This window comes from Cetorhinus maximus, chromosome 6 (genome assembly GCF_964194155.1).
Source record: "Cetorhinus maximus chromosome 6, sCetMax3.hap1.1, whole genome shotgun sequence".
In the NCBI taxonomy this organism is placed as follows: domain Eukaryota; kingdom Metazoa; phylum Chordata; class Chondrichthyes; order Lamniformes; family Cetorhinidae; genus Cetorhinus; species Cetorhinus maximus.
In genome coordinates, this window is record NC_135884.1 from 88,085,924 (window position 1) to 88,209,258 (window position 123,335).

Below are 123,335 nucleotides of genomic sequence, written 5' to 3' on the forward strand. Positions count from 1 at the left end.
AGGTCTTCAATCTTGGGAGTGGGGTACCTGTACAGTTTGGCTGCTCTGTTGACCATTAGTTTATAGTCCGCACAGATCTGGACGGTCTGGTCCAGTTTAAGGACAGGGACTATGGGTGCTGCCCACTCTGAGAACTGAACTGTTTTTATGATACCCAGCCTCTCTAGCTGGTTCAACGCAGCGTCAACCTTCTCTCTCAGGGCGTATGACACCGGTCTTGCTTTCAAGTGAGGAGTTGCTTCTGAGTCCATGTAAATCTTGGCCTGTAGGCCTTTGATTCTCCCCAGTTCATCCTGGAACATGGTGTCACATTTTTTTTAGCAGCTCTGGCAATCCTCCTACTCGCAACTGGAAGATTTCAGACCAGTTTAATTTAATCTCCTTCAACCAATCATGACCTAGATACCACCATCACTGGTAGTTGTGCTGTTTAGTGTCTATAATAAACAGATACACTGGTTATAACCTTTACTTGGGTTTCTTCGCCTGTATACATTTTCAGCTTGGCAGAAGTCTGTTACAAATGTAATTGTTGAGCACCTACTACAGTGGAAGAAGTCTACTTCCATTTTTAAGGGTTTTCCATTCACTTGTAAAGTAAGAGCGATTGGCTCTGTCTTCCCAACTTTCATGCTGAATAAGGAATAAATGTCAGAATTGGTTGTTTCTGGTTCTTCCACATTATATATTTCATTGGACTTTGTTTGTTGCCTGGAAGCCTGTTTTAATCTTGCTTTGCAATGTTTCAATATGTGCCCTCTTTGGCGACAAAAATAGCACTTCACCTCTTTAAATCGGCAGTCATTAGGAGTATGATTGTTTCCACGTGGACAACAATTGGTTTTCGAATTTGCTGCTGAGCTGTTTCCTCTAAATTTTCAGTTAGCATGGGCTGTTTCCCACTTCACGGCGGAGTCCCAGCTTTTTGCGCCACTTTTGGCTGATTGCTTCCACCTGACTAGGAAGACGACACCATTTTGTGCACCTTGAATCGCTTGTGAATCCCTTACAGTGCTTTCCATCACCAGTGCTATTTCTAACGCTTTCTTAAAATCAAGATCCATTTCAGCCAGCAATCTTCGCTGAATAGCAGCATCTTGCACACCACAAAGCAAACAATCCCTGGGCATATCATTCAGGGTTTCATCGAAATCACAATTTTCCGTTAGTTGTTTTAATTTCACCACGTAGGTAGCAGTGGACTCTCCTGGGGCTCTAATCTGTGAATTGAACCTGAACCTCTGCATTGTGACTGAGGGTTTGGTTTGAAAATGCCCCTTAATGAGGTCTATTAATTTACTGAAAGTCTTCGAATCAGGGGCACTGGGGGCCGTCAAGCTTTGAATTAAACTGTACGTCAAGCTCCCACAAATACTTTGGAGAATCGCTCTCCTCTTTTCCTCCCCTATGATTTTGATGGCTTGAAAGTAGAACCCAAGACATTCTATATATTGAGGCCAGTCATCTGTGGCTGGCTCAAAGGGGACAATTCTGCCAAACTGTGGCATCTCGGATTAGCATATCTTCCTTTTTAAAAAATTATCTTAGATACTCACAATAGCTGGGCGAGGGACAGCACCGGATCTGATTTATCCTCGTTGCCAGTTTGTTATAGAGTTGACTTTCCAGGCAACTTTTCTCAGTGGAAACATTGAACTTTACTTACAAGACAGCAGCAGCTACATGTGTGCATCTAACTCTATAACTAAAGAGGAACTCCCTTCTACAGGTTCCCCACACTACAAACTGATTGGTTTACATAAATCATGTGATCTTACAACACAGAATTATTCTTAAAGTTACAGCCCTACATTTATCAAAAGTATATTACCACGCTTGGTGAGCTGCTGCAGTGCATCCTGTAGATGGTACATACCGCTGCCACTGTGCATCAGTGGTGGAGGGAGTGAATGTGTGAGGTGGTGGATGGAGTGCTGACCAAGTGGGCTACATTGTCCTGAATGTTGTGGAGCTTCATGAGTTTTGTGGGGAAGCTGCACTCATCCAGGCAAGTGGAGAGTATTCCATCACATTCCTGACATGTGCCTTGTAGCTGGTGGACAGGCTTTGGGGAGTCAGGAGGTGAGTTAATTGTTACAGAATTCCCAGCCTCTGACCTACTCCCATAGAAGTAGCCACTTCTGTAGCTATTTCCATTATGCTCCTTCACAACCCATCTCTTGGACCACTTAGGTGAGGCAAAAGACCCTGTGGACCACCTACCATCCTCCCCACCTGCTTTAGCTTGCTACCTCAAAAAAAACTCTTCAGAGTTAATGGGAAAAAAACCTGGTTCCTGTTTCCAGCTCTGTAGTGAAAATTCAGTCTAAACACACATACACACACACACACACTTGCTCATGCAGACAGACACACACAGGTAAAATATAGATGCAGAAACACAGACAGACAGACACAAACACAGACATACATACAGGCAGAATCACAAAAACAAGCAGACACACACCTGCACACAGACAGACAAACAGGCACTAACTCGCAGACAAGGTTTATTCAACAACACTTTAGACGAGGGAAGTGAAATACCCTTGAAGGTATATTGCTGAGCATGTTAAACAAACACATTCCCAAAATAAACAAATTCCCAAAATAAACAAGCTCAGACTAAGCAAATGTGACTCTAAGTTGATCATTGAGCCATTTGTGGAGCTATGTCTGGAGCTTTGAAGCAATTTAAATAATGGATTCTTTGAATTTCAGATCATGCTGTGGCGAGATACATTTATAACCTTAATAAACATCCCGCCATTATAAATGCAATAAATTCCTTTTTATAGATTATATGAAGCATTTAATGAACCAGCAGAGCATCTTCCTTTAGATTTATTATTTGAGAAGAAAGCTGCCACACTCTGTGTCTCAGTCCATTGTGCTTTTATTTCAGACAGTAATAACATGAGCTGGAAGTCAGCAAAAGTGCCTCTGAACAAAAAGCTTTTAGCAGTTTCGCTGGGAAAAATATCCCTGGGATCGTGGAAAAGTTGGATGAGGAAGTCAGCCAGTCAGGTGCGTTGCCTGTGGGTATTAAGGACTTTCAACATCTTTTGGGGTTGGGGACGAATTCTATCAGCTGCTATTGGACTTGGCACTAACTTAATATGGATTCTCAGAGACTGAAAATAAAAACCTGGAAATGTGATTCTTCCATGAAGATAAATATGGCTAACAAAGACCTAATGGACTGAATGTGCTCTTTCTGAGGCGTAATGACTCAAATAAAGAGTAGAACTGGACTTAATACTGTGAGCTGGTTCACTGGCATCAGACTCCTGGAATCCAACAAGCACCTATATAAAAGAAGCTTTGGAGAACTTTCCTCCGGTAGATCCTGCAGAAGAGGATATCCATGATAGCTTAGATTGTACACAATCTGTGGAAAAAGTGGCTCTGACACACAGAAGCTCCTGATTTGGTTTTGGGTTTTCTTGTGTGACACATTTAGTGTAGTTCAGATGCCTAACGGGTGCAAATCTTAGGCTTACCTTCTGGGACAGAATTAGTCACCCTTTGTGAAGGTGGAGTTACAATGCCACATCCTGGACTATGTTAGCCATGGTTTGCTGGTAGCCTCTGATCACAGGGTTGTGGGTTCAAGCCCAACTTCTGAGACTTGAGTACAAAATCTAGGCTGAGACTCCAATGCAGTACTGAGAGAGTTCTGCACTTTTGGAAGTGCCACTGGTGTATGAAGAGTTAACTGAGGCCCGTCTACCTTCTCAGGTGCTAAAGTTCCCACGGCACTATTTCAAAGAGGAGTAGGGAGCTCGCTCTTGCGCCGTGGCCAATATTGATTCTTCAACTAAAGCAGATTACCACATTGCTGTATGTGGGAGCTTCCTGTGCACAAATTGGCCGCTGTATTTCCTACATTACAACAGTGACTACACGTCAAAAGAGTGCTTCATTGACTATAAAGCTCTTTCTACATCCTGAGGTTGAGAAAGGTGTTATATAAATGCTAGTCTTTCTTTATGGACTGATTGTCATTTTCCATGGGAAATTGGACCCTGGTTTTCCACATGTGGGTTGTGATTGTTAATAAATACTATACAACATTCATGGGACCTGACATAAATCACAAGCACTGCCAACAATGAGTCAACGGTAGTTTTGTGCAACAATTCTGCTTCAAAGTAGAGAGTTCCACCTGCTGGGCTAGTCAGTTGACTGCTAACTCTCTCAACATTGTCAAAGAGAAGTGTGCTCATTCCTCCTGTACTAATGCCCCCGAGGATCACATCCTCACTTGATTCAGCAAATTGGCCAGGTGCAAGTGACTGTAGGGACGGGAAGGGCAGGAATGGAGAAGGGCAACGCTCTGGCAAACATGCTATCAGGGTCCCCAAGTTTCTGTTAAAGGACCACAACTTATGATGGCCACTATAGTGGAGCCACCAGGAAACAGAACTCGCTGGGGTAAAGTTTGGGAAGAAGTGACAAATGACCTCTGACTGTAGCGTGTATTTTTTCAGTGTGCAATGAGTTTGCTGGAAAGGACGCAATCCTAAACAGTCTTGTATGGCTGACATGAAAGGTTCTCCAATTAAAAGGAATGATGGTGCTGTAAAGCGCTCCCCGATCTCACACCCTAAAACAAGGATTGTGTGGGCAAGCTTCACCAATAATGTGCAAACATTTAATTGGAGAAGGATGTGACTGTGTGGGAGGTGGAATTTACTGAGAGGTCTATCCAACCCCACTTGTGGCACATGTATTGGGTCCCACGACAATCTGCTCATTGAAATCAATAATGTCCAAATAAAATATATCTCAATTTTAAAAGCAGAATTGGTTGTTGGGCAGCTTTTTCTGAACTGACATTTTGTTTACTGATATCCTGTGTCCATGTCATTAACTTTACCAATTTGAACCTCTCAGCTCAGGTGGTAACTTAGTTACCTCTGAGCAGGAGGCTGACTGCTGATACCATCCAAAGCCTCCAATATAAGTGCATCAGGAGCAGTTCAGAGGAGGTTCACTTGACTGATACCTGGGTTGGGGGGTGGGGCGGTGTAGGTTGTTATTTTATGAGGAAAGGTTGAACAAGCTGGGCCTAAATCCACTGGAGTTTAGAAGATTGAGAAGGGATCTTATTGAAACATACAAGATCCTGAGGGGTCCTGACAGGGTGGATGCCGAAAGGATGTTTTCCCTTGTGGAAGAAAATAGAAATAGGGGACACAGTTTAAAAATAAAGGGTCTCCCATTTAAGATGGAGATGAAGAGAAATTTTTTTCTCTCAGGGAGTCGGGCGTTTGTGGAACTCTCTTCCTCAGAGAGCAGCGGAGGGTGGGTCATTGAATATTTTTAAGGCAGAGGAATCAAAGGTTATTGGGCATAGGCAGAATGTGGAGTTGAGGCCCGAATCAGATCAGCCATGATTCTATTGAATGGTGGAGTAGGCTTGAGGGGCCAAACGGCCTACTCCTGCTCCTAATTTGTATGTTCATATGTATGACAGTTAACAGCCTGAGCCATTCACTCAGCATGAGTTCACAGTTAACTGTAGGGCCTTAAAACCAGCTAGGAGCCAGTTTCAATATTGGGTGGTTGACCAGAGGGAGGGCACTGGCAACTGTCCAGGGAGCATTCACAGCTTAGGCCGCACTGAAATCTTGTCAGTGAGCTACACTGCCCGAACGGGAATCCTGCTGCAACCTGCCAGCTCTGGGTAAGGGGCAATAACGGACACCACATCATGGGGTGGAAAAGTGGAGGGTGGGGGGTGGGGGGGGTGGGGGCCAGGGAGACAATGTCACCACTGCCCCTCACTCCCCAACCCATCCCCACAGCTCCCATCTGCACAAGAATTTAACCCTGAAACTTGGCTGGGTTGTATTTGCAGCAGACACCAAGCTTCACTCACATTTCCCCAAAATTCCAGCTGGGTTCCTGACCCATGCTGCAAACAGGTGCTCTCCCCAGGCCACCTGAGGGAAGGCCCCTTTGAAAATGGCAGCTGCTTGGGTTGATGGGATGGTGAATCCACCAACCCCATTTTGAGGCTGGATGAGAATCAAACACCCAGGATTCCCCTTGGACAGGAAGCCCCAGCTTTGAGGATAAAAAGAGGAAAGATTGATGTGACATTCCTAAGCTATCCTCAGCTTTGTAAATGTTCCTGCCTCTTCCCAAAGTTGTTGGTTTGTGTGAGAGTTATCATAGGGCCCAGTAGACCTCTGGTGTTGTCTTCACATGGACCCCCTTGACAGTGAACTTTGGTAGGATAGTCAACTGTGGGGAGCATCACAGTCATGCCTGATTCTGTATCTTAGCTGACATTTACACACTTTCCCCTTTTCTATAGAAGACACAATGGCTAGCGATCAGCAGCAGGAACCATGGTAACTCAGCACTGCTTGCTGAGACTTTTTGCCTGTATGGGTTAGCCACATGTTGGCTATACCAGTTGTGCCATGGAGGGAGGATCTCTCCTGTGACCTTTAACATGCTTTGCAAATATGACAGACTGTTGTATGTGGGGGGGGGTTGGGGATGGGTGGAATCTAATTGTCGAACACCAGTGCCTCACTAACCTTTACAGCTATATTGCCTGCCTACTCAATTTGGACACCTTTTCCCCAGCTGGGACTCCAGTCTCCGGCGCACACTTGGACAGATGCCTAAGTGAAGCACTGTTTTGCACTGATGGTATGTGGCTGCAATCGTCAGGCGACCTCTTTCTCTGCTTCAGGGTCCTTTCACAGGTCCACAATGAGACACATGGACCTAGCTGCATTTGACAGTAGGGAGGCAAAAGGGCAGAACGGGAGCGGGCACCAGGATATCGGAGAAGATGGGCTGATAGTCTTCAGGAGGTGGCTGGGTATTCTGCTCCAACATCTCCAGCACAGTTCCACGAATGTCTTTGGACACATCCCCCCTGATATCCAGTAGGACTGAAACATGCTCATCGCTGGGAAAAGAAAATTGAGGTAAGTGTTTCGTTATTAAGGAACAGAAATAGACTTAAACAAGTATCTGCTCAGATCATAGAGTCATAGAGGTCTACAGCACAGAAAAAGGCCCTTCGGCCCATTGAGTCTGCGCTGGTCAAACAAGTACCCAACTATTCTAATCCCATTTTCCAGCACTAGGCCCATAGCCTTGTATGCCATGGCATCGCAAGTGCACATCCAAATACTTCTTAAATGTTATGAGGGTTTCTGCCTCTACCACCCTTTCAGGCAGTGAGTTCCAGATTCCCACCACCCTCTGGGTGAAAAAATCTTTCCTCACATTCCCTCTAAACCTCCTGCCCCTTACCTTAAATCTATGCCCCCTGTTTATTGATCCCTCCACCAAGGGGAAAAATTCCTTCCTGTCTACCCTATCTATGCCCCTCATAATTTTATACACCTCAATCATGTCCCCCCTCAATCTCCTCTGCTCCAGGGAAAATAACCCCAGTCTATCCAATCTCTCCTCATAGCTAAAACTTTCCAGCTCAGTCAACATCCTGGTAAATCTCCTTTGCACTCTCTTTAGTGCAATCACATCCTTCCTATAATGTGGATTCCAGAACTGCATGCAATACTCTAGCTGTGGCCTAACCAGTGTTTTATACAGTTCCAGCATAGCCAATCTGTTCTTATGTTCTATGCCTCAGCTAATAAAGGCAAGTATCCCATATGCCTTCTTAACCACCTTATCTACCTGTCCCGCTACCTTAAGGGACCAGTGGATATGCACACCAAGGTCCCTCTGATCCTCTGTACTTCCCAGGGTCCTACCATTCATCGTGTATTCCCATGCCTTGTTTGTCCTGCCCAAGTGCATCACCTCACACTTATCTGGATTAAATTCCATATGCCACTGATCAGCCCATCTGACCAGCCCATCTATATCCTTCTGTAATCTAAGGCTATCCTCCTCACTATTTAAAATCCCACCAATTTTTGTGTCATCCGCGAACTTACCGATCAACCCTCCTACATTCAAGTCTAAATCATTTATATATACCACAAATAGCAAGGGACCCAACACCGATCCCCAACACCGAATCCACCGATTCTAGTGCAACCCCACTGGACACAGGCATTCAGTCACAAAAACACCCCTCGAACATCACCCTCTGCTTCCTGCCATTCAGCCAATTCTGGATCCAATTTGCCAAATTGCCTTGGATCCCATGGGCTCTTACCTTCATTATCAGTTGCCCATGCAGGACCTTACCAAAAGTCTTGCTGAAGCCCAAGTAGACTACGTCAAATGCACTGCCCTCATTTACACACCTGGTCACCTCTTCGAAATATTCAATCAAATTGATCAGACATGACCTCCCCTTAACAAAACCATGCTGACTGTCCTTGATTAATCCCTGCCTCTCCAAGTGTAGATTAATTCTATCCCTCAGAATTGCTTCCAATAGTTTCCCCACCACTAAGGTAGACTAACTGGCCTGTAGTTCCCCGGTTTATCCCTTCCTCCCTTCTTGAATAACGGTACCGCATTGGCTGTCCTCCCGTCCTCTGGCACCTCTCCTGTGGCCAAAGAGGTATTGAAAATTATTGCCAGCGCCCCTGCTATGTCCTCCCTCGCCTCACTCAACATCCTGAGATATATTTCATCCGGGCCTGGAGATTTATCTACTTTTAAGCCTGCCAGACCACTTAGAAACTCCTTTCTATGCTAATTTCTTTAATTACATCACAGTCCTTCTGCCTGATTTCCATACCCACGTCATCCCTCTCACTTGCGAACACCGACACAAAGTATTCATTTAGGACCCTACATACGTTTTCCGGCTCCACACACAAATTACCACTATGGTCCTTAATGGGCCCTACTCTTTCCCTAGTTATCCTCTTACTCTTAATGTACTTATAAAATAACTTTGGATTTTCCTTTATTTTACCTGCCAATGTTTTTTCATGCCCCCTTTTTGCTCTCCTAATTTCTTTTTTAAGATCCCCCCTACAGATTCTATACTCCTCTAGGGCTTCCGTTGTTTTGAGTCCTCGGTATCTGCCATAAGCCTCCCCTTTTCTCTTTATCCAATCCTGTATATCCCTCGACATCCATGGTTCCCTGGATTTGTTGGTCCCACCTTTTGTCTTTACTGGAATATGTTGGCCCTGTACTCTCGCTATTTCCTTCTTGAATGAGTCCCACTGCTCTGACGCAGATTTACCTAAAAGTAGCTGCTTCCAGTCCACTCTGGCCAAATCATATCTGATCTTATTAAAATCGGCCTTCCCCCAATTTAGAACTCTGATTTCTGGCCCAACCTTGTCCTTTTCCATAACAACCTTGAATCTAATGGAGTTATGATCACTCCTTGAATCTACGGAGTTATGATCACTCATCTACCTATCTAGATTTGTTCATTATCGTTCATCACTATTGTGCAAAAGAGATTCACAAGAATGATCCCAAGGATAAAGAACTGTAGCTATGAGGATAGGTTGGGACTGTTTTTCTGGGAGAAAAGAAGGCTGAGAGAAGACTTGACAGAGGTTTCAAGATTCTGAGGGGTATGGCCAGGGTAAATAGTAAGAAACTGTTCCCATTCAAGAGAGCATCAAGAACTAGACAGCAAGCTTTCAAAATAATGGGCAAAAGGAGTAAATGTAATGTGAGGGAAAACATTTTCACCCAGAGGGTGGTTGGAGTCTGAAACAAACTTCCTGAGAGGGTAGTGAAGGCAGGTTTGATTGAGGTATTCAAAAGAAAAGAGAGAATACGCAAGGCTTTGGGTATAAGGCAGGGGGTGGGACTAGGTAGAATTCTCTTTCAGGGTTCCAATGCAGAATTGATGGGCTGAATGGCCTCATTCTGCACTATAAAGATTCTGTGATTCTGTGAACATATCTACAGGAAGCATTAAACACCTCTTGCACTAGATCAGGATAACCAGTTGATTTTCCCATATGTAACACATTAAGTTGCTATCTGCAACCTAAATCAATGGGAGATCTACAAGTGGTATAATGTTCAGTCAGACTTCTGACACCCTTCATCATAGTTAAATTTATTATAATCGGCCCAAATTTACACAAACCTAGGCAAATACATTGACACATCTGGCTGTGTCAAATTAAAAATCAGACCATGTCGGGTGCAAGGACAATTTAAACAGTGATTCCTGGGATAATGTCTACTTTCCACCGGCTGCACTTAGCCCATTATCTTACAGAAAACAAACTATGGTGTAGGTTTCAGCTCCCTCTCTCCAACAATAGGTTCACCCCAACACATCTCCAACAATTTAATTGTCCTGTCAATCAAAACACTGCCAGTGTTCTCCAGACCTCAAGATGAACCCACCACTCGTGCACCTTGTAGCCTTAAAGAGGGAGCATGGCCAGATTCTCTTTCACATGGTATAATACTCCCATTTATAAAGCGCATGACTTACTAGGAGCATTACCACATGAGATTCACAAGCAATATATGGAAAATAGTGGTGGTGAAACTTAGATTTAACTTCGGGTAGAAAACACAGATTAGGTGATAGTGAATCAGCAGCTCAATGGCAATGAAGTCAACCATTTTACACTATATCCCAAGATGAATTTCACACTTCCCTCCCTCCTCCAGCACATAGTTAGTCATTGTGTGTGGAGTGAGCCATTGGGAAGTGATTCATTTTGGTAGAAAGAATACAGAGAGACAAAATAAAGGGTACAATTCTAAAGGAGTTCAGGAACAGAGGGACCTGGGTGTACATGTGCCTATGTCATTGAAGGTGGGACAGAGTGGTTAATGCATACTGTATCCTGTGTTTTTTTAATTGGGCCATAGAGTACAAGAGCAAGGAGGTTATGTTAAAATTGTATAGAACACTGTTTTGGCCTCAGCTACAGTAATACATCTAGTTCTGGGCACCGCACTTTAGGAGAGATCTGAAGGCATTGAGAGAGTGGAGAAAAGATTCACGAGAATGATTCCAGGGTCGAGGAACTTCAGTTATGAAGATAGATTGGAAAAGTTAGAACTGTTTTCCTTGGAGAAGAGAAGATTTGATAGAGGTGTTCAAAATCATGAAGAGTCTGGACAGAGTAGATAGGGAGAAACTGTCCCCATGCATGAAAGAATCCAGAATGAGAGGGCACAGATTTAAAGTAATTATCAAAAGAAGCAAAAGTGACATGAGAGAAAATTCTTTCTCGCAATGAGTGGTTAAAGTCTGGAATGAACTGCCTGAGAGTGTGGTGGAGGCAGGTTCAATTGAGGCATTCAAAAGGGAATTAGACTGTTTGAAAAGGAAGAATGTGCAGGGTCACAGGGAGAAGACAGGGAATTGCCCTAGGTAAATTGCTCATTCCGAGAGCCAGTGCAGGTATGATGGACCAAATGGTCTCCTTCTGCACTGTAACAATTCTGTGATTCTGTGGCCTAGTGCTAGGGTTCCAGCCCTGAGTCAGGATGTGCAGGGATTGACCTTTGCTCCAGTAGACAATGGAAATGAGGCCCTGAATCTAGAGTTGAAATCCAGGTGGGTATGGATGGTTTTTGTTCACTGTATGGGGTGTATACATAAAACTCTCCCATATAAAATTACTTTCCCTACTGGCTGGGTTAAAGATAGTTAAAGTCATGGAATGGAGTGTTCACACCACAGACGTCAGACTATTAATCACTTGTAAATCCTTCCACTATTTCATACAATCCTCCAATGGGCTGGGGTTGAGGTGGTCAACAATATAGTGCTTTATTTTAATATGGAGCTGTCTGAAATTATGCACTGTTTTGATGGAGTATCTGGGGAGAAATTGTTTCCACTGGCAGGCAGGAGGATCAGTAACCAGAGAACACAGGGCGGAATTTTCCATTCTGAGACCAAGTCCCGTGCTGGGGGCGGGAATGGGGAGAGTTTCATGCCACGGAGGCCAGTGGGAATTTGTGCTGTATTGTGCAACGCTGGCCTAATTAATTATGCAGTTGGGGTTTCCTGACGTTTTGCCCAGCATGGTGGGCTGGATGGCTCATGCCCTGCCATCATTTTTTGGGCACCATGTTTAAAAGGCGCCTGGACATCAACTGACCCACCGTTGAAGATAGAAGATCCAGCTCCTGGAAGCTTCTGAAGATAGAAGATGGAGCTCCTGGAAGATCCTGAAGACAGTGATCCAGCTCCTGGAAACTGCTGCAGCTCGAAGATCTACCTGGTTGATGCTCCACCCACCCACTGCTTCACGTGGTGTTCTAGGGTCCACAGCTGCTCGAGGCTCCCATCTCCCATCCTGGCCTCCACAGGTTGCCCCAGGCCTTCTTCAGTTGAGTCCCATCATGTCCACACCACGTTGGTCCAGACGTATTCTGGACTGGCATGATAACCCGCTGCTGGCGTGGACACCTGCACATTTAAGATAACTGGCTAAAATAGCAAAGACGAGGTGAAGGGAAATGGTTGTACAAGGCAAGTTGTTGCCATCTGGAATGCACTGCCTGAAAGGGCAGTGGAAGCAGATTTAATAGGAACTTTCAAAAGGGAATTGGAGAAATACTTCGAAAGGAGAAATCTGCAATGTTGTGTGGAAAGTTTAGGGGAGTGGAACTATTTGGTAGCTCAAAAACTCAGAACAGGCGTGATGGGCCATGTAAAAGGCCTCCTGTTGTGCTGCAAGATTCTATAATATTCTGAATGCACTGTAACAGAAGTGATTTCACTCCATGTCACTCCTCCCCGCTTGTTCTTTGCTCCACCACCCACTCTCCACACTTAGCCCCAGCTCTGTATTTGATTAAAAACTGTTACATCTCTAACATCTTCCAGTTCTGATGAAAGGTCCTAGAATCGGAATCATAGAATGGTTACAGCACAGAGGGATGCCATTTGGCTTGTTGTATCTATACTGGCCCTCGCAAGGAGCAATTCACCTAGTGCCAGTCGCCTGCTTTTTCTCCATACCCCTGCACATTTCTCCTTTTCATATAATAATCCAATTATTTTTTGAAAGCCTCAATTGACCCTGCCTCCAGTGCACTCTCAGGCAGTGCATTCCAGATCCTAACCACTCGCTGAGTGAAATAGTTTTTCCTCATGTCGCCATTGTTTCTTTTGCCAATTATCTTAAATTTGTGACCGCTGGTTGTCAATCCTTCCACCAATGGGAACAGTTTCTCCCTATCATTGACCTGAAATGCTACCTCTGATTTTCTGTCCACAGATGCTGCCTGACTTGCTGAGTTTTTCCAGCATTTCTTGATTATATTTCCAATTTCCAGCAACTGCAGTATTTTGCTGTTAAGTGTTCTCACGGGAGTTATCTTCACCATTAATGTGAATGGACTTTTAAAGGATGATTGCAGTTCCACATAGCTGCTCCCAATCCGATCTGTGGTCACAGACTGCTGGCTGGGGAGTCACTGGCCCACAGTGTCTGATTTTCTGTCCAGTTAATTGAATGGACAGAAAACCATTTGCCACAGACCTGTGAATCCCAGTGAGTGGTAGCCAACTATAAAACCTGACCTTCAATAGAATTCAGACAATGGCAGGTCTGCTCACCTATAGTGCTCAATGATGCCAATAGTCTGAGTTTCATGCTGCATTATCCTCATTGCCAGAATGTACTGCTGCAACCTAGTGGCGGAGGTTGAATACTCCTCCAGTACACAAGACGGCAGTAGATGCAGCAAACTAACAACAACTTATAATTATATCACGCATTTAATGTAATATATAGTCCCAAAGTGCTTCACAGAAGCATTATAGAACAAAGTATAACACTGAGCCACATAAAGAGATATTAGGTCAGATGACCAAAAGTTGGTCAAAGAGTGTCTTAAAGAAGGAAAGTGAAGTAGAGAGGAGGAGAGGTGTAGTGAGGGCATTCCAGAGCTTGGGGCCTAGGCAAATGAAAGCAAGGCCACCAATGGTGCAATGATTAAAATTGGGGAAGCACAAGAGGCCAGAATTAGAGGGGCACAGATGTCTTGGAGGGCTGTGGGCCTGGAGGAGGTTAGAGAACCAGGAAGGAGTGAGGCCATGGAGGGAAACAAGGATGAGAATTTTAAAATCAAGACATTGTTTGACCAGGGGCTAAGGTAGGTCAGTAAGTACAGGGGTGATAGGGCAACATGAATTACTGCAAGCTAAGACATGGGCAGCAGAGTTTTGGATGACCTCAAGCAGAATGTGGGAGACCAGCCAGGAATGTGTTGGAATAGTCAAGTCTAGTAGTCACGAACAAGGGTTTCAGCAGCAGATGAGCTGAGATGGGGCGAAGTTGGGTGACATTACAGAGGTGGAAACAGGCGGTCTAAGTGATGGCACAAATATGAAGTTGGAAGCTGATCTCTGGATCAAATGTGATACCAAGGTTATGAACAGACTGGTTTAATCTCAGGTTGCTGCCAGGGAGAGAGATGAGAGTCGATAGCTAGGGGAATGGTGTTTGGAGTGAGGACTGAAAACAATGGCTCCAGTCTTGCCAGTATTTAATTGGAGGAAATTTCTGCTCATCCAGGACTGGATGTCAGATAAACAGTCTGATAATTAAGCAACAGTGGAGGAGTTGAGAGAGGTAGAGCTGGGTGTCGTTAACGCACATGCAAAAACTAACACTGTGCTTTTGGATGATATTGCTGATATGCAGCATGAAGATGGGAAATAGGACTGGTGCCAAGGATAGATCCTTGGGGGACACCAGATGTAATAGTATGGGAGCAGGAAGAGAAGTCATTACAAGTGGGCCTCTGGCTGTGATTATATAGATAAGAGTGGAACCACGTGAGAGCAGTCCAACCCAGCTGGACAACAGTGGAGAGGCATTGGAGGAGGATGGTGTGGCCAACTGTGCCAAAGGCTGCAGACAGGTTGAGAAGGATGAGGAGAGAAAGTTTACCATTGTCACAGTCACATAGGATGTCAATTGTGACTTTGATAAAGGCTGTTTCAATATTGTGGCAGGGGCAGAAACCTGATTGTTTCAAGTTGGTACCAAGTTACAAGGCAGCATTTTAGTCTTACTCCTGTAGAGGATGAACAGACTGGTTGGCCAATCGCCTTGTTTCTGTATTGTGATTGTCATGGGATTCTGTGAAATACATAAGAACATCAGGAATTGGAGCTCGTGTAGGCCATTCAGCCCAATGAGCCTGTTCTGTCATTTAATATGATCGTGGATGAGCTTCTACCTCAAATCCACCTTCCTGCACTATCTCCCAATCCGTCAATTCCCTTAGTATCAAAGTCTATTAATTTCATATACTCAATGACTGTGCATTCACAGCCCTCTGGGATACAGAATTCCAAAGATTCACAACACTTGGTGAAGAAATTTCTTCTCATGTCAGTTCTAAATGGCCGAGATCCGCTAGTTCTAGACTCTCCGGCCAGGGAACCATCTATCCTGTCAAGCCCCTGAACAGCTTCAAATGTTTCATTGAGATCACCTCTCATTCTTCTAATCTGTAGAAAATATAGACCCATCGTCTACTCAGTGTCTCCTCATAGGACAATCCCATTATCCCAGGAATCAGCCCAGTTTGGGGGAGGTGGTAGTGTAGTGGTAATGTCACTGGACTAGTAATCTAGAGGTCCAGGCTAATTCGCTGGTGAAGTGGGTTCAAATCCCACCATGGCAGCTGGTGGAATTTAAATTCAATTAATAAAATCTGAAATATAAAGCTAGTCTCAGTAATGGTGACCATGAAACCATTGATGATTGTCATAAAAGTCCATCTGGTTCACTAGGAAATTTGCCACCTTTACCTGGTCTGGCCTACATGTGACTCCAGACCCACAACAATGTGATTGACTCTTAACTGCCCTCTGAAATGGCCTAGCCACTCAGTTCAAGGGCAACTAGGGATAGCCATCAATATAACATAGTCACCAAGAAATCTAATAGGAAATTCAGGAGAAACTTCTTTACTCAAAGAGTGGTGAGAATGTGGAACTCACTACCACAGGGAGCAGTTGAAGTGAATAATATACATGCATTTATGAAGAAGCCAAACAAGCCTCTGAGGGAGAAGGGAATAGCAGGTTATAATGGTAAATTTAGATAAGGAAAGATGGGAGGAGGCTTGAGTGGAGCATAAACACCAGCATGGACAGGTTGGGCCAAATGGCCTGACTCTGTGCTGCAAAGCCTATTTAATCCTATGTAAAACAAATACTGGCCTTTCACCCATTTCAGGGTGGAGAAAGATTACCTTCCTACTGGGTCTGTTCCCAGTTTGCTCACATCCAAGTTCTTGTTAAAACACAGAGCAAAATATTCCTCAGGGTGAGGGCTGTCTATGCTGGAGATAGCAGCAGTTCTTCATAACCAGTCAGGATACAGAAGAAACTAATTCCCCATTACACCCTACTCCCGACATGCATCCCTCCTTCCACCAGCTCATTGGTACATGGGCTACCTGATGTACTCATCAGTTGATCCCAGCAAGCAATGCCAGAATTGACCTCAATATTCCTGGGTTAGGAAGGGGAGAAATCAGCCAGGGTTCTTGCTGGTGATTATTGGGCAGATAGCAGAAGCACAGGCATGGAAGTCAACTATGCAGTCCAGCCTGATCCTGACCAATGTCCATTGTACTCAAATAGGCTACTGACTGACCCTTATTGTTACAAATGAAGGCTGGCCACATGGGTTATGTACTGGAGCGCTGGTGAGCTCTGTTAGTTGTATATTTGAGTTCCACACTAGGTGGTGACCCCAGCCAATGAGCCACATGGGTTGGGGGGTGTGTAGGTCAAACAGTACTGGGATCCAAATTTGCAGATCAATGTCACTGCTCCTGGTAGTTACTCTGTTAAATGTGTGATGTCAGAGGACAGGGAAGAGTTACCTGATATCAGGATATTTGGCCACAAGGCAGGAAACTTCCAAGCTGAGGAGGGAGGTGTCCCTCAGTTTGATGAGCTCCGACACAGAGAAAATCACATTGGTTAGGCGATCAGGTTCTTCCAATCCCTGCAGGAAGGAAAAAGACAAAGTTCACGGGACCAGGTACAGTGTGAGGTCAAGCTTCCTCCCCATGCTGTAACAAGAGGAAGATTGAACCCTTTGGGAGTGAAATTTAAGATTTCAGTTTAGATATATATGTGTGTGTGTGTGTGTGTGTGTGTGTTCATGCCCGTGTGCATGCCTATATGTATGCATTTGTGTGCATGGCTGTATATGTGCCCATTTATGTGCTCATGCATGTGTTTATCTGTGTATATTTGTGTATCATATATGCATGGGTGTATGTGTGTGTGTGTGTTTGTGCCCATTTTCATGTGTGTATTTGTGACTGTTTGCATGTGTTTGTGTGTCTGAATGTCTCTGCATATACAGGATGATTGTGCATTTGTGTACTATATGTGTATCTATGTGTGCCTCCATGTGTCTATGTGTATGCATATGTCTGTGCGTGTATGTCTGTGTGCTTGTATGTGTATGTCTGGCTGTGTATTTGTACGTACTTCCGTGTATGTCTGTGTATATGTATGTGTGTTATGAGGCTATTGATTTGCCTTTACATCACTTTTGTTTCTAACAAAGGCAAAACTAATGGGTTTCAATCAAAAAGTCTGTCTGTTCCCCTCAATGATGCTGATAATGTTAGTGAAGGATGAATTTTGGGATCAAGGATATTGTGCTGTACAGATGAAATATTTGATAATGCGCTAGGTGGGGAAATAGAGCTTTAGAAGTATTAAAATTGAATGATATAAACTTTTAAAACACAAGCTTTTCATCACAGCAGGGGGCAGTGTAAGGCCAGGGGATTGCAAAGCTCCAGTTGGAGGGGAAAGGCAGTGATTGGAACTAACAGAATGGTGTGAAAAAAAAGGAACCTCTTGGTCATTTGACAATCAGTTCAAACAACTGGCTGTGGTCACAGTTTAAACATCAGATTGCTGTTGCATCCATCAGGAATGGAGACAGAAAAAAACATGTTATAAATGTCTTCGCTTAGAGGAGAGAGGCCATGGCTACCTCTGAGCGCTGGTGGGGTGAACAGGCTTGGAGAAGCCACCTTCACAGCACCTCACAAATGTTCCCTCCAAGCTATTGGGGTGCATGGCTGCACAGGAAACAAGCAGGCTCAGCACCAGCTGTGGTCCCTTTAAGATTAACGCAGGTGTGGCTGTGTAACAATCTTAAAGGGACCATGCATTGCAACAAACAGGCCGTGTACAGCCAAGGAAATGTGCGTTGATCTTCACTCGGGTTGCCAACTATGATTAAATGTATTCCTGGAGGTTTCATCACATGACTTGCCCCCATGCTCCAGCCATTAGTCGGCCAATACATCCATCCTCGTGGCGTACTGCCTTCCTAAGCCAATTGGAAAGCAGAAAAACTCATTGCCCAATTGGATGTTGCTTGACTGTCAGCCAAGAGCCTTTTTTCCTTCCATTTTCAATATGTTTATATCTGGTAAAGAGAAACGTTCAAAGAAAATGAAAGAAACAAATTATTTTTTAATGTTGCTATGACTTTTCTCTAGAGTTGGAGAAACTCTGTTCTCCAACAGCAGCATCCTGGAGATTGATCTTCAATTGTTGGAGACTCCAGGCCAATCCTGGAGGGTTGGTAAACCAAGTCCTCACTGATATCCATCCTCATTGAGTTTTGGACTTAGGGGTAACGGGCTGCTATTGTGTATGGATGGTTAGGATGTTTAAGGTGAATGTTTTCTCAGTGATAAATGAATTGAATTATGCAACTATTAGTGCCTGAGCTCACTCACTAGATTACAGAAGAGTTCCTGCAGTCTCTCTGCATCGTGAGACATTCTGTCCGACAGCCTCTCTCGCTCTGCGGGGTTTTTGCAGACAATTTTCTTCAGCATCAGTGTGCGGACATACTCAATGATTACCAGACGGAAGCCTTCAAACAGCATGAACTGTGGAGTCAGCACATCATAGAGACATTACACCTTGTGCCCAGGTACCTTCTCTGATCACAAACACTCGGTTTCACATCTGAGAGGATTATTCTGCCGCTTCACCATTTATTTGCCACTTATGTAATGTTGCCTCTACCCTCCCTCTTTTACCTCCCGCACTTTCAGGAAATCCTTTTATGTAAAATGAATAAATGGCTCAGTGGATAAACGCAGCCACTGCTCAGTGTGGTATTCAATTCTCAGTTTGTGCTGAGCTGGCTTCTCTTAGTGGGGATGCTGCATTTGACGTCAGTGTACCTAGCCTACAGGTGAATGAATAACATAGAGGCATTAAAAAAAATAGCCTGGGCTTCTGCCACATCAAGCAATCACAGGAATGTGTGTATGTGTTTGGATATGCAAGTGTCTATGTTTGCATGTGAGTGTGTGTATGTCTTTCTGTGCACATGACAGTTTATGCATGTGCTAGCAGGTGTGCGCATGTGAGGGTGGGTGCCAGCGTGTGCTTTCAAGTGTATGTTTATGAGTATGTGCATACGTCGGTGTGTTGGATTATTCTTGGCCAGGACAAGATGACCAACTCCTGGCCAAAAACTTATGGGACACTTTGCATGGGACGAATATGAAAGAGCGGGGTGGGGGTTGATGGAGAGGTGGGGGTTCTGCTAGAGTTGTAAGAGGTGAGGGGGATTCTTCCAATCAGAGTTCTTCAAGTGGCTAGAGTGGAGGTTAGAGACCATAGCACAGTGCACACGCATACTGCACGTGCCGGGAGCTCAAAGCTCACATTCATGGCACGATCGGCGTCCCAGATGCCGATGGCCTGGGACATGGGACAACTGCCCCAAATATGGACCAACTGATCCCATAAAATCCAGGACAGTTGGTCAACCTGAGCATGGGTGTGGGAACTACAGTAGTGCCTTGAGGTCACTTCATTCATAATCTTGTTGAGTACAAATCAGGAAACATTTCCCATTCCCATTTACCTTTATAGTTTTGGACTTGCTAACTTTTCTTAGCCAAATAGATAGAAAAGGAATTAGGGGTAATCTTTTAACTGTTTGTTCTTTTCACGAGGCACTGATGATGATACTTTCCCTTTAAGCCTTGCTATGTTGCTTTAAGAAACATGAAAGAAAAAGGGGGCAAATTAAATAGTGATGTAATAATACATTACTGCCACCAGGAGCTAATGCTGCACTGGTGATGGCATGTTACAGTTCACTCATGGAGTCCAGGTTGCTGTGACAATCTACACTTTTACAAGCATATAGTAGGCTGGAGCTATGGATAGTGAAGGTAGAGACTCCAACTTTCTTTCCATCACATGGCTAACCAGGAATCTCTCCCACTCTTATTGTCTCCCATTGACGTGTGTTGGAAGGATTTGCAGTTGATACTCAACCTGTTTGGCTGTGTTATGAACACATCTTTCTTGGCCATCAAGTCCTGGGGTAGGACTCGAACCCAGAGCTTCAGCTCAGAGACAGGGATGCTACCCACTATGTTGCAAAAGGTAGAACAATAAGCCATTGGCCTGCATAGTTGGATGGTATCTTTGTCGTGGGCCCCTGTCCTAATCTCCTAAAAAGAGGCCTGGTATTTTATAGTTTAGTTAAATTGGAGATAGAAGGAGGCAGAAGGGCAGTAAGTGAAATAAGGAGCTTGTCTCTCACCTGAAAGACAGGCTCCCTGATGCGGGTGAAATAGCTGCAGTATGTGTCCATGACAGTACAGATGGTATCGATAAAATCAGAGCGACCAAGCCAGGACCCAGACAGCAGCTGGAGGAAATGAGGCTACAGAGAAGATTCGTAGTGAGTTTAATATTTAATATTGTACAAGGTTTCATTAAGATGGTTGCAGGTGCTCAATGGGATGAAAGATCTAAGAATTAGAATTGGAACATTTACCCATTTTCTATAAACATTGACTGCAGCAAACTCTCCCAGAACAGGTACAGCACGGGGTCAGATACACAGTAAAACTCCCTCTATACTGTCCCATCAAACACTCCCAGAGCAAAACAGCACGGGATTAGATACAGAGTAAAGCTCCCTCTACACTGTCCCCATCAAACACTCCCAGGGCAGGTAGAGCTCGGGTTAGATACAGAATAAAGCTCCCTCTACACTGTCACCATCAAACACTTCCAGGACAGATACAGCATGGGTTAGATACAGAGTAAAGCTCCCTGCACACTGTCTCATCAAACACAGACAGGTCAGGTACAGCACAGGGTTTGATACAAAGTAAAGCTCCCTCCACACTGTCCCCATCAAACACTCCCAGGGTAGGTACAGCACGGGGTTAGATACAGAGTAAAGCCCTCTCTACACTGTCCCCATCAAACACTCCCAGGACAGGTACAGCAGGAGGTTAGATACAGAGTAAAGCTCCCTCTACACTGTCACCATCAAACACTTCCAGGACAGATACAGCATGGGTTAGATACAGAGTAAAGCTCCCTGCACACTGTCTCATCAAACACAGACAGGTCAGGTACAGCACAGGGTTTGATACAAAGTAAAGCTCCCTCCATACTGTCCCCATCAAACACTCCCAGGGTAGGTATAGCACGGGGTTAGATACAGAGTAAAGCTCTCTCTACACTGTCCCCATCAAACACTCCCAGGACAGGTACAGTAGGAGGTTAGATACAGAGTAAAGCTCCCTCCACACTGTCCCCATCAGACATTCCCAGGAAAGGTACAGCACGGGGTTAGATACAGAGTAAAGCTCCCTCTACACTGTCCCCATCAAACATTCCCAGGACAGGTAGAGCTCGGGTTAGATACAGAATAAAGCTCCCTCTATACTGTCACCATCAAACACTTCCAGGACAGATACAGCAAGGGTTAGATACAGAGTAAAGCTCCCTGCACACTGTCCCATCAAACACAGACAGGTCAGGTACAGCATGCAGTTAGATACAGAGTGAAGCTCCCTCCACACTGTCCACATCAAACACTCCCAGTGCAAAACAGCACAGGGTTAGATATAGAATAAAGCTCCCTCTACACTGTCCCTATCAAACACACCCAGGGCATGTGCAGCACAGGGTCAGATACACAACACTCCCAGGGTAGGTACAGCATGGGGTTAGATACAGAGTTAAGCTCCCTCTACACTGTCCCCATTAAACACTCCCCGGGCAGGTACAGCATGCGGTTAGATACAGAGTAAAGCTCTCTCTTTACTGTCCCCATCAAACACACCCAGGACAGGTACAGCACGGGGTTAGATAGAAAGTAAAGCTCCCTCCACACTGTCCCATTCAAACACTCTCAAGGCAGGTACAGCACAGGGTTAGATATAGAATAAAGCTCCCTCAAAACTGCCCCTATCAAGCACACCCAGGGCATGTGCAGCACGGGGTCAGATCCACAGTAAAACTCCCTCTATACCGTCCCATCAAACACTCCCAGGGCAAAACAGCACAGGATTAGATATAGAGTAAAGCTCTTTCTACACTGTCCCCATCAAAGACTCCCAGGACAGGTACAGCATGGGGTTAAATACAGAGTAAAGCTCCCTCTACATTGTCCACATCAAACACTTGCAGGACAAGTAAGCACGGGGTTAAATACAGAGTAAAGCTCCCCACACTGTCCACATCAAACTCTTGCCAGGACCAGTAATCACGGGGTTAGATACGGAGATACAGAGTAACGCTCCCTCTACACTGTCCCTATCAAACATTCCCAGGACAGGTACAGCATGGGGTTAGATCAAGAGTATAGCACCTATTACACTCTCTCCATGAAACACTCCCAGGACTGGTACAGCACAGGTTTAGACACAGGGTAAAGCTCCCTCCACACTGTCCCCCTCGAACACTCCCAGGACAGGTACAGCACAGGTTTAGACACAGGGTAAAGCTCCCTCCACACTGTCCCCATCGAACACTCTCGGGACAGGTACAGCATGGGGCTAGATACAGAGTAAAGCTCCCTCTACACTGTCCCCCTCAAACACTCCCAGGACAGGTTCTGCGCGGGGTTAGATATAAAGTAATGCTCCCTTTACACTGTCCCATCGAACGCTCCCAGGGCAGGTACAGCATGGGGTTAGATACAGAGTAATGCTCCCTCTACACTGTCCCCATCAAACACTCACAGGTCAGGTACAGCATAGGGTTAGATGCAGAGTGAAGCTCTGTCCACATTGTCCCCAACAAACACACCCAGGACGGGTACAGCATGCGGTTAGATAGAGATTAAAGCACCTATTGCACTCTCTCCATGAAACACTCCTGGGACTGGTACAGCACAGGTTTAGATACAGGGTAAAGCTCCCTCTACACTGTCCCCATCAAACACTCCCAGGGCAAATGAGCACGGGGTTAGATACAGAGTAAAGCTCCCACTGCACTGTCCCTATCAAACTCTCCCAGGGCAGGTACAGCATGGGGCTAGATATAGAGTAAAGCTCCCTCTATACTGTCCGCATCAAACACACCCAGGACAAGTACAGCACGGGGTTAGATACAGATTAAAGCTTCCTTTACACTGTCACATCAAACACTCCCAGGGCAGTTATAGCACGGGGTTAGATACAGAGTAAAGCCCTCTCTACACTGTCCTCATCAAACACACCCAGGACAGGTACAGCATGGGATTAGATAGAGAGTATAGCTCGCTCTACACTGTCCACATCAAACACTCCCAGAGCAGGTGCAGCATGGGGTTAGATATAGAGTAAAGCTCCCTCTACACCCTCTCCATCAAACATTCCCAGGACAAGTACAGCATGTGGTTCGATACAGAGTAATGCTCCCTCTTTACTGTACCCATCAAACACATCCAGAGCAGGTACAGCACGGGGTTTGATACAGAGTTAAGCTCCCTCTACACTGACCCATGAAACACTCCCAGGGCAGGTACAGCATGCAGTTAGATACAGAGTAATGCTCCCTCTTTACTATACCCATCAAACACACCCAGAGCAGGTAAAGATATAGAGTAAAGCTCCCTCTACACTGTCCCCATCAAACTTGTCCCAGGACAAGTACAGCACGGGTTTAGATATAGAGTGAAGCTCCCTCTATACTGTCCCCATCAAACATACCCATGGCAGGTACAGCATGGGGTTAGATACAGGGAAAAGCTCCCTCTACGCTGTACCCATCAAACACGCCCAGGACAGGTACAGCACAGGGTTAGATGCAGAGTAAAGTACCCACCAGGTTGCACTAATAATGTACCTTAACACCAATCTCAGGAGAGCATTTCCTCCACCCTTGGTACATTAGTTCCTACAGCATCAATTATTTCGGCCTCAACGAGAATCAGTTTTGTGCCATTGATGGAATGATTTCCCATCAGGCACTCGACTGAGTTGGTCGTGAATGCATCTCCTGACAGACCCAGACAGTGGTTAGACAATGGGAGATGTTTGTCATGAATGGTCAGAGTGGAAGAACCAATGGTGTGATAAAACAGCCTTCCCCACAGTCTCCAGGGTTGGATACTAACTCAACAATCGGACAGCAACTTCATTCTGATGCTTTTTAAGCATCATACTCACAGGGGTGTGAGATGAGGGTCATTATCATGCTTCTTTAGAAATGATTGACAATTCTTAAAAATTTATTCTCATGATGTGGGTTTCACTAGCAAAGTGGGCATTTATTGCCCAAACCTAGTTGTCAAGTTTGATACAAGTGAAAGGCTCACCAGGCCCTTCAGTTAAGATTGGTGTGGGACTGGGGCCACGCATTGGGTAAGAATGGCAAGTTTCCTTCCCTAAAGGATATCAGTAAACCAGCTGGTTTTTACATCACACTGGCTTGGTCACTTTTATTGATGTCAACCTTTCAAACTGAATTCAAGTTCTCAAATTACTATGGTGGGATTTGAACACAGTTCTCTGGATTATTAATCCAGGCCTCCAGATTATTAATCCTGTGATATAAGCATTATTATACTGTACCCAGTAATTAGACACTGGCCTTTCAGCTCTAGGGAGCACACCAATCCTCCCCACTATCTGTCCTCCCCACTATCTGTATGGTCCAGTACCTGTAATTCTGTAAGCATCTCATCTATTAGCAGTCTGCAGCCTTTCTTCATAGCTCGGTCCACTGCTATGTCAATGGAGTGAGGCAATTTGCTGCAGCAGTCGCCATGGGAACCCTGGCCGCACTGCTGCTGCAGCCACTGGACAGATCTCCTAAAACACAAAGGGGATGGTGTCACTTAATGTTGTAGCACCTGTCCAAGTAGAAAGAGATTGTCCCTATTCCTCCTGACATAGAGCAACAGTTCCTGTTCTGCTCAAGTTTCTGACTTTCATGTGTGAACATTAACAGAGTCAGTTAGTCATTGAGCCAACACGCTGGTTCTTCACTTGATGATGTGTAATCTAAGCAAATCAACTGGTGTTTGCAGCACTAAATGGGCAGGGTTTCTCCTTCCCCTAATATCCTCATACCCTGGCTGGGTAATCTAGAACACGGGGTCACAGTCCCAGGATAAAGGGTTGGCCATTTTAGATTCAGATGAGGAGAAATTTCTTCACTCAGAGACCATAAGACCATGAGACGTAGGAGCAGAAGGAGGCCATTCAGCCCATCGAGTCTGCTCCACCATTTGATGAGATCATGGCTGATCTGATAATCCTCAACTCCACTTTCTTGTCTTTTCCCCATAACCCTTGATTCCCTTACTGATTAAAAAATCTATCTAAGCCTTGAATATACTTAACGAACCAACCTCTACAGCCCTCTGCGGTAAAGAATTCCACAGATTGACTACCCTCTGAGAGAAGAAATTCCTCCTCATCTCTGTCTTATATGGGCGCCCCTTACTCTGAGATTATGCCCTTTGGTTCTAGACTCTCCCACAAGGGGAAACATACTCTCAGCATCTGCCCTGTCAAACCCTCTAAGAATCTTATGTGTTCCAATAAGGTCATTTCTCATTCTTCTAAACTCAAATGAGTACAGGTCCAACCTACTCAGCCTCTCCTCATAAGAAAATCCCTCCATACTCGGGATCAACCGAGTGAACCTTCTCTGGGCTGCCTCCAATGCCAGTTTATCTTTCCTTAGATAAGGGGACCAAAACTGTTCACATTATTCTAGGTGTGGTCTAACTAGTGCCTTGTATCGTTTTAGCAAGACTTCCTTATTTTTATACTCTATTCCCTTTGAAATAAAGGCCAACATTCCATTTACTTTCCCTATTACCTCTGAACTTGAATGCTAGCTTTTTGGGATTCATGCACGAGGACCCCCAAATCCCTCTGTGCTGCAGCTTACTTCAGTCTTTCTCCATTTAAATAATATTCAGCTCCTCTATTCTTCCTGCCAAAGTGCAAAACCTCACATTTTCCCACATTATATTCCATCTGCCAAGTCTTTGCCCACTCACTTAACCTGTCTATATCCCTCTGTAGACTCTTTGTGTCATCCTCACCACTTGCCTTCCCACCTATTTTTGTGTATCCGCAAACTTGGCAATAGTACATTCACTTCCCTCATCCAAGTCATTAATATATATTGTAAATAATTGTGGCCCCAGCACTGATCCCTGTGGCACTCCACAGGTTGCCATCCTGAAAATTTCCCCCTTATCCCAACTCTCTGTCTCCTATTAGTTAGCCAATCCACTATCCATGCTAACATACTACCCCCAACACCATGGGCTCTTAGCTTATTAAGTAGGCTTATGTGCGGTACCTTATTGAACGCCTTTTGCAAGTCCAAATATATTACATCTACTGGTTCCCCTTTATCTATCCTGCTTGTCACCTCCTCAATTCTAATAAATTTGTAATTTGAGAGAAGGGTTGTAAATCTTTGGAATTCTATACCCCAGAGAGCTGTAGATGCTCAGTTGTTGATTATATTCAAGACTGAGGTCAATATATGTTTGGAAACTAAGGGACGTGGGATAGTGTAGGGAAATGAGCTGATGTCGAAGATCAGTCATAGGCAGGCAAAAAGGGCCGAATAGCCTACTTCCTATTTCTTTTGTTCTCATAGCTGCAAATACACTGTACAGCAGTGGTAACTGGGCAGGAGGATCCTCTCCTGCCCCTTTGTTTTTCAACACCCAGCCCCAGGGGGATTAGGTGCTACTGTGGCCCCAATCTACAGTTCCATGGCTAGAGTCCTGATGCTGTGGCCATTCGATCTATGAGGCTTAGTAGCACAATGGGTGGGGCGGGGGGGGGGGTTGGTAAAGCTAGTAATATACATGATTAAGGAAAAAGTACTTGCATTTACACAGAACCTTTCACAACCTTAGGATGTCCCAAAGCACTTTACAGCACTTGAAGAGAGTTAGAGAAGTATTCAAATATAGGAAGTGCAACAGAATTTGCACACAACAAAATCCCACCACCAACAACACTAAACTGAACTGAACTGTTGTCCCAGATTTTGTTCTCGAGAGTGGGGCTTGATCACGTGAGCCACAGCTGACAGGTTTAAACTTTAAAATTTAATATACAAAAGGATCAATCCCTGATGGTTCCAGATCTATTGGGGTAAATTCAGGCAGGGCTGCATTACATAATTGGCCATTCTTCTTGTGTCTGACATGTTAGCTTTTGATGTCCTATTTGGCCACAGTTGCTTTCTGTGCTCAACTCAACACCCGCACACTTGCACTATCCAGCTGGGGTCACTGGGTAGTGACCAGGATTTAGAAACCTGCAGGATTATTCATCCCACCCTTATCTAGGCCTGAAGTTTAATGATAGACCTTACATCATGGAACCTGGCTGAGATCAATGCACTCAGTGGAGCCTGAGGCCTAGGTGTGAAGCCTTCCTAGTTTGTGAGAGTCAGTAACATGCTGGGTAGTGACTTTACCAAGGCAGCCTTGGGTGGGGGTGGGGGAGAAGGGAGGAGTGTCAAATCTAATTTTACCCTCTTGCTGCCTGTGTATTACACATTAACTTGAGTCTCATTGGGCCGTGGCATTTGACTAATGTAATTGCCAAGACAATTTGTGGCTCAGTTGATAGCACTCTCACCTTCAGAGTTCGAGTCCCACTTGAATCCCAGTTGTAAGCACAAACAAAAAAGATCAAGACTGGCACTGTACTGAGCGAGTGCTGCTCTGTTGGAGGTGCTGTGTTTCAGAAGAGACATTAAACTGCCTGCTCAGGTGAATGCAAAAGATCAATGGCACTGCTTTGAAGAAGAGGAGGGGAGTCATCGCCAGTGTCCTGGCCAATGTTTATCCTTCAATCAACATGACAAACAAAAAAAAACAGATTTCCTGGGCACTATTACTTTGCTGTTTGTGGGAGTTTGCTGTGTACAAATCGGTTGCCACATTTCCTTCATTACAAAATGACCACATTTCAAAAAAATACCTCACTGGCTGTAAAGTGCTTAGAAACATCTGGTAGCCATTGTCAGGCTGCATACCTGAATGCTATACAGTTATTGACGGCAGCCAGCAGGTACAGCAGGTAATACTTGGGCTGGGATTCCTTCTGGCGTCCCTTTCCGTAACTGATGACAGCCTCTCGGAATCTATAGAAAGATACATCAGGAACATAAAGTTAAAAATGGAAGAATATTCAGGGAGATTCCCCACCACCTACACCATCCCCACTTATTAAGCAAGCAATTAAGAAGGCAAGTGGTATGTGGCCTTCATCACAAGGGGATTTGAGTACAGGAGTAAAGATGGCTTGATGCAATAGAACCTTGTTGAGACCTCACTTGGAGTATTGTGTACAGTTTTGGTCTCCTTATCTAAGGAAGAATATAGTTTCCATAGAGGGAGCGCAACGGAGATTCACCAGACTGATCCCTGGGATGGCGCGATTGTCCTATTAGGAGAGATTGAGGAAGCTGGGCCTGTATTTTCCAGAGTTTCGAAGTATGAGAAGTGATCTCATTGAAACTTACAATATTCTTACAGGGTGTGACAGGGTAAATGTAGATAGGATGTTTCCCCTGGCTGGTAAGTCTAGAACCAGGGGACACAGCTCAGAATAAGGGGCAGGCTATTTAGGACTGAGATGAGGAGGAATTTCTTCACTCAGAGGTTGGAGAAGGCTCAGTCACTGAGCATGTTCAAGACTGAGATTGATAGATTTCTGTATAATATTGACATCAAGGGATGTAGGGATAGTGGGAAAAATGCGGTAGAGCTAGATGATTGGCCACGATCTGTTTGAATGGCAGAGCTGGTTTGACAGGCCGAATAGTCTACTCCTGCTTATATTTCCTATGTTCCTATGTTAACACGGGCAGCTGCCTATCACTGGCTTAAAAACAGAAAATGCTGGAAATACGCAGCAGGTCTGGCAGTATCTGTGCAGAAGGAAACAGAGTTAACATTTCAGGTCGATGACCTTTTATCCGGAAAATGAAGCCTAGCATTTACCATTACATTACAAAGGCATCATTGAAACGTGTTCAATGTTCCAGCGATTTGAGGCATGCGTTTTGTACTCATTCAGACTGGAGAGAGGTAATTAGACATAGTCCATGAGGGACCATTAGCATCTCTCTCTTTTAGGGAGAGACAATTGGTTATATAGCTTGAGGGGCACCACTTGGCATGGTGTAAGCGAGGAGGCAGGGCCCAAGGCTACCTCAACCAGAGCAGGAATTGAACCTGTGCTGTTGGCATTAATCCTGAACCATGCGTTAGACCAGAGATAAAGTGAGGAAAATATTAATAAACGTTCTCTTTTACATTGAAAGTTTCACAAGGTCAGAATTCCTACAGCTCAAGGATGTTCTGGAAAGATAATGAAGAAGCATTTTTAATTACAAGGAATTTTCAGCAGTTGATTCAGTATGTTCCTCTCAATTTCCCATCTACAGGTAAACTGCATTAATAGGAACACTCTGCTCTATGCGATGGGGACTGTATCTGATTCTGAACTTTCAGGTAATTTAAAGTAATTAGCCATTGTCCACAAAGGACCACAGAAGGAGAGAGACATTTGGTGTCGAGCTTGAGGGCCACCACTTCATAAAGCATGAGGCAAAGTAAGGAGGCAGGCCCCCATGAACGACCACAGCCGGAACAGGGATTGACCTCACCCTGTTGGCAGTATTCTGCTCCACACTCCAGCCATCTAAGCCAATGGAGCCCTACACTGAACTCTCATGTTAAACAATTCACTGGGAGTTGTCTGTCGAGGAAGGCAGTGCCTGTTAAACTGATTCTTCAGAACACGCTCTAACTCAGACTTCTGTAAACTGCTGATTAAAACCAGCCCATTGCTCCCGAATGGGTATATGCATCTTTTTTTATTCATTCTTGGGATGTGGGTGTCGCTGGCAAGGGCAACATTTATTGCCCATCCCTAACTGACCTTGAGAAGGTGTGGGTTGTTCTCAGGTGTTATTGATGCAGAGCTCAAGGGTCCAGGACTCAGGCCTGACCTGTATTGTGTTAGCTGACCTCAGGGAACTGTAATTAACATCAGCATTCCTAGGCAAGAGTGAGGGAAATGAGTGAGGTTCACTTGATCGATACCTGAAATGGGTGGGTTGTCTTATGAGGAAAGGCTGGACAGGCTAGGCTTGTATCTGCTGGAATTTAGAAGAGTAAGAGTTGACTTGATTGAAACATATAAGACCCTGAGGGGTCTTGACAGGATGGATGTGAAAAGGATGTTTCCAATTGTGGGATGATTTAGAACTAGGGGTCACCCATTTAAAACAGAGATGAGGAATTTTTCTTCTCAGCCTTTTGGCTAAGATCAAGTGTTGCAGGGGCGACACCATGGTCCTGCCAAGGCAAGGTCGGGATGGAAGGGCGATAACCAATCGCAATCCAAATCCATACCGTGGGTTACCTATCACCGTCCGAGTCACGGTGAACCACAGCGAAGGAGGATCACCTATGGATCGGGGCTTCTTCACCAGGAGGATCCTGTTGAAGGCGTGCGGCTTCCAAGCTCCGGAGATCTTCACCCTGCATGACTCCCGCAAAGGCGGATATTTTGACGTGACGTTCAAGCGGGTGGCAGACTGCGTCCGGCTCCTGAGGGTGTTCGAGGAGAAGAGAGACCTGCCGGAGATGAAGATCCTGACGGCGGAGCCGCACTTTTCTCTGCCGTTGCAACGGGAACGTGTGGTGATGGTGCATGTGTACAACCCCTTCGTCCCTGTCGCCGACGTGGTCACCTTCCTCACCAGGTACTTCGATAAGGTGGGGAGCGGCACCGAGATTCGAGACGACTTGGGGATCTGGACAGGCAAACGCCTGTTTAAGGTCACGCTAAAGACCGATGGTAAGGGAGCCATTTTCCACCCTCCCTCCAGTTTCACTATCGGGGGAAACCGTGGCTACCTGGTCTACGCTGGGCAACCCAAGCATTGTCGCTCATGCGGCAAGGCTGGTCATGTGGCGGCCAACTGCAGCGCCTCCCTCTGCAAGATCTGCAAACAGGAAGGGCACCAGACAAAAGACTGCAAACAGGCCAAGTGCTGCAACCTGTGTGGCGAGGCTAGTCACCTCTACAGGACCTGCCCCAAACGCTGCCGTACTTACGCACAGGCAGCCAAAGCCGACCAGGGGGAAGCAGAAGAAATGTTTCGTGTCACTCCAACCACTAAGGCCCCCAGGGAGCTCAACGGGACAAAGGAGGACACAGAGAGAGACAAGGTGGAGAAAGAGATCGAGGCAACAGAGAGCCAATCAACAGCACTACCCCCTGAACCTCCCAGTCCTCAGGACGGCGAATCAATGGAGGAGGAGGCAGCAGTGGAAAAGCAGCAGGGGGAGTGGCGGACGGTGAAGAACAAGAAAAGTAAGAGGGAGCGAAGAAGAAGCAAAGGCGTTTCCCAGAGAAGCGGCAAGAGGCGTCTCCCATCCGACACGGATGACAAGGGCAGCAGCTCTTCGGATGATGAAGTGCCAGAGCGGCACCGACAGAAGAGGCGGCAAAGCTCCAGGGCGTTGGAGGACGAGACACCCGAGCTCCAGAAAATTGGAGACAACAAGGAGACCAGCGCACCCCAACTTTGCCTGCAACCTGAGGAGGCCAGTGCACCACAGCCCCTGGAATCTGGGAGCAGTGAGGCAATCATCGCACCCCAGCTCCAGGAAGCCGGGAACAGCAACACCCCAGAGGTGGTGAGTTTTGGAGAAGCTTCTCCAGCAAAGGTCATCTCAAAACCCACTCTCTACGTGAACCTCCAGATGCCACCGGAGCAGAACACGGCCAAGGAGATCTACCTCAGCCCATCCAAAGTGAAGGAATTTGAGCTCACTACGGGTATGAAGGAGCAGACTAAAGGTCTGGGACTCTCAGAGACAGTGGGTTTGGTAGGAGAATAAATGCTTTAAAATGGGTTTAAAGATTGTATCCATAAATGTGCGTAGCATTAAATCTACTACGCGATGTGTTGCGACCTTGGACTACCTAGCCAAGGTCAAAGCTGACCTGTTGTTTCTGCAGGAGTGTGCGATACCGCACCTCAGCTCCTACAGGCAATGGTCACGATGGTGGTCCCATGGGCCATCGATCTGGTCGGGCGGAAACGACTCTCGTTCCTCCGGCCTGGGTATTCTGCTGCGGGGAGGCAACTTCACCGTCTCCGAGGTCAAGGAGGTGGTGGGCGGGCGACTCCTCTTGGCAGACGTAATGTACAAGAACGCTCCACTCCGGTTAATTAACGTGTATGGCCCGGCACAAGGGGCTGAGCGGCTGGAGGTTTTTCAGCAGCTCCCACTGCTGCTGGCGACCTCCAGGCCGGTCATTCTGGGCGGGGACTTCAACTGCATCATCGATGCGGCTGGACGATCCGGCAGGGCCGGAAGCAGATTGGACGCTACGTCCAGATCCCTGATGGAAACAGTTAAGGATGCCAAGCTGCACGACGTCTTCAGCAACCCTGCAGACGGAGCGCAGCGTAGATACACCTGGTCGCGGCCAGACGGGTCCATTCGTTCCAGGATAGACTTCCTGTTTGTGTCCCGTGCATTCACAGTCAGATCCACCGAGGTCAAGCCGGTGTTCTTCTCTGACCACTGCCTCCTACTGGCGGACTGCCACTTGGAGAAGGACCTGAGGGTGGGCAGGGGGGCATGGAAGCTAAATGTGCAACTGCTGACCCCAGAGAACATTGAGGAGCTCAAGAGGGATTACAAAGGTTGGAGAACCGTGAAACCCCTCTTTGAGTCCCTGACACACTGGTGGGAAGCGATCAAGGGAAGCATCAAGAGGTTTTTCATCCTCAAAGGCACCCAGAAAGCTAGAAAGGAACAGAGGGAAATGTCCCGACTCCAGAAAAAGATGCAGAATCTGCTCCGGCTGCAGTCGATGGGGGTCGATGTCAAGGAGGAGCTCCAAGAGGTGAAGGGCCAGCAAGCCTCGCACTTTGCCTCGGAGGCCTCCAAGATCATCTTCCGTTCCAGAGTCCGCTCCGTGGAGCAGGATGAGACGTGCTCACGTTTCTTCTTCCAAAAGGTACACAGAGAGCGCTCTGTGATCAGCAGCCTGAAGGAAGAAGACGGCTCAGTAAAGTCATCACGGTCCGACATTCTGAGGATCAGCAAATCCTTTTATGCCGGATTGTATGACGTGAAGCCCACGGACAGCACGGCCTCCCAGTCCTTCCTGTCCTCTATCACGGAGGTCTTAGACCACAGTACGCGGGAGAGCCTGGACAAACCGCTAACTCCTGATGAACTGACTAAGGCCCTCGAGTCCTTCGAGAAGAGTAAAACCCCCGGAAGCGACGGCTTGCCGGCGGAGTTGTATTCGGCTCTGTGGGACTTGATCGGCCCGGACCTGCTAGGAGCGTACGAGAGTATGCTCCTGGCCGGTAGTATGTCAGAATCCATGAGGAAAGGCATCATCACCCTCATCTACAAGCACAAGGGGGAAAGGGAGGAAATTAGAAATTGGCGACCCATTTCACTGTTGAATGTGGACTATAAGATTCTGTCCAAGGTCATCGCCAACCGGGTCAAATCCGCTCTGGAATTGGTGATTCACCCTGACCAGACCTGCTCTGTGCCAGGCAGGAAGATCTCTGACAGCCTGGCGCTGCTCAGGGATACGATTGCCTATGTACAGGACAGGGGTGTGGATACCTGCCTCATCAGCTTGGATCAGGAGAAGGCCTTTGACAGAATATCGCACACCTACATGGGGGATGTGCTCTCCAAAATGGGCTTTGGGGAGGGAATTCGAAATTGGATCCAACTGCTCTACACTAACATCAGTAGCGCAGTCTCAATCAATGGGTGGGAAACAGATAGCTTTCCGATTAAATCTGGAGTCAGGCAGGGCTGTCCTCTCTCGCCTGTCCTTTTCGTGTGTTGCATAGAACCCTTTGCCGAGTCCATCAGGAAGGATCCGGGCATAAGAGGAGTGACGATCCCAGGCAGTGGAGGCACTCAGGTAAAAGCCTCCCTGTACATGGACGACGTCGCCGTCTTCTGCTCGGATCCGCTGTCGGTGCGCAGACTGATGCACATCTGCGACCAGTTCGAACTGGCCTCGGGAGCCAAGGTAAATCGTGGGAAGAGCGAGGCCATGTTCTTTGGGAACTGGGCTGACCGATCCTTTGTCCCCTTCACTGTCAGGGCTGACGGCCTGAAGGTGCTGGGGATATGGTTCGGAGGGACCGGGGCATGCGTTAGAAACTGGAAGGAGCGAGTGGCTATGGTGAAAAGGAAACTGGGCATGTGGGAGCGACGCTCCCTCTCCATTGCGGGTAAGAACCTGGTCATCAGGTGTGAGGTACTCTCGCTGTTGCTGTACGTGGCGCAGGTCTGGCCCATTCCAGACTCCTGCGCGATGGCGATCACTCGAGCCATCTTCCGCTTTATCTGGAGGTCGAAAATGGATCGTGTCCGCAGGGACGCGATGTACAAGCGTCTAGATAAAGGGGGAAAAAACGTGCCCAACATCGCCCTCATACTGATGGCCACCTTTGTGTGCGGCTGCATCAAGCGGTGCGTAGACCCTCAGTACGCAAACACCAAGTGTCACTACGTGCTGAGGTTCTACCTGTCCCCGGTGTTGCGAAGGATGGGTCTGGCCACGCTGCCGTGGAACGCTCCAAGTAGTTGGACCGTGCCGTACCACCTGTCCCTGGTGGAAAAATTTATGCAGAAAAACACCTTTGACCACAAGTCCATCAGGCAGTGGTCAGCACGTAACGTCCTAGAGGCCCTGAGGGAAAAGGAGAGGGTGGACCCTGTGGGATGGTTCCCCGAGCAGACTGTCAAAGTCATTTGGCAGAATGCCTCATCGCCAGAACTTTCCAACAAGCACCAAGACGTAGCTTGGCTGGTGGTGAGAAAGGCCCTCCCCGTCAGATCCTTCCTACACGCCAGGAGGCTCACCCCCTCTGCACGTTGCCCTCGAGGTGGCTGTGGTGGGGAAGAGACCGTTGTTCACCTCCTTGTGGATTGTGCCTTTGCAAAGAAAGTCTGGAGAGAGATGCAGTGGTTGCTGTCGAGGTTCATCCCGAGCAGTTCTGTGACACAGGACTCTGTGCTCTACGGGCTGTTCCCAGGGACACACACCGAGACAAACATCAACTGCAGCTGGAGGATCATCAACTCGGTGAAAGACGCGCTTTGGTCTGCCCGAAACTTGTTGGTCTTCCAGCACAAAGAGTTGTCCCCGACCGATTGTTGCGGACTGGCACAATCCAAAGTCCAGGACTACGTGCTGAGGGACACACTAAAGCTTGGGGCAGCAGCCGCAAAGGCGCAATGGGGAAGGGTCGCTGTCTAAGACCTTTCTACCACAGCGCACCGAGAGACTGGGAACTGTTTAGAGCCCCTCGGGCTGTACAGATCAAAATGAAAGGCTGTAAATGATTGTAATATTGTTTGTACTGATGCACCTGGTGATACATTTTGTAAAAGTTTAACCTGGATTGTACCCTTGCAATGTTGTTTTTGAAATGGTTTGGAATGTGATTGAAGATATTTTATGAATAAAGTATATTTTTACAAAAAAAAAATGAGGAATTTTTCTTCTCTCAGAGGGTTGAGAGACTTTGGAATTTTCTTCCTCAAAAGGTGGTTGAGGCAGAGTATTCAAATATCTTTTAAGGCAGAGGTAGATAGATTCTTGATAAGCAAGGGATGAAAGGTTATCGGGGGTTGGTGGGAATGTGGGGTTGAGGTTACAAACAGATCAGCCATGATCGTATTGAATGGAGGAGCAGGCTCAAGGGGCCTACTCCTACTCCAAATTCATATGTTTGTATGTATCAACCTGACTCCTGTTCTTGGTCGCTATCGAGCATGTGTACACGTGTGTGTGCGTGCACGTTTGTGTGTGTGCATGCACATGTGTGTGCGTGCATGTGTGCGTGGGCATGTCTCAGTGGGCATGAACGAGCATTCAATGATGATAGTTGAGAAGCCCCCCCTCCCCCAATCTCATGGTTGAATACCCTGCCATCAGTCCCGTCGACTTGTGGAGCCGTATCCTGGCAAAGTGTCAGAACCTTAAGTAAAGCGGGTGGTTTGTATAGGCTGGGTAAAATATTTTTAAAAACCCAGATAATCTGCAGATTTTAATTATTCACCAAGTCTGTTCAACAAATTGTGATGAGTAGGAGCTGCATATGATGCTCAGCAGTGGGGATTCAAATTTAAGATATTGGGGAAACAAACTTCCACAGTATTCCTCCTTTTCTGAAGATCTATGGAGACCCGGGAAAAACAGTGTTAATGCCTGTGGGGGGACAGAGAGTTTCACAGGCATTCAGCCCCATGAATGTTAAGAAATGTCATGTGGTGTATCTTTGGATCAGTAATACTTCTATGTGATGTGATACCAAAATAGTTTGGCTCATGGGTGAGCCACAAAATCTGGCTCCATAGCAGTGGTAGTTTTGGTACTACTGGAGCTGGTTGACGTGAAAAATGGAGAGGGGCTCACTTCTGATGTGACCCGTGGCGATCACTAAGTTGCTGATAGTGATGGTGCGGGTATTATATGCTTTTGCTGGCAAGATGCAGAGTAGGCAGATCAGTGTCTAACTCTGATTTTATGCATAACCTGACCTCTCTGCTCCAGTTAACACCATCCCATAAATAGGTGCAGCTGAACATGACCCCTACCCTCCACCCACACTGCTGAAAGACATCACCATCCAACTTTCAGGTTAGTTGAGTTTGACTGTCTACTCTCTCTTGCAGAATTAATGGGAGTGCTGGGTTATTAGAAGATTTGTGAAAACTTGGTTAAGTCAACAGGGAGTGGGTGATGTGCCTGGTATAGTTGAATAGCTGGCAGTATGTGTAAGCTCTGAGATCCAAGTGTTCAGCTTCCAGCGGTGCTAAATGCGTGAGGGTCTGTGAAGCATATATGAAATTTGACTTGTAGTTGTGATAGATTGTTGGTAGGTGAGGGAAGGAGGTGAGGTAAATAAAGCAATGGGTGAGGCCAGTGGTGCAGTTGGTAGGACATGGCATGAAAAGGGACATTCACTGACCTTGACCACTCATGCAAGGCCTTCTTGCGGCACTGCATCTAAGTCCTCAGTGTCAGACTGGTGGCATTGATCACCATGGCCACTTGCTCCGCCTGCCTTCTCAGCACCTGTCTCAGGGGCCCCCTGGCCCCCTGAGGGAAGAGAATCTCTCTCCTCTGGTCCACCTCCTGCACTAACAACTCCTGCGCAGCATCCGAAAAGCTGGGGGGTATGTCCTCTTGCCTGAAGCATCATTTTGGGTCCTTCCTGAAGGTTTTCAAATGTTTTCCCAACAGCTCAGGCCCCTGCTGCAACCAGAATGCACCTGGCCTTTCAGAGACGCAGTCTGGCTTAAGTGATGCTAGCCTGGCACAAACTTGGGCCCCCAGCTGAGACGTGCTGCTTTCAGCAGTGGATTCAGCTGCATGCCACAGTCACACAAATAAACAAATTTGTGTGAATGTTTTGCCAAAAAATTCCTGAAAGTACAAAATAAATAAATCAAAGTTGCTAGGATAAACTTGGATGGGGATTCTCTTGGTCTCCAGCTGTAGTGGAGGTAGTTCGACAGATAACCTGGAAAGATGCTGTCAATGGCTGTCTTTACCAGGCTTTCCATTGAAGCAATGATGGAAATTGGGAGAACCCCAACAGATTTAAGAAACTGGCCATTGATGGACACTGAACCAATTTGGTGAGGTTGGCTATTTGAGCTGCTCAGCATCCCTTTCAAACACCCCTTCAACTTTTTGTTTGTCCAAAAGTCTATCTTTTGGATAGACTTGGGTTGTTTTCTTTGGAGCAGAGAAGACTGAGGGGTGACCTGATCGAGGTGTACAAGATTATGAGAGGCATGGACAGGGTGGATAGGGAGCAGCTGTTCCCCTTAGTTGAAGGGTCAGTCACGAGGGGACATAAGTTCAAGGTGAGGGGCAGGAGGTTTAGGGGGGATGTGAGGAAAAGCTTTTTTACCCAGAGGGTGGTGACGGTCTGGAATGCGCTGCCTGGGAGGGTGGTGGAGGCGGGTTGCCTCACATCCTTTAAAAAGTACCTGGATGAGCACTTGGCACGTCATAACATTCAAGGCTATGGGCCAAGTGCTCGTAAATGGGATTAGGTAGGTAGGTCAGGTGTTTCTCACGTGTCAGTGCAGACTCGATGGGCCAAAGGGCCTCTTCTGCACTGATTCTGTGATTCTGTGATTCTTGCTTGTCTGGTTCAGTTCAAAACACAAAATTATTCATTGTCAACAGATTTATCTGTTGGTTTGGGAAATTGTGACACACGTAACAGTTCCTCGCAAATAAATGGCATCATTCTACGGTCACAATACAAGCTGTGAGCCGTGCAGCAAGTATAAACTTACACCATTTCCTATATTAATTGGTTACCTGTACAAGAAAGATTCCAGTTCCTGTAGGGCCATTGCCACCATTTGGTCCCTGAGAGAGTCACTGATCACCATCGCCACCTGGACATTCTCTTCCAACATCTGGATGGAAAAGGGCAAAGTTTGAAGGTCAAAGCAACTGCGCACAAAACACAACACAATGTAAAACTTAACTTCTGTCAGGAAATGTGTATTTGGTCCCATTGCCTGTTCATCGTCTTTAAAATTCCAGTTATTATTCCTTTAACTATTGATTTAGGTATGCAAAAACTATTGGAAATGCACTATCAAGTTTGTTTTCTTACTGGTCAGTTTATACACTGCAACCTATAACATCCACCTAATAGCTCAGTGTCAGTGTGTATCACAGATTGAGGTAATGACCCACACTAATTAGGTAGTCACCATCTCTATTCTAAATTCATCCTTGGTGTGGGGAATGCAAGGGAAGACACCAGCCCCTCCAATCTCCCCAGAGGGGTGTCCTCCCTGACCCGCGGCCCCTTAATTCTTTTACGTTTGGAACTTAACTTGCTGTAGGTGCCGGGTCTTGTGCGTACCTTAGCAGTGCTCACTTCCCCCAGTGGCACTGCCTGAGGCTGCTGGCCCTCTGATTGGGCCGGAGGCATCAGGAGCCTGCCCACTGTCCCGAATCAGATGGCGGGCTCATAGGTGGCTAATTAGGAGGCTGGCTGTGGTAAAATTACCAAGGAGGTCCTGCTGCTGCCAAGTGTGGACTCGGGACCCACTTTTTACCTTGACATCGGAGTTACGACCCCCGGAGGCAGATTTCAGGCCCGTGTGGCTGCCACAGTTGGTATCAATGTCCCTGGGTTAAGGGTGGGAGAAAATATCAGTTCGGCTCCTCATCCCAGTCCAGTAATCCAGAACTGTGTGTGGATCTTTGGTGAGGTTAGGGCAGGTTCAACTGCACTGCCCAACATGGTGAAATAGCCTATCCTCACCATCAACCCCACCCATGGGTGCAGGAGGGTACCTGATACTAATAGGACTCGGGCACAGGTGAGAAAAATAGAAAAGAAAGAAAAGAATTTTCACAACCTCATGATGTCCCAAAACACTTTACAGCAAATAAAGTATTTCTGAAGTGTAGTCACTGTTATAATACAGGAAACGCAGCAGCCAATTTGTGCAAAGCAAGTTCCACCATCAGCAATGTGATGATCCCCGATAACCTTATTTAGTGATGTAGGTTGAGAGATAAATATTAGTGAGGGCACCAGGGATAACTCCCCTGCTCTTCTTTAAGTTAGTGCCATGGGATCTTTTTTACATTCACTTGAGAGGGCAAGCAGAACCTTGACTGAATGTCTCATCTAAAAGAGGGCACCTCCAACAGTGCAGCACTCCCTCAGTACTAGCCTGGATTATATGATCAAGTTTCTGAAGTGGCATTTAAACCACAAGCTTCTGACTGAGGGGTGATAGAGCTACTACTGAGCCACAGACACACAGCTTCAGTGCTCCCAGATTAAGAGGAAAAATTGGTACCTTGATCTTAAATTATCAGGGCTGGAGGACCATGGCCTCTGATGAGTCTGATGTATTTCAATATGATTAGCTATGCTAGCAACCTGTGTGCAAAGGGCTCATTAAAGATTCAGGTTTTATTTCAGTTAGAGGGCCTCACCATGGCAACAAACGAGCCTTTGGGAGGCCTGGGGAAGGAGGGAGAATCTTGTTCTTCAATGCCCTTCTGCAGAAAATAGGGTCACCCTTCCTTGTTACTGTTTTTTTTAAATCAAGAAGACATGGGGCCATCTATGTATCAAAGAAAACAGAAAATGTCATGAATAGCAGCAGTCTTTAACTGGCTGCTGGCCCCCAATGCCTCGTGATACTCCCAGCACATCCTGCTCCAGTACTGTCCATGACATTGAACAATCTAAACGCACTGAGTTCTCCTTATAGTGCTGGCCTTTCACTGACCTGGGTCACAATCACCGGCAGGCTGGAGTGGCAGTAACCCTCATGGTCAGACTCAGGTTCCTCCTCCCTGTGCCAATCGTTCACCTCAGCTTCCAATGCTTTCTGCATCCAGTCCGACACAGCCAGCTAGAATGAAGAAATAATGAAAAATCAAGGGCCTTATTCATTTTAAATAAATTTTATTCTGCTGACAATTCTGGCTTTTTCTCTCCGAATTTAAGCAGCCACTCTGAGTAACACTCTACCTCCAACAGACAGGGGTAGAACTGGGAGAGCCTGTCACTTTGCTGTCTTGGAAATAAACATGTTTTAGGGTACAGGCTAGCTTCAGACTCATTCTTCCTCAACATAGAATTATTGGAACTAACACCCTCTCCTCCTCTCTGTTATAAATTGTTGCTCATTCACTGAGTAAAGGAGGAATCTGGAGCCAGTCTTTCCTCAACACAGGGTTATTCACAGAACACAGGCCCCCTTTTCTTCCCTTTCCCCTTCCCCTCCCCCAAGGTGGAAACCTGTTCTTATATACTTAAGAATAATGCCCTAGCCTTTCCCCAATTGGTAAAGGCTGCTCTTACTTACAACTAGAGCATGCACTTCATTGTGACAGGATTGCAACGTTAACACTCTCTCCTTTCTCCTCCTTCCCCTCTCTCCTCAGCCCTCTCCTCCCCCCTCCTGCTCCTGGTTACTGTTTGCTGTCAGTAATAAACAGAGGTCTGATTTCTGGCAGGAGCCTAACAGGATGACAATCCAGGTAATTCTGTTTTTGTTTTGGATTTCCAGCATCCGCAGTAGTTTTTTGTTTTTATCTCCGCCAATGCTGCCAGACCTGCTGAGTTTTTCCAGGTAATTCTGTTTTTGTTTTTGACAGTCTCCCCTTTTCACCACCGTGTAACAGTAGCAAGAGACCAGTGGGTTCCACAAAGAGATAGCCAGCTACTCCTTAAAGGGGCTTGGCCGCATGCTGAGGTGAGTTAGTGGGCATCAGCATTTTGTGAAATAACCCTAAACTGGGTGGTCTCTCAGGCTCTAAGGAAATTGTTGTTTTCTGCCAATACTCTCCCTTCCTCCCCTACTGTTGCTGGTTTCTGGCTCTGAGGGAGGTCCCAGTACTTCACCCATCCTTCGTATGTACAGTTTGGTTTGTATTTATTGAATTTATTGAATAAATTCTGGGAATTTTACCAGATTTATTTCATGTTAATAATCTGAGTGGAATAATGTATCTTTTCAAATATTTTATACAGAGTCTCCATCGAAGGCACCAATGAGTAGATATCAGCAAGGTCACTGATTTGTAGTTTTCATGGAAAAACAGATTATATCGTGGAATATGATTCCCTGGAAAAAATTCATGCCATTCATGCAGAATTTGATTTATTCATTCCCGGTGAATGTTCATCTGTATTCTCTACAGAATCTACAGTCTTGTACATGTCCAGCAGAATTTTGCAAGATTTCAGTGTCGCAAAGAGAAAAAAAGAGTTACACCAAACTTCATTCCTAACCTTGCTCAGTACCCACACTCCCTCACAGTGTCCAATCTAGTTCCCACCTGATGTTCGCCTTCATACCCAGTGCGACACCATTATGTGGTTAACTGTAATACCATCCCATGTTTACCAGCATGATGCCGTTGCTTGGTTACCAGTGTGACATTACCCCATAGTTACTGGTAGTTACCAGTGTGACATCACCCCATGGTTACTAGTGGTTACTAGTGTGACATCATCGCCCCATGGTTACCGGTGGTTACCAGTGTGACATCACCCCATAGTTACCAGTGTGATATTATAAAGTGTGATGAAGTGTACATACACTTCCCAAGCTACAGGGCACTAGGACCATAGGAACAGGATAGTTAAAGGAAGAATTTGGGTCTCCAATGCAGTTGTCACAGGTCTCCCTGATTAAACAAACAGCTGGGGAGGTAACTTAAGTAAACCCAGTGTTCTAGATTAGGGGCAACTGTCAGAGACCTTTGTTTGTGAGAAGGTGCAGTTAGGTTGCCATTGTTTGATGAAACTTAAAACGAAAAGTATGCAAAAATGCTGTACTTTGGAGACTCTGGAGGTAATGGTGCATGGGAGGGAAGAGAAGTCATTGCAGATGATTCCTTGGCTATGACTGTATCGATAAGTGTGGAACCAGGTGAAGGCAGTACCACACAGCTGCCCCAAGAAGGAGAGATGTTGGAGAAGGATGGTGAGGTCAACTGTGTCAATGGATGCAGTCAGGTCGCAAAGGATGAGCTGGGATAGTTTTCCACAATAACAGTCCCAGGTTGTAATTTGTGACCTTGATAAGAACTTGTTCAGTGCTGTGGCAGGGGAAGAATCCTAATTGGACTGGATCAAGCACAGAGTTGCAAGAAAGGTGGGCACAGGTTTGGGAGTTGACAAAATATTCAAGGACTTTGAAGAGGAAGGGAAGGTGAGAAATGGGGTGCTAGTATGTAAGGATGGAGTGATTGAGGTTGGTTTTTTTTGAGCAAGTGGGTGATTGTGGCAAATTTGAAAGGGAGGGTGACAGGTACCTGAGGAGAGGGGGGTTTCTTACAATATCGACTAGCACAGGGATCAGAAAAGCAGGCAATATGGTCAGAAGTTTAGTGGGAATCAGATCACAGGGGAAGGAAGTGGTTTCATGGATAAGATAAGCTTGGAGAGTGCATGAGGGGAAATAGAAGAAAAACCCAGAGTAAAATGTGAGCTCTGGGCTAGAGCAAGGGTGAGCATTGGGGGAAATTTTGATGAGCAGACTAGGAGACAGAGGATGTGGCATAGGCAGAACAGATGGTAACACTTTTTGAGGCTGAGGGCGGAGGAGGAAAAGGAAGAGAGGTTTAAGGAAATGGTTGATATTGAAGAAATGAAGTTGGGAGGGAGAGCTACCTTTACATTCCAGGATGATGCTGGAGCAGGGGACAGTTTTGGTAGAGGAGAGCTGGGCCTGATAGTGTTTGATGTGATCTAGTCAGATCCAGCTAAAACAGTTTTTTTGATTGTTTATTTAAGAGATGTGGGCGCAGTTGGCTAGGCCAGCATTTGTGGCCCTTGAGAAGGTGATGGTGAGTTGCTTCCTTGAACTGCTGCAGATTCTGTGGTGTAGGTACACCCACAGTGCTGTTAGGGAGGGAGTTCCAGGATTTTGACCCAGCGACAGTGAAGGCCATTGTCATTTCCAGTGCCTAAGTTGATGCTGGGTGGCCCGTCTGGTTTCATTCCTTATCGACTTGTTAGTGGTTTGATACAACTGAATGGCTTAAGAGTCAACCACATTGCTGTGGGTCTGGAGTCACACATAGGCCAGACCAGGTAAGGAAGACAGATTTCCTTCCCTAAAGGACATTAGTGAACCAGATGGGTTTTTTATGACTTTTAATTCCAGATTTTTATTGGGTTCAAATGGAGATACAGCTGCCCACCTCAAGGGGCACTGGCACCTTGACTGAGCCCTGGGATCGAATCTAGGTCCTCAGAGCATTACCATGGTTATCTGGATTACATGATCACCACTGTGATATCATCCCATGGTTACCATTGGTTATAGTACAATATCATCTCATGGTTAGCGCTGGTTGCCAGCGTATTTAATATGAACTTAACCAGGCAAAACGCAACCAGCAGGAAAATTCTCTTATTGATTCGATATTTATTAGAGATTTAAAAAGAGATTTAGGACAGAGAGCAGAAGACTTATTTTCAGATTGCTTTTGAGGTTGTGGAATGCACCATGGGTAATTGAAGCTGAACCTAGGTCAATATTTAAGAATAGGTTAAAAAATGGCTGAAGGAAAGAAGGATAAAAGAATACAGGAACAAAGCAGGCAAACAGGGTAAGGACTGCTGCTGATATGGAGGATAAACACCAACACGAACAGGGGGGAGCTGAAGGGCCTTTTTTTTTGTTGTAGTTTCTATGTAGTTCTATCAGTGGGATGGCCTCTCCAATATTATACAGCATGTTTTTCCACACAGCTTTTTCTCCATTCCTCTCTTGGAGATACAGTTGCCCACCTCAAGGGGCACTGGCACCTTGACTGGGCCTGTGGGCTATTTGACAATTTCGGCCATCACTGCCCAGACTGACCCTCTGTTCCTTTGAGTGCTACATGCACATGTGCTCCCCAGAGAGGGTCACTGCATGGCAACTAAGATAGGAACTTTTGTTTGTGTCTCCCCTTCACACCCTGAGGTTCTGAGCTCAATGTTGGCGTCTGATGCTTAACTGAGGTGAGGTCAACTTATTTAGCACAGGTTGAGGATTGTACATTGGGCCCGCATAGCTCAGCAACACATGGTGAACCATTATTTGTTTTGTCTTAAAAGTATTTATGTATTTTTTTGCTTAAAGTTCAGGTTTGCACATGGAATCTGACAAATACAAGTTCCAAGTGAGCCCTCCCAAATTTATTTAAAGGTCTCAACTTACCCGGACAGCATTAATATATTTATTCTGCAGCTGCTCCAGTGCATCTTGAGAAATCAGGGGGCCCGGTGAGGCAATGTCAACATCAGGAGAGAGATCAGGGTGAGATACCATTTCTGGGCTGCTAAAGGAAGAAACAAAAGAGGAAAACAGGAAGCAAGGTTGTGATAATACCATTACAGGAAAAACGTCACAAATGATTAACATTCCTAGGCAATTACTGGACGTATTTGCAGTAGTTTCTTCTGAAGTGGGGCTTCCTGTCAATGGTCATTAAGATTCTTTGATGGTGAGAAGGGCGACATGAGGGAGGGAGACAATTTATTCAGGCGTATGGGAGAAAGGATGACTTAAATCATTGAATCTTTCAGCCCAGAAGGAGGCCATTCAGCCCATCATGTTTATGCTCGCTTTTTGAAAGGGCTTCCCAATTAGTCCCGCTTGCCTGCTCTTTCCCTATAGACCTGCAACTTTTTCCTTTTCAAGTATTCCCTTTGGAAAGTTGTTCCTGAATCTGCTTCTACCATCCTTTGTACAGTGCAGAAAATGTGACCATCTCATTCAGGAGCCATGCTCCACTTCAATGAATTAGCATTAAAATAATTCTTGCCTTTAAAAGGTTATGACATCTAAATTTTTGAAGTACTTGACTGTTGTCATGCAGGAGAATGTGGCAACTAAGCATTCTATAATTTAGTCATTCACAGGCCAGTGTTTATTGCCCACCCCCAAATGCCTTTGAGAAGCTAATGGCAAGCCATCTTCTTAAACTGCTGTAGTCTCTCATGCTATTGCTTTTCATACAACTGAATGGCTTGCTAAACCATTTCAGAGGGCAGTTAAAAGTCATCACATTGCTGTGGGTTTGAGCCACATATATGCCAAACTGGGTAAAATCGGCAGATTTCCTTTCCTAAAGGACATTAGTGAACCAGATGGTTTTTTATGACAATTTGGTAGTTACATGGTCACTATTACTGAGACTAACTTTTTATCCCCAATTTATTTAATTAACTGAATCTAAATTCCTCAGCTGCTGTGGTGGGATTTGAAATATCTATCAGATCAATAGTCCTGTCCTCTGGATTCCTAGTCCAGTAACATAGCTGTCTAGAAAAGTACTTCTATGTCTAGTGATGTCGGTTAAGGGAAAAAATGGTCTTCCAGATTCGTCTCAACAGACAGATAGCATTATCACTTAATGGCTCATTCAAAGAATGGCCCCTCTGACAATGCGGCACTCCCTCAGTATTACACTGGAGTGTCAGCCTCAAATATGTGGCAAGGTTGTGATATGTATATGAATGCTTAACCATTTGGCACCAAGAAGACTCATATTGGGGATTCTCATTCTGCTAACTGCTGATTGGAAGACTTATCTGGGGTTTGGAGTTTAGGGGTTTTAGTGGCTCTTCCATTGAAGTTTCAGACAACCAGAAAGACCCATGCAGAAATGAACACTTTCTAACCAGCTGCTAGATGTCAAATGTCTCCTTATTCTCTCAGCCCTGTAGGGACAACATTCCCTCAACATTTTAATCACACTTTCATTGATCCTTGGCAGAATCTGAACGCAAGCTCATGCAGTGCTATCTGGCAATATGCCTACTTGGACCTCCTTTGGCAATTAAAACCCAGCTCCGAGCTTTCTAAATATGAGTTGATGCCAGCTGGACTCAAAGTTGGTTTTGTGTGCTGCAGATCCTGAAAGCAACTACCTGCCATGGGGTGTGGACCAGGGTCAGCTCAAGAATATCCAAGTTTGGCTCATCTTGATTCAGGAAGACCTTGGGCTTCAGTGCACTGAGACATCCAAAACCAGGCACAAAGACTGAGCCTGAGAAGGGAGTGTCTGCAAGAACAATATTTTAGAAAGGATAACACAACTTTACACATCCTGGAAACAGAATGGGGCTTGATAAATAAATCATATTTCTTGTTTAGCTGTCGTCCAAACACTAAACAGTTGGAGCCCTCCTCCCTGGTGATTGCCAGCGACACCGTTTAGCCAAACTAAACAGCACACTGCAAGCCACGTTCCCCATCCATCAGTGGACTTTTCACTGACAGGCTCCGAATGTAAACAACCCTCCACTTCCTCAACGTCTACAGGAGGACTCCAATTCAAACCCACTGAGGGCTGGAAACCCGAGCGTTGGGCCAAACAGTGTCTGTTTCACATGGACAATCCCCCTCAGTGCCCAGGAGTCTCCAATGGTAAAGTACACATGAATAGGTACAGGTGCCGGGAGGCCATTGTGCCTACCAATCCACTGACAGAATGTCTCCTTCTGTGCTGTAACCATTCTATGATTCTAATATTCCCACTGACACAAGTGTTGGATATTGATAAAACCAACCCATTTCAGAGGGCCTACGGAGCCTATTGGAGTGGGCCTGGAGTTACATATAGGTGAGATCAAGGAATAGAATTTTACAACTATCTGATAGCTGTCTTTTCACTGAAATTATCTTATTTCCAAAGTTTATTTTAACTGAATTCAAATTCTCAAACTGGCATGGTGGAAATTGAACTAATCTTTTCTGGATTACTCACCCTGTAGTCTAACCTCTGCATAACCATGTACGGGACTGACACCTTACGTCCCTTCACTGACCTTCATTGATACCAGCAAACTCAGCACAGACCATAAGTGAAATCTAGGCCCAGAATTTGCCACAATTGAGAGGCCCCTGAACATGGGATTTCCTATTTTCATCGAGGTGGGACTTGAATCAGGCCAGGGTTCACACATGAGCGGTTTACAGAGGCAGCCAGCCATTTAAATCAGCAGCCTGCACTGAAGTGGGATTTTGCTAGCCCAGAGTGTGAAACCTGGTTTGTGCAGATTAGACCAGGTAACAGCTGGTCTGAACTTAGTGGATTCATTTGGATAGCCAGGGTACCCCTTTGGAGAGGTAAGGTACCCCTGTGAATATGGTGCTGGGACCATTTGGAAGAGGTAAGGCACCCTTTGGGATTCTTAAAAATAAACATGAGTGTGTGTAAAAAGTGCATAAACTAATTGGAACTGTCAAAACTGTCAAAGCTGTCAGAACAGTCAAAATTCATTGGAACTGCCAAATCTGTAAATGGATCTAACTGGGCTGGGCTTTAAATTTTAAAAAGTCTGGGTTTCAAAAAAAAAATCAGCGCTTGATATTTCATTCTGTCTGTTGACATAAGCCTGTGGGCTACATTATAGGATTTGTGCTGCAATGGCTGTTTGTACAAACCAACAATATCACAGTGGGGTGCCTGTTAAGTGAGCAGTTTGATTCACAGTTCCAACTTGGTATAGAATAGAAATATTTGTTTTCCTAAGAGATTAGTTGTAGGAATCAAATAGTGTTCTTTGTTTAAAATAGTGATGTGGTCAAGACACATAGCTATTTTATGTCAGCATGGCTCCTGAAGTCCATGGTGAAAGCTAGGTGAGTTGGCATGGAGAGGGTAAGAGCAAAAGGTGATGGGTGGGGGGGCATGTGTTGGCACTAAGTTGGCATGGGGCTATAAAGGGCCATGGGGATGTGGGGAGCATCGGGAGTATGAGTTTGGATAGAGGAACATGTGTTGGCATGGGGGTAAGAGGGGACATGGGGGTGGGTGGGGGCATGAGGTGGCATAGATTGGCATGGATGGGGCATGGGGATTGTATGGAGGGCAAGAGGGGTAAAGGGTTAGGGCTGGAGGGCTCTTTTTTGTTTTAATCATTTTAAAAATTAAATTAAAGAGGCAGGCCTTCAGCCCAACTCACTTTGATACCCTGCAGCCTCCACACTCGTTCCCAGGGCGGCAGAGTCAACTTCTCATCCAGCCCGCCTCTCGCCCTGTGCCCCCCCCCACCACCCCAAACAAAAAATCTGACCTACGAGTGGCCATTTTTAAAAATTGGGTTTGCAGAGCTGGGAATTCTCCCCTCTCTGTGCACCTGACCCCGGAGCGAAAATCTGGACCATGGGGTCTGCTTGTGTTTAGCATCAGTCCAAGATTTCAAGCTGCCTATATGCAATCCGTGTGGTATTGGCTGATCTCACACGGGGTGGCAGTAAGGATAACGGGATCAGTCTCAGGGTTCCTGGACTAGCAAAGGGAAAAACAATAGGCCAGGATTCTCAATATTGATCACTATTCAATGACAGCAGCTGTGGTGTCCCTAATGGTTCAATAACTCATTCCCATAGCAGATTGCAAATGTTCCAGTGCAGAAGGTGGCTATTTGGCCAATCACCTGGTGTTTTTCTACATATGTGCCCTAATGTCATTGCACTCTCCTACTCACTCCCTGTTACCATTATCATTCCTTTGTTTTCAAGCATCTATCCAATTCTCTTTCTACAATGCTTTGTGGCAGAAAGTGAAATTCAAAAAGGATGGTTTTCTGACTTTCCATTTAATTATTTTTTAAATTAAGTTCATGGGATGAGAGTATCGTCAGCAAAACCAGCAATTGTTCATCCCTAATTGCCCTGGGGAAGGTGGTGGTGAGTCATCTTCCTAAATGACTGCAGTCCTTTTGGTGTAGGTACACCCACAGTGCTGTTAGGGACAGAGTTCCAGGATTTTGATCCAACAATGATGAAGGATTGGGGATATCAGGGTGATGTGTGACTTGGAGTGGAACTTGCAGTTTTTATTCCATATTGATTTATTGAACAGAATTTAAACTTCTCAGCTGCCATGGTGGGATTTGAACTCATGTCCATGTCCAGACCTCTGGGTTACTAGTTCCGTAACATAAAACTATGCTATTGTACCTTCAATCATAATCATAATTCTGTGTTCTTTTGTTACAATACCAGAGACCAAGAGAAACAGCCCACCACTATCCATAACTCATCATAATCAGGACAACCTCCATCAGCTCAATGTCCTCAACTCTAATGAAAAAGTTTCTCACTTCTCAAGTCACTCTTTATAACTGTAACTCTTCATCCATGGTAACAGCCTAGTGAATGCGTCTTCTTCATGTCCTTCCTATATTGGGGTGCTCCTAACTGCCCAGGACCCTCCAAAGAAGATGTTGTACATGTTCAGCATTCTATCCCTCAAGAGCTGACTTTGAGAAATCGATACTGGCACTTCTGGATTCATTCCTGTTTCCCCAAGTCCTTTGTAACTGTGTTCAATATTGTAGACTCTAGAACTTCACCTACAACTGATATGATACCAAATGGTTTTTAATGTCCTGCCCTACCCCTGACTCCCTTTTTGAAGGGGTTAGAGTGAGTGAGGGAAGGAATGACATCTGCCATTCTCCAATCCTATGGCACAAATATCCTTTCCGAGGATTTTTTTTGGAAAATAATAGCCAAAGCTGATGTCATTTCTTCCATACCTTCCTTCCAAGGTTCTGGGAAGTAACCACCAGGCCACAGCGACTTGTCCATATTAAGCTTCAATCACTTCTTCAGTACCTTCCCTTTTTGAATAATAACCTCCACTCACTGTTTGGCACTCAGCTTGCACATGGGGAATGACCTTTTGGACAAGGCACCATGGAATCATTACATGAGAGTTTACAAGAAATGTATTCAAACTGGGTAAAATTGGCAGTGCCTTTACCACTCCAGGCCATTATCACCCCCTTGTGCTCGACAGGACAGTTGTTATTAGATTCATTTCGTGGACATAGCACACAACCTGGGTACCAATAGAGAGTTGCTACTATAAAGCGTATGGTAAAATTCAACCAGATTAACTGTCAGTCATCTTCAATTAGCAGTCACCTTGAATTAACAACTCTGGGCGCAGTATCTGATTTCTTTCTACCACGTTTGATTGTATTAAAGGCAGACTAATTCTGAGAGACATACAGGAACCAGATATGAGGAACCGGCAGCCACTTAGAGCCAAGAAAGGGGCCAAATCTACAGTAAGATGAAAAGTGAAAGCACTATGGATAACATTCCTGAAATGGCAGTGGGAAGCTACAATGTAGGAGGGGCATCAGAGACATGGTCATGGATACATTGTACAGGATTATACGATATTCAAAGAAATTGACTTCAATAAAACTGGAGTGGAAATCTTTAGACAATGTAAATTGGGTCAAAGCAAAGAAATCCCTCTGCAATGGACGATATTGATCCCAAATTATTAAGCGAGACAAGGAAGATATTTGTGGGGCAGAGAATTATATGAGGAAATAGTGAACACACCCAGAAATCCTGTAGATTGTAAGGCTAATGTGGCACGCTTTTTTAAAAGGGCCACAAAAATAAACAGACAAGTAAAGACCAATTAATCCTATTTCAATATCATGTCAAGAATTAATAATGTCAGGAGCAAATTTGAGTATTATCTTTACAGTAATCTAGTTTGCAGTGGTGAACATGGATTGAGAAGGGAAAGATCCCATCTCACCAAGCTCCCACAGTTTCTTTGAGAAAGTGACATTCTAACTGGATTGAGAGTATCCTGAATACATTATGTACCCCGACTTCCAAAAAAGCTTTGACAAAGTACCATGCAAAGTCTTATTCAATAAATTCAAAATTGTGAGGAATTGAGAGTAAATTCTGAGAATAGACTAGGGATTGGCAAAGTAGGGTATTGGGACCATTTCCGCTTCTAATTTGCATCAATAACTTGGATTCAAGAGCTCAGAGCAAATGTCAAATTTGCAGATGATAGAATCATAGAATGATTACAACTCAGAAGGAGGCCATTTGGCCTGTTGTGTCCCTGCTGGCTCTCTGCAAGAGCAACTCAGTCCCACTCCCCCGCTCTTTCCCCATAGTTCTTCAAATTCTCTCTTCAGGTGCTTATCCAATTCTGCTTTGAAAGCCCCAACTGAATCTACCTCCACCATATCTTCAGGCAGCACACATTCCAGATCTTAAACACTCGCTGCATAAAAGATTTTCCTCATGTTGCCGTTGTTCTTTTTGCCAATCACCTTTAATCAGTGTCATCTGGTTCTTAACCCTTCTTCCTATGGGAACAGTTTCTCTCTATCCACTCTGTTCAGATCCCTCATGATTTTGAACATTTCTACCAAATCTCCTCTCAACCTTCTCTTCTCTGGGGAGAACAAGCCTACCTTCGCCAACCTATCCAAGTAACTGAAGTACCTCATCCCTGGAACCATTCCCATAAACCTCTCCTGCACTCTCTCTCAAGCCTTCACATCCTTCCCAAAGTGCAGTGTCCAGAATTGGACGCATTACTCCAGTTGAGGCCAAATCGGAGTTTTATAAAAGGTTCATCATAACTTCCTTGCTTTTGTGCTCAATGCCTCTGCTTATAAAGCCGAGGATTTTATATTCCTTTTTAACAACTTTCTCAACCTACCCTGCCACTTTCAATGATTTGTGCACATATATATCACCAGATCTCTCTATTTCTGCACTCCTTTTAATTGTGCCCCTTTTTGTATACTGCCTCTTCTCAATCTCCCGACCAAAGTGAATCAGTTCACATGTCTCTGCATTGAATTTAATCTGCCATGGGCTTGCCCATTTCAACAGGTTGAAGTCTATCACTATTCACCTCACAGTTCACAATAGTTTCAAGTTTTGTGTCACCTGCAAATTTTGAAATTGTGACCTGTGCACCCAAGTCTAGGTCATTAAAATACTTTAAGAAAACCAGTGGTCCTAATTCTGATATCAAAATTAAACGAGACAGCAGAAATTGGACAAAAAGTGAAAGGGGCAGAACAGTGCTGGATGAAATGTAATATGAGCAGTGTAAATGAAAGACAGAGAAACAGATGGACTGTTCATCATGAATAGGATTCAAGGAGGAAGCTGAAAGAGACCTAGAAGTCTTAACACTCAGCATGTACAACCAATACGGAGTAGCAATCAGCAAAGCCACAGGATGTCTAATCACATTAGGAAACAACAGAATATAAGTCAGAAAAAGTAATCATCAGATTGCACAGTGCTTTCATTAGCCCATGTCTTGAGTATTGCGTCCAGCTTAGATCACTGAGATGTAAGGCAGCCAAGTACTGGAGGTGATGCCACAAAGCTGCTTCCTAGGGTGGTATTTAATGGAGGCTACGGGGGTCTCCCCACCAGCTGGAGAGCCAGTGAGACCCTCATGCGCCTTCTCTCAGGAAGGCCTGCCACATTAAATGCCAAAAAGGACTTCAGTGGACAGCGGCATACCTTCCCTAGGATCGATGACTCTGGGGGTGGAAATCCCACCCACAAAGAGCTGCTGGCCAATCAGGGGCTGGCAGCTGTGCATTGCAGACAGTGCCAAAGGGAGTGGTGGTTGCTGCCGGTAATGCACCCACCAGAGGCATAGGACCACTGAGGGACCCCAGTCCAAAGGCAGGGTGGGAATCCTGTGGAAGGTGGGGAGAGGGGTCAGCAGCAAAGGCAGCAGGTTGACTCTAGCAGGTCCCCTTCCCAATGCTGGATCTCTTGGTCAGGCACTGACCTGGGTGCCCGCAGGCAAACCCTGTTTACTTTTTGGGCTTCCTGCATGGCCAGTCCCCCATCTGCCACTGGTTGAATACCAGCAGCAGCAGAATGAGGCCCTTAAGTGGGCATTAATTGTCTACTTAAGGGCTTCAATTGGCAGCCAGATAGCCTCCCACCCTGGACTTAATCAGGGCTGAGGCAGGAAGACGATGTGGTCCCCGCCTGGCTAATGAAATGTGGCCCCGCCTCCAAATTTGCCTCACAATCTAGATGCCTGGATTAATAATGCAGACATTTAAATATCCTCTCATACATCCTTGTGAGCACAAATTGGAACATGAGACAATAGCAACAATGCCTTTCACTCCAGGCACGTGGGCCTGCACATGATCCCCCAAACTCAACATTGTCAGAGTGGGGATAAAACAAGTGAGGACTTGATACCTAATCCTCTCAGAAGCCAAGATCCTGAGACAAAGCTGAACAATGTATATGAAAAACCTCCTACATCTCAAAAAATAACCTCTATTTAAAATATTACCACCCTGTCATTTTAATAACTCAGGTAGATCTTTCCAAAACCCCTTTTAGATCTTAACTCCCTGCAGCCAACAATACTGTCATGATAATAGTTGATTGTGGTAATGGACTCCAGTACTAGATACAATACAGTATCTGTACTTGATATGGGGTCACCTCACCTGGGGATTGAAGATCAGATAGCACACGTTGGAACCTGTCTTGATAGAATTCAATTACTGAAGATATGTGTTCATGTTAGGAAAGTGTGTTATCAGTAAAGTTAGCTCAGCTACAATGTCGACAGCCTTTGTGCATTATTGAAACAAAAAACAAGACATGGTGTCAGAAGTAAATTAAACACAACAATGGAGGTTCTGAAACCACTGACAGAGCTCAGTTTGGAGAGAAATCTTGCTGAAGACTGGAGGAGGTTCCAGCAGCGATTCGAGCTGTACCTCGCAGCGATTGGCAGTGATAAAAAAGACCCTCAGGTACAGTCTTCCATCTTTATTCACATAGCAGGGGGAAGCAGCCCTAGAAATCTATAACACACACATTTGAAAGTGATGAGAAACAAAACGACTTGAAAGAAATAATGGAAAAATTCGAAGCCCGCTGCACCCCCAAGGAAAACATCATGTATGAAAGATATCGATTTTTTTATGAACACACAAGACAGTGACAACATTAGTACATGATTGAGCTGAGAAAATGAGCTAAATTGCTTGAATTTGGAAAGCCTCAAGAATCGCTCATCCAAGGTAGAATAATTGGTGGAATCGTAAATGCACTCTGAGAGAACAGCTTTTGAGAGAAGTTGATCTCACTCTGAAGAAAGCAATAAATATCTGCAGAGCGGCAGAGACAACAAAATGCCAGGTTGAACAGATGATAGAAGATGATAAGCCACATATGGTCAAGCAGCCAGTTGCAGTTAAACAGAAACAGCCCCGGGAAAGAACAAATAGACAGTCTGAACGTAAAAAGAACAAAACTGCTATTAAAACATTTAAATGCAGCCGATGCGGAACAGAGCATTTACCACATTGTTGTCCAGCCTACAGAAAGCTGTGTAAGAACTGTGATAAATTAAATCACTTCGCTGAGATGTGTAAATTGAAGAAAGTGCCCATGATTGACACAAACACCGAAACGGAACTTTTCATTGGTGCAGTAACAACAAATTCCAAAGATGACGAATAGAAGGTTGATTTTAAAATTGCCAACATGATGGTGAATTTCAAGCTTGACACAGGTGTCATTCCCATAAGCCTGTATCATAAGATAAGCAAAGAAAAACAGCTAACTAAAACAAAAGTGAAGCTGCCTAATTATACAGGTGAAAAAATTGCAGTAGAAGGCAAGTGCACACTTAAAGTGAACTACAAAAAACTGTCTCGAACATTTCCATTCATCGTGGTGAAAACTGATGCAAAACCCATTCTTGGAATCAAAGCTTGTGAAAATCTGAAGCTAATCAAGAGAATAATGACTGTCACCGCTGGTGACATCCTGAGCGAGTATAAAGATGTATTCCAGGGGATTGGCTGCCTAAAAGGAGAACACACCATCAAGATTTACAAAACTGTGACACCCAAAATACACCCACCCAGAAAAATACCAATAAAGCTGAGAGAATGACTGAAAGCAGAGTTGGTCAGAATGGAGAAACTTCACATCATCAAGAAAATTGAAGAACCCACAAAGTGGGTTAATTCAATTGTAATTGTAGAAAAATCAGATGGGAATCTGCGAGTCTGTCTGGATCACAGAGACCTAAGCCAGGCAGTACAACGAGAGCATTACCAGCTGCCCACAGTAGAAGAGATCACGTGTAAGCTAGCTGCTGCTACTAACTATTCGGACTTGGATGCAAGTTCAGGCTTCTGGCGTCAAGCTGGATGAATTCAGCTCCTAACTCTGTACCTTCAACACACCATATGGACGATACATGATTTTACGCTTACCTTTGTTATTAATTCAGCTCTGGAGGTGTTCCACAGAACAATGAAGCAACTATTTGAAGGGTTAGAGGGCATGGAAACCTATATTGATGATGTGCTGGTCTGGGGAGCCTCATGAGAAGAACACAGCCACAGACTGAGGCAGGTGCTGGCCAGAGCTAGAGAAAGGAACCTCAAGTTGAAGAAGGAAAAGTGCCAAAATAGGTCTTCATGAAATCAGGTACTTGGAACATGTGCTAACCAGTGAGGGACTGAAGTTGGACCCGAGTAAAATCAAAGCAGTCATGAACATGCCACCCCCAGAATGCAAGAAAGACTTGGAGAGGTTTTTGGGAACGGTTTCCTATCTTGGGAAATTCATTCCGAACATGTCAGACCTGACAGCACATTTCAGAGACCTTCTACAAAATGATGTGGAATGGCACTGGGAACAAAGTCACCAGGAAGTTTTGATCAGTCTGAAGAGAACACTGACCCAGGCACCAGCGTTAAAGTATTACAATGTCACTCAGCTGGTCTAGATCTCCGTGGGTGCTTCAAAGACTGGCCTGGGGGCTGCCCTCTTGCAAAATGAGGCACCAGCGGTATACGCTTCAAAGGCAATGACTGAAGCACGGCAGCAATATGCCCAAATAGAGAAAGAAATGCTAGCAATTGTGTTTGGCCTAGAACGCTTCCACCAGTTTGTCTATGGCAAAGATGTGGAGGTAGAGTCTGATTATAAGCCTTTGGAAGCTTGATTAGCTTCAGACTTAAAAAGCCCCTGAACTATGCACTACCAAGAAGCCAAAGATTACTAATGCTTCTGCAGAAGTACCAGGTCAGAGTTAAATACAAACCAGGTAAGAAAATGTACATCGCAGACACTCTGTCACGTGCATACCTACCCATCACGGAGGAAGAGGATAAAGAAATGGAAGCACAGGTTCACATGCTGACAGAGAACTCACCTGTGGCTGTAACCAAACTGGATGAGATCAGGGAAGCGACCAAGAATTATGCCACCCTGAGAAAACTGCAGCAGATTGTGTAAACTGGCTAGCCCACATATCGGAGCGGAGCCCCTTCTGCTGTACAAGGGTACTGAAACTTTTGTGAGGAACTTCATGTAGCAGAAGGAATACTTTTCAAGGGAGAAAAGATCATAATTCCTGCGACACTGGGGAAAGAAATGTTGCAGAGCATACATGAAAGTTACCTCAGTATGGAAACATGCAGGAGAAGAGCTCGAGATGTAATGTATTGGCCTGGAATGGGAGCACAAATTGGGGAAATGGTGAATGTGTGTGCAGTGTGCCAAAAGTACAGCAAGTCACAACCAGAAGAACCAATTCAACCGTACAGTGTTCCAGAGAGGCCCTGGCAGAAAATTGGAGTGGACTTGTTCACATTTGACAACAGTGAGCACCTACTAGCAGTAAATAATTACTCAAAGTTTTTTGAGTCTGCTGCTGAGGAATGATAATAAGAGCATCATTGTAATAAACCATTGAAAATCAATTTTTGCTCGCCACGGCATAGCTAGAGTGCTCATCTCAGATAATGGTCCACAATTCTCAGGCACTGAGTTTCACAAATTTGCACAGGACTGGGAGTTTTGCCACACTGCCAAATCCCAAATATCCATAATCCAACGGAATGGTGGGACATACCATGCAGACCTTAAAACACCTGTTGAAGAAGGCAAAGGTAGAGACCCCTACCTGGCTCTGCTGGATTTCAGGAATACTCCATTAGAGGGCATTGGATCATCTCCAGCACAGCTCCTGTTGGGAAGAAGACTAAGCATTAAGCTTCCAACTGCACCCCAACTGTTAGACCTGAACATGGGAAAGACAGTGAGGATTCAGCATGAAGGAATCAGGAACTCTGCTGTTGTCACAGGAATCACAGAAGAACCAAGGTCTTACATAGTGCAGATTCCAAATGGACAACAGTACAGGAGAAACCAGAAATTCTTACGGAAAACAAATGAAACGCAACCCTGCTCTGAACCAGAAAGTGTAGCTGAAGATCAAAAGCCAGAATGCACCAGTGAAACAACAGATAATCAGACAAAGCCTGAGAGTCCTGAAAACTATCCAAGGGGTGATAGTGACACAGAGCTGGAGAAGGCCCCTTGTCCTTCAAAATCACCTCTATCACATGGAAGAATTGTGAAAAAGCTACAGAGATGAGTAAAAGACAAAACAGACTCATCAAAACAGAGTGAGAAAGAACAGATAAGAAACTTTGTGTACTTGAGTTGTATGGAAGTTTTTTTTTTAAAAAGGGAAATGTCATGATAATAGTTGATTGTGGTTGTGGGCTCCAGTATTAGATACTATGCGGTAATCTGTACTAGATATGGTCTGACCCCCAGTCAGTCAGCCAGTTGACCAAGGGGGTTGAAGGTCAGATAGCAGATGATGGAAGCTGTCTTGATAGAATTCAGTTACTGCAGATATGCATTCATGGTGGGAAAATGTGTTATCAATAAAGTCAGTTCAGCTACAATGTCGACGGCCTGTATGCATCATTGAAACAAAAACAAGACAAATACAACATTGTTCACCAAACTAGCCATTCTGAAACACTTCCAAATGTCATTCTAATTCAGACCAGACTGTTGCACACTCATGCCACTCCCTGTTCCCTGCCACCTACCTGTGGTAGATGCGGCGTATCCAATTCAGCACCGTATAGATCTCACTCTTCTCCAAATCCCATGAGATTATATCCTGCAGATGTCCTGAAAGACAACTGTGGTGTAGCAGCACATAGGTCTGAAGAATATTGTAGTGGGGAGGGCAGCACTGCACCATTAAGTGTTTTACTACTTTCAAATCATTGAGAATATTGTTCTGCAAGGCTGCTAGATGATTGGCCAGTCCTGGTCCCTTTGTATCAGTTTGCCTTGCTCTGAATTGTGCTGCGGTTGACTGCTCAATGACTTTAAAAAACGTCTGTCTCAGATTTTTGGGCCGTCCAGGAGGGAGAAAAATGTGTTGGTTTTGTCCATCCACTGTCATTTGGTCAATCTTCTCCTCTCGCTCAATTATACGAATTACTGAGACAAACAGGGATGGGTCCTGTTTAACCAGGGTTAGGCCGCAGCTTACAACATCCCAGAGTTCCTTGGCAAGGTCTTCATTGAGCTGGCCGACAATGCTAAAGTACGACAAGACGATCTGCTCCCCTTCCGTGTTCTGCCTCCCGGCTCGGTACAGCTGGTACAGAATGTCGTCTCGCCAGCACTCCATCGCCATCAGCTTGCTGTGGGCCTCCAGCAGCTTCCTGTCCTCGATCAGTTGCCGTGTCTCAGTCACAGCCTCAGGGACTGCAATCGAATAGATCAGGCTTGGTCAGTCAGTTCATTAACACTTTGCATTCGAAACAGTGAATTTTGTTTTTACTTATCTAAGTTTTATCAGAGCTACAGAGTTCATTTACTTTGTTCCGTGCCCCTCCCTTTCCATCAATTCTTTACCTCCTCATCAACTCCTTTCCTGGAGGACTCCTCAATTAAAGCCTTTCCTAAAATAACCAATTAGAAGGCACTGAGTTGTCCCAGTGTAATCAACCAAAACCCATACAAAGTTCCCCCTTTTTAGAGGCACAGATAATAAAGAACTTCAGTAGAAATAAAAGCCAAAGGGCTCTTATAAACTTAAAATATTGTTACCAGCATCCCCAGTATTACTGTACTGGCAGATGCCACATTCTCCTTCTCCACAGCCATCCAGACAGATAAGTTTGCAGAGAAGGGACAGGCAGAGCAGTATCCTTACAGGCTACACCCAACCTGAATGTGTACATGGCCACCTCCTCATGGAACAGGGCCACAGACATCACACTTGTAGAGGTTGAGATGATAATTCATTCCTGTATATAAGTTCTTGCTCATAATGAACTAGAGTGTGAGTTTGAATCTGATAATTTGATAAAGTTTCACTTTGTTTAGTAGGTATCACCCTTGCTTCTGAGTCAGGAATTTTGAGTCCAGCTCCGCTTCAGAATTGCATGGAATTTTACAGGAGAGAAGGAGGCCACTCATCCCTTTGTGCCTGTGCCAAAAAGAGCTATCCAATTAGTCCCATTTCCCTGCTCTGTCCACATAGCCCCACAATCATCTGAGAGCACGTAATCCAAACCGGCACTCTTAGGCACACCCATGCAGTACTGAGAGAGTGTTGCATTGCCAGAAATGCTATTTTCAGTTGAGACATTAATTCAAGATCCCATCTGCTTGAATAGAAGTAAAAGAGCCCATGGTACTATTCAAAGAAGAGCAAGAAGTTCTCCCCAGTGTCCCTCTCAACAGTCCTCCCTCAACTAACATCACTAAAACAGAATAATTGGTCATTCATCTCATTTGCTGTTCGTGGGACCTTGCTGTGCGCAAATTGGTTGCCGCTTTCCCCACTTTACAACAGTGGCTAGTTTTCAAAAACAATCAGTGGCCGTGAGGTGCTTCGGGACCTCCTGAGGGCGTGATAAGGTGTTGTAATAAAGAAATTCTTTCTTTAATGCAGTATTGCCCAAGGTTTGAACAGAAAATTGACACAAGCCCTCGTATGCTCTCCTAGTGTTTGAATGATGGAATGATAAGCATTGGCTCAGACCATGGGATCTCGGCTGCAAACAATGAAGCAGGTTTTATTGAAAACAAAGATTAAACAGCAGCAGCAGGATGTTGAAACAGCAGATTGAACTTGTTACAGTGGCCCTGGGATTCTACGAGGTGATCACTCGCCTCCTGAGCTTTAGTAGGCAAGCTGAGCGAGGCCACAGATAAAACATGGGAATGGTTGAAAATGGCTGTGTGCAGTTTTACTGGGTTCCTGCTAAGTTTCATGCCAAAGCTACGGTAAGAAACCTGGAGTAATCCAACAAAATTCGAAAGCCACAATTTCTAACCTATACCTCCTCAAACAAAAATAACAAGACCCCTCACACCCACTTGTTGGGTTGGTCTCCTGTTCTGTTCTGTTATTTTAAGCGCAGATATCAGTTGTAAACCTCCAATAGTCTTTAATGAGCTCATGGTGCGCAATCCCACATGACTACTCAGTCAAATCATACAAGACAATTCCATATTATATGATTATCGTTGAGTTCACGATTCACAGTAGGAACTCGGTTTCACTCTTCACAATTCCAGCATGACTACAGCAATGGTTTACTCAAAACACTTGTACCATTTCTACCTATGATCTCTACATTCCATGCATACCAACACTAAATTAACATACATCAAAAGACATACAATGCAGAGTTCAGATAACATGGAGCCAAGAAGGTACATTCATGTTCTGTCCCAATAATTCAATTACTATGGTTACATGGTCTACTCAAGTTCTTCAATTGTTTTATTACCATAAACAGTGACCAAACCAACACTCAAGGCATGAATGAGCAACCTTCTCTCAATTAGGCCTGCTTCACAAGCACCTCTGCTCAGCAAGACTGAAAGCTGTGTTAACTCATCATCTGCCAACCCCACAAACAATGAGGTACGTGGGCGATATGAACCTACATTCCTACACCACTTAGCAACATTAAACTTGGACCAATGTCCACAATGTTAAATGTACTGAAAGAGGAAAGAAAGACTTGCATTTATTTCGAGCCTCTCACAACCTCCGGCCATCCCAAAACACTTCACAACCAATTAAGTAGTTTTGAAGCATAGTCACTGTCATAATGTAGGAAATACAGCAGCCAATCTATCCCCAACAAGGTCCCACAAACAGTGATGGACTAAATAACCAGAACATCAGTTTTTCCTGTTTTCTGAGTGACAAATGTTTGCCAGGGTACTGGTTTGAACTCCCCTGCTCTTTTCTGAATAGTGCATCAAATCCTTTTTTCTTCACTTCAGAGGGCAGGCAGGACCTCAGTTCAATGTCTCATCCACCTCCAATAGTGCAGTATTCCCTAAGCACTGAACTAGAATGTCAGCCTAGATTATGTGTTCAAGGCTCTGAAGTTTAGGTTAGGTTTCATACACCCACCTCAGTGTCTTTAGCTATTTGCCTGTATCATGATAATTCTAAATTACCTGGAAAAACTCAGCAGGTCTGGCAGCATCGGTGGAGAAGAAATCAGTTGACGTTTCAAGTCCTCATGACCCTTCGGCAGAACTGAGTATAGTTAGGAGAGAGGTGAAATAAGACTCCTAACTATACTCAGTTTTGCCGAAGGGTCGTGAGGACTCGAAACGTCACCTGATTTCTTCTCCACCGATGCTGCCAGACCTGCTGAGTTTGTCCAGGTAATTCTGTTTTTGTTTTGGATTTCCAGCATCCGCAGTAGCTTTTAGCTTTTTGTTTTTATCATGATAATTCTAGTTGAATTGACTACCTGCTGACCAGTCTATACTGCAGAACAGTAGCTTCCGGCTGCTGAGCTGTCTGTCAAGTGAACTTGAAAATATCAGGGTCTTCCCTCTACAAAAACTTATCTCATTGCCTCCACCACCTTTTCTTTGCTATGAGGAGTGAACTGAGGTAAAGAAAATCACATGTATGAGGGAATGAGTTGCATCGAGAGTAATAGATTGCCAAGTTTTGGAACTTTTGACTATTGGCCTTGGAGGAATTTCTGACTAATTTACATCAAGACGAGGCTATTAAGTTAGATTCAGCTCCATACAACACCCTGCTTCTGGGGATGTAAATTAGATCCGGTTGAAATGTCTGTCCAACGTTTTTCCTGTATACCATATCAGCTCAAGGCTGTTCAGACATTCCGATCACATGCACACCTAATCATCATCATCATCATCATCATCGGGGCTTCATTCTTCAGTGGAATAGCTGCCAGCAGGTCACACCTAAGAGAGCGGTAACAAGTTTAATTAGCAACTGAACTGGCCAAACCCCGGGCATGGGAGAACTGGAGAAGGGTCACAGGTCAAGCTTTTGTTTAGCTAAAGATAAGGTGAAATTTAGAGTGGAGACATTCTCTTGGGGAAGAGTCAGAGAGACAGATAGAGGGAGAGAGGTTCCTGTGGTACATGCTGATCAGTTTCAAGAAATGCTAGTTTGTAAAGTGTACTTTGCTCACTCACAGGGATAGTGTGTGGTACTTATGTGATTCAGATGACAATGTATATCCTCAGTTACTGGAAGATAAATATACCAATGAACTTCCGGTTGTAGACTCTGCTCCATGTTTACAGCAAGTAATGTTGTTCATGCTGACGCCTAAGGACAAAAATAATTTAATAAAGGTCCCTAGTCTCTCTGACACACGATGATCTGCCTGCAACCAAGGCAATATGCTCCAGGAAAATATTTATTTTAAACAGGAAGAGGAAAGGAAGCATCGTCTGCAGTGGCAAGAGATGAACTTTAGGCAATGAATCAGATTGGCCAGACATGGGAAGAAACAACAACTGGAAAGATTTCAAAATCCCGTACAAAACCAGAAAATGCTGGAAATACTCAGCAGGTCAGGTAGCATTGGTGGAGACAGAGAAAAACAGAGTTAACGTTTCAGGTCAATGGCCTTTCGTCCCATTACCAACCCCTTTTGCCACTTGCACGAGCACTGTCACCAACAGTGAGAGGGACCTTTGTGACCCCTTGGTCAGTCACTGTCCACCTCAAGTCAGGCAGCCCCCAACTTGGAAGGTGCTGACCTGCCATGATCTATCTGCTTCAGTGGGTGCTTGGAGTTTAGAGTGCCTACTCAACAAGTGGGCGGAATCCATCGGACCAGAAAAGTAACCCAAACAAGCAAAAAAAGAAAGAAGGTGCAAACTCTTTGACTGGCAAGCTGGAAAGTCAGGACCATACGCATGGGACTGTCAGATGACTTGCAGCTGGTCAATAACGTGCAGAAGAGTGTGATTGATATGAAACTTGATGGGCTGAACATCGACATAGCATCCCTACAAGAGACCAGATTCACTGGAAGTGGATCACTGAAAGAAAAACATTACACATTCATCTGGCAGGAGAAGAGTTCAGAGGAACCATGTGAGCAAGGTGTAGGCTTCACTGTAAGGACCTCGCTACTCTCGATGATAGACTCTCCAGAAATGGTTCAGAACATGTTCTCTCCATCCGCCTTTTAACTCAAACAGGGCCAATTAACCCCTGAGTATCTATGCTCCCACACTGTGCTCAACTACAGAGGCATAAGACCAATTCTATGGGGAGCTTGACATGCTATTAGCAGAATCCCTAAGTCAGGACATCTTTACTTACTGGGGGATTTCAACACAAAAGCAGACCATGAGGCATGGCCCCCCTGCCTCAGAAACATGGCCTGGGAATGATAAATGAGAATAAACAGACTACTTGAACTTTGCTGCTACCATAAGCTTTATGTAACTAATACCTTTTTTCAGAACAACCACGTCACAAGGTGTCCTGGAGACATCAAAGATCAGGGCATTGGCACCAGCTGGATCTGACCATCACCGGACATGACTCTCTGAACAACATTCTCAACACATGCAGCTACCACAATACAGGCTGTGATACAGATCACTCCCTGGTGTGCGCCAGGGTGAGGATGCAGCACCTGAAGGTTTTTCATTCAAAGCAGAAATGCCATGCTCATTTAAAGGCAACCATACTGCCTACCAGATAAAAACCAACAGTTCTGTGGCTCAATTGAACAGGCGCTCTCCAGCATTCCCACACAGTGCAGAAGTGAAATGGAGCATATGTCAAGACACCATCTACAATAAACCATCCTCAACATATGGGAAACAAGAGTGGAAAAATGCAACTGGTTTGAGGTTAACATCACTGTAATTGAGCCTATTACTGATTACTAGAGAGATCCGAGCACAAAAACTCTAAATGCACTCACAGCCACTCAAAGTAAAATCCAACTAACTGCTAGGCAGGGTTCCTCAGTGCGGATACTGGTTACAACTCTGCCAGGATATCCAGATGTCCTTGAACATGGAATGTCAGGGGTAGGTATGAAGGCATCAAAAAGGCAACAGGCCCATCAGCAAAGAAAATGGCTCAATTGAAAACAAAGCCAGGGGAGGTCATCACTGACTGCAATAATTACAGTCAACTCCTGCTGTTTGCAACCCCTCTATCATGAATTCGAATCAGTCAGTGTGCTTGCACACTCGATCGCGGTTCGTGGCCCCAAAACTTTACTCATCCGCAATTTAAAATGTTAAACTTCTCACCTAAACATACGTTGGTCCTGAAAGGTTCATAAAACACTGAATTCAGAGGCCATTAAAAGTGCTGCTTATTGTCTTTCCTACATAGAAAGCGCACACTGCGCACGTGCTGCCTCTGCACAAGTGCCGTTTCTAACTGCATGTGGTTTGCTGTGATTTTCAGTACAGGTACAATGTAGCACTTTACTAAAAATGAGTGAGTCAGTGCCAAGCAGAAAACGTCCCAGGAAAGTGATGACACTTGAACCAAAAGACACAATTTTAGATAGACTGAAAAATTGTGCGAGTGTTACCATGCTGGCCAGGGAATACTCAGTGAATGAATCCACAATCAGGTACATTAGACAGTCTGAGGAAAAAGATAAGGGCCAGTGTTTGTGTTTAAATGTAAACCGACGTTGGTTTATAGGTCAGGAAACCCTCGAGATTTCAAAGGCAAAAATAAATCTCATCTGCCAGTCTTTTGGAAGGCTAACAATAATGTTTGTGTTACAGCAGCCGTATTTGAAAACTGGTTTGCCAATTGCTTTCTGCCAGAGGTCCACATTTATCTGAGGGAAAAGAACCTGCCTTTCAAAGCCTTACTAATCCTTAATAATGTACCTGGGCATCCATACTCTCTCGCAGAGAACCATCCAGATGTTGACATTTTGTTTTTACCCCCAAATACGACCTCACTTACCCAACCAATGGACCAGGGAGTCATTGCCTCATTCAAGGCTTACTACACCCAACAAAGTTTCAGCCATATCCTTCATCTTCTGGAAGCAGACCCTTCAACCATAGCTCGTGATTGCTGGAAAGAATTCAACATCCTCATAGCAATAGACATAATTAAGAACTCATGGGATGAGGTTAGAGCTTCAACCATAACTGCCTGCTGGGAAAAAGTTTGGCCTGAGGCTGTGAATGATTTCACAGGGTTCCCCAGTGTGGATACTGAAGTGGCCAGGATTGTTGACTTAGCAAAACAAGTTGGAGGGGAGGGATTTGAAGACATCGCCATAGCTGAAGTGGATGAGTTGCTTCAATCTTATCAAGAGGAACTCTCTACGGAAGAATTGGTTGAAATGATACAAGCGTGGAAAGAAGCATCGCCTTTTGTAGACCGATTGACACAGCTATTGCTCCTTATCGAGAACTTTACAAAGTTGAACAATAGAAGGCGAAGCAGTCAACAATAACATCGTTCTTTTCATCCACATCATCCACATCAATGCCTGCATCAGCCACGTCACCCATTCCCTCTACCTCCACCCTCAAATAAAGTATAGTACCTGTACTATACAGTAATGCAATGTAATTTGTAATTTGTACAGTTCTATAATTGACAAGTTATACATTGTTCTTCTTTTCTTGCATTTCCAAACAATTTCTGCAATAAAATTGTCTCGAATTTACTCAAAACATTGTTTTTATTGCTTTTTTGCCCTTAGAAATGTCAGATTTGGGGAAGGCTGGAACCTATCTAATTCACTCCCAACATAAAGTATGTTCGCCGTTCGTGATTTCACCTTGCGTGAAATTTTGCAGGAATGGAACCCCAGCGAATGGCAGGACTTTACTGTAGTTGAAGAGCTGGGTGAAACACTATCTTGACTTGTACTCAAAGAGGAACACTGTGACTGAGGAAGCTCTAGACACCAAAGAAAGCCTGCTTGTCTTGGCAGAGCTGGAGATTGAACCCATGGTGGTGGAGCTTAGCAAACTCCATTATTGACCCACTTGCCATGGGCAAAGCTCCAGGTGCTGATGCTATACCGCCTGAACTCATGAAGCATGGGAAACCGGCACTCCTGGAGCATCTGCATGAACTTCGCTGTTTGCTGGAGGGAGGGGGCAGTGCCCCAGGATGTGTGTGAAGTGAAGATTGTGACCCTGTACAAGAACGAGGGAGACTGCAGCGATTGCAACAACTATTGAGATATCTCCCTGCTGAGCATAATGGGAAAAGTATTTGCCCATGTTGCCCTTGGCAGACTGCAGATCCTAGCTGAATGCATCTATCCCGAATCCCAGTGTGGTTTCAGAACTGGAAGATCTACAATTGACATGATTTTCTCAGTTTGGCAGCAGCAAGAGAAATGCCGTGAACAGAGACCACTATATATTGTCTTCATCAACCTCACCAAGGCATTTGACCATGTGAGCAGAGGTGATCTATTGAAGCTGCTGGAGAAAATTGGCTGCCCACTGAAGCTGCTCAATGTGATCTCCTCTTTCCATGATAAGATGATCGGCAAGGTCAACTATGACAGGGCAACATCAGAGCCCTCTGAGAGCCACAGTGGGGTCAAACAGAGTTGTGTTTTGGCACTGACACTCTTTAACATATTCTTCTCTTTGCTGCTAACCATATGCCCTTAGGTCATTGGCAGAGGGTGTCTACTTACATAGCAGAACTGACGGACAGCTGTTCCACCTTGCTCACCTGGTATCCAAGACAAAGATGTGCCAAGTCCTCAGCAGAGAGTTGCTCTATGCTAATGATGCTGCATTAACATTCTATACTGAGGAGCACTTTCAGCAGCAAATGGACAGGTTCTCTCACACCTGTAAAGAGTTTGGTTTGACCATCAGCAAGACAAATGTCATGGTCCAGAATGTTGCCATACTGCCATCTATCAGCATTGACAATGCGACACTGGAGGATGTTGATAGTTTCACATGTTTAGACACCACAATCACCAGCAATCTGTCACTTGATGCTGAAATCAACACACACATTGCAAAATCTGCAGCTGTTATGTCCAAGCTGAGTAAGAGAGTGTGGAACAACAGCAACCTGGCTGAGAATACCAAACTGTGAGTCTACCAGGCCAGTGTCCTCAGCGCACTCCTCTGCAGTGATAAGACCTGGATAACATACTCTAGACAGGAGAAAAGGCTGAACAGTTTCTAGCTTCTCTGTCTCAGACAAATCGTCGGCATCTCTTGGCAGGACAACGTCACCAACTCAGAGGTCCTGGAGTGTGCTAATTCTATCAGCATACACTCTGCTGTGCCAATGATGTCTATGCTGGTTCGGCCACATTCATTGGATGGATGATGGCTGTGTACCAAAAGACTTTCTGTGTGGTGAATTGGCCACTGGCTCACAACCTCCTGGATGTCCATACCTCTGCTACAAGGACATTTGCAAAAGAGATATTCAGAGGGGAACATTGATACTGACAACTGGGAGCCAGGCGCTGATGGCCATGACCTCTGGAGGCTGACTGTTTGGAAGGGCATTGGAAGAGGTGAGCAGAAACAAAAAGCTCAGCTGGCCAAGGAGGGGGTCCAGTGGGAACAAGAGGCCAGCGAATTGTGCAACTTCTCAGCCCATTGTCTTCCTCTGCAGCAAATGTAGCAGAGACAGCCATGTCAGAGTGGGGCTCCTGAGCCACACCAGGCAATGTTTAGCAAAGCGCTGACCACACAGCGCAAACCATTATCTTACAAGACAGAAGGCTGCCACCAATCTTCCCTTTTGGAATTTAATCTCTCCTGTATTCCACCCCATCACAGGCCTTCCCTTTTGTTCTCTCCTCCCCTCACCCTCTGGCCTGCCTCTGTATTTGCTTGAAACCTCTCAAATCTCTAACGTTTTTCAGTTCTGATGAAAGGTCACAACCTGAAACGTTAACTCTGTTTCTCTCCCCACAGATGCCACCAGACCTGATGAGTATGTCGAGCATTTTCTATTTTTATTTCAGATTTCCAGCATGCACAGTCGTTTGCTTCTGTGGAATCCTGTCACCTGGCTGCATAGGTGGAACCATGAAGGGGAGGCCTGCCCGTACCCTGCAATTTAACCCGACATGAAATATGTCCTACTCTCAGAAAGGTAATGATGGAATTGCCATTCATCACCATGGGCGGGATTTTCCGGCCCCGCCCGCTGCCTGGATCGTCCGATCCTGCCAAAAGTCAATGGGCTTTTGGCTGGGCCACCAAATCTCCCACCATTCTGCCATGATGGGGTCAGGAAATCCCAGCCCGTGACTTTAGTTATGCACAGTTAATGAAGGTTATGTAAAAAGTTAAGTAAACAACAAACCAATTTTCAGGGTTGTTGCGATGACTAACTATTGACCGAAACAAGCTCCAATACTCCTGTCATAGGCAGCAGGAGATCCACTTCACTCCACCTTTCACAGCAATCCACCCACAAATGACAGCCATGGTGATTGGTCAATAACACTATTTGCGTCCTCCTTCCATATGCACAAGCATTGTAAAAAGATGCCAGTGCTGTAATATATTCTATGTTCCGGCTTTTTTTCCAAACAGCCCCTGGTTAAGGCTTTTGAAATCACTCTCTCAAATCTGTTTTTCTGAATGGCCACTCTACTCTTTGCTTCATTGTGAAGTCATTTGCTGGGTGGGTCAGATTTAGTCCGGTTATTTCTCACTGAGTCCATTACTTCTGCCTTCCCCATGCTGGTTATCCTTCTAGGGTAAGAAGACAGGAACAAGACTTGTGAGTCCTGCAGCCAGTTGACAAGGCAGTGTCAGTCTGGTCCGTGACTGTGGGAATGTAACTGAGCCCAGTTTGCTGTCTCTCACAGAAGGTGCACAGAGATGGCGAATGGGACTCTCCTATTTCAGTACTCCATTCTTTCAGGCTCCAATGGCCTGAAAGCATCATGCCATTTAGTTAGTAATAGGCATCAATATCTGTCCTTTAAAGTATCAGCTGTGGTTCAGTGGTTGGCATTCTCATCCCTGAATCAGAAAGTTGAGAGTTCAAATCCCACAAGAACAAAATCTAGTAATGCTCCAGGGGGAGTGCTGCAGTGTCAGAGGTGTTGTCTTTTGGAGGAGACCTTAAACCTGTCCTCTCAGCTGGAAGTAAATATCCCATGGCACTATTTTGTAGGAGAGCAGGGAAATTACCCAGTGTCCTAGCCAATATATATCCTCCGCAGCCTTGGGCAGTGGGACTGCTCCTTTGAATTCACCCCCATCAGAGGAAAACTGTGTGCATAGTATGCCTTTTAACATGGGAATTAATTAGACAGGGACATGGATATTGTAAACAATCTAGACTACAGGCCTCTTACCTGAGAACACTTGCTGTAGATTGTGTACTGCAGTGGCCAACTGGACATGCTCAGAAACCAGGCTGCTCAGCTGCCCCAAGCCTTCAAACCCGTTGACTTTGCTCTTCCAGTCTTCACGGACATCAACCAGTGTGTGGCGTACTGCTCTGACATCATCGAGAGACGCCCTTAACTGTCCAAGGCCTGTTCCAACCCCTTCCAGATAGGACTGAACAGCAGACTGCAGAGAGAGAAAGAAACTTTGACCTCATTCTTCATTTAGACTTTAAGATGGAACAGTTGAAGGATTCCACTCCTGCTAGAAATCAATGTCCAATGTTAGTACATCACAGACTGTACTCAACCAGCTGAGCTACCTCATGAACAAATAGAGAAGAATGTTTAAATATGGAAATGTAAGAAGTAATTGCAGCCTAAACTATGTGCACTCTCAGGCCATGTGGCATCCACACATAAAGCCCCTCCCCAATGTCATTGATTCTTACAACACACAAGGAGGCCATTCTACCCATCATTTCTATTTTGGTTCTTTAAAAGAGCTATGCAATGAGTCCCACTCCCCTGCTCTTTCCTCATAATCCTGCAAATGTTTATTTTTCAAGCATATATATCCAATTCTCCTTTGAAAGTTACTATTGAATCTTTTGCAGTGTATTCCAGATCATAACAACTTTCTCCGTTAAAAAAAACTCTTCTTCTCCAGCCTCTGCCAATTATACCAAGCCTGTGCCCTGTGGTTACTGACCCTCCTGCCAGAGGAAACAGCCTCTCATTACCTCCTCTGCCTAAAACCCTCATAATGTTGAGCACCACTATTAAGTTTTTCCTTAACCTTCTCTGCTTTAAGGTGAACAATCACAGCTTCTGCAGTCTCTCCACATAACTGAACTCCCTCATTCCATTATAGTAAATCTCCTCTGCACCCTGTCCAAGGCCTTGACATCCTTCCTAAAGTCTTGAGAGTCCTATTCATAGAGGTTGGATTGACATCAACAGGAATAGTCCAATGTCAGCTAATTACAGCAAGTGTCTGGATTCCTGGTTTATAAACATAGTTAACTAGTGACTAGTTTCAGAGATGGCTTGAGGGGCTGAATGGCCTACTCCTGTTCCTAATTCATATGTTTGTATGTTGACATTGTGGCGATTTGGATTCATCTTTCCATTGTATAGCTAGGAGATGCGGGATGTGGATGGCTGAAACACCCTTCCTGTGGAAATTTTTTAAATGACTTATTTTTGCAGAATAGATTTATCTTATTAATGACATTTGAAAACTTGCATTCCTGATCCCTGGATATTGTAGCTGCATGATTGGCAGTAAACAAGGTCAAAGGTTGGAGATCACAGTGTGAGAGCACAGACCCAGCATTCCTCAAGCTGACCTCTCTGTACTGTGAAGGTCTGAATATCTCCATAGCCATGGAGTTTTCAGGCCAGCTTCTTCCTCTCCATACACCAGAAGGACTAAAGCAATCATATAATAACTGCAGGGCATTGGGATTTCTCTCTTAATTGGAGTATTAACACTTCTATAAAACAATTATCTATTCTTCTCCCAAAGGCACTGATTCCTCATTGGGCTGCAGTACTTGGCCCAAATTTCATTCTTAACAGTCAAAGCAGAATCATGCCTTTGTGCCTGTCCTTGGGAGAGTTGAAAAGCAATTTACCAAAATGGCTCCAGGGATGGGTGGGTGGGGGGAGGGAACAGCAGGTGGGTTTAGTTACAAGATTAGGTTGGATAAGCTGGGCTTGTTCTCCTTAAAGCAAAGGAAATTGAGAAGAGATTTGATGGAGGTGTACAAGATTATGACAGGTTTGGACAAGATAGTCAAGGAAAAACTGTTCCCATTGGCTGATGGTAAGGACTAGGGAACACAGATTTAAAGTTTTGGGCAAGAGATATAGAGGGGATGTGAGGAAGAGGTTTTTTGCTCAGCGAGTGGACATGACTGGAACTCATTGCCCACGCGGGTGGCAGAAGCAGAAACAATCAATGATTTCAAAAGGAAATGAGATGGGCACTTGAAGGAAATAAACTTGCAGGGTTACAGAGATCAAGTGGGGGAATGGGACTAACTGGATTGCTTTGCACAGAGCCTGCATAGATTCAATGCATCAAATGGCCTTCTGCACTGTAAATGACTCTGTGCACTTTCCATTAGGACAACAAGTGGGAGCTGAAATCTTGCCCCATGTTCCCTGTCCCTGACCCAGGCTTGCTGAGCCCCATTACCATATTGGATGAGATCAGCTAATTGACACAAGGAAGGGATTGGACTCGAGACCTCCCTGAGCTGCAATGTTCAGCCAACATTCAGGGAGCTTGGGTGGCTTATTACTCAGGTGGGACTGAAGATAACAGGAGTACTTGACTTGTTGTTCACTGTGAAATATTCATTTTTTCACATGTTTTCATTGTTTGCCACTAGTGAGCCTTCATGAGTGAGCTTAGGTATTGGGGGTGTTCTCAAGCTATTTGTTCATTGGGGCATCACAGCCTAGTCCAATCCTGTCCTCAGTTAATTTCCAGACACACACACGCTCACACTTACTCTCTCACACTCACACACACACACACACACACACACTTTCCAACCAGGGTCACAGGACCAGGACTGGAATCCACTTAAGATCAAAAAATAACTATTCTTTAATTTGGAAGAAGGAAAAGTAAGGAAGCATAAGGTGAATGTTTTGGAAATAAACACGGAATTGAAGAGATGGATGTGCTTTGATGATCTTCAGGGTAAGGAACAAACAGATTCTAAAGCTGAGATCACAAGCTAAGCTTAGCACAAAGGTTAAATCCTCATACTTGCAGTCAGCAAGATAGATTTCACTGTCAACGCATTCAGCAAACAATGACTCTTTGAAATAGTCAGAATGGGATCATTTCCCAAGTTGTCAGAGTTAGGGAATGACTTTTCGGAAGCACAGCCTGGATTCCGAAGGTTGGGATGAGTTGGACATTAGCTAATACTCCACTCTCTCACTGTTCTATTACACACTTACCTTTAATCTGGATTGAACAGAGGATGTTCTTTGTGTCTCCCTCTTGCGATACTGGCCCAGTCTCTCCAGTTGATCTGGGTGGTAAAAGATTCCTGAGGCCCATTTTAATGCAGCTCCTCGGGCTAGCTTTTCAGCTTTCTCAAACTCTGGCCACATAGCATCTGAAAAATCAGAGCGGACAGCAGTTTCAAAAATGTCCTTCCTTTCTAAGCATAGAAATATCGCTTTTAGATTTGAAATACCCTAATGATTATTCTGATTAGCTGGAACCAGCAGACAGAACAAGTCATTCTTTCTTGCAAAAGCAGAACAAATATATCGTCAGCCTCCAAGGTCACCAAAAGCCAAGCGGTATTGTAAAGTTCAGTCAGTACTCCATTGTACCAAGTGCTCAGAACCTAATGCACCAAAAATATAACAATGTGAAGTAACCAAAGGACAATTGTGTAATCTTCCTTAAACCTCTATACAGCTTGGGACCCTTAAGTTTCATTAGCTAATTCTATTTTGATATTTTCCCTTTTATATGTCCAGCACTATGATCAAAAGCGATACCTACTCACCTACCACCTGATGGCCCATGCTCAATTTGGCTTCCACCAGAACTACTGAACTTTAAAGCCCATTTCAACTTGATCTAGGACAGTGTTTCCCAAAGTGTTTCCTGGTGTGACCCCATTTTAATGCCTCCAACTTTGTGCAACCGCAGAGAGATAATTTGGAGTTGGGGGAGAGCACAAGAGCTGATGAGTGGGAAGGCTTCAGTTGTTGAGCAAGGCATTGGGGGCTTTAGCTCTTGACTGGGGAGAGAGGGGCATGGGGGAAGAGGAGTGTTGTGCATGGGGGAGTTGACAAAAAGACAGGCTTTCTCAAAAATAACACCAAGACCGACTGTTACAACCAGGTGAGAAGGGGTGAATTGGCTCCTCTCTATTCAGCCTTCCTGGGTGGTGTCACACACACACAGACACACAAACACACACAGAGCTAAGTGTCCTTTGATCGTCCTTGAGGTGTAGATTTTAACTGTTGTGGCTCATTTAGATTAGCTGCTTTCTTGGATGCGGTCCGGTGTAGACGATGTTGCAATTATTACGAGATTTTGGTTGCTGGTAGATTTCTGATAGAATTAGCTTCACAAACCAGGTGACACATTGTTCCAAAAGATATTTTATGTGTGTCTGTCTGTGACAGCCATTGTTTCAATATCCAGTACATTGCATTTTTAATGTCTCTTACTTAAACAGTTACACGTTTCGATGTGTGTCTGGATTATAGGAACTGTCTCTCTTTTCATAGCCTGCTGAGTGTAGCGCACTCTCAGTACTGACCCTCTGACAGTGCAGCACTCCCTCAGTACTGACCATCTGACAGTGCAGCGCTTTCTCAGTACTGACCCTCTGACAGTGCAGTGCTCTCTCAGTGCTGACCATCTGACAGTGCAGCACCACCTCAGTACTGACTCGCTGACAGTGCAGCGCGCCCTCAGTACTGACTCTCCGACAATGCAGTGCACCCTCAATACTAACGCTCTGACAGTACAGCACTCCCTCAGCACTGACTCTCTGATCGTGCAGTGCTCCCTCAGTACTGACTCCCCGACAATGTAGTGCTTCCTCAGTACTGACTCTCCCATAGTGCAGTGCTCCCTCAGTACTGACTCTCCATCAATGCAGCACTCCCTCAGTACTGACTCTCCAACAGTGCAGCACTCTTTCAATATTGACTCTCTGACAATACAATGCTCCCTCAGTACTGACTCTGACAGTGCAGCGCTCCCTCAGTACTGACCCTCTGAAAATTCAGCGCATCTTCAGTACTGACTCTCTGACAGTACAGTGCTCTCTCAGTACTGACACTCCAAAACTGCAGCACTCCCTCAGTGCTGAATCTCCAACAGTGCAGTGCTCTTTCAATATTGACTCTCTGACAATGCAATGCTCCCTCAGTACTGACTCTCTGACAGTGCAGCGCTCTTTCAATATTGACTCTCTGACAATGCAATGCTCCCTCAGTACTGACTCTCTGACAGTGCAGCGCTCCCTCAGTACCGACCCTCCGACAGTGCAGCGCTCCCTCAGTACTGACTCCGACTATGCAGCGCTCCCTCAGTACTGACTCCGACTATGCAGCGCTCTCTCAGTACTGACTCCGACAGTGCAGCGCTCCCTCAGTACTGACTCCGACAGTGCAGCGCTCCCTCAGTACTGACTCCGACAGTGCAGCGCTCCCTCAGTACTGACTCACTGACAGTGCAGCGCGCCCTCAGTACTGACTCTGCAACAATGCAGTGCACCCTCAATACTAACGCTCTGACAGTACAGCACTCCCTCAGCACTGACTCTCTGATCGTGCAGTGCTCCCTCAGTACTGACTCCCCGACAATGTAGCGCTCCCTCAGTACTGACTCTCCCACAGTGCAGTGCTCCTCAGTACTGACTCTCCATCAATGCAGCACTCCCTCAGTACTGACTCTCCAACAGTGCAGTGCTCTTTCAATATTGACTCTCTGACAATGCAATGCTCCCTCAGTACTGACTCTCTGACAGTGCAGCTCTCCCTCAGTACTGACCCTCCGACAGTGCAGCGTTCCCTCAGTACTGACCCTCTGAAAATTCCACACATCCTCAGTAGTGACTCTTTGACAGTACAGTGCTCTCTCAGTACTGACGCTCCAAAACTGCAGCGCTCCCTCAGTGCTGACTCGCCGACTGTGCGGTGGTTCCTCAGGACTGACTCTCTGACAGTGCAGTGCTCTTTCAATATTGACTCTCTGACAATGCAATGCTCCCTCAGTACTGACTCTCTGACAGTGCAGCGCTCCCTCAGTACTGACTCCGACAGTGCAGCGCTCCCTCAGTACTGACTCCGACAGTGCAGAGCTCCCTCAGTACTGACTCCAACAGTGCAGCGCTCCCTCATTGCTAACTCTGACAGTGCAGCGCTCCCTCAGTACTGACTCTGACAGTGCAGTGCTCTCTCAGTACTGACTCTCTGACAGTGCAGTGCGCCCTCAGTACTGACTCTCCGACAATGCAGTGCATCCTCAGTACTAACGCTCTGACAGTGCAGCGCTCCTCAGTACTGACTCACTGACAGTGCAGCGCGCCCTCAGTACTGACTCTGCAACAATGCAGTGCACCCTCAATACTAACGCTCTGACAGTACAGCACTCCCTCAGCACTGACTCTCTGACCGTGCAGTGCTCCCTCAGTACTGACTCCCCGACAATGTAGCGCTCCCTCAGTACTGACTCTCCCACAATGCAGTGCTCCCTCAGTACTGACTCTCCATCAATGCAGCACTCCCTCAGTACTGACTCTCCAACAATGCAATGCTCCCTCAGTACTGACTCTCTGACAGTGCAGCTCTCCCTCAGTACTGACCCTCCGACAGTGCAGCGTTCCCTCAGTACTGACCCTCTGAAAATTCCACACATCCTCAGTAGTGACTCTTTGACAGTACAGTGCTCTCTCAGTACTGACGCTCCAAAACTGCAGCGCTCCCTCAGTGCTGACTCGCCGACTGTGCGGTGGTTCCTCAGGACTGACTCTCTGACAGTGCAGTGCTCTTTCAATATTGACTCTCTGACAATGCAATGCTCCCTCAGTACTGACTCTCTGACAGTGCAGCGCTCCCTCAGTACTGACCCTCCGACAGTGCAGCGCTCCCTCAGTACTGAGTCCGACAGTGCAGCGCTTCCTCAGTGCTGACTCTGACAGTGCAGTGCTCCCTCAGTACTGACTCTCTGACAGTGCAGTGCTCCCTCAGTACTGACTCCGACAGTGCAGCGCTCCCTCAGTACTGACTCCGACAGTGCAGCGCTCCCTCAGTACTGACTCCGACAGTGCAGCGCTCCCTCAGTACTGACTCTGACAGTGCAGCGCTCCCTCAGTACTGACTCTGACAGTGCAGCGCTCCCTCAGTTCTGACTCTGACAGTGCAGCGCTCCCTTGGTACCGACTCTCCGATTATGCAGTGCTCCATCAGTATTGGCTTGTCAGCCTACATTTTTTTCCAACAAGTTGCTGGAGTGGCACTGAACCCACAACCTCTGATGCAGAGGTGAGAATGCTATCCACTGAGACACAACTGATGTCTCAAAAAGATAGATCAGAGCATTTTCCAAATGGTGCGATGCTAGGAACTGTGACTGAGCAGAGAGATTTAGGGATCCTATGATGGAAGTGTACGAGATTCTGACAGGTTTAGAGGACATTGAAAAAGAAAAGCTGATTGAGAAGAACTAGGGAACACAGATTTCAGGTTTTGGACATAAGATGCAGTGGGGAATATGAGGAAGATGTTTTTTACATGAGTGCACATGAACTGGACCTCGCTGCCTGCGAGGATAGTGGAAGGGACATTCAATGATTTCAAAAGGAAATTGGGCAGGCACAAGGTAAATAAACTCAGAGTTACAAGGATAGGGTAGGGAAATGGGACTGACTGGATTGCTCTACAGAAAGCAGGCATGGTCTCGATGGGACGAATGAGCTCCTTCCGCTCTATGACTCTTCTGTATTATGTGATCTTTAACCAAGCAAACAGACAAGGCCATGATTTAGTGCTTTGTCTGAATGATGGATACTTCTGGCAATGCAGCAGTCCCTCAGTATGTGTCATCCTTGATGGGACATATATTAGGTGCTCAAGGCCTGATGTTAGTGCCACAATCTTCCAGAGGTGAAAGTCCAGCTGGGACAGGCTAAGATGTAGAGATCTCTGCCATGCGATTCCCCAGAGGGAGCAATGTCCTTTGGCCTGATATCAGGCTGAGTTAAAGTGTGCATTTATGTAAACATTTTAACAACTTTGGGAGGCCTAGGTCTTGAATGATAAAACATCTGAAGATTTAATTTGAAATAGCAAACAAAAACCTTTAAGAGCTATAAGAACAATAGATTACAATCAGTAGAGAGGAAATCATATCTGATTTTTCAAAACCCAGTTTAAAAATAATTCTGACTAACTCAACATCCTCTCATTTTTCTCTTTTTTTGTGTGTGTGAATCTGACATGTTTCTTTTATTTTCCCTATAATTATTTCTCTCTAGTTTCCTCCCTTCCTGAAGGCGCTGACTCATTTCTCTCACTGTATTAAACCAACGTGAAGGGTCAAGGCCCTTAGAGCAGGGCGAAGCAGGCAAGGTGGAGAGGGATGGGGTAGAGGGTGAGACCAATCCAGAAGAGGTGGCCAGATGACACCAAGCTTGAATTTCAAAGTCGTAGGAAAACTGATGACCATTTATAATGTGTTAGCTCAAACAGTGCCGCAGACTATTTGGCCACGGAGGGCACCCCAACAAAGCCTGGTATCCACTTGCCAGGAGATATCTGGTGCAGGAACCTTGGCTGAGTTTCCCCTCTCTAACTCAGGGTAATGAGGTTAATTGTTACCCCCTCCCTCCCCGACCTGATGACACAAGCCAAGGCTCAGCACAGGTTAGAGCATCAAAATGTCCCTGTGTGGCTCAGTAGTCCACTGACTACCAAAGCCATTGAGTGAGGGGGATGGGAACCTCATGTCACAGGCTGTCTGATGTCCATTCCACAGATCCAAGCTCACAGCAGACACGTGGCTGTTGGTACATAATCAAAGCATTCAGCCTTGTTTCCTGTTGCTCTGTAATCTGACTGAAGTTGTAACAGTGACAGCCATATGATATGTCATCTGAGGAGGCGGGTGGGGGAGGGGACTGGAGAAGAATGAACAGGCCCCATTCAACAATGGGAGAACTTGATAGAGAGACACACCAGGAAACAATGTTACCACCAAGTGGAGGTCAATGCAAAGAGTGCAAGGAGGTTGGCTCTCCTTCCTCTCGTCCAAAAAAGTCTATGGGCCACAAACTGGAATAATATTCTGTCATGTGGGATTCTATTTCACTGAGATTCACTCCTCACACTGCTGACCATTCTGGGTGACGGTGGGAGGGTGAGTGATGGGTTCATTGCTGCTGGCCAATCTCCACACTGCAGCCGAATGACCACTATTTTCAAGTGAATTTAGTAAATGGTTGTCAGTAGGCTATCCAACTATAGGGGGCATCGTAGCCATGCCCATTCCCTCACTCCACTCAATTCTGATCAAGTACATGCACGGTCACACTTTCCAGAAAGAGTCAGCCACATAATGGCTGGAATCCCTGTTCTAACAACACCCCATTGCCCAAATAGGGAGGCCCAGAGATATAAGGAGCAGCACCCTGAGAAGATGGTTGTGAACTGCTGCAGTCCGTGTGGTGTGGGTACACCCACAATGCTGTTAGGGAGGGAGCTCCAGGGTTTTGACCCAGCGACAGCGAAGGAACGGCGATATATTTCCAAGTCAGGATAGTGTATGACTTGGAGGGGAACATGCAGGTGGTAGTGTTCCCATGTGTCTGCTGCCCTTGTCCTCCTAGGTGGTAGAAGTCGTTGGTTTGGAAGGTGCTACTGAAGGAGCCTTGGTGAGTTGTTGCAGCGCATCTTGTAAATGGTACACACTGCTGCCACTGTGTATCGGTGGTGGAAGGAGTGAATGTCTAAGGTGGTGAATGGGGTGCCAATCAAGCAGCCTGCTTTATCCTGTATGGTGTCAAGCTTCTTGAGTGTCATTGGAGCTGCACTCATTCAATCAGATGGGGAGTAGATTTTCATTTTTAGGTAGAATCTGGTGTGCATTTAAACCCTAAGTACACAGAACTGTCCATTCTCAATCCCTGTGAAATAGGAGGAATATTGATTGGGGTTCGTTCATTCATGGTTTAATCCCAAAGGATGCCAAGTAGAAATAGGTGACTCAAGGATTGCTGTGCATGGTGCACTGTCCTTCTTCCGTGACTTAGAATGTTCCCAATCCTGGACTCTAATGCACGAGAAACCACCATTGCCAATGTGGGCTGCAGACATTGGTTGTCCTTAGCACTGCCCCCATATCTGTTTTCTACAACAGAAAGGGTTTGAGGCACGGCGAGTTCTTTGGAAACCAATGAAGGAGAGGGTCAAATATTAAGAATGACCCTTCAGGATCATGGGCTGCAGCGGTTCAAGAAAGCAGCTCACCACCACCTTCTCAAGGGCAATTAGGGATGGGCAATAAATGCTAGACTAGCCAGCGAAGCCCACATCCTGTGAATGAATAAAAACAAAGGAAGAACAGTGCTCCTCGGGGGAACAATATTCTTACTAGGCTGAAGTGAGAGGGCCCCTTTTGAGATTCCCAATCTAGTCGAGCTCTGAAAATCAGGATTGCTACTTGGGCTCAAAGTGCTTCTGGGTTTTGCATTGGCGCAAGGGTTGCCAACCTTCCAGGATTGTCTTGGAGCTTCCAGGAATTAAGATCGATCTCCTGGACACTGGTAATTCTGGGAGAAAAATGGTGTTTAAAAAAACTTTTGAACACTTTCATTTAGCAGTTATAAAAAGTATTGGAGATGGGAATAAGTTGTTTTCATTGGGGGGGCAAATAGAGACCGGGGGAGAATTTACCCCTCGTCGGGCAGGCACGGCAGACAGGCCTGGGAATAGCCATGAGACCGAACGCCGCCTGCGATCAGACTCCAACCGCAATTTCGCGCTGGCTGGCCAAGTAACGGCCAGCCAGCGTGAAAGGTGTGCTAGGAGCCTCAGCGCTGCCGGGGTGGGGGCAGCAGGAGCAAGAGTGCTGAAGTGTGCACATGTGTGGGGCAGCGTGCACAGAGCCACAGTGTCCAGGAGATCAACCTTAATTCCTGGAAGCTCCAGGGCAATCCTGGAGGGTTGGCAACCCTTGCGCCATTACATAAACTTTTTACATATGATATAAACATGTCTCCACATGTGACTCAGTCACATGAAGAGGGACATGTAAAAAAGGGTGTTAAAATTTTTCTTTTAGTAATTGTTGGAAACCTCATCCTGCCCATGGATGACGTTTCGTTAAAAATGCAAAGGCCACCTGGCCTATTTGCCTGCCCACCAACCGAACGGTTAAGCGGGCAGTGAAAAATGCAACTTAATTAATTACTTAAGGGCCTTAATAGGCCTCTTAATTGTCGGTGGGCGCACTGCCACCTCTCGCATGCACCCGCTGACCGAAAGATCGCAAGGGTGTGCAATGACTTTGGGACGCTCGCCCAACGTCATCGCTCACTATTTCACTCCCTTTCGAGGTGGGAGCGCGCCCGCCCATGGGACAAAAATTTCTGCCCCAGAGTCTTGTTATGAAACTTCTAGGACATGTCCAAACAGAGTTAATAACGCCAATTGGTGCTCTATGTGAGTCACGCGTACAATTATTTGTAAAGGGAAGGTCATGCCTGACAAACATGATTGAATTTTTTTTTTTGAGAGGTAACTAATGTGGTGGAGAGGGGAATATCTATGTATGTTATTTATGTTACTTCCAGAAGGCATTTGATAAACTCCCTCATAAAAGAATGTCAGGTAAATTTGATGCTCATGGAATTGAAGGCAAATTATTTACCTGCTTAGGAAATTGGCTGAGTGGAAAGAGCAGAGAGTAGATATAGAGGGCAAATACTCTAATTACTAGGGTGTGACTAGTGGCGACACACAAAGATCTGTTTTGGGGCCTCAACTATTCATTGTGTTCATTAACGACTTAGATGATGGGATAGAAAGCCACGTATCCAAATTTGCTGATGACACATAGGCTGCATTATTAGCATGGTAGGTGGAAGTGTAAAATTACAAGGGTGTATTGATAGATTAAGTGAATGTGGAAAACTGTGGCAAATGGATTTTAATGTAGGTAATGTAGGAGATCATCCACTTTGGACCTAAAAATGACAGAACTGGTGAATAGAAACAGTGGAGGTCCAAACAGACTTGGGGGACTAAATGTCATGAACAGAAAATAATCAGAAATGCTAATGGAATGCTGGTCTTTATATTTCAAGGACTAGAATACACGGGAGGTGGAAGTCATCCTTCAGCTATACAAAGCCCTGTTTAGACCATACATGGAGTTACTGTGAGCAGCTCTGGGTACCACACCTTCAGAAGGATACATTGGCTTTGAAGGGAGCGTAGCATAGAATGATACCTGGACTCCAAAGATTAAGCTACAAGGAGAGATTAAACAAACTAAGGTCGTTATTCCTTGAATTTAGAAGGTTAAGGGTTGACTTGATTTAAGTTTTCAAGGTGTTAAGGGGAGATGGGGTAGACAGAGAGAAACTATTTCCACTTATTGGGAGTCTAGGACTAGGAGGTATAGTCTACAAATTAGAGCCAGAGCTCTCAGGAGTGAAGTTAAGAAACGCTTCTTCACACAAAGGATGGTAGAAGCTTGGACTCTCTTCTGCAAATGGCAATTGATGTTGGATCAATTATTAAATTGAACATGGAGACAGATTAATACCAAAGAAATTATCAGATACTGGACAAAGGCCTGTGTATGGTGCTAGGTTGTGATTCAGCTATTGAATGATGGAATAGGCTCGAGGGGCCAAATAACCTCTTTCTGTTTTTCTGTTCCTATAGACCTCAGACCTGACACCATACAATACAGCTATGAGCTGAGTCATAGCTTCAGGTGCCTGTCATCCTGTTATCAGCCCTGTTTGTTCTACAGTTAGGTTCCTACTATAACAAAAATAAAAATACCTGGAAAAACTCAGCAGGTCCGACAGCATCTGTGGAGAGGAACACAGTTAATGTTTTGAGTCCGTATGACTCTTCACCAGAACTAAGGAAAAATAGAAAAGAGGTGAAATATAAGCTGGTTTAAGGGGTGGTGGGACAGGTAGAGCTGGATAGAGGGCCAGTGATAGGTGGAGATAGCCAAAAGATGTCATAGACAAAAGGACAAAGAGGTGTTCAAGGTGGTGATATTATCTAAGGAATGTGCTAATAGATGACATTAAGGGTAGAAAGCAGGACGAGCAAGGTACAGATAGCCCTAGTGGGGATGGGGTGGGGGGAAGGGATCGAAGTAGGCTAACAGGTAGAGATAAAACAATGGATGGAAATACATTTAAGAATAATGGAAATAGGTGGGAAAAGAAAAATCTATATAAATTATTGGAAAAAAGGGGGATCGGAAAGGGGGTGGGGATGGAGGAGAGAGTTCATGATCTAAAATTGTTGAACTCAATATTCAGTCTGGAAGGCTGTAAAGTGCCTAGTCGGAAGATGAGGTGCTGTTCCTCCAGTTTGCGTTGATCTTCACTGGAACAATGCAACAGGCCAAGGACGGACATGTGGGCATGAGAGCAGGGTGGTGTGTTGAAATGGCAAGCGACAGGGAGGTCTGGGTCATTCCCACCCACTTTCCGATCCCCCTTTTTTCCAATAATTTATATAGATTTTTCTTTTCCCACCTATTTCCATTATTTTTAAATGTATTTCCATCCATTGTTTTATCTCTACCTTTTAGCCTATTTCGATCCCTTCCCGCCACCCCAGCCCCACTAGGGCTATCTGTACCTTGCTCGTCCTGCTTTTTACCCTTAATGTCACCTATTAGCACATTCCTTAGATAATATCACCACCTTGAACACCTCTTTGTCCTTTTGTCTATGACATCTTTTGGTTATCTCCACCTATCACTGGCCCTCTATCCAGCTCTACCTATCCCACCACCCCCCCCCCCCCCTTAAACCAGCTTATATTTCACCTCTTTTATATTTTTCTTTAGTTCTGGTGAAGAGTCATACAGACTCAAAATGTTAACTGTGTTCCTCTCCACAGATGCTGTCGGACCTGCTGAGTTTTTCCAGGTATTTTTATTTTTGTTTTGAATTTCCAGCATCCGCAGTTTTTTGCTTTTATCTTAGGTTCCTACTATAGTCCAGTGTAAATGTTTACCCTTGTGATCATTCCCTTGTCCTCAGCCTTCCACCCCAACAGGCTCCACATTCAACAGTGATCCTCTGTCATTACTGATGCCTCCAATGTGATGTCATCGCCAAACACATCCTCCCCTCCTCCCCTCTTTCAGTATTTTGAAGGGACTGTTCCCCCTGTGACACTAGTCCATTCCTCAGTCACCCCCATTACCCATTCTCCTGCCCACCACAACTTCCTATGCAAGAGCAGGAAATGCAATACCTGCCTTTTTACCTCCTCTATTCCCACTGCCCAAGGTCCCAAACACCCCTTCCAGGTGAAACAGCGATTTTACTTATAGTTTAGTATCCTGTTTTCACTGCTCCCGATGCAGAGCTCTCCACACTTGGGAGATCAAACCCAGATTGGATGACCACTTTGCAGAACCCTCCATTCAGTCCATCTGTTCTAGAGGTCTGGAATTTTAATTCTCTGCCCCACTTCCACTCTGACCCCTCTATGCACGGCCTCCAATATTGTTCCAATGAAGCCCAATGAAATCTCAAGGAAAAGTACTTTACAGCCTCCCAGACTCAACATTTATTCAACAATTTCAGATCATAATCACTGATCTCATTCTTTTCTTTTTGTGTTTTTATATTTGGGTGGCAGCTATTGATGATGATTCTGCTATTCCCATTTATACCTCCTCTTGACACATCTTTTGTTTCATTACTTTTTCCATTACCATCTCCTTTGGCCTTGCACCATCACTCCTTTTGTCACTTAATATCGCCTGCCTTTTACTCTATCAAAGACTTTCTTTTCCATTCCTTCCTCCTATACCTGCCTTGCCTACATCTTGAAGTACTCCCAGTTCTGACAAAGGGTTGTCGATCTGAAACATTACCTGTTTCTCTCTCCACAGGGGCTGCCTGACCTGCTGAGTACTTCAAGCATTTTCTGTTTTATTTCAGCTTTGCAGCATCTGCAGTATTTTGCTCTCGTGAATATTGACCCTATTCCTTCCTTGACCTTAGGGCTGAGCTTTGATGTAGCAGATTCACTTCAAATTGGTATTTGATGCTGAAAATATATTGTAGCACAGGAGCTGGTTGGTAATTTAACATGCTCAATGACAGGAGCTGAAGCACAGAGGGTAAGAACACCACAGGTTACATTGAGTTTGGAGACTTCTCAGCAGCAGTGTGAGCAACATCCTGGAATATATTTATAGAAAATGGAGGCTCTGGAACAAACATGCTCACATTACCTTACAATCAGAGGCACCTCATCAATCTTCTGAGCACTCAGCGCTGTCACTTAACAGCAAGCTCCATTATTCATACATCGCAAGATAAAGAAAACACGTTCAGTCCGAGATACACAGACCAGAGTCATTACTTAGTACTCCAAGCATAACCACTGGAATAAACAGATGATTTGCAACCCATTGCAGGCTCCTCCTTCCTCCCACCCTTGTTCCACTTCAGAATTATTTTAACATGTTGCACCACGCTATGTTAGTAAATTATTGTCAGCATCAAGTGGATCCCAGGTCAGGTATAGCATGGGTTAGATCCAAATGCTTGTACCTCTAACCTCCGAACAGAGCCCCACCTACTGCAACCTCTATGGTATTTTTATTTCCTGCATCCTGGGCTGAACTTTTGTGACCTCATGATGGCGGGCTTGCAGGCGGGGTCGGGGTGGGGTGCATGGGATAAAAAGGGGGAGCTGCTTCAGAATGGCTTCCCAATGCATTCCCACTGCCCGAGAAGTTTCCCATGGGTGGACGAGGACCTGAACTGGCTGCCTGCACTACAGAGGTGGGCAACCAATTAAGTCAATTATGGGCAAAGTACCTCAGATTTTTGGCCGCACCAGCATTTTTCTACAGCAGAGCAGCTGCCCACCACAAGCAGAGGCGCTGCCAGCTCAATGGAGGCAGCTTCTCTGCGGCAGGCCGGGTGGTCATTGGAACCGGATGCTTCATGCCCTGAAGGGGGGTCAGTCAGCAGAAAAGGCAACACTTGTGGCCCAAAGGATGCACTCCCACAGGGGTTTTCCCTCTGCTTCAAAGGACCTAACAGCTTTGACCCTAAAAGTTTTACTTTTAAGTGCTGTGTCCGAGGGTGCCTCCATGTTGAGGCCCCTCCACGGTCCCTGACTTGCCCTAGCAGCACCAACCTCTCCCAGAGGCACTGCTGAGGCTTCAAGATTGCTGGTCCTCTGATGGGGCCTGCAGTATCGTGAGTCCACCTGCTGTCTTTAATAGGTCTTTGAAATTGGAGTCCCAATTAGGAGCCTGTCTCTGGGAAGATTACACCGGCGGATGCGCTGACAGTAAGTAAGGGTCCGGGATCCCTATTTGATCTTGATGTTGGGGTCCCAAAGCCCATGAGAAAATCTAATCCCCTGATTCCTTTCTGACATCAATTGGTTTTGGACAATTTAGCACTAGGCCAAGTAGAAACCAAGCTGACATGCACTTCATGTATGATCCTTGCAGAGGCAGTCAGAAGAGAAAAAGTAGAACTTCCATTCTCTGACAAATATGAAAATCCATGTCATTATTTGAGGCGGTTTTCAAAATAGCTGGAGTTTAAATGGACATCGTCTCCCCTTACCAAAATTCAACATTGAGGATTACATATTTTGTCTTTGGGACAAAATCACTATAGCCTGTGAACTTCAGCTAATCAAATGATTGCACTTCAGCCCATCTCATGCCAAATAGGCAAAATTGTGGCTTCAATTGTCTTTGGATGTCAAAGCAAGCAAATGACCAGGGACCTCACTTCATACCTAGGGATAGATTTTCACATTGGTCTGGGTGGTAATCTGGCAGAGTGGATCTGCCATTATTGGAGAACTCGCCTGGTTTTCATTCTACTGATTACAACAGTATGAAAACCAGACGGTTCTGTAAGAGGCAGTTGGTCCAGCCTGCTAAGGCTATGAACATGAAAATCTATCCTCATATCTACTTGAGTGTTAAAAATAGGTTAATAACTCAATGGCCTGAGAAGAAGTCATGCGATCTTCAAAAGTACTTTTCTTAACATCAAGGTAACAGCAGCCATTTAATTGATCAACACCATCATGGTTCTGTTCTATGCTTCACACTGCACCTGCAAGGTGATGAGGCTCAAGAGAACTCTGTAAGGATCCTCTTTCATGTAACTTGGATCAAATACTCCATCAGAAGCAACAGAAAAGAGCTACAAAATTTATAAATTCTGTAAGTCTGCCATTGTGCTTTAAATACCTTGCTATGTTTTACCACTTCAGTGTATTATTCAAACTGTAAATAAATCTGAATTTCTTGTTTTAGCCTGTCTGTATTGTCCTGACAGTGCAGACAAGAAAAGACATGCTGGGCTTCTCACTTTATCTGTGCAGTATGGGTTAAGATTTATAAATTTACACTTCTAGGGCAGAGATTCATCTGCCTAGAGCTGATTTTGGGAATTTGACTGCTGCAATCATTAGGCCCACAGGACTATCTGACTCTTTAAACTAATTGATGGAGCATTGGCTTTTGCACCTATATTATCATTATGTACCCTCAACATGTTAAGTACTGTTTGGGACTGCAACTTCGTAACATTTATCTATACATACAACAGCAACTTGAATTTGTATAGCACCTCTAGCACAATGAAACATCCCAAGCTGCTTTATAGGAGTGTTAGAAGACAACATTTGATACTGTTCCACATAAGGAGATATTAGGACTACAGATGACCAAAGGTTTGATCAGAGAGGTGTATTTAAGAGTATATGGAAGGATTAGAGAGAGGCAGGAGGTTTAGGGTGGTAATTATGGAGTTTGGGGCCTGGGCTGTTGAAGGCATAGCCACCAATAGTGGAAGAAAATAAATGGGGGATGCACAAAAAGGGAAGTGATCTCAGAGGGGTTGTAGGGCTGGAGGAGGTAACAAAGATAGAGATCATAACTTAGCGACAATTGTTCATCCTGGGCCCACATAAAAGAGCACAGCATCAGCCCAACTATGGAAGACACCAAAATAAAGGCAAAATACTGCGGATACTGGAAACCTGAAATGAAAACAAAAAATGTTGGAAAAACTCAGCAGGTCTGACAGCATCTTTGGAGAGAGAGACAGAGATAATGTTTTGAGTCCATATGACTCTTCTTTAGATCTAAAGGGAGGTAGAGATGTGGTGAAATCTCTACTGATTAAGGGGGGGGTGGAACCGGTGAAGCTGGATAGAAGGCCAGCAATAGGTGGAGGCAAAGGAGAGATGGCAAAAGATGTCATAAACAAAAGGTCAAAGAGTTGTTAATGCCCCTGCCCCTTTACTCCCTCACTCGTCACCGTCCAAGGGCCCAAACACTCCTTCCAAGTGAAGCAGCACTTCACTTGCGCTTCCCTCAATTTGGTCTACTGCATTCGCTGCTCCCAATGTGGTCTCTTCTACATTGGGGAGGCCAAACACAGACTGGGAGACTGCTTTGCGGAACACCTTCGGTCTGTCTGCAAGCATGACTCAGACCTTCCTGCTGCTTGCCATTTCAACACACCACCCTGCTCTCATGCCCACATGTCTGTCCTTGGCCTGCTGCAATGTTCCAGTGAAGCTCAACGCAAACTGGAGGAACAGCACCTCACCTTCCAGCTAGGCACTCTACAGCCTTCCGGACTTAACATAGAGTTCAACAACTTCAGATCATGAACTCTCTCCTCCATCCCCATCCCCCTTTTTCATCCCTCTTTTTTCCACATTCATTTTTATTTTTAAAATTTTTATTAATTTTCCCCCCACTAATTTTCATTATTATTATTTTTTAAAATACATTTCCATTTTCATTCATTCTTTTATTCCCTGCTTTTAGCCTAGTTTCGATCTTTCTTCCCACCACCTTCCCCTCCCCTCCCCCCACCCCACCCCCACTAGGGCCATCTGTCACTTTCCAGAGTGCTTACCCTGGTCCGGCCATTATCACATTTTGCTTTCTTAATGTCACCATCAGCACCTTCTTTAGCCAGTACCAGCACCATTAACAACTCTTTGACCTTTTGTTTATGACATCTTTTGCCATCTCTCCTTTGCCACCACCTATCGCTGGCCTTCTATCCAGCTTCACCTGTTCCACCCCCCTCTTAATCAGTAGAGATTTCACCACATCTCTACCTCCCTTTAGATCTGAAGAAGAGTCATACGGACTCAAAACGTTATCTCTGTCTCTCTCTCCACAGATGCTGTGAGACCTACTGAGTTTTTCCAGCATTTTTTGTTTTCGCTATGGAAGACACCTTTTACCCTAAACACAAAACAGGGAGTGAGTCAGGACCATAATGGAAACTTACATCTCCATCAGTGTGAACTGGATGAGAAAACAGCTCCTAGAGCTGAACAGCCAGGGCTGAACCCACTGTGTCCCACTGTGCTCACACAAACCCTCTCTGGATATGAAGTGAGGCAGAGGGCAGTCACACACCTCACAGCAGTCACTTCATCAGTAGCAAACGATTTCATCTCCTGCACGTTCAGCAGGCAATCAGCAATGAAGTAACTCTTTGGCAGCCTGCTGGAAGCAATGCATCACTCAGTGCAAATGAAATCATCCTGTGCTGAAATCATTCTCCAGCAAAGATCGATATCGAGCAGAAGGACTGCAAAGGTCAGTGATGACAGCCTAGCAACGTATTAAAGGAAATGGATTATTTACCATTGCTGAATGAATCTTCTGCCTTTGAGAATCATCATAACACTTCAATTCTTTGACTATCTATGCTTCTTAAAATGACACAGTATCCATGATAAATGGGAAATGGTGCCACAGTGGTAATGTCACTGAACTAGTAATCCAGAGGCCCAGGCTAATGCTCCTAGGGCATGGGTTCAAATCCCACCATGGCAGCTGGTGGAATTTAATTATTCAGTTAATAAATCTGGAATATAAAGCTAGTCTCAGTAATGGAGACCATGATACTACCATCAATTGTCATAAAAAGCTACCTAGTTCACTAATATCCTTTAGGGAAGGAAATCTGCCCTCCTTACCTGACCTACATGTGACTCCATACCTGCAACAATATGGTTGATTCTTAACTGCCCTCTGAAATGGCCTAGCAAGCTGCTCTGCTCAAGAGCAATTAGGATGGACACCAAATGCTGGCTGGCCTTGTCAGTGATGCCCACACGAAAGAATTAAAAATAAAGAGAAAGCGTTTGGAACTGCCTGTATGGGGAGTATGAGGAGCTATCTGATACTGACTGTTACTCAGATTAGGGGGGCACATTTAGCACCCTTGGCTTTGCACACTGGGAGTGGGAGTCTGTGTGCCACATTAACTGTAGTGGATGAAAAATTGAGCCTATGCCCAAATTCCCACTACGTGTCCTCACCCTGCGAAGGTCAGTGCCAGAAACACTTCAAATGAATAGTTACTCCCATTCCAGAGACTTAAGCACAAAAATCTAGGCTGACATTCAGCACTGAGAGAGTGCTGCGTTGTTGGAGCTGCTGTCCCTCAGATGAGACTCTAAAGTGAAAATTAAACAAGGAGAGAGAAGGAGAAGAAAGGAAGAATGAGAGGTTGTGAGAAAGAGGTGAAAGAAATAATGAGAGAGGGAAAGGATGAGGATAAAAATGAGCAAGGGAGTGGTTAAGAAATTGAGAGGGGGCAGAGAAAAAGAGTGGTGAAAGTGCGGAGGGGGGGAGAGAAAGAATGTAAGAGAAAGAGAGTGAAAGTGATTTAGGGAGTGACAACATGAGAAAAACACTAAAAAGAGGGAGAGAATGAGAAAAGAAGACAAAAACTCAGAAGGAACAGAGAAAGACAATGAAAGAAAATGAGTGCCAGAGACAGAATAAGAGAGAGACAATATTTGATAATGGCAGTTGGGGTATGATACGGGTACAGATGGCACTAGCCCTTGGCAAAGTCATCCAATATTCTCCTGTCAGCAGGCATTTGAGACATCCTGTGCTGCGTACAGTCTAGCGCTGCTGCTGTGCACATGCCAATGTCATTAATTACCAGCCCCTCCTCTCCTCAGGGCGCTGTTTTCACTACGTGTGAGTTCCATGGATGTCAGCCGTCCTCCAAATAACCGTCATAAATATATCTAAGGAGCGATTGTTAGGAAGCCATTCCACTGTGTGGAGCATCACAGTCAAGCCCGCTCCTATCATCAGCTAACATCCAAATATGCAAAATTTCTAGCAGGAGTCACTGGATAGTGATCAGGAGCAAAAACCCTGACTTTGCTGAATCTAACTTTGGGGATACTAGGCGAATAACTAACTCAAAACTTAGAATCTTCCCTGTCTGTATCAACCTCACCAGGTGGTGCATTAAACTCCTTCAGCCATCATGCATGCTAACTATACATGTGCCTATTTTATCACTGTATGTCAGCAAATGAAACATGCACTGAACAGAACTGAGATTCCATATTATTAAAAGGTCAAAAGTTTTAAATTTAAGTTAAGCTGGCTTTGAAGAGTTGAGGTAAGAATTGACCACAGTAGACTGTCATTTGGTGGAACAGAACTTGAGTACTGCTGAAAAAAGGGGCATGTCTAAGCTGTTATCAGGACACTTTGCAAGAATACCAACATTAGGGGAGAACAACAATTCCTTTCCACATACAGTATAAATTGTTGTTTTCTCCTTGTATTGGTATTCTTGCAAAGTGTCCTGATGAGTGCAAAAAGAAAAAACTTTGACATGTCTTTTTTTTCAGCAATACACAGTAGACTGTGCAGAACTATTAACAGATAAAATGAAAGATGAAAATGGAAGGTGGTTGAAAAGTATTTGGTAGAAAACAAGACCTGTACATATTCCAAAAGGGCAAGAGGTCTCCTGGTACTTGTGTAAATAAACACCTTAGCAAGTCAGCAAGAGGAGCGAGTATAAAACTAAAAGAAAGAGCTTTTACAAAAGCAATAAATAGAAGAGATTCTGCAGACTGGAAAATATATAAAGAACGGTCAAAGAATACAAAAAAAATGGTCAGAGCTGCAAAAAGGAATACCAGAAAAGACTTATGGGGGGTCATCAAGGTCAACACTAAAGATTTTTATAAATATATTAAGCGAAGCAGGATGCCTGAGAGTCATGTGACCCTTAAAGACAGGTGCAGATGATATTGTAATTGGAAATTAGACAATGGCAGATTTACTAAGCAGCTACTTTGCGGGCCTTCACAGGAGAGGATGAGGATAACATATCAGTGATGCAAGGAAAACAAAAAATAAATCAAGGGCTGGAACTAACTGGATTCAATATAAATAAAGTAGTGACTGATGAATTAATGAGATTAAAGCTGGACAAATCTCCAGGGCCTGCTGGTTCCCACCTCAAGGGAATTAAAGTAAGTGGGTGAGACAGTAGGTGAACTGTTAGTCATGATTTTTCAAAACTCTCTTGATTCAGAAATTGTCTGTCACCCCATTATTCAAGAAGTGCAAGAGGAATAAATAGGAAACTATAGGCTTATTAGTCTGATGTCAGTTGTGGGGAAGTTACAAGAATGTCTTTTCAGGGACAGGATGACTGAATATTTAGATAGATTTGAGCTGAGAGAGAGCCAGCATGGATTTATAAAGGGTAAGTCATGTCAAACAACCATAGTTAAATTCTTTAACAAGGTATCTAACATGGTGATAAAGCCATGTCTGTAGATGTTATTTTTATGAGCTCCCAGGAGGCAAGAACGTTGCATGTAAGAGACCATTAACAAAAATGAAGGTGCATCAAACTGGAGGCGACCTATTGGGTGGAATAGTGAACTGGTTCAGAGGGAGAAGACAGAGTGTCATAATGGGGTATGTACAACAGTAGGAGGGTGTGACTGGTGGTGTCAGCCAGGGGTTAGTACTGGCGCCTCACATTTTCACTACCCTTATAGATGACTTGGATGAAGTTTCCTGACAACAATAAGGCGGCACAGTAAATAGTGTAGATGGGAACAGAACATTGCAAAGGGACATTGATAGATTAAGTGAGTGGGTGAAACTGGCAGGTAGAGTTCAATGTGGAAAAATGTAAAGTCATCAACTTTCAACCGAAGGAAGATAGATCAGAGAATTTTCTAAATGATGAAAAGTGAGGAACAATGGATGAACAGAAAGGTTAGAAGTTCCGGCACAAGAATCATTAAGAACTAGTGGACAGGTAGAAAAAATAATTTAAAAGGCTAATGGAATATTGGTCTTTATTTCACGTTGAATGGAATGTAAAAAGATTAAAGTTATGTTACAGAAGTACAAAGTTCTGGTTACCACATCTCAGGAATGAAATATTGGCCTTTGAAACTCTTTCAAGTTATCAACAGTCACAGATTGCAACTCTTTCGAGTACAATCACAGTTCTTGGTTTCCGGGAGTGGGACATGAACCCACAACCTTCTGATTCAAAGGCGAGGGTGCTATGAACTGAGCCACAGCTGACACCTCAAATATTGGCCTTTGAAACTCTTTCGAGTTATCAACAGTCACAGATTGCAACTCTTTCGAGTACAGTCACGGTTTCTGGGAGTGGGACATGAACCCACAACCCTCTGATTCAAAGTCGAGGGTGCTATGAACTGAGCCACAGCTGACACCTCAAATATTGGCCTTTGAAACTCTTTCGAGTCATCAACAGTCACAGATTGCAACTCTTTCGAGTACAATCACAGTTCTTGGTTTCCGGGAGTGGGACATGAACCCACAACCCTCTGATTCAAAGGCGAGGGTGCTATGAACTGAGCCACAGCTGACACCTCAAAATCACAATGCCTTCAGTTGACAGGAAACTCTTTCGAGTTATCAACAGTCACAGATTGCAACTCTTTCAAGTACAATCACAGTTCTTGGTTTTCCGGGAGTGGGACATGAACCCACAACCCTCTGATTCAAAGGCGAGGGTGCTATGAACTGAGCCACAGCTGACACCTCAAATATTGGCCTTTGAAACTCTTTCGAGTTATCAACAGTCACAGATTGCAACTCTTTCGAGTACAATCACAGTTCTTGGTTTTTCCAGGAGTGGGACATGAACCCACAACCCTCTGATTCAAAGGCGAGGGTGCTATGAACTGAGCCACAGCTGACACCTCAAATATTGGCCTTTGAAACTCTTTCGAGTTATCAACAGTCACAGATTGCAACTCTTTCGAGTACAATCACAGTTTTTGGTTTCCAGGAGTGGGACATGAACCCACAACCCTCTGATTCAAAGGCGAGGGTGCTATGAACTGAGCCACAGCTGACACCTCTATTGGCCTTTGAAGGGGTGCAGCACAGGTTTACCAAAATGATAAGGGGGCTAATAGGATAATTAGGAGACAAAGTTGCATAGGTTTCAAACTCTTTCGAGTTATCAACAGATCGCATGTAACTCTTTCGAGTACATTCACAGGTCTTGGTTTCTGGGAGTGGGACATGAACCCACAACCCTCTGATTCAAAGGCGAGGGTGCTATGAACTGAGCCACAGCTGACACCTCAAATATTGGCCATTGAAACTCTTTCGAGTTATCAACAGTCACAGATTGCAACTCTTTCGAGTACAATCACAGTTCTTGGTTTTTCCAGGAATGGGACATGAACCCACAACCCTCTGATTCAAAGGCGAGGGTGCTATGAACTGAGCCACAGCTGACACCTCAAATATTGGCCTTTGAAACTCTTTCGAGTTATCAACAGTCACAGATTGCAACTCTTTCGAGTACAATCACGGTTTCTGGGAGTGGGACATGAACCCACAACCCTCTGATTCAAAGTCGAGGGTGCTATGAACTGAGCCACAGCTGACACCTCAAATATTGGCCTTTGAAACTCTTTCGAGTTATCAACAGTCACAGATTGCAACTCTTTCGAGTACAATCACAGTTCTTGGTTTCCGGGAGTGGGACATGAACCCACAACCCTCTGATTCAAAGGCGAGGGTGCTATGAACTGAGCCACAGCTGACACCTCAAATATTGGCCTTTGAAACTCTTTCGAGTTATCAACAGTCACAGATTGCAACTCTTTCGAGTACAATCACAGTTCTTGGTTTTTCCAGGAGTGGGACATGAACCCACAACCCTCTGATTCAAAGGCGAGGGTGCTATGAACTGAGCCACAGCTGACACCTCTATTGGCCTTTGAAGGGGTGCAGCACAGATTTACCAAAATGATAAGGGGGCTAATAGGATAATTAGGAGACAAAGTTGCATAGGTTTCAAACTCTTTCGAGTTATCAACAGATCGCATGTAACTCTTTCGAGTACATTCACAGGTCTTGGTTTCTGGGAGTGGGACATGAACCCACAGCCCTCTGATTCAAAGGCGAGGGTGCTATGGACTGAGCCACAGCTGACACCTCTATTGGCCTTTGAAACTCTTTCGAGTTACCAACAGTCACAGATTGCAACTTCTTTCGAGTACAATCACAGTTTTTGGTTTCCAGGAGTGGGACATGAACCCACAACCCTCTGATTCAAAGGCGAGGGTGCTATGAACTGAGCCACAGCTGACACCTCTATTGGCCTTTGAAGGGGTGCAGCACAGATTTACCAAAATGATAAGGGGGCTAATAGGATAATTAGGAGACAAAGTTGCATAGGTTTGTATTCCTTTTATAAATATACAAGGTTGAGGGGTAATCTAATTGAAGTGTTTAAGATAATTAAATGATTTGATTGGGTAAATGGAGAGAAACTATTTCCTCTGGTGAGAGAGTCCAGACATAACCTTACAGTTAGAGCTAAGCCAATCAGAGGTGATGCCAGAGAAGCCTTTATCACACAAAAGGTAGTGGAATTCAGGAACTATTTTCCCCAAAAAACTTGAGGTGAAGTCAATTGGAAATAAGTAAGTACTATCGGTTCAGATAGTCCATCAGTAGTACAATATGTCCATCAGTATATAATGTCTGCTTAGCTACTCTGTGGGCACCAATTGACTAAGGATTGAGCATTTGGTACCCAAAAAGTGTCAAAAGTCAGACTGTTCCAACAATAAGTATTGTATAATGAGGCACTCCATTAATAAATACTACAAGTTGGGTCCTCCAACTACGTGTGCAACAGGTTAGAAGGCTCCATTAATAAGTACTGTGTGTTTGGTTACTCGGTAAGTATAATGGATTTGGATGCTCCATTAATAAGAATCGTGCATTGAGGTGGTTCACCAACAGGAATGTTGGATGCTGAATCAACAGGTGGTGTAAATTGGGTGCCCCATTAATAAGTATTATGTACTGATGTGCTCCGCCAATATGTATAATAAATTGGAGTTCTCAATCAGTTAATACTGTGCGTCTGGGTGCTCATTAATCTCTTATTGAATGAAAGGGTGAATATAAAATATGCATTTCTGCCTTCTAGCACTTAATGCTTTTTCGTTTTCGAATTAGGATTTTAACGTTTCATTTAGCAACGTGTTTGCTGCCTCATATTAACTAATGGTCCATGATGACTACTTAACAAATGCTGAAATCCAAAACAAAAACAGAATTACCTGGAAAAACTCAGCAGGAAATCAACTCGAAAGGGAACTAATCTAATCCTGGCCACTCCTTAGTGAAGCCATTCTCTTTCCTCGATAATACAATGCATACATTTCCGCCGAGGTTCCTGTCTATCTTTAGAAAATAGCAGTCTGTGTCAGTTTGTCTCAGTTGGCCCGAACTCATTCGCATATCTCACTGCAGGACCCAGCATGTAATCTTCAATGCAGTACACAGGGAGTTGCTGTACTGCCATTCGGATGAGAGATGAAACCGAGCCCTGATTAAGGAGATGCTAAAGACCCCATTTAATGTTTTAACCAACACTCCTCCCTCCAAGCAGAACCTTTCGAAAATACATCACTCACTCATTTGCCGTATGAGATTCGGTTTAGTGCGAAACGACCGCTGTGCTTACATCTCAAAACAACTTTCTGCGGGGAAGTGTTGTCGGAATACAAATCTGTGCATTACAGCTATTATTACAGATCTGACAGTTCGAACAGCAGATTGTTAGGTTAAGTCGGTTGAGAAAAGCCCACACTCCCCGCTTCCAACTGCATTCCCCCACCTCCAACACCTATCCCATGTTGGCTTCAAACCGTCTTTTCGATAAACGCTATAGATGATTCCAGACATAGCTCAGGGCAGCACAACAGAAAAGTGTTCGGAAACTGAGGTGGGAGCAAGAGAGAGGAAAATGGGGACGCGAATCTGCCACAAGTAGCTTGGAAAGTCTTTGAAAGATAATGGATATCGAGACTTGCTGAGCTAACGCAGGGGAGGGTGACCCGCACACAGCACAATGTTCCTTAACAGTAGCGGATTAAGAGATGTCACATTTGCAGATACAATCCAAATGCTACTTAATCAGTCCGCACCCGTTAACGTTCCTAAATGATTCCTCCCTCCCTTTAATGATCCTTTTAACAACGCACTGTCGGCCAGGCGCAGTGTGTTATAACAATCTATGGGCGGATTTACAGGCATTCCCAGATCCGAGCAAGGCGCTAGCTGAGGATGATCAGAATCGCTGATGCTGACTACCAGTCCAGCCTGCTCCTTACCTTGTCTCTTCACATTGCTATCCTCTGCAGACATTGCCTGCTCTGCCGCAGACAGGCTCTGGATGTTAGCGAGTGGTCATTAACAGGCTGGGACTGTCTGCTCACACCACGAGGGGAGGAGCTGGAGAAAGGAGACCAAGGGATGGTCTTACTTGCTGTGCCAGTTTTCTTCGCGGTGGCAGGGACGGAGAGCGATCCGTCAGACTGCGGCTCACAGTCCCGGAGTGGACATCCTGACACACACAGAGGTGAGTCAGCCACAAGCCGCCAGCAAAGGCGTCCAACTGACTCTCATTCTGCAGCCACTCGGCTCGGCTGCATCTCCATATCGACTCCACTCAAAACCTAGCGACAGATTTGGACTAAACATTCCCAGTCCCCTCATCAAACCGTCCACTCCCGGCCCCCTCATCAAACTGTCCACTCCCAGCTTTGTTACCAAAGTATTAGACATGTACACATTACAAATCCCTCCCGGTTAGCCAGTGGTACACATTACAAATCCCTCCTGGTTAGCCAGTGGTACACATTACAAATCCCTCCTGGTTAGCCAGTGGTACACATTACAAATCCCTCCTGGTTAGCCAGTGGTACACATTACAAATCCCTCCTGGTTAGCCAGTGGTACACATTACAAATCCCTCCTGGTTAGCCAGTGGTACACATTACAAATCCCTCCTGGTTAGCCAGTGGTACACATTACAAATCCCTCCTGGTTAGCCAGTGGTACACATTACAAATCCCTCCTGGTTAGCCAGTGGTACACATTACAAATCCCTCCTGGTTAGCCAGTGGTACACATTACAAATCCCTCCTGGTTAGCCAGTGGTACACATTACAAATCCCTCCTGGTTAGCCAGTGGTACACATTACAAATCCCTCCTGGTTGGCCAGTGGTACACATTACAAATCCCTCCTGGTTAGCCAGTGGTACACATTAAAAACCCTTCAGATGGTGAGCTATGAGGACATGCAAAATCCACCATGCAGTGATCAATCCTCACTTTCAAAAACCGTCCACCCAAGCAGGAATAAAAGCAGAAAATGGTAGAAATGCTCAGCAGGTTAGGCAGCATCTGAGGAGGGAGAAAGAAACTTAAGCTTTTGGGTAAATGACGTTTTGCCAGGGCTCTCACTTGCAACCATGAAGTGCAATAAATGTATGAAAATATGAAGCAAGCTTTCTCACGTTGGAGAGAGTTATGGTTGGAATGTAATCAATGGCCAGGATTTTCAGCTGTGTGTGTGGGTGCATGCCTGACTTGCCTGAGCATGAAATATCACACAATGATGTCAGGCGAGCATCTCGATGTCATCGCGCACTCGCGCTATATTTCAGTCGGCGGGCGTGGTTGAGGGTTGGCAGTGTGCCCGCCAACAATTAAGAGGCCTATTAAGGCACTTAAGCAGGTAATTAGATTGAATGTTTCACTGCCCGTCCAACCTTACGGTTGGCGGGCGCACAAATAGGCCAGGTGACCTTTGCATTTTTTGCGAAACCTTATCCACGGGTGGCATGAGGTTTCCTACGGTGAATAAAATTTTTTAAAAATTAAACTCATTTTTAACATGACACTCTTCATGTGACTGAGTCACATGTTGGGACATGTTTATATTATTTATTGATTCTTCATTTTTCATTTTAGAAGTTTTCAGCTCCCTGAGGCAGCTCTGTGCCTTCAGGGAGCTTTCAATGAGCGCACCCCTGCGCATGCACACACTTCAGTGCTCGCACTCCTCCCACCCCCACTCGGGCAGTGCTGAGGCTCCCAGCGCACCTTTCACAGTGGCTGGCCGTTAAGTGGACCGTTTCGCCCACCCTCGGGCCCGCCCGCCGTGCCTGCCGGATGAGGGGAAAATCTTGCCCAATGTACTTGTGTCTAGATTAATTGGTGACTGGAAGCGCATTGTGGACTGGAATCTAAACAAAGGGATCAGATGAGTTTTATATATGTGGCAACTTCCTAATTTTCCATTTCTGGGAGAGACAGACAAAAATCCGTATTGGAAATGGTCAGGGCAGAGTTCTCACTCAAATTTTCCCCGTGCATTCTCGAGGGGCGAGGAGTGAGCCTTGACTCAGTTATCCCCGTCTTTGATTCAGGAAGTTACAGGTTCAAGCCCCACTCCACACAGCCCAGAGGGTGGGGATGAGCTTTCCTGTCTCTGAATACTGGCTTAATAGCCAGCGGGTTTTCCATGCCTGATGGGGTGCAGTGTCTACCAACCCCTCGCCAATCACATGTAGCCACTCCTCCGGGTCAGATCTGCCCACATAAAGAGGGGTGTTTCTTTGTTAAAGAGACAATCCATGTACATAAAAGCAGTGGAAGAAATGGAATTAGGGGAGGTGGTGGTACAGTGGTAGTGTCACTGGACTAATAATCCAGAGACCTAGGGTAATGCTCTGGTGGAATTTAAATTCAATTGACAAAATCTAGAATTGAAAGCTAGTCTCAGCAATGGTGACCATGAAGCTATTATAAAAAAAAACATCTGACTCTAATGCCCTTTAGGGATGGAAATCTGCCTTTGTTAGCTGGTCTGGCCTACATGTGACTCCAGACCCACACAATGTGGTTGACTCTTAACTGTCCTCTGAAATGGCCCAGTAAGCCACTCAGTTCAAGGGCAATTAGCGATGGCCAACAAATGCGGGCACTGCCTGTGATGCATTGCCAATATCCCATGACAGAATTTTAAAAATTATGTAGTGTGTCAATACATGTGGCAGAGGAGAAGATGATTCTCAATAGCTAAGGCTCCGCACTGGAAGCTTAACGTTGATAAATGGGCCAGATTTAATGCAGCTCATGTCATGACTTAATCGCAGGTGAGGCTCCGCGTTAGTGTCCCGGTGGTGGCAAAGCTTTCCCTATTAAGTGGGAACGCTGAAAGGGCTGACGCGGGATCCCCAGCAGCCAGTGGCAAGATGCCAGTTAGCTTCATTAATGAGCTAAATGATGCCCATTATCCCTGAGCCCACCACTCAGGGATTAAATGGGGGCTGCACAGCTTTCCCATGCCCTCGGAAGGACACCCACCTGTCAGGTTTGCCATCTGAGGGTGGTGTCCCTCACTGTCAGGTACTCTGTACCTGATCAAGGAGCTGGGATTGGAAAGGTGGGTGCTGCTGGTAGTCCCACATGTTAACTTTCTGGATGAGCCCACAGCTTTCCACTGTTCCAACGGAGGCAGTCGGCACTGCCTCCTTATGAACAGGAAACCCATCTTCCTCTCACTCTCTGACCTTCCCACCCAGCACACCCACTAATCTTGCTAACCTCCTTCCTGACCCTCTCACCGCACTCCCACTTTGGATTCTGCCAACAAATCAACGATCAAACACCCCCTCTCCACATCTCCCTGGAGAATGACCATTCACTTGCAAATATGGCTCTCGCTATCAATGAGATTATTGTGATGATTGCACTGATATTGTGACATTAATGGAAGCCTGGCTGACAGGTGAGGCCGCCTTCTCCTTTACTGAAACCTTCCTGCCTATCTACAATAATAACAACCTGTATTTAGATAGTGCCTTTCATGAAATAAAACATCTCAGGCAGTGCTATGAAACAAAATTTGACACTAGCCGCAGCAGGAGGTATAGGGCAGATGACTAAAAGCTTGGCCAAAGAGGGAAGTTCTAAGTAACATCTTAGAGGAGGAAAGAGAGGCAGAAGGAATTTCAGAGCTTAGAGCCTCGACAGCTGAAGGCACAGTCACCAAAGGAGGATTGATAAACTCAGGAATATACAAGAGGTCAGAATTAGAAGAGAACAGATATTCGGAGGATTGTGGGGCTGGAGGAGATTACAGATACAGGGAGGGTTGGGGCCATAGAGTTTTCAAATAAGGATGAGAGTTTCAAAATTGAGGCGTTGCTTAACTGGGAACCAATGTAGGTTGAAGAGGGTACTCCCTCCAATACAGCAACTACCACATAGGCCAGTTGAAGAGGAGAAATTACAATCCCCGATCACGTAGCAACCACAGAGACTCAGGCTTCCTTTAACCGGTTTTATTCATGCACATGCAAGGGAGCCACAATCATTCCTAAGAATGAAGACCCAGCTCCCAGACTGATTACATTTCACTACTTTTGTACTTTTTCTTATCACAATACATTTGAGTACATTTGAATACATCCAATTGGTAACTGACACACAAGGTACCATATTAAAACTATCCTACTGAGTACATAAACATGTGATTTTGCTAACCAATTATTCTAAAGGGTATATACATAATTATATTATCCAATCAAAATTAAAACACATACGCAAAGACCTTGGTTCTCGCAACTCAAGACTGCTTGTGTTTCATCAAAGCCCCCTCTTGTCCATTGTATGTCTTCCCATATCTAAGCTTAAAACCATCTGCCCCTTCCCTATGTGAGAGGGGGGTACACATAATCTATTTTATGTCCTCCTTATGTCTTCAGCCTGACTCTCAAGGCTGTGCAATGTTCATCTGATAATCATCAACTCTTAATATGCTTAGCAGCCATGTCTGCCTGGAGATTTTAAGTGTTCTTCAGTAAATTCTTACAGTGTTCTCTTTTAGCATTTTTAATTTTTCCCTAACAAGGTTGACAGGCACAGGAATGAGATAGGTGAATGGGATGTGCTTTGAGTTAGGACACAGGAATGATAGGCGAATGGGATGTGGTGTGAGTTAGGCCACAGGCAGCAAAGTTTTGGATGAGCTCAAGTTTACGGAGGGTAGGATGTTGGAGGCCAGCCAGGAGTGTGTTGGAATAGTGCAGTCTGGCAGTAACAAAGGCATAAATGAGGGTTTCAGCAACAGATGAAATAAGGCAGGGATTGAGTTAGGTGATGTTACAAAGGTACAAATAAGAGATCTTAGTGATGGTGTGGATATTTAGTCTGAGGCTCAGCCCAGGGTCAAATATGACACCAGGGTTATGAACAGTCTGGTTCAGTCTCAGAGAGTAACTAGGGAAAGTGATGGAGTCAGTGGCTAAGGAATGGAATTTGTGCTAAGTCCAGAGACAAGCAGTCTGGTAATTTTGAAACAGTGAAGGATTTGATAAAGGTGATCGTGAGGTAAAGCTGGGTGTCATCAGAGTACATGTGGAAAGTGATGTTGCCTTTTTGGATGATGTCACCGAAGGGCAGCATGTATTTGAGAAATTGGCCAAGGATAGATCCTTGAAAGACACCAGAGCAATGGTGTAGGAGTAGGAAGAGAAGCCATTACAAATGATTCTTTGGCTATGACGGGGTGGATAAGAATGGAACCAGGTGAGAGCAGTATCACCCAGGTGGACAATGCGGAGAGGTATTGGAGGAGGATGGTGTGGTCAACCAGGTGAAATGCTGCAGATGGTCGAGAATAATGAGGAGAGATATTTTACCTTTGTCGCTGTCACACAGAATGTCATTTGTGACTTTGATAAGAGCGGTTTCAATATGTGACAGGGGCAGCAACCTGATTGGAGGGATTCAAACATGGAATTCCAAGCAAGGTGTGCACAGATTTGGGAGGTGACAACAGGTTCAAGGCCTTTGGAGAGGAAAGGGAGGTTGGAGATGGGATGGGTAATTTTCATCAGCAAATGGGGTCAAGGGTTGGTTTTTGAGTAGAGGGGTGACAATGGCAGACTTTAAAGAGAATGAGTATTGTACTTGAAGTGAGAGAACTGTTAACAATATCAGCTAACATGAGAGCCAGGAAAAAACTTTGGGCAGTCAGCACTTGGGGAAGGGTCGAGGGAGCTGGGGGTAGGTCTCATGGACAAAATGAGCCCAGAGAAGGGAGATAGGAGAGAAACAAGAGAAAGATGTTAGTTCAGGCTAGGGTAGGGGTGACCTTAGAAGAAGTTTGGCCCAGTGGGCCAGTGGAAAGGAAGGAATGTGGCAGAGGCAGCTGATCATCAATGTTAGTGAATAAGAAGTCCATGAGCTCCTCACACTTCTTGTTGGACATGGAATTTGAGGAGACAGGCAGGAGGGTTCAAGGAGGGCTTGCAGTAGTGAAAACCAACCAGGGGTCATCTTTACATTCTGGGATGATTCTGGAATAGTAAGTAGTTTTGCCAGACAAAGCAGAACCCAATAGTACTTTATGTAGCCCAGTCAGATCTGGCTATGAATGGCTTAACCAGTAGTTCACCATATCCATTTAAGTTTGTATGATGCACAACTGGTTGAGCCATTCATAGCCAGATCTGGCTAGACTACATCGAGCAGAATGAGGACCTGCTTTCCTCTACCAAAACTACTCATTATTCCAGGATCATCCCAGAACACAAAGACAACCACTATAAAGCAGCTCTTTGAACCCCTCTCCCTTGCCTCCTCCATGCCCGTCTCCAACAAGTGTGAGGAGGTCATGGAATTCTTTGTCACTAAAATCGAGACAACTTGTTCAGCTGCCTTTGCCACATCCCTTTCCCTTTCCCACTAAGGTACGATCTTTGCTATTCTAGCCCTGAACTTGAATCTTTTTCTAATTTCATCCAAGTTGCTCACAGTTTATCTGTTTTTGGTTGTGGGAGGAATGGTGGCCAGTATACAAGAACTTTCTACACCTGTCCAGCTAAAGCCATGGAATTTTAATATTTAACATTCAGAGCTCAATAAGGAATAATTAGGAGCCTCACAAGCTGGTCATCCATCCAACAACTATTTGAGATCTTATTGTAAGCAAACTGACTGCAATGTTTATTTTTAAAATGACAATGAGAACCTACGGGTGGAGTTTTCCCATCCTGCCTGTGGCGGGTTTTGTGGTGGGAGGGAGCAGAGAATCTAGCAGGAGCCAAAAAATTGTAATCCTGCCAGCGTAAAAACAGTTTGCAATTCTCCTGATGGTGGGTCAGAGCCCGCTGACTACTGGCGTGAACTCCATTTGCATCCATTACCATCTCATGAATGCTCACTAAATTAGCTGCTCATTGGAATCACGTGCTGCCTTGCAACCTTGTGTCACGCCAGTGGGAAATCATGTTCGTCTGACTCACATTTAGAAAAAAGTGGTGTGCAGCGGTCATTTCACCTCATGTCCCTCCTGACTTTGTGGTGAGTGCAACATTCATAGCCTATCTGTCACAGCGCTGTGCCAGTCTAGTTGCAATGCCAGTGGAACGCTACACTGCTGGGGTGTAGGGTGGTCTTCTCCCAGTGGGTGTCTCTGTCATCAGAGGAGACCATTGTGCAGCGGTGCTCAGGCAGGGCTGAGCCTTCAGACAGAGACCAGTATTGTGTCCGGGGTGGGGGTGTAGGGTTGGTCTGCTTCCGGTAGCCTCTACTGTAGTCCTGAAGGAACAGCTGTGCAGCAGTGCTCAGGCAGGGTTGAGCCTTCAGACAGCAACCAGCATTTCAACTGGGGTGGGGTTGGGGGAGGGGAAAGGATAATGGACACATGGGTGGCAAGGGGGAAGGAAACCATTGCAAGGGGTTTGAGGGAGGGGAAACACACGGGCAAAGAGGAAGGAAGGCATTGCAGGGGGTTGGGGGAGAGGGAATGATGGTAGGCACAGGGGAGAGGGGTGGGAAGCTGGAGCCCAACAGGGAAACTGAAACACTGACAAACAAGGGGGTGGATGGAATACCACATGTATGAATGGGACAGGATGCACACACACTCCAGAATAGGAAAGGGAATGTGTGTTTTAGTGTGGCACATGAGGGATGGGTCGCACAGAGACTCATAAAGGAGGGTGGGAAGGGAGACAGTATATTGTTCAGTTCTGAGGTCAGTGGGGAACTCATTGAAAAGCAAAGTCTTTGGTCCAGGGCTAGCAGATCGGAGTCAGAGAGTAGAGACTGTCCTGGGGCTCTGTGGACCTCACAGTTAAGAGTAAGAAAGTTGAGATAGTCCTGGGGTGCAGCGGGTCATGCTATAGGGCTACTCATGGCATACACATTATACTGCCGCTCCAGATAGGGGCAAGGGCTGTGTGTTCAATTGTAACAATGCACCACTTGGTGTGAAGATGGGATTGTTATGGTTATGGGACACATCCGCAGGCTGTATTTGTGAAAAACATAGTGAAGGTGGGGGAATGTGAAACTTTCCTGGGTGTGTTCTCCCCTGTAGGTGGCCATGCACACAGCCTCTAGATGGGAAAGGTAGAGGTCCATATGGTCACATCAGCAGTGACGGGCTCGGGGGGAGGGTAAGAATGTCGACCACAACAATAGGATCCAGTATTAGTGGGTGAGGATGGAGAATAATAGGAAGGAGCTCTACCTTCTACTTTCACATTGTGAGGTTCCAGGTAAATATTTGGAACACGGACTTTGAGAGAGGTAGCATTGAAGCAGGTCTCGATGTAAGAGCGCAGAACCACCATCTGATACGATTGCAGTAATGGTGCATTCAAAAATCAAAAGTAGAGGCGAATCTCAGGAATGGCATCTTGTTGCCTCAATGTGTCTGTTGTAGCACCTCAGATACAAGACTGTATCAGTGACAAGGTGGTCACTGTCATGACAGCAGGTAATAGCCCCGAATTACTTATGGACATATTGAACTTTTAAGTAAGACATGTGTCGGACATACAAGCGAAAGCTGGCTGAGATTGTAAAGTAACCATTGCTGGAAAATTCCTATGTGGATTACACTTGACCAACTTGTCCATAGAATGGAATGTTACACCTAAAAAGGTGCCAAGGCCTACTTCAGACAGGGACACTTCAAAGGAAAAGATGCAATGCAAAAGCTGAACTGTAATCTCCTGTGGTTGTGGAGATAATGAAGGCTGATTACCATCTCCTGTGAGTTATATCCCAGGCTGTGGACATGGTGTGAGTTGAAAAGAAAGCTGATCTGGGCAAAAGACATGTTTGTTTTTTCCCTTCCAGGAATACACAAGAAAAGGGGTTAAAAGCCAGCCGCAACCCTGGTCTCTGTGTGCTGGCTTGGTGTTCCGGGCCTGATGTGCAAGGACATGCTGTGAAGGTCACAGCTGAAGAACATCAACAAGTGCTTGCAGGTAAAAAGGTCCTCTCTCTCTGATTGCTGGAACAAGTCACAAGTCAGCAAAGCTTCGGTCGAAAAGGAAACAGGACAACCCATTTTAGCTAACCTGCAGAACCAAGAATCTCCAACCCAACTGCTCAACTGCAAAAAGTCAGCACTACCAGAATCATCAAATTTAATTGCCGTAACGTTTCATCATCTACACCTCATGGATCAGCCAAAGACTGATTCGTAAATCTTTACTTTTATTTCTGGACTCACTTCTCATTTCTAATATGTGTGTGTATGTGTGTTGCATTTTATTATTTTTTTTCTTGTGTTTTAGTAACTAATAAACTCACTCTTGCTTTAACTCAAGAAAGCCTGGTTAGATTGGTTCCTTTTAAAGCATAAATACATTTGGACTGGGAAAAGGTATCCATGAGGGAAGGGATCTTTTTTACATTAACATTGTTGCGATCAACTGAGGGGGTTGAATAAAGAAGGGGAGCCAATTCATCCCTCTTCACCCGGGAGCATAACAATTCGGTGTACCTTGTTTGGATCATAACAAATTGGGGGAACCTTACCTGGGGACCGGTCGTAACATCACCGCGCTCAACCTCTTTGCTGGAGGGTTGTTCCAGGGATCCACAGGGGACCTGTGCGGCACCTCGCAGTCTACCAGCCATAGATGCCCTCTACAGCAAGGGTCATCAATATGTGAGGTTTACACTTGATGAAGATAGCCAGGCTGCAAGATTCCACAGGTTTGCAGCTATCTCAGGCTTCCCAGAAAGCGCAGGGTGCAATCAAATACACCCATGTGGCTTGAAGAGCTCCATGGCAGCAGCCCCTAATGTTGATAAACCGCAAAGGCTTTCATTCCATCAACGTATAACTGGTGTGCGATCATTTTAAGCACATACCCTGGGAGTTGCCATGACTCTCACATCCTGAGTCACTCAAATATTCGAAAGATGGCTGCTTGAGGATAAGGGGTACCCACTGAAACATTGGCTCATGACACCTGTGCATCGGCCTCAGAATGCTTCTGAGGAGAGGTACAATGCTGTTCACAGCTCCACAAGGTCCCTAATCGAATAATTGGTATTCTGAAGATGTGCTTCCGATATTTGGACCGTTCAGGTGGCGGATTGGAGTACACTCCAGATAGGGTCTCCTGCATCATTGTTGTGTGTTGCGTCATTCACAACCTGGTGCTGCGAAGAGGTGATCCATTGCCAGAGGGAGAAATGGAGAAGGATGAGAGCTCCACGGAGGATGAAGAGCAGGAGGGCCAGGAGCCTGAAGATGAAGGTCAACTTCCACGGGACAATACCATCGAGGAAGCACAACGTGGAAGACGTGCCCGTGCAACTTTAATTGCCATCAGGTTCCAGGAGGAGTAAAGTGAAGGCAAAGGGAGATGGTCACTTTTCTTTTATCCCTTAATGCCATTCCATTTCAGTGAAAGGGATGTCCAACCTGTCACATTGAGAGCAAGTTCAGAATTCAGACTTGCACCTTCCAGTTTCATGATTCACCAGGCCATCATCTCCAAGAAGGTCAGCGGTGTACCCTGTACGCGCTCGCTCTGGGAAGTGAAAGTCGACAAAACAGTGAGAACTCTTCGGCAACTTACCTGATGCAGTCATCACCACATTAATGAGAAACTACAGTGGCCAGTGAGATGAGGACATGGTTGGGAATATCATTCCCCTGTCCAGGTCTTGTCCTTTGCCACTATCACTGAGGAGACACAACTGCTCCTAATCCTTCAAGGATGCTGAGCTGCCCTCTTACAATGGTGTGTCGTGATGAAAAAGGATTATGAGTGTATTAATCGCACACTTCCAATAAAGATTTTAACTTGTTTCCCTGACATCACACAAGGGTGCGGAGACTATCTTCAGTGAGGTTGACATCACATGAATGTGAATCTCACAGAGCGAGGTTATCACTGAGTGGAAGGATGGCTAAACCTCGAAATAAGAGGATTCATAAGTACAAAATCACAATGCCTTCAGTTGACCAAACCATTCACATAAACATCAAATGTATTAATAAAAGTGCAATATTTGTACACTGGTTGCACACCAGTAACCCAAAAATGATTTCAATATATCTTAACTTTCCTAATCCTACTGCTACACCTGGGTGCAGCCCTGACATCCGCAGCAGAGGTGGAGGGAGCCTGCTGACTGCTATGTCCTGATGTCTGTGATGACCCTGGCGGACGTTCTCTGGTAGCCCGAGGCCTGGAAGGTCTCGGCCTGATAAGGGTCACCTGCTCAGGAACAGATGCACCCTCCCCGGCCTGAGCAGCTAGAGTGGATGGGGTCACAAGTAGAGGGGACTGTGAGCGGCTGGACGCCCTTGGAGCATTCTGAGTGGAGGCCCCTGGGGTGTCCGGCTGATGCTCATGCTCCCTGTGAGTTCCTAAGGGCCCCTCCCTGACTCCTTGAGGACAAGGGGCACCTAGAGGGAGGTCAAGGTGCCTCAAGCCCTCTTGCCTAGACATTGATGGTGTCCGCCAGTGTGTCTGGCCATGGAGTCCAGGGCCAAGTGCAAATCCAGCAAAACGTGCTGGACCAAGGTCTCCATGGTGGTTGCCAGCCTTCCCATGGTGACCTCGATGTGCTCACATGTCGGAGCCACGACATCAGACAGAATGCAGACGGACTCCTCTATCATTCGCTCTAATCTGCTGAGTGACTGCTGAATCTCTGCCTGATGTTCCGCCGTCCGTCACTGCATCATTGTGTTGGCAGCCGCTTGCAGAAGCTCATCATCTGGCTCAGACTCAATGGGTGGCTGGTCTCCAGCAGTCCTCCAAGTGTCAGAGACATGGACTGTCCCTGCCTCCGACTGCTGCGGGGACATGTCAGTGAGGTGTTCTCCCAGTGGGTGACCCCGAGCCTAATCTAAAGCTATGGCCCCATTGAAGTGTGTGTCCCTGCGCTGGTGGAGGGTGTGTGTGAGCGCAGTGACGGTTCTTCCCCAGCTTCCTCTTCTGACGTGGTCTGGGGGCTGAGGCTTATGGTGGGCACCTTGTGGGCCTCGATCTGCTGGTGCCTATGGGAGAGAGAGAGAGAGAGTTTTAGTCAATAAGCAGGCCATTACAAGACTGCTTGTCACTTGCTGTGATTGTCAGGATGCGATGAACTCATGGAGGTGTGATCTGTACTGGGTTGCTGGGGCAATCTGACCTCTCCTTCCCCACAGGAACGATCCCTGCTCTCCTCAGCCAGCTCGGCAGCATCCTCCTCGAACTCACTGAGGGCAATGATGCTGGCTGTCCCTCCCCCTGTCTGCACTCTTTCCCATCTGTGGTGGACTAGTTTTCCCTGGATAAAGACAAAAGAAAGGCATGTGCTGAGAAACGATGGAGCAGAGGTTGGGAAAGATGCATTCCCCTGTGTGTGGTGAGCCCTCCCCAGAAGGGGCTGAGGATAGAGTGTGTGCAGCATGATGGATGAGATGGTCATGATGTGAAAGTTTCCGTGAGACAATTTTTGGTGATTAGTGTCCCCCGATAATGGATGTGTGAGATCCATGAATAGAGTAACCTTTTGAGTACATGATGCCATGATGAGAGTTTGATATTAGAGGGAGTTGAAGGACAGCATACCCTGGCAGAGCGGATGAGATCACTCGTCCTCTTCCTGCACTGGATTGCGTAGCAGGTGTGATGACCAGCCATGTTGACCTGCTCTGTGATGGCTACCCAAGCTGGAGAGGTGAAGCTGGTGTGTTTCCTGGGGCCGTTGCTGGGATAAAGCACATCCCTATGCTCCCGCGCTCCTCGTGTCAATGCTTTGAGGGCATCAGGGCAGAAACGGAGTGCAGCCTTCTTCTTGTGACTTGCTGCCTTCTTTCTCTGGACACCAGACATCTTGATACATCCCCTGGAGACAGCTGGGCTAGAGAGAGTGAGATATGTGTGTGCTGGTTGTGTTTAAATATGGCGCCTAGTCCTTTGGCCAGTCAGGTAATGGTGAGATGGCGAATCAGCTCCCAACCCGCCAAGTGATTCGGGGAGATACTTGCCTGTGCATAATAAATGAGTTTCAGGTGCAGAATCTGGCGTGATTTCCTGCCATTCTGACCAGTGGGAAACACACCTTGGAACTCGTCCACCACCGCACTTAGTTTCAAAACGGAAAATTCCTCCTAATATTACAAAGTAACTTTTTAAATGTTCTTTCACGAGATCTGGGCGTTGCCAGCTAGGCCAGCATTTATTGCCCCATCCTTAATTGTCCTTGAGAAAGTGGTGGTGAGTTGCCTTCTTGAACTGCTGCAGTCCTTGTGGTGCAGGAACACCCACAATGCTGTTAGGGAGTTCCAGGATTTTGACCCAGTGATAGTGAAGGAACGGTGATATATTTCCAAGTGAGGATGGTGTGTGTACGGAAGCTTGCACGTGATGGTGTTCCCATATATCTGCTGCCCTTGTCCTTCTAGATGGTAGTGGTCATGGGTTTGAAAGGTGCTGTCAAAGGAGCTTTGGCGAGTTACTGCAGTGCATCTTGTAGATGGTACACACTGCTGCTACTGTGCGATGGTGGTGGAGGGAGTGGATGTTGAAGGTAGTAGGTGGGGTGCCAGTCAAATGGGCTGCTTTGTCCTGATTGGGTGTTGAGTGTTGTTGGAGCTCCATTCACCCAGGCAATTGGAGAGTATTCCATCACACTCCTGACTTGTGGCTTGTAGATGGCGAACAGGTTTTGGTGAGTCACTACCCGCAGAATTCCCAACCTCTGACCTGTTCTTGTAGACACAGTTTTTATATGGTTGGTCCAGTTCAATTTCTGGTCAATGGAACACCCAGGATGTTGATAGTGGGGGATTTAGCAATGGTAATGCTACTGAATGTGAAGGGGAGATGGCTGGAATCTCTCTTGCTGGAGATGGTTATTGCCTGGCACTTGTGTGGTGCAAATGTTAATTGCCACTTATGAGCCCAAGCCTGAATGTTGTCCAGGTCTTGCTGCATAAGGGCATGGACTGCTTCAGTATCTGAGGAGTCGCGAATGGTGCTCAGCATTGTGCAATCATCAGCGAATATCTTCACTTTTGATGTTATGATGGACAGAAGGTCATTGTTGAAGCAACTGAAAATAGTTGGGCCTAGGACACTACCCTGAGGAATTCCTGCAGCGATGTCCTCATCTTATATGAAAGATTTGGGAGTCATGCTCTATAGATGCAAGTCTTACAGTAAAATCTGGAATGATTGCCATTCTTTACTTACTTTTTGGTGGGAATAATTCTGATCCCCTTCACACTCATTCCCACAAGCTCCTTCTATTCAAACCATTAAAACATAAACAAAAACAAAAAATGCTGGAAAAACTCAGCCGGTCTGACAGCATCTGTGGAAAGAAAGACAGTTAACGTTTCGAGCCCGTATGACTCTTCTTCAGAAGCTCTGAAGAAGAGTCATATGGACTCAAAACGTTAACTCTGTCTTTCTCTCCACAGATGCTGTCAGACCTGCTGAGTTTTTCCAGCATTTTTAGTTTCTGTCTCAGATTTCCAGCATCTGCAGTATTTTGCCTTTATCATTAAAACTTAAACATGTACTAAAATATTGAATGTGCATTGCCTCCCCCAATTCTGATGGTACTTTTAAAATTCTAGAATATTTAATCTCGAGGACTCATGTAGGTTTCCTGAATTATAGTGAGTTTTACCGTGGGTCCTATACTTGGATGGGGCCCTGGCCACAGTCCACAGGCTCAGGAGTTAATCTATTTTTCATCCATGTAAAACCATAGTGGCAGGCAGATGAGAATCCAAGTTAATGCCATGGCTGATTATCTTCCCTCCAGAGCCTTGATTTTACATAAATATTACATACCCTATTATGCAAACTGGGCAAAAAGTTTTACTATAGCCAAATCCAGACTATTCCTTAAAAACTTTCTGTAATGACATTGCGGAAACCGAGACAGATTGCGGCAACCCCAATCCTGCTGCAGCTGAGATCAGCTATCTCAATAAAACCTAGAGATGAAAATCTGGGATCTTCCTGGGCCTGTATAGATTAGTGCCAAATTACACGTGGTCATTTCCTCAGTGACTGAACACAATGCATGTATTATCGAGTAAACAGATAACTGATTTTACCTTCTCATTACAGGTCCATTCTATCAAAGAATCATTAGAGCAAATTTATAGTGAATGGTCCGGAAATGACCACAAGAAAACTGTTTGTCCAGTTCTGTATTATTTATGTAAAACAATACCTTGTTCAATTCTTCACTATCTAACTCAACAGGCAGTGGCTCCAGGCAGCACAAATTACATTCTGGCCCTTGTAGAAAATGGTTGATTCTGTCTTCCCTGTCCCCTGCTGTAAAGACACTGATTCATATTTGGGTGTGGATTCAAAGTTGCAGCAGTTCCCTGAAACTCTGGCCAAGTGACCATTCCTCATGTGTTTAGATGGAGCAATAAACTTTGGCAAACTGTTTGTCTGTGGAGTGGCCATTAAAACAACAGCTACAAGAATTTGCATTTACATAGCACCTTTAACATAGTAAAATGTCCCAAGGTGCTTCACATGAGAGTTATCAAACAAAATTTGACTTTGAGCCATAGAAGGAAATAGAAGGACTGGTGGCCCAAAGCTTGGTCAGAGAGGGAGGTTGTAAGGGGCATCTTAAAGCAGAGAGAGAGAGAAAGACCTAGATGTTAGAGGAGGGAATTGCAGACTGTAGGCCTGAGGCAACTGAAACTGATCCTCACGTGATGTATGCAAAGGACACAACTCATGAATACACATGCAGACACACCCATATACACATTTGTATAAATGCAACTTCATGTATGCACACAATAGGGTTGCTAACCCTCCAGGATTGGCCTGGAGTCTCCAGGAATTGACGATCAATCTTCAGGACTTTAGTGTGTACAATCCTGGAGAAAAAGTGGGACTGAAAATTCCCACCCCAAGTCAATGGACCTTTGGCTGGTCTGTCAAATTTTCCATCCTTTCCACGATTATTCCCGTGGCGGGCAGGACCAGAAAATCCCTCCCACCATTTAAAAAAAAATTCTTTGAGCATTTATCTTTAACAGATATAGAAATATTGAAGTTGGAAATATTGAAAATAGCAGTGTGTCACAAGGATGGATGTGTTGGCCGATTAATGGCTGGAGCATGGGGGCAAGAATGTGATGAAACCTCCAGAAATACATTTAATCACAGTTGGCAACTGTAACACACATATGCATGATTATTTGGCCAGGTTCAGGAGTTGAAATCTGAAGGCCAGTTGTGGTGCCCTAACTATCACCCAAGTTCAGATCAACCACTAAAGCAGCACAGACTGGGGATGGAAGCTGGGATCTTCCAGTCTTTCTAATTCAGTGCTACGTAGTACACAACATATACTTTACATATCAACTCCTGCTCCTATGTCTTATGTTCCTAGTCCTTTCGTATTTTCATTCTTTCTCTTTTCTGCCCCCACCCCATTCCTGATCTAAATCCAGGGACAAAGATCGTTTTCTAATGAACCCTGGATTGATTAACAAATTCTACCTATCTTAATTCTGTGACATTAGTCCCAGATAGGCTGGAAATAAATACAGAGCTTGTGGATAAACTGTGCAGCCTTCACAATTATTCTCTGAAAAGGAAACTTCTGTCACCACCTGTTTACTCACAATTTGTATGCATCTGTTTCCTGTTGGCCTCATTGTAAAAACTCCTTGCAAATGAGCAGTTTTCTTCAAATTACTTGCCTTGGGTTAATGATGCTGTCTGTAGAAGGGCGACTTATGCCGCACCACTTCACTTTTCTCTTTGTGAGCCACAATAAGTTTGCACTGCATCTATTTTACAAAGCAGTCTGCAATTGAGTCAATTTAGTACTTTGTAAAATTCCCACTGAAAGATCAGATGGAGCATTATCACATCATCTCGTTTAATATTTAATGAATGGAGAATGGTCACCAAACCAGCAAAACTAGAATCTCTGCATTCATTGCAAAACTAAAATGGATTCCCTATCAATTCGGGATCAGAGAGATTGTCCGTATCCCCGTGGACCATCTGCCACATTCCCAGAACCATAACAACCTCTTCACTTTCCAAGATTTTCAATGCTTCCCTCTCCTTCTGCTAGTCTACCGTAACTATCTATACCTTCTGTGGGCCCATCTTTTGTTCCCATACTTGTCTCTTTACCATCTCCTTTATTGTTACTTAATCACTCCTGCCCTCTATCCCATCATTGACATCTCCCTTTCATTCTTTCCCTGTCCCTCTTTAACCTGGCTTTGTATTTGCTTAAAAGCTGTTGTCTCTATGTCTCTAACATCTTCAAGTTCTGATGAGGGGTCATTGACCTGAAATGTTAACTCTGTTTCTCTCTCCACAGATGTTGTTTGAACTGCTGAGAATTTCCAGTACTTTCTGTTTCTATTTCAGATTTGCAGCACCCATAGTATTTTGCTTTTGGATATACATCTTCATTGTTGGAACCTTTTTAGATTTGTGGAGAGGAGTCAATCTTTTCATCAGATTCTGGACAAGTCTGAAAGTCTGGCAAAATTAGACTTTGAATATCAGAGGAAGTCAAGACCACCACAGGAAACTCATTCTATTTGACCCCTAAGTACTCCAGAAAGAGATCTAACTGGATCCTGGGAATAGTTTTTAATTGATGTTTTGGTAATTTGACCTGTGGTCACTAGATGTTAGGCAGTACTGCTGTCATATTTGGTTGACTCTCAATGCTGTGAAGGTTCTCAGTAATGGAGAACATCACGAGAATCTCCTAAAAACATGGAGTTTCTGCACCATTACAAATGGAGAACCAACTGGTGGAGACCTTTGAGAACCATAGGTCCAAAATCAACTTTTTCTGCACAGGCACACTAGACTTACCACATCATGTCTCAAATTACTCAGATATCATATCCCAAGATGTTATATCCTCAAAGAATTCTATTTACATTTGAGCATCTCTAGGGAATTTGTTCCATAGATTAACCACTTGCTCACTGACACATTGTGCTGGATTTTACACTGAGGGCAGACTCCACCCATCTCCAAGAGGACATTCCGCTTCATAGAGCAGCTGGCCAATCGGAGGTCGGCAGCTCTGCACACTGGCATTGCCAAGCAAGAGTGGTGAGCACTACTGGTGCTATAGGCAGGCCAAGGAGGTGCTGTTCATTGATGGGTCTGGGCACTATGGTAAGTCCAAGATCTTGCTGGGGCCAGGCTGATAGGCCCCAGCGAGGAGGTGAGGGGAATGTTGAACAGGGCAGCAGGGGTGAACATGTGGAGGCAAGACTGTGGGAAGGGGGCTTCTGATTGGCACACAGGGGGCCCAGAATGGAGGCATCCTGCTCCCCTTTCACTGACCAGCAGCCAACAGGCTTAAACCTGCCAGGCCACAAGTTGGGTACAGGCCTCTCCTGCCACTGTTGGAGCAGTGGCAGGATAAGTCCCTTAATTAGGCATTAATTGACATCTCCCTGGCTACCTGTAAAATCATGGAGGGAGCTATGGCAGGTGGACTGGTAGCAGGTATACTGTCAATAGCACAGCACCCCAATTTACAGGCCCACCTGCCTCCTTATCCACCTGCACCTGGGCCATAAATTTCAGCCCATGGTTTTTGCAGATTAGTTTTGAACTAATCTCCTTTCAAGTGCAGGAAATGTCCTCTAGATCTATTGTTCTAGACATGGAGAAATAACTTGTCATGTTCAGCATTATCTAATCCCCTTGAGAATAGAGGTACCTATGCTATCCATTTGATATTGTAAAGTGGAGTTATCCATTTCGTAGGGTAGAGTGGGTGTCCCAATTCTGCACCTTATAGAAATCGTAATCAGTTCTGATAAATTGAAGCTCTGTAAGTGGTTCCTCTAGCTTCAGCTACATTAAGTAGCTAATTTTCACCATGCATTGGCTGGAGGTATAAGGCAAACTGTTCACTGTACCTATTACTGTTTGTAATGGCTTTGGAATCCCTAGCAATTTCCATAAATACAGTCTCTTACATCCAAGGTTAAGGGTTAAGGGATTAAACATATTAGATTGGCTTATATTCCTATGAGATAATACTGGAGTTTCAGATTGCATGGTTTTATGCCCACATCTAATGCCATTAACTCAACATGATAGCTGGATTTCAAGGTGGGAAGTTATAGTGGGTAAATAAGAGTCTCTCCCACCAACAGCCTAGTGAAATGTTGGATTGCAGAGAGCTAGCACAGATGTGCCAAGCCAAATGGCCTCCTTCTGTGCTGTAATCATTCTATGATTTGACCTCACTCAATATCTTAAAGGGATGGATAGAACACTTGGCAGGGCTGTCACACTTGTGTGGAACTTCTAAGCAACCAGAGACAGAATCTCAGAATTGTTACGGTGTAGAAGGAGGTCATTCAGCCCATCAGCTGCACTGGCTCTCTGAGCATTTTAACTTGGTGCCAATCTCCTGCCTTTTCCCCATAACTCTGCACATTGTTTCTATTTAAATAATCACCAATGGCCTCTTGAATGCCTCAATTGAACCTGCCTCCACCACATTTCCAGGCAGTGCTTCCCAAACCTTAACTACTCGCAGTGTGAAAAAGTTTTTTCTCACCTCACATTTGCTTCTTTTGCAATACACCTTAAAACTGTGCCCTCTGATTCTCAATCTGTTTACAAGTGGGAACCGTTTCTTCCTATCTACTCTGTCCAGACCCTTCATGATTTTGAAAACTTTTATCAAGTCTCCTCTCAGCCTTCTCCTCTCCAAGGAAAACAGTCCCAACTTCTCCAATCTATCCTCATAGCTGAAGTGTCTCATCCCTGGGACCATTCTTGTAAACCTCTTCTTCACTCTCTCTAATGCATTCACATCCTTCCTATAGTGTGGTGCCCAGAATTGTACACAATACTCCAGCTGAGGTCTAACCAGTGTCTTATATAAGTTCATCATAACCTCCCTGCTCTTGTACTCTATGCCCCAATTAATGAAGCCTAGAATACTGTATGCTTTACAAACAGCTCTACCTGCCCTGCCACCTTTAATGATTTATGTACCTGCACACCCTTTAGAATAGTATCCTTTATTTTGTATTGTCTCTCCATACACTTTGGTACAAAGAACATCACCTCACACTTCTCCGCATTGAATTTAATCTGGCACTTATCTGCCCACTCCACCAGAGGACACAGCGGCCACCCAAGAATAGGCTATGCACCCAGTCATCAAACCAAGTAGATGGTGAATAGATGACGAAAATCAAAGTTGAGAATCCCATGAAATAAGTGATACAAATGAATAATGAAAGTCCAATATTGTGTTTTGATTGTATAGGTCGATGGTATATAATCAATATTTATCTGAAAATCACATCAACATCCTGCAACACCCTGTAAAAGATAATTTGCAGCCTTGAATTATTAATGGAATGTGACTTTCAGAACTGTAGAAAGATCAATTGTAAGGTTGTTAGTTACAGACTTAGTGGAACCAGAGATTGTGAGTGAATTGTTTGCTGCTAATATTAGCACATACAACACAGACACTGCTCCATAATTGAATTGATGACGGCATTCCTTTCCCAGTTGGCGTTTCTTCTGAATTCTGTCTAACATTACATTCTAAATAACCAGGACCATCAGATCAAAAAATATGGGCTTGCCCGGTATTGCAGATAGCTGGGCTCCTTATCCATTTCACAACCTATAGAGCAACAATTCATGAAGCCAAAAGGCCACCGTCTGTCTTCAGACCAGGAATGATTGTCAGATTGGTCCAAGACTTTATTTTACATAGTTCATTGACAGGCTGTCCTGATGTAAAATTAGTGATGAAATCTATTGAAATTTATTGACCTGCAATGTATCTGTAGAGGTTGCATTAAGAAAAGGTTTAAATCCAACTTCCATTTAATTGCATCAATCTTGAGTTGTTAACACTATCTAGGGGTCCTGAGACTAGTGTTATAAACAGCTCTTTCCATAGTTCCAGCCTCGCAAAATTCAGACAGGACCAACTAGAAACGACTTCCGATCCCGGGTCAGGAAATACAGTGAGTTTTAAATACATTCTGCCTCAAGCTTATCCGAACCATTACAAGTACTAGAGGCAAAAAGCAGTACCTTGTTCCCACTCTTTACCCAGTTACCAACTTTTCTACTCTGTTTGTGATGCACAGAGTGACCACAATCACAAGAACTAACAGCCCAATCATTTGATGTTACAGCATTCATGAGAATGGCCCTTAAGTAAGCCAGTAATTAGATCCAGGCTTTTGACAAAAAGCTAGTGAATAATTCCTGGTGTACACCTGCACATGACATACGACTATGATGAAACATTGGAGGGGGTAGCATTTTTGAATGGTACCCAAAAAAGAGTACTCACCTTCAGAAAAGCAAAGTGAGGAAACAGGGCGGGGGTATTGAAACTTGACAGAGAATTACCGGTTTACATCATTACCCACCAGTTTACATAGCTGAAAATTTATTCTACAAAATATTTTTTAAAATATAGAAGGCAAGGTAACAACATGACAAAGGCAATTAATACATCAGGAACAGATTGCACAAAATTGAACCTAGCATTGGTACATAATTTTCATATGATTCAAAAACATTATCCATCTCCCAAATCTTTCATACTGTTTGACAAGTTTTCACAGACTTCCTGATTGACGTATGTGGATGGTCTCACTGCTAATTTTTCAATTTTGTAGCTAGTGAGGACATTGTATGGTAAACACTTGGAGGGTTTCTTGTTTAACTAATAAAGGGGACTGGATTGTAAAAGTTTCTGAACTGGGGTCCCCCCAGTCGGTGAGAAGTGGTGGCACTACCAGGTGGGTACCTTTAAAATGCTGCTTGTGGGCCAGGAAGAGTAGGAGTGGTTCCTCCAGGCCCAGCGAGACACTATGTAAATCAACCTGCCCTCATCGTGCTAAGTGTCAGCTGTGGCTCAATTGGTAGCACTCCTGCCACTGAGTCAGAAGATTGAGAGTTCAAATCCTGCTCTAGAGAAGTGATATAAAATTCTTGGCTGAAGCATCAGTGCAGTACTGAGATATTGCTGCATTGTCAGAGGTGCTCTTTTTCTGAAGAGCTGTCAAAACCAAGGCCCTGTCTGCTCTCTCAGGTGGACATAAACAACGCCATGGCACTATTCCAAGAGGAGCAGGGGAGTTAGTCCCAGTGTCCAGCCTGTATTTATCCCTCAATAAACAGCACTTATAATAAAAGATTATCTGGTCATTATCATGTTGCTGTTTGTGGAAACTCACGGTGTGCAAACTGGCTGCTGCATTTCCTACATCACAAAATTGACTACACTTCAGAAGTAATTCATTGGCTGTAAAGAGTTTTGGGACATTCAGAGATTGTGAAAGGTGCTGCATAAATGTAAGCCTTTATTTTTCTTTTCTGATTAGTTTCATAGTTTTTGTCTCTACTGTTCTGTTTGGGAATCATTGTTGATTACTGTTTGCCTAAATTTGTCTTTGCTTCAAATGCTGTCAATTTATTCTAATCTTGCAATATAATTAAAGGTAATTTTCTGCATTTACCTTTTCCATTTCTGTAACTATCCTGTGCACCTCTAGAAGATTGTCTCTTTACTCCTTGTTTCCGGACTGAGGAGCCCAAGTTTCTCCAGTCTTTCCTCATAACCCAGACATTTGAGGTAGGAATCAGCTTGTGACTCTTCTCTGCAGTTGTTCCCTTATTTCTCCGTATCAGTGCTCAAGAGCAACAAAGCATATACAGAGTCAAAGGATATGGTATCATGTGCCAGACACTATAGAAAAAGGATTCCTCCTCCTTCATTGGTGATGTACTTGCAATTAATGCTTGTTTTCTATTAAGTATTGTTTTGCAAAGTAAAAAATACATTTCATTATTTATTTGTTGTGCTATAACTGTAGCATTCTGTATCTGCTTCCACTTGTGTCCAAAAGAGTCACAGGGTTCCCTCAGTTACTGCATCCAAATCTCATTAAACAATTTCAATGTTTTCTTGATGGAGTCAGGTAAATAAAATCACTTGTGCATTCATCTGAGATTTCCAAACGATAATCCCATTTTGGGCCTAGAGGTAACTGTACTCTTTTTTCAAGTGGGAATCTTAGCAGCATTTTAAGGGTAATTAATTGATAGTGCCCATTTACAGACTAAAAATGTTCAAGTCTGACCCTAAAACCCAATCTCATCCTAAAATTTTGGTTGCAATGTTAAATGCCTGCTGAGTGGTCTAATTACATGATTTCTGCTCAGCTTGTGCTGTATTGGAGCTGCACTTGGCCAATTTGCTGCATGAGCTTCTCAATGTTCTCCAAGTCAAGAACAAAAACAGGAATCGATGCTTAGAAGTTTCACTTGTTCACTCTTTTTCTCTGGATGTATGATGCTAAGATTAAACTTTGAGGAAAGCACAGATCTGCTTATAAATGATGTTAAGGCAGAGATAGATAAATTCCTGTTAGGCAAGGGAATCAAAGGTTATCGGGAGTTAATGGGAATGTGGAATTCGAAACACAAACAGATCAGCCATGATCTTATTGAATGGCGGAGCAGGCTCAAGCTGCTGAATGGTCTACTCCTCCTATTTTGTATGTTAGTATGTTATACGAGAGGGTTAATTTGCAACAAGGAATCACTTTCGTTAGCCAGCTGTTTGAATCCAGAAAATGAACTGTTCAAAATGAAGGAGCAATTAAAAAAAGGAGTGAGAATATCTTCCTCGTGTAACTTCAACAATCCACTTTTAATTGATTGCACATTGCATCCTAGCATCTTGTTTTTTTAAATTTAAAAGCCATTTTGCAGTTTAGAAATTGTGTAGCTGAGATTATGCCCCACATTTCCCAGGCGAAGGGTTGCCTCATACTTGGCAGACCATGCTTCTTAAGGCGGCTTGTTCTATAGCACACCTGTTCTTTGTTAACATGCTAGCCTTGGATACTTGGGTCCACAGCCTTAAGATAAACTGTTACATTACTTGGCCCCTGTTGCATTACAAATTCACTACAAGTTTTCATTTGTGATCATTGCCTCCAGATCCAGTAAAAGTCTGGAAATCAAAGAGCCCTTAAACCTGAAGAAGCTGGAGATATAATGACCTAATTACCTAGTTTGAATGTTGTTATTTCATTGCACGTATCGCCAAAATAGACCTCTTCACTGCAAACCTTGATGCCAGCAGGAGCAGGGAAACTCATCATCCCTTTGGGGAGGAATCCTGTCAGGATGATGTCAGGTTCCTGTATATCTCTGTCACACAGTGGCTATGTTAGGTTTGTCAGACCTGGCTGGTTCACCCAATTAGTTTGACCATTGGAAATATTTTGCTGAGCATGAACGCTGTCTCCTCTTTGATGGGGGCAAATTCTGAGTGGATATTTAGAAATATAATCAGCTCTCTTTTTCAAGCAGACTGTTTAACTTCAATGTTTCCTGCAATACAAAACAAGTCATATTAGGTACGTAGTCTGTAGATGTGATTTGTAGGTTGGAGAGGTCGGGGCCTGGAGATGAGAGCCAGCGACAGTAATTCTCTTAAGACTGCTCAGGTAAATATAGTTGGCTGCTTGGGGACACTACATCTGTGATTGTCACACTATTGCTGCTGTTCGAAGAGCACAGTGAGCTAGACTGAACATTGTGCCAATCATCACTGCCAGGAGTCAACAAGCTATGCTCAATATAGAAGCTGATGTTTCCTGATAAAGATTCAACCTCGGATGGAAGGTCATTCGGACTAGAACTGGGATTCAGCTCACTGTTCAAATCATCAAACACAATATGCTTTATCAGTTCATCTTGATGACTCAGTTCCAAGTCTTCTGGCGTCAAACCATAATTTTGCAGCATCTCCTCTAAGCCCTCCAGAGCAACATCGAGTGAACTGTTGACTGGGTAAGTTTTCCCATTTGTCCGAGAACCAACTGATTCACCAGCTGCTTTGGTGTTACTTCCAGCTAATGGTTCTCCACAGAATCCAGGTGGTGATTTGTTCCTCTCCACAGCGTTCACAATGCGTGGAAGTGTGAGAATTTCTGAGGGTCCATGTTCAGTTCCACTGAGACATTTCATTGCATCCTGCACAGCCTCTGAGGCACATTGTCCTTGGAACTTGTTGCATTCTGCTTTGACAGTTTGGGACTGGACTTGAGGAGGAACAGCGCTGGAACATTCATAGAGTGAAGCAGCTTCAGGCAATGTGAGCCTTGTGAACTGGGTTGCCTTTTTCTGAAGGTACTCTATACCTTCTGAATCCCTAAAGCAGGAAAATGAAAAAGGTCAACATGATATAGTGACATGACTGAGCATCAGAGGACATAGTGAACTAATTTGTGTGACATAACTTAGTGACATCAGATTTCAATCCCAGAGGATGTATTTTGGTAGAAGTTTAGCCAACCACTTTTGATGGAAAACATAGGGTGGAATTTTCCGTGCTCACTGGCGTTGGCCAAGATCAGTGGCATCAACGGACAATATGGCGTGATCAGTTTTATGATGGCGGGAAACCAGTTTGTGATCGTCTGCTCAGCCTGCCAATGGCTTGCATTTCCTGCCATCGGACGTCGGGAACCTCGTTGTAATACATCAGCATATCATTATCAGGCCAGCCTGCCAGAATCATCCCCCCTGCGCTGGATCGCTCGTCCACATTGGTGGGAAAGCACCGATGTGTTTCACAACAGCCCATAAAAGGCGTGCACTTGAGCCTGCACTTTGAGGGGAGCTCGGAGGTGAGTACACAGTAACACTGTGCAGCACTCACCAGGTTGCCTGGTTAACTTCAAGCTTCAGGGGTGTCGGGGGATCAGGGTTAATGGCAGCCCTGCCATTGAGGTGACTGGTGGCTGTGGGGGGGAGGAGGGGGGGGGCAGGGTGGTTAAGGGCAGCCCTGCTGTTGAGGCAACTGGTGGCTGGGTGGGGTGGTTAAGGGCAGCCTTGCCATTGAATATAGCGCACAAGAATTCGGGGTGCGTGGTAGGGTGGGTGAGGGAAGTGGCCACACTTTAGGGAAACCTGTAT

At 45.1% G+C, this 123,335-nt stretch overlaps 1 protein-coding gene and 1 long non-coding RNA gene across 2 annotated transcripts; both read right to left on the reverse strand.

Moving 5' to 3' along the window:
* Positions 1–2,878: 2,878 nt before the first annotated feature.
* LOC144681881 (uncharacterized) lies at positions 2,879–6,508 on the reverse strand. Its single transcript, XR_013576869.1, has 2 exons — positions 5,663–6,508; positions 2,879–4,934 (listed from the first exon to the last, which is right to left on the reverse strand). It is a non-coding gene; the product is annotated as an uncharacterized LOC144681881 (long non-coding RNA).
* A 7-nt stretch (positions 6,509–6,515) lies between these two features.
* On the reverse strand, positions 6,516–97,454 carry exoc3l1 (exocyst complex component 3-like 1). The gene is made up of 13 exons (XM_078543985.1): positions 97,355–97,454; positions 73,067–73,227; positions 70,049–70,268; positions 58,502–59,174; positions 44,991–45,111; positions 40,554–40,679; positions 38,605–38,705; positions 28,214–28,321; positions 24,849–24,999; positions 20,502–20,624; positions 18,664–18,819; positions 16,771–16,895; positions 6,516–6,937 (listed from the first exon to the last, which is right to left on the reverse strand). Exons 1-13 carry the CDS (start codon positions 97,386–97,388, stop codon positions 6,751–6,753), a joined length of 2,286 nt encoding a protein of 761 aa, XP_078400111.1. The 5' UTR covers positions 97,389–97,454; the 3' UTR covers positions 6,516–6,750.
* Between the last annotated feature and the right edge of the window lie 25,881 nt (positions 97,455–123,335).

What these genes read in the sequence shown, in the direction of transcription:
- exoc3l1 (XM_078543985.1), bottom strand. Translation starts at nt 97,388, where the DNA reads ATGTCTGCAGAGGATAGCAATGTGAAGAGACAAG. An exon ending in CTGTTCAATCCAGATTAAAG is followed by an intron (nt 70,269 to 73,066) that starts GTAAGTGTGTAA and finishes CTCTCTCTGCAG; the next exon opens with TCTGCTGTTCAGTCCTATCT. An exon ending in TCTACAGCAAGTGTTCTCAG is followed by an intron (nt 59,175 to 70,048) that starts GTAAGAGGCCTG and finishes ATTCGATTGCAG; the next exon opens with TCCCTGAGGCTGTGACTGAG.